A 144179-nucleotide genomic window follows, 5' to 3' on the forward strand; every position below is an offset into this window, starting at 1 on the left:
CATGCAGACCTTCAAAGGCCTGCTAGTAAGTTATGGAACTAATAACAAGTAAAAAAAGAAATACAGAATCAGTTTGTTTTGAATTCCTAAAAGCAAGTAATACACCACACATTTCCTTGTAGTTGCAGGAAACAGTAGTACAATTCTGCTTTCTAAGCGATTAGATGGACAAAATTATGTTTGCTATGGATGAACATATCTACTTATACTGGTATCCTTCCTCCACATTCTTTATGCCATTGTGGAAAAAAAACTATTATCAAACACATTCCAAAGAATTCCTACAGACAATGATGTTTCTACCCCACATATTCTGTACTTCTAGAAAAAACATAGCCTAAAGTGGTGATGATAGCAAAATAATTATAATCACAATCACTTCTTCATGTGTGAGACAGTATTAATAGGGGTATTGACCATTAAAATTCTGCCAGTAGGGGCAACTGAAATCTTTTTCAGAAAAAAAGAAAAAAAAAAAAGGGATAGAAATTTGCTGTATCAGGAAGCTAACCAAATCCAGAGAGTATGATCTTCCTGATACATGTCTTGGCTAAAATTCCTCCCTCTTGGTACCTTAAGGATACTCTGTACAGCATAAATCAGCACAAAATTACGCCTACTGGAATTCACTCAGTTAATGGTTGAGAACTGAGTTTAAACATGATGACCAATGACTAATGCATATCTCTGTGTGCTACTATATGTACCTAGGCAACTTTATTTAATCAATGACTGAAACAATTCAGTATAAATTGATCAAGAACACATTTAAGCTGGATAACAGACCTCTCCTCTTTAACAAAAACATGAATCATCTATGAAGATGATTAGGAGACAGAGGCATCTCTCTCATGTGGAAAGGCTGAGGGAGTTGGGCCTATTCAGCTTCAAGAAGAGAACACAGAGAGCAGATCTCATCAATGTACACAAGTATCTACTGAGGTGGTTGGTGTCAAGAGAATGGGCCAGTCTCTTTGGTGGTCCCCAGCAAGGATGAGTGGCAATAGTCACAAACTGAAACACAGGACATCCCATCTGAATGTGAGGAAAAACTTATTTCCTTTGAAAGAGCCAGAGGAGTGGAAGAGACTTTTCAGAGTGGTTGGGAAGCTTCCTTCTCTGGAGATATTCGAAGCACATCTTAATGTGATCCTTAGGTGAACTTGGTTTAGCAGGGCGGATTTGACTACATGATCTCCAGAGGCCCCTTTCAAACCCAAATATTTCATGATTCTCTGAATTTTAGAAGGAGCTACAGGGGCAGGAAATCTTAGGGATTTCTCAGTTTAATGCAATTGTTGAAGTAATTACTAGACCTGGCTGGGTGCTACAGCAGTGCATTAGATTTAGGACTCCAGCCACTTTTCCTTGCTGGGTTAGCAGTGTCAGTTGGAAGCATCCACACCCTGAGCTGTGTATTTTGCCCATCTTCCCCACACCGAGAAATGTTTGCTCCTCACCAACTGCATTTGCTTATACTGCCTTGCATACACATATTTGTTAATCCTTCAGGAAAGAACCAAGGCTCTCTAATGTGCCTTTTCTGTCAGGATCATTAGAGAGCAACCTTCAACAGATGCATAACTCGAGGCTCTTCAAGTCTTATGGTACAAGGAAAAGCTCCAGGTGGTGGATAGTCTATTGCAGTGGAGATGATCTGTGCAACTTCTCCCATACACAAGAAAATTTTGTGTTGCTGTTGTATCAAATGTGGGTCAATGAAGTGTAGTATGTTAACAAGCCAACAATTTTCCTGCAAACTGCAGGAGTAATGTCCTGGTGACACCAGCCACCCCAGCAGTTTTGTTCCTGGTTGCTGCTGAAATACATGCTTTTCAAAGCTGACCAAGTTTCTCCCTCTGAGTGCCCCTGTGGTGCAACACCCAGCATGACCAGGGCCTGCAAGGGCTGCCAGCCATCCCCAGGGCCCCCAGTAACCCCTCACATGACTAGTTCTTTCACACATAGTCTATGGCTGAAGTGCTCCAGATCTGTTGCATATGCTACAATAAAAATTTTAAAAACAATTTTGCTTGAATTTTATGGATATTTTTAGTAGGTAAGGATTTGTAGTCCTCTGAAGCTGTAAGTGACCTTGTCCTTTGTGGTGGAGCTTCCTTGACTTAATTTTAAAGATATTAAGGGCTGATATCTGTGTCTGAACAAGGGACTTCAGGATTTATTTATAGCTAATGGAGAGGAATGGGCACTTTAAGAACACAATTCTTCTGACCTATTTTACACACTGCTGTGAAACCTGAGTGCTTCACACATGTGAACTAAAAGGAACAGGGTTTTAAATATTGAGATTGCTACTGCCTCTTCCAGTCAGAGCACACAGGGCATTGCAACAGCTATCTGGCTCATGGTGCATCCTGTATTAATGACCTGTTCATGGGATGCCAAGGAGAACATTTTACATGCAATTATTTATTTGCTAGGCTCAAAAAACCCCAGGAGCTTTTGTTTGGTTTCTACTTTTTTTTTAAAACCTGTTTGGAGAGTGGAAAGCATGCACAAAGTAAGTGTATTTATTGGTAGTAGATCTTGGAAGTAGACTTGCAGCATCTTTTGTAAGTTTGCTTTTGAGTAAATGAAGACACATTAAAGTTAAGGGTTAATCTTCAAAAAGGCACTGTTGGAACACCAAATTCTGAGTATTGAACAACAGGTAGTTCAAGATGCACAGTCAAAAATTGAGGCAATCTGACTCGGAAATAGCTTTTATAGCTTTTTGAAATGTGTTTGACTTCTATATGCCTCTTTTTTTTCTTCCTTTTTTTTTTTTTTTTTTTTTTTTTTTTTTTTTTTTTTTTTTTTTTTTCTTTTCTTTTTTTATTGTATAGAACATTACTTACCTCTCATGGAGTAAATTATATTCTTGCCAACACACAATAGGCTGTGGCAAAGATGGGAATAAAATCATGGACTGAAAAAGTGTTCTTTAAACAGTAGCTGCATTTCCTTTTCCTAATCTCAAACTTTGGCTTTAACGCTTGTTACTTTGGGATTTGCTGTAGTTTTTCTCTACCATTAAAGAGCAGATTATTTAAAAAATACCTTTTATTCAAACTAAATTGACTTTTAAAAGGAACTTAAGCTTGCTCATATAAATTTTTTCCTTTTGGTTCTGTCTTTCACTCTTGTCTCAACACACTTCTAGCCATCCTGATTTAAAAGCAGCAGACACAGGTCTCTTGGATTCTGTAAAGGTACTTATTTACCAATATATAAAAATACCACTTGGATAGGAGAACATCTAGCTCTGATTCAGCTGTTTATGGCTTTGCTGTGTGTCTCTTTTATTGGACTTTGTAGACATAATATGGCATGATTTGCTAATGGAGACCTAAGAAAGGATTCTTTATTAAATTTCATTGCCTATTCTATTACTAACATGAGAGGAGACTTAGGGCAATCCCCATGAGTTCTCTTGCTAGTCTTTCTGTATTTTTTCTATCTTGTCTGTATTGTCTGTAATTCTGCAGAAACACAGACCCACAAGTAGTTTATTGATTGAGTAATTCCATTTTAAAAATTTACAGTTTGAGTAGGTATTTTTGTAGGGCATAGATGGGTGCTTCATAAGGGTTTGTGTGGTTTATACTTACCCTTCCACACACTTCCACAGTGAGGACTGATGCTAATAGAAGTTGCATATACCATGTGCAGATTAGAACTCAGTTACCTAAAGAGTTCAATTTGAGCATGAAATGCAGTGAGAGCAAATATGGGATACATTAGGGATTTTGAGACTTTGCAAAGAGTAAGAATATGGTATTGGGATTTTGTTAACTGATAGGCAAGCAAATCTAGCTATCACACAGCGATGTCAGGATGATATTGCTGTGAACTGGGAACACAGTAGGATTTTCTTACAGGTTGTCAGAGAAAGGTGGGGGAAGGGCTGCTCCCTGTGGTATACATTCATTTATTGACTGCAGTCACAGTTATTTGCTTCAGCCAGCATGATATGAAATGCATGTACAAAAGCATATAGGTATTGGAATTTTCAACTCAAATCAGAATCCTAATTAACTGTAAATCGTAAAGCCAGTAGCCTGAGGTATATTAAAATGAGAACTTTGTACATGAAAGGCTGCACATGCCCCAAAATCTAAGTATTTCCTACTTATAAACCACCAAATTCACTGCATCAGCTTCCATGACTGTAATTCTGTTCCTGAGGGATATACAAGGAGAGTTAACTGAAAACAAATATGAGTTTGCAACTCAAAGAACAAGTCATTTTATGGAGACATTAAAAATCACTGACATAAGGAAAGACAACATAAAATATTTGTACTTAAGGTAAGAATATGACATTAAAGCCAGAAGTGAACTTAGTCCATTGTACTTCATCAAATGCCTCTTTAATCTCTAAATGTGTGTGATTATAAAGACATTAATTTCAAGGGGAAAACCACATCAGTAAAGCACCACTGAAACACCTATCACAATTGAATTTCACGCAGCACCAAACGTGAAGGCAAAGAGACGAAGTTACGAAACACATTGAACAGAACTGACACAGAGGACACCGTTCTATCAGATACATAAAAGGTTCTGGTTATAAAGACCCAGTCCTGCTTAGGGCAACAGGGTTATGTTGCCTTTAATAGGAGCAGAATCAAGCTGTAAAGGGATATTTGGTCGGTCCTTTGGTGTTCAGGAGCAAACAACAAAACAGAAGTTGCAGAGCCCTTGAGCCTGAGGACCCTCTGCTCTGTATCATTATTATCATTTCATGGGGCCAAGTTATCCTGTGATCTTGATTTTAATAACAGCTGGATCCTTCCCCTTGTCACATGCTGAGGCCAGGCTTCCAATACAAGCTAAAGTGTTCCCTCAGCTACTTCATCACTATAACCTTTCCTATTAGGTGTAACTTTTTCAATGAATTGATGAGGCTCAGCAAGCTCCATGTCTAGATCATAAATTATATTGAAAGCAGACTCTTTCCTAAAATAATTTTGACTATTGGCTAAAACACCTATGAAACGCCAATTGTCCTTTCTGCCTTGGTATAATTGGAAGGAATTTGCTACTTTCTCTGTTTGCCTCACGGAAGATAGAGTTTAATAGCAAAGAAAGTCTGCTATGAAAATTGCAAAACATAAAATCAGGACAAGAAAAAATCCTGCAATATGAATTAAAGAGGTGACAGGAGGAATGTCAGCAGTGGTTTAATGTTCAAACAGCAACCTTCATTAATTCCCCCCACTAAACAATGTGCAATAAATATTGTCTAAAAAAGAGTCAGGGAAAAGAAGGACTAATGCAGATTAAAGGAGATTTGAATGTTTGGGAGAATCTTGGGAGCACCTTGAGGTCAGATGCAGTGAATATATTACCAAAAACAATACTAAATCTAATAATAATCATAGAACATCTCAAATTGGATGGATCCATTGGAATTATCCTACTCAATTCCCAAATATACAGCCATTCTTAATATTCACATTGAAGAATACTGTAGGATCCACTGTTGAAGCTGCAAACTTCACCCAATTTATAGTGGCTGTGAAGTTGGTGTTGCAATTTAAATCCGCTTCTCACTTTCAGAAAAGCTCACTGTCACCCATGAAAGGGGGAACAAATACCACCTACGTATACACTAACTGAATGTGTTTATCTGAATCTGTCAACTACATCAGAAATCAAGTTGCTAAATGCTGTGTTCAAAAAAAATTTTGTGGATCTGTGACATTCCTTGGAAAGCTTTAAATCCATAAAGCAATGAATAAATTATAAGAAGATATAATTATGGTATTTTCATCCCTGACAGATATAATTTTACATCATAAGCACTGAAAAGAAAGCTGCTGTTTTTCTCCGACCATCACTCCTAGATTTAAGGAAAAAAAAAAAAAAAAAAAAAAGAAGAAGGAATGTGTCTTGGCTGAAAAATGGCATATTTAGTAAATATTGTCCACGGTAATTGTTCCTGTGGGATCACAACAGAAACATGTTTCAGGTACTGTAACTACTGTATATTCAGAGTGTATGAGCACTGTATATTCAGAGTAGATGATAATCTCTGTAATGTTTCTTGTGAAACTCCTTGCGGAGTCTCAAATGTAATTTTAATGGTATCCTGAAGAAAAAAAATAAAGAAGGTATAACACTCAAATTGGATTCCAGAGATAAAGTTAGTTACTTAGGGTACGATTTACATCAGCTGAATTTAGCTGTCTAACATGCATGTATCTAATTTAGGCTCCCTTTGCAGTCCATCAAGGGAAGAACATACCTCCAAAGGGAGAGCAATTCCACCCATTCTGACCACAGTTTTAGGACAGGACGACGCCTCAGCCACCAGAGAGGATAAACAGATAATAAGAATAGCGACCTGAAATCCAGGCAGGAAACACAGGGTAAGTGTACTGGATCTAAACTGATCTAAACTGCACATGAAAACAGATGAATAAAACGTGAAGTTTCCAGACATCTCTAGGGATTTCCCCCACATCTGCTGGACATCACTAGGAGATGGGTCCACATTGAATGTTTCAGTCTGAGGCTTCAAATCATCCCTGTATCTCTCTTCAGTGAATCCTGTAGCATATATGTAAATCTTCAAGCTTAAATCCCATTAACATCAAAGGGATGTAAGCATGCTCTTAAATGTTTTGCTGAACTGGTACCCTTGGCCCCACTCCAGCAAAACATGTAAGCGTGTGCTTAACTTTAAGAATGTTAACCCTGTTCACTTCTATAGCGTTGATTTTCTACAGTTTCCTGAAGTAAAACACAAATTTCAATGCTTTGCCAAGCCACTATCTTAATAAAGATGCAATGCCTGTATCTTATCGGCATTACAAGCCTCAGCTAAATTAGTCATACTTAAGCACAAAGAGTAGAGCTATGTATGCTGTGAGGAGAATAAATCCATTAGAAATGCCTAACCAAATGGTAAATACTGAAAACTAAGTACTTAAAAAAATGGATTCCAAAATAATATAAACCAAATCAAAGCCTTGGCTCATCCAGGACTCAAGCACTTGATGTGCTTTAAGCACATTGCTGTTCATGCCTGCATTTAGGCGTGTGCTTAAGCACCACGATGAACTGGTCCATCAGTGTGCACCTTCCCTTTTATATGTTAGCTAGAGTAAAATCCTCCGGCTTTTGTACATCACATTGCTTTGCCTAAGATATCAGACAAGCTGCTCTACTCTGATGCTTATATGTGCACAATAAATCGAGACATAAAAATCAATAGAAACATATAAACCTGAGAGGCTGTAGTGCCTATTGGAAAAAGACGGATGTAAAAAGAAAATTATTCTCACATAACTATGAGTTTTCTATAACAGGAAAAGAATTGTTCACGTTCATGTGTATTCACATACTTTTCACAGGAAAAAACCTTTGCTAGAATAAGTGGTATACAATTTTTTAATGTATATTTCTAGATTTTTCACATTTACACATTGCTATGCAAATGAAGTTTTATACCACTGTCTGCAGAATGCCACACAAGCAAGTTAGTTTTTCTTCACAAATTTTGAATTTTATTGAAGTAGTGTGATTGACTTAAAAATTAGGCATGTATAATATGTTCAGTACAATGATTAATGATTATATATTTACAAAATAGTCACAGAGCTATGTTTTGTTTATGCACAATGGCACCCTGTTTGCTAAATATATCATAGGTTTATGTTACTGTAATGATGCATCCTTCCTCAGCTATTAATCTAAACTGCAGAGTACATGTATATTTAATAATCTTCAGAAAGTCTGTAAGACTTATTTACATCCATCCTGCAGCTTTAAAGACCTTCTAATATTGGCCAGAGATCCTATACTATCACAATGCTTTAATATATGCAAAAAAGATTAAACAACAGTATGAGATGAGTGAAATCAGGTCTCAAAATGCCAATAAGGATGTTTTGCCCTTAAATTGATATTCTAAACCAATGGTATTTTTCATCTTCACAGTGCACTGAACTGAAGTTATTATATTTAAAATATTTGAAGAGGTGAATGTCATATACTGATGTGTAATGGTGTTTCTTCCAGTAATCTGAACATCAAACCATAAGAATAAAGAAGAAAAAAAACAGGAAAATGAGCAAATTGATCATAATAGCCGTCGCTTATAAATAAATTTGGCATTTATTTGAAAAATTAGTTAATAGAAACTTACAATATGTAGTGTTATCTTCACCACTTGTAACATATGCTTAGAAACTGATAAATATTTATCATTATTTCATTATAATAATTCACAGCTCAGAAAAAATGCTGCAATTTCTTTAGTTATATTTTTTCCATCCATATGGCATGCTATAAGAAACATCATTTGTTTAAAATAATATTTTATTATTAATAGGAATCTACTAAAAAAATCCTAGGGAAAAAATGAAAATAAATTTATAAAAACATCTGAAAGAGAAAAGCACAGATGGTATAATATCATCATTTAGAATCTATGAAATGAAATGCATTTTTAAAGACAAAGTTAATGCCTCCCTTTGAAATCCCCATGTTGAAATCAAAAACACAACTTTAATGGAAGACAGACATAGGTACTGTATGAAGAATTACTGCTTAGAAAATTAATAAAAATAGTATCTAAAACAGTATTAGTAAGATATGAAGCTCATTCATTAATGGTCTCTGTGATAATATATCACTGAAAATGTTGCATGAAGGACAGTCTTTGATAGGATTATGTACAGTATAATAGCAAGATATTGAAATTAAAATTCACTGAGAAGATACATCTTGTGAACTGAAGGGTAAGAAGATAATAATGGTAACATTAATAATAATAAATAACAAGAATAAAATGATTCACATAAATAGAATTTCCATCAGCTACCATTATGGTAATTATGAGAATGATAAAGTAATAATCTACTGTAAATAGCTAATTTTTATTGATTCACTGTTTAATTTCTTTTTTTAAAGGGCTTTAGAATTCCTGTCAATAACAATCATGTGTACATGAAGAAAAGTTATGTACAGAATAAATAATAAAAAACAGTATTGCGTAATCTGTGTCTAAAGAATCTTTTGGAGATATTTATGTTGTTTGGTGGATGAGAAGAAAAATTCTTAAAATAATTTCCCCACCTATCATGTGAGTGCTCTCAGACTTCTTCAGCAGATGATTATTAGGGTTCCAGAGGCATACTGGGGAAATTTACAAAGTTTGGGATCTGGCTTTTAATTTTATCCCTCTGTAAGATGCCATCAATGGCATCTAGAAGAAAAAAACAAAAAAAACAAGCCATGAGCTGTCTGACTCTACATCAGCCAACAGCAAAATTAGCACAAAAGCAATGAAAAGGTCAAGGCAGAGGCCGAACAGGAGAAATTCTAAGGAACTAACTGTAATGCTGAGGAAATATATTCTAGAATTTAGCATACATATACCAAACAATCCTTCTGCATGGCAGCAAGGTGTAGCTCAAATGTTAGGACAGGTAAAAGAATAAGCAATTGAAGTGATGATCATATAATGCCATTGAATGTCCAATTTCAACCGCTTTTGAATCAATAGAATAGGGAATAGCTTGTGCTATGCCTAAAAAAAGCTGAATAATATAGTAGTCCTAAGAGAAAGACTACGTTTTAATTCATAGAGATTGTATTTTTTTAATATATTCATCATTGTAGCAGTGTCTTTTGATAATTAATAATGTAGATGGAGATGACCTTTGATCAACCACATATGACTATTTTTATAGTCTGTTTTCTTTCAATTTAAGAGGGATATTGAATAATATCCACCTTCATTGTACACTATGATTTTACTTTTGCCTTGCATGTTGCTGTCTGAGTTTTGCTGGCCACTGGTCAAAAAATCAGTTCACATAGTTCAGTAAATTCATGTTATAAGAGGGTTCTTCTTGTAAGCAGCCATCTGCCTCAAACTAAATATATTGTAATATTGAACAATATTTTTTTCCCTATGTAAGGCAGAACATAATTTGAATTTTTCCCTTTTCTTGGGGAAAAAAAAAAAAAAAAAAAAAAAAATAATTGCCAGGTTGACCATGGGATAACACCAGAAACTCAGTGTGGGTTTCTCTTCTGACAGTTTAAATTCATGTTCTTCTCATAATGTCACATGGCCATACTGGCATAAACAACAGAGACAACAATGATTGTTGAACTCCAGATGTTTGATGTCCTAATGCTATGCCTCCATGGTGGTGGACTCAAAAATTGGAGATCTGGCTAAAAACCTGGCCATCATATTGTCATTATGTCAGTTAGATAGGAAACATGCAATAGGTTCCTACTTAAGTGGGAAAAACTGGCAATAATTTGAAATGTTTGATACAGACGTAAGTGCAGCAAAAGGACACCTCACCTTGAGGGCAGGTGTCAATGCTATGATATACACTTGGTAAAAAACAAAATGTTCTTATTGGCATGAAAAAACAACATGAAATATGAAACATGAAATGTGTAGCTGTATTTTTTTCTCTTTTTTTGAGGTACAGTAGATATTCTCCCACGGTATCCATTCCCAAGAGGCGACAGTTGACACATGATGCCAAGTCCTGGGAGAAGATAGTGGGGATTCTGTGTGCAGAGAGAGAGAGAAAACATCTGTCTTACACAGTTAAGAAGGGAAATAGGTATCTGGGATAAAAGCAGTGTGTGTCTGTATATACAGATACAGATACAGATACAGATACAGATACAGATAGGTATAAATATAGATATAGATACAGATAGATATAGATATCTGTTTGTAAGCCAGAGCATATCAGAATGTCTATTTATATCGGATATAATAGTAGTAAGAGAGAAACGTTGTGAAATTAACAAGTTATATTATTAAAAGCAATAAATAAAATTTCAGTTTTCAAAAAGTGATCCATGGAAATCCTGAGATATTTTTAGAGATGTGCAAAATTAGGTTACTTAGGTGAATTACTGAAAACACCACAGAAACATTCCAATAGATAAAACACTGCAAAGAGCAGAAAAATCCACATATGACTTTCAGTGCACAAACCAACTGGTTTTGAGACAGAAAATTCCCTTTGGGGATTCATATTTATTCATCTTAACACTGTCTATTAGGAGTTTCTTGAATGTTCCTCTGAAACATGTAGTATTAACTCTTCCTGGAAATTTGGTCAGCAAAAACCTTGACTATTGTCTTAGCCATTATTAACAGAACTAATATTCATAGAATGGTTCGGATTGAAAAGGATCTTCAAGATCACCTAGTTCCAACCCCCTGCCAAAGACAGAGGCACCTTCCTCTAGACCAGGTTGCTCAGAGTCCCATCCAGCCTGGCCCTGAACACTGCACAGTGTCAGGGATGAGGCAGCCACACCCTCCCTGGGGAACCTGTCCCAGAGCTTCACTACCCTCACAGTAAGGAACTTCTTCCCAACAGCTAATCTACCCTTAAAAGCGCTCCACCTTGTCCTCTCATTACGTGCCCTTGTACAAAGTCCCTCTCCACCTCTCTTGGAGACCCCTTTAGGTGCTGGACTCCTGCTCTAAGGTCTCCATGGAGCCTTCTCTTCTCCAGGCTGAACAACCTCGATTCTCTTGGCCTTTCTTCATAGATGCTCCTGTCCTCTGAGCATCTTTGTAGCCATCCTTAGGAGTCGGTCTAACAAGTTCATGTATTAATATTTGCTTTGATTTCCCACAAACTTAAAAGAGAATAATTCGACTCCAGCTCCTATTAGTTAGCTTCCTTTTAAATTTTTTATTATAATTTTTTAATCTGCTTTGTGGACATTTTCCTGAAGTAAGGAACATGGGACCATGACCTTTGTAAATATCTCTGCCAGGTGACAGTGATTGTTCTGATAATTATTCATTATTCAAGACTATAAGAATAATTGCTTCTTTCAAACATCCTGCAAATCATAAATGCCTGCATGGGGGCTTTCCCTAGGCAAACTTCCAGATTTTTTTCCAGAATGTTATTTCCAAATGGAGAATTTTGATAAATTTGTTTCTTCTTGTCCTGAATTCAATTATCTTAAAAAGTACAAGGATGGTGATTCCTCACTTGAGTAAATTTTACCTTATTTTCAGGTAGGGCATTTACTTATGAAGTGGGTGGAAGTCCAAGGACTGGGAGTCTACTGCATCCAAGAGCTAATGGATTGAAAAAAATTACGTGTGAATAAGTATGTGAGATTATACATACTATAAATGGGGCATACAATTTTAAAATAAAAACCTAAAATTCTGCTGTTCAGGCCATTGTTAATTAGATAACTTAAATCTATTAAAAAATAACTACTGAATTCAATCAGTTCCCTTTTCCATGCTTTATTCCTGTAGATGATTTCTTGCAAAAGTACAATGATCTCAGTTATATGATTGCTCTACCCTTTAGTCTTGATGCATTGTGTAAAATATAATGCAGTACAGATGTCAACCTGAGAACTAAATAGCTTATATTTCTTAAGAACCATGAAAAAATATTAACACTATAGAAACAATAGTTCAGTAATTACTTTTTGCTGCGAAGTGAGGTTAGGCATTTATCCTTATAGATCCGTAATACACTTAAAGTCAGCACTGCCCCTGTGGTCCTTTTACCTTTGTTGATAAATGTATTGTACAGGATACCTTGTATGACCACTACAGTATTTGAGGTCATGCTAGGCTGTTAGCACAAATGGTGTGAACAATAGTTTATATGCCACTTAACTCCTTGGGAGAAACAGTTAACCTTGCCAGAGAGGACAGATCAGTCATGTATAGTTATTAAAGTCTAGAAGGTTTTGTTATGCTCTGAAATACTTTTATAGAACTACAATACTCTGGTATGAGCTTTACCAAGTAGGGAAGCAACAAAGTCAAGAATTATCTTTGCCACCTTTGAAAAAGATATTCAAAGTTTTCTAAAAAATATTTTACCAGACCTACTTTTGAAGAACACATAGATTTTGATACATTTAATCACTAGAATTTCTGACAAGACTAACCAGGTAGCAGTATACTAAGTCACTGTCTTAAAACAAACTAAGTTTACAAAAATTAATTGTGAATTTGATAGCCTTGAAATGGACAATACACAAAAAAAACCCACCTTAGAGCTTCTTGATTACAGTTTTCAAAATAATGATGAAACATCATAAATGACCCAGATGAGCATCATAATTGAATTTTATTTAACAAGCTATTAACTATAAAAAATAATCTTTCAAGCAAATATCCTTTTCCAGAATTTCTCATGAATAGAAATGACAGAGTGAACAAAGAATAAAACACAGTAGGAGGTTACTGAGGATTTATAAGGTATTCTACATACAGATGGCATTGACACTGCTGTTAACACAGATGACCCAGTTTCATGACATAATGTGCTGCTTCTACATTGTTTATTCCAGTGGATTGATTGTCAGATCCAACCAATTTTTGGCACTTTTAGAAAACACAAAGCTGAAGGCAGCCTTATCTTTTTCTGGTTCAGGCATAGAAGCCTGTCAGCCCCTGTACCTGTGTGCATGTGTTTGTATGCATCCAAACATCATTAACCACCACTGAATCTTTAACTTTAAGGGTTAATTCAGAATGTTAGTGCAGCTGTCTTAGTCTGGCCTGCATTTTCAATTCAGCACACTCACATTAGTCACTTCCTCTCCTCGAGCTCTGGTTTAACATCCCTACATGCAAATGAACAGGTGCTACCCCAGGCAGGGTTTGAGGTTACAGAGTGGTCTCCTCCCTTTGCCAACCAATCTGCCACACGCCACATGCCTCATCCACACTGCACTGCTTCCACTCCTTCTTCCCTGGGTGGACCTCTGATTCTGCCAGGATTGTTGATACCCAGCTCTACAGCTGAGGCAGCAAAGACTCACTCAGCCTTGTGGAAGCTCTTTCTGCTGGAATGGTGATGTCCTGTGCAAGCTGCAAGCATGGGATCTCTCAGCATGACGTCAGCTGTCATGTCTCTGAGCAGGAAACTCTGCCGTGTTCCAGGGTAGACAGGAGCAAACACATTCCATAAGGAGCATTTAGGGGAGAAAAAAACACTCCTAGGTGTGTCTTCAAATGCTCATCTTCATGGATATATATGTACCTGGATTTAATAGTCCATGTACATACTTTCCTACCAAGAACTGTTACCTCATTAAGTATGAATATTTACTGTGTCTTCAAGAGAAGGACATGGAGAGCAGCAAGAACAGGAAGAAATTAGGTTGTTACCACTGCCTTTTAAAATCTCCTAACTAGCAAAATTAAACCATGTCTCTTTATTTATTTATTGCACTTGTAAAAAGATTAATGGGGATGTGATTCCTTCAGGCTTTTACATATAACCCCATCACACAAAGAACAAAATTACACAGTGAAGCAAACGATCTAAATTAGCTACATTTATTTAAATAACTGCTATGGAGGAAACAATAAATCAACAAGAATCCTCACAAAAATGTGTTTACAAAGTGTCTTATAATTTGTTTTAGCTAGGACACAGACTTCTAGCTCTTAGCTAAGCTTACTTCTAACAGTCTATTATCATATCAACTGTTAATGAGTGTTTGCTATAGAAAAGCATTTCTTAGAAAAAAAAAGGACTATGTGCAACTTATGCTTTACTGTCCTTTAAGATATGGCTGTAACTCTACAAGAAATAGATTTTTCTAACAAACTTTTTTGTTAAAGGCTTCTAAGAACTTGTGAGACAATCAAAATTAACTGACAGTGCTTTGCTAAATCAGAAAAAGTGATTACTTGAATGGTCATAATCATGCAATTATCTCATCTTCACTCTTTTTGAAGACGGTATCTATACCTACTCCTATATCGGGAGTGAGTAGGGGGAGCTCTAATGCTGAACCTGTGATGTATTCATAAATCAGTACTTTCAGAGCCTGTCATGGGCTCCATAATGAGGGTCATTATTCAGGCAGAGTGTCAAAACTACTATCAAAGGACCTTCTCAGAATCACAATCATTCTGTTTCTTGTTAAATAAGCAATGTAGTACACAAAAATGGCAAACAAGAAGCAGGTCAATTTGATACAGTATGAGGGCACAGAGACCTCTAGAGTAATTTACCCTGTGGGAATTCTGATGGTTTGTGAGATAAATTATATACACCCTCAGAAATGATTAATGGTAATAAAATCCCAGGAATATTTTCAGAAAAAAAGTCCATATGTACATATGGCAACTTCAGTAACAAAGAGGACATTTTCTAAAGCGGAACACTTAAAGAAAATTATTATTAGAACTGCAAGTAGCTCTCGGGAAAGCTACTAAATCTTATTACAAAGTTGGCAGCATTCTGTGGAAATGCTTTATTTCCATTTACTGAAAGATTTTTTTTTTAAAAAAAAACCCTGAACCTAGAGCTTTTCTGAATCAAAAAGAAAGGAGATAAGGGTGGGGGGGAAAAAGGAACGACAAATTGTAAAAGATTTACTGAAACAGCCTATTTTTGACTTAATTTTATTATAACCAATATGAGATACAATAGGAATTATTAACAGAATATCATCAAGACATTTCATCATAATGGCAATACATGCAAATTATTGGTAAATGATTAAAGTATTCAAATCACACAGAATGGGTGCCGAAATTAGACATTGGCATTACTTTCCTTCTTTCACTTTAGGGAACAAGAATATAGCAGCCCTACATGCGAAGTAGGCTGAATTGCTCATTCTCACTTGATCTGAAACATTGCATTAGTAATGGGTAAATTAGGCACCAGTGAAGGCAGTCTAAATTCTGTCTCAAGATGACTTCTAGATATAGTGGACAATCATTTGGGGATTAATAGTCAACCTCTTCTGATGCCAGTGAAGTGTCTCAGAAGATTAGTCTTAAGCAAAAGCTCTTTATTTTCCCTTGTCTATTTGTAACTGTGTTGAGCTTATATATGGTATTTTTCATAATACACGCAATCTATATATTATATGTATGGATACACATATGTAATTCCACAGGTATGATCATAACTGTGAAACAGTAAAATATTGTAGGGCAAAAATTTCACTACAGTTTCTTAATGTAGCTCTTATTTGACTGGTCTGAGTTTGCTCCAAAGGCTTTGTCTATGAAGGAGTTAATTAGACCTGGCCAGAATTCAATGTGGACCATGAAATTATACAGTCAGTCTTCAGAGTCGGATGTCAAGAGGCCCACTTCTAACTGCAGATTCTGATACCATTTGAATACTACTTGTGGCACAGACTTTCTCATGTGCTCACACACAGCACTACTGACTTCAAAAGGGCTTTTCTGCAAGTGTGAAGTTTCCAGAGAAATGCCACGATTGCACCTAACACCAATTGCAGACTCTGAGACTTTCAAGTGCTTTTCAAGGTACCAAAAGCTTTTGAAACTATGGTTGGCCTATTACTATTTTCTAATCTCAATCTCTTTTATTAAATATTTACAATCCAGTCTTGTAGATATTTGAATCCACATGCACACTTATATGGCATATTTTTATGATAAAGACTGATAACATTTTTTGTATCCCCTTCAAAGCAATAAATAAATAGTGGGTCAGATGTAAGTCTGTGTTTCTGCTTCTTTTCTCATATTACCCTTATTAAAAAGCAAGGTGAGAAGTAGATTAAAAACCAGTCCCCCTAAGTGCCTCATAAATCCCTCAGCTTCCCTTTCCCACACTGAATTTTGTCTGACAACAAACCCTACCTTGTCTAGACTTATTGTTTAAGTAAATTTGTATCTGTGGAATAATCAAAAGCAAACCAATTATATTCAGGCATCTTTTTTATCCATCTGTTTGGATATAAATGTCTATTTAATAGTGTTTGCATATGAAGCAATGTTCTATTGTATGCATAGGTACTCAATTATTTAGATTATACGTTTGAATAAACTGTGCAGTTAAAGGAGCACTCTTGTAATGCAGGACAATTACATTTTTCTAGCACAGTTTACACGTTATTAAACTAATATCAATTTGGACAACACAGCTGGATATAGGATTCTACCCTTCACCCATCAAAGTTCTTTTCTTTAAGGGTACATTTTACCCCTACAATTATCAGTCATTGTTAGTCATTTCAAATTATATCAAATTACGTAAAAAGGCTAGTGTGAATAAAGACTACCAGAAAAATTCATTTCACACTGAAGACAGTGCATTTAAATGCAGGTTTTCTCAATGCAGCTATAGAAGTCCTGTCTAGATGCATAGTAGGTCAGTATAAAAGGTGTCCACAGGAAAAAAACTCTCTGGCCAGCATAAGAAAACAATACTGATTTTCATACTGTGAAAGAGCAGTTCACTGCAAATCTCATCTTCCTACCAGTCAGGGAATGACTATCTCATTTTTCCAAAGGAGAAGATAACTACCTTTATGCTGAAAAAAAGAAAATATTCAAATAATATTAAACACCCAGACATAAATATGTGTTTGTCAGTCCTTGAAATAAGTTTTCAGAGACTAATCACTAATATCTATTCTGAGTGGAATAGTGGAAGAAAGAGAAGTAATAAAATAATTTCACAGCTTCAGTCTTCTGGGCATCTTTGTCTGCCTTTTACCTTTGAGAAGGAATACTTTGCATGTGTACAAATTGAGTTTAAAATTATGACTGTTCTTTTGAATCTGTTACATACCAGTGTGTTCAAAGGGGAAGAACAGATATTTACAATGATAATCTATCAATGAAACCTTGCTGAGAATCTGGAGCTGCAGAGTGTTTGTCTAGTTCTCACTTTTGCTAATGTTATTCACTGAGTACTCGTTTTGTTGTTCTTTTTGATCATCATTATTGTGAAACGTTTTTCCCCATCTTGTGATCAAAACAATTATGATGCTGCTACATATTCAGTATTATTCAGTGAAAGGGAATGAATGAACAACTTTGCAAAAAGCTATGCAGTCAGACGCTGTACAGGGTGAAGAGCTGGCTTAACCTCAGAATGCTACAGATTTGTTTGCTGGAAGTTTTCTAACATGACACAGACTATCACATCTTTTCAATGAAAGAAGCTGCTCTGCCTAGAGTTGATGGTCATTTTATTTCACCTGACTGCACATGGGTTCTCCTTCACAATTTTTCTCCAGAAGTGTGGCTTACTGAATGCTGAGACTGTTCATTGCTGCTAGATTCCAAACAGGAAGCTCAAAAACCCAGAAAAGAGCTCGCACTTGCTTTCAGGTAGATATTAGAAGTCCTGACTAACAAGACCAGTAAACTGCTTTGGAGATTGCACGATGACTCCAGAACAACACAGACTTTTTCTAATACTAGAAGCAAGACATGAAGTTACTGCATGAGTTGACAAAAATGTTGAGAAAACAGATACATCATTAAATTGTTTGTCTAGGAAGTTAGGAAGAATCATCTGACCACTACTCCATTTTCTCCAGCAAGATGCTGCTCAGGGCCCTGTTGATTGGGTATGGATCTGCTTGAAATTTTTCTTTCTCTTTCTTTTTCTTTCTTTCTTTCTTTCTTTCTTTCTTTCTTTCTTTCTTTCTTTCTTTCTTTCTTTCTTTCTTTCTTTCTTTCTTTCTTTCTTTCTTTCTTTCTTTCTTTCTTTCTTTCTTTCTTTCTCTCTCTCTCTCTCTCTCTCTCTTTTTCTCTTTCTCTCTTTCTCTCTTTCTTCCTTTCTTTCTTTCTTTCTCTCTCTCTCTCTCTCTCTCTCTCTCTCTTTCTCTCCCTCTCTTTCTCTCCCTCTCTTTCTCTCCCTCTCTCTCCCTCTCTCTCCCTCTCTCTTTCTCTGTTGGTTCCACAGAAATCTGGATGTGCAGATGCCTTATGGTCTATTCAATAATGACTGGCTGACAGTAGAACAGTTCAGGGAAGGGCAAACTGTTGCTTGACCTGTGTTGGGAATACTGCACTGGAAAAAATGCTACAAAGGCCAGGCTGAGGTCTGGCTAAATCCACAGCAATATCCAGGCAGGTTTTTACTTGTTCATTTTGACTTTTTGCCATCCAGTGTGAAAACAGAAATACTTTGAAATCAGACTTTGATCTTGATTCACATTTTATTCATTTATCCAGACCATCATGCCAGGGGGTAAGGAATCACAGTAGTATCTTCCCAACTAGAAACCAGAATACAGCAGTACCAATGAGCTAGGGAAAACTACTTTTTGTAACACTAACACCTATTTACTAAGACCTTTAAAGTTATCATGGATACCTTGGCATATAGAAGTGCCCAGCCTCTGAGATCTGACATGAGAAGAGAGTGTTGAGCAAAGGGACCAAAACATACAAAATGCCTCCCTCACTGTGGTGGTGGGAAAGAAGATGGTTAGGAAACCTGGCACCAAATGCCTGGCTCCCTGAGATGGCTTGTGAGGAAAAAAATCTTGTGAGAAAATCACATCACAATTAGTATGTGTCATTGTAGTATAGTTACTGATCCAATAATCTACCTGATTTCAAAGGCTGAATAGCATTTTGATTCTTTTTCAAATCAGAAAGAACTACAAAATGGTGTGACAGTAATATAAAATATATGGTCCTAAATAAAACTATGAGCATATATATATATATATATATATATATACATGAATTTTTGAAAATATCAGAAATTTTAATATTCTAAACGGGACTGAAAATTCAGTAATCACTGACTGGCCACAGTTGGCTTATATATGCTTTGATTTTCACTAATAATGCTTTGAAGTATGCCTTGGTAGGTGGTGCAATTTGGTTTTGTTTTTTTGTTGTTAAAAGCTATTATTTCTTCCTTTTTGCCTTTTTTTCTCACAATTTTTTTTTGTATTAACTGTATATACTGACTTAAAACTTGAAGATTTTCTTTCACAGTCACATCTTGAGTTGTGAGTCCTGTTTGAAAGATTTCTGGAGCAGATCTACACCTGCAACATCTTACAATCTCAGCTTCATCTCTCCTACAATCAAATAAGATAAAAATAAATATGTACACACTCTAATAAGTTAGGTGTGTCTGTTTGGTTAATATCCACAGTGCACAATTTTTCCTTTTGATAGAGTTTTAGTTCAAAATTACCTTTGACTCACGCCAGCCATTGCACCATAACCCTTCAGACAGACACGTACTTTGCTCCCCCCAGGTCACTTGTAATTGGCCTCTTTTCCTTTGTGCTCAGTAACTTTCCAGTTTTCTGCAGGCCTGTTCACAACTGAATTGACACTGAAGAAAGAACAGATAAAGGCAGACCTGAAGTCTGTACAGAGGGTAGGTAGGGACTTGTGTTTCTGAATACAAGTGGGTCAAAATATAAATCCTCAGAAACTGCTGAGAGACCTGATCCAGGGTATTATACTTCTCCCAAGGAGTAGCACTTTTTGAAATATATCAGAAACTCTATGACTGTGAAGAGAATCTGGAAACACTGTAAACCAGCTGTGATAAACTTTGTTTAGTTGATGCTTCAGATATATATGGACAAAGATCTGCAGACAGGAGCCCTGTTGTTTCTAAGACCTCTCCTGTGAGAGCTGTTGGCAACACCCTCAGCCATCACAGTATGACGCCGACCTTCCTGCCAAAGGGCCTGTGTCACAGCTTGGAAATAGCTTAAAAGCTGCAGATCTTCTGAGATGAACTTCCCCATGTGTGCTCCCCCCACCTTCCAGACACACACACTGTGCCATTTTTTTTACATGCAGTGGGAGGATATGGACTTTAGGGATCTATTCATGAATAACTTATACAATGTTTACATGAGGATTTTTAGGCAGTTTGCTTAGAAATGTTTTGAATTTGCTGTATGAAATTGGTATTAACTGTAATGAGGTTTTCTGAAAGAAAAAGGACACTGCAACATACTGGGCTCCGCAGTCTGAAGGACCAGCCCAACAGCAACAATTAAGCATGGGTGTGGCACAACTAGGCAGGCCAAACTCTTAGGAAGGATTTGAAGCAGTATGGGAAGCTTGGACAAAGTGCAATATGCTGCTATTCACTGTTAATTGTCCAAATGCCTTGAGTGTTGCTGGTTATTTCCTCCAAAATCATCATGAATGTGATTAAAATGTCAATCAGCAAAGAATGAAAAAAGTGCAGAACCAAGTACTAAAATAATAATTAAGCAGAAAATAAACTCGGAGACACATAATTGAATCTTATCTTTCCTTTTTGTCAGTGAACTTTCTGTACAGTGACTGTGTCCTCTCCATTTTTTCTTACCTCTGATCACCCTCATGATCCCCAGAAACCATTAAATTAAAAAATTACAAAACCATGAACTATCTTTTCCCTGTCTTTATTTTTTCTAAATGACTTTTTTTCCTGTCTTTTTTTGTTTATTTGTTTATGTTCTTTTCAACTTCCCACAATTTTCATTCCACCAACCACAAGAAGTGAGGTGAGCAGGGAGGAGACAGCTGTGGGTGAGGTTTTGGTAGCCAGAAGGCACAGCACAATACTTGCTGTGTCAGTAGTTTTGCTATGGAAGGCAGTAAAGTACTTCATGATAGCTACCTGCTTAGACGTGAGCCAGAAGGAGCTGCAAGAGATAAACCCATGTGCAAACAGAAATCATAAATGTTGCAGAAAGCAGCTTTCTTTCTTGTCTTCTTTAAGGCACCTACCCTGTGGTATGAAAAAATAGACATAAACAAATCTCCCTCAAATATCCCTCCTACCAAAAATAGCCATAATGAGAAATGTCACTTCTCCTTTTTCTCTGGTTTGGTTTTGTACAGACAGCTTAGAAAACTGCTATGCACTCCAGAAATCCTGGGTAATTCTGTAAATTTTGGTAAACATTCTCTGCACCCAGTTGCACTTCTTACATGTCAGTGAACACAATGTTCTCAAACATCATCCTTCATTCTGGTTGAAAAACAAAAAAAAAAATTGCAACCTGTATTCTATTAAATACAGCATTGATCAATGAGAAAAAAATAGACAAAAAAATCTGGAGAATAAAAACTATTAATAATATAAAAATACTGTGTATCCATATGCTTCTTGGGTGCAGGCTAGAGAAACTCTATAAAAAGGACCTCAGATAATGCCAGAAATTGTAGTTCTCAGTGACTGTGTTAGCAATTAAAGAAAAAAAAAATTAGTGAAAATAGAATGCCTTACAAACTCTGTGTTCAGCTGGCTTTGAGTCCTGAGCCAATCTGAAGTCCAAGCAGAAAGGCTATAAATTCAGACAAGAATTAAAAACAGCTCTTTGGACTCTGCAGCGAACTGAAATAAGACCAAGATGTGTGTCTGCTATGAATACCTGTGCCCCACTGGAAGCAATCTTAACATTTGCTATTTAGCCAGGAGTTGAAAAGACTAGTCAACTATTTATTCGAAGGCTGGAATGCTACTAACTATAAATATCTCCAGACTTTTGTTTGCCAACAAGCCTCTGCAATGGGACCATTCACTGCAGCTCTCAAAACTCCAGTGTCACACACATGTATATGTTGGAGCACTGCTAGACAAATACAGAGCCTGTCTGAAAGAGAACCACAGGGGGAAGCCCTCACATGTGTGCTTTAAAAAAAAACAAAGCATATTAAAACTTTTATTTATTTACATGATGAAAGGCAACAATGTGAGGAAAGCCTGCATAAAGAAACATTTATAGGTTTGCTACCTAGTTTTGCTTTGGTTATTTTTTCAAAATACATTTAAAGCTGTAGAAAAAATTCCCAGTTAAACACTATTTGTTAACAAATGGCATGGTATTCCACTTTGACGCTGTTGCAAATGCATTGCAAATATTTATCTCTAAAACAATAGCTCTGGGATTTAGCTTTTGTAATGCTCTGGAAAATGTCCTCAAGACATGGCACTTGGACTAATTTTTCGAAGAAATTTTGTGATACAGGAAAAAACCCTTCCTGGTAGTGACTGAAAAAAATCTTCTTCAACATTCTGCATTTCTGCTGCAGCAGAAAAGTGGAGCAAAATTTCTGAAGGGAATTGCTGTGTATCATAAACTGGAACAAATTTCTGTCACCACGGCAAAAGTTCTGTCAATTTTAGATGGTTATTAATACATGTGAGAACAGTGATATAATATTGTGCTATAATGATTACTACTACTACTACTACTAATAATAATAAATCCAACATAAAAATACCCCCAAATCCCCAAACTCTAGAAACCAGATTCTTTTCACTTGCGTTGTTGTAGAGAAGGGGAAGGTAATGTTCCAGTTTGGAAAGGAAGTGCCAAATCTTGTCTCAGCAGCCATCTGTATGGCAAAGGAGAACTAAAATCCCCCAAAACCCCATAAATAGCTTACCAAAAGCTATTTTTAACATGAAGGTGAAGGGTACACTCTGAGAGAAACATTCTCTTCATCAGACACAAGGCTGCTAACAAAGCTGTCACCTCCACCCCTCCCACAACCACCAGTGTCACCACTTGCAGCTCCAGTGCCAGCACGTTCAGCGCCTCAATAGTCTCTGATACTGCCCTCCCCATCATCAGCACAGATGAATTTCTCACTATTACTGCTCCTGATACAAGCCTCTCCAGCAGTCCTTTTAAACACCTTTGAGCCTCTCCTTCTCTCTCTCTCACATTGAAACATTTCAGCTGACAGTCTATTTTTTAAACACTCAAGTGCTGGTTTTTAAAGTATTTGATGTCTCTGGCATTTCAGCCCCTTCCTTCACACCTTCTGCTCATAGGGCCAAGTGAAATGTGAGGGATTTCTTTTGGTTTCAAAAAATATATCCTTTGTTTTCTTTTCACAAGAACTCACTTCATGCCCATGTTTAGCTGAAGCACAATGAAAGAAAAATAAATTTTGTACAATATTACCAGAAAATATTAACACAGTGCATACAGTGAATTGCTAAAAGACAAAGGATTTATCAGTAAATTATCTTTAATTCCTGAAAACTGGAAATTTGCCACAATGGCTTGCTTGTTAATTTAACCATGGAAAATAGACCCTAAATTGCTGTCTGTGAGATTTCCACCAACATCAGAGATGTTTTTTCTCTTATTGATCTGCGTGTATTTTAAAGTTAGAGAATTATTATAAAAATAATTATTATTTTTCAGCTCAAAAATATGTACATTGCCCTTCTTGATGAATATTAAATTTACTGTATAGTTTTTCTCATGATCTGTAGAACTGTTGAATAACAGAGTGAATAAACAAGGCTGAAATTAAGTGGGAAGGACTAAATATACATTCTGCTTCAGTAGCTGTTCACATAAAGTGGTCATTTCTTTCCTGTTTGTAAAAGCTGATTACAAACACGAAAGCCTCATTTCATGCACATCTTTAGAATGAATTATGCGTTTCCCTAATGGGCAGAAGAAGCAGGAAAACAAGGTGCCATCATTAATTTGGAACACAATAAGTTCAGGGAAATTCATGTGTCCTAGTAAACTGAAAATCCTTACAAGCTCTGTATTAAATGTCAAAACCTACTACCCAATATGGCAAATGTGTACCTCGATTTTTTTTCTCTGTGCCCAGCAGACTATACTTTGGTGTGAATAACAATATTTTTCAGCAATTAAAATATTTTTATTTGTTTAGCAGTTTATTGAAGTTCATGCCACTTTGCAAGAAGACACGCTGTCCTTTAGATGTTCTCTCTGGAATTTAAAGATGATACCTAGATTTCTGTGTAATTACTAGGAGGCATCAGAGCTTCTGTTCAGGCTCTATTTAGATTCAGGAATCTATATTTATGATCTTTATTCAGATCACACTCAGAAGAATTTGAAGACATGTTTTAAGTCTGTGGATAGGATTTTTGATTAGTTTTCAAAGAAAAAAAAATTACTAAAATCCTCCAAATACTTAGTGATGTATGATACCTTTTAAAATCAGGCAATTTTAAACTATTTCAATCTGGGCCACCAGATTAATTAATAGTTTCCAAATGCCTTTAACACTGAATTGAGTAAGCCATTCAGTCTGATAATATATGACAAAGGTCAAAAATTTGACCTTACCTATTTAGGTAGAAAGGATGCCCAAGGGAAGAAGAGACAAAATATCATGTCATACTCCTGCCTTCACTGGACTCAGCTGTTCTCACAAAAACCTGGAGCACAAGCTCTTATTTCTGCAAAAGCAGACTATGATCATGCATATAATAATATAATTCTAGCCTCTTAGAAGTGTAGGGGGTTTTTAACTATGCCTTGAACTCTTTTATTTATTTATCTAATACAATATGCAGTCATTTGAGTTTGTCCATCTTCTTTTTAGGACTTAGGTACACTTTCCACTTGAAGTGTTTTGATTAAAACTCATGACTTTAATGCTATATCCACATATGATGGTAAAAATTTTACAGTGAGAAAGCACCAAGTTTGAAATCTGAAATTCTGTTTGTCTTTGATTTGTAGAAGTGCAGCACAAAAAGGAAGACTGGATAAGCATAGGAAAAAGAAACAAGGAAAAGAGTAGGTGCTACTGAAATGAAGAAAAAGTAAAATTCTGAGACAAACTAATTTGACAGTTCAAAGTAACACTGGAAATACTAACCTAAACTCATGTACAATTTTCTACAAGCCACAATTAATGCCATCACTTTATAGAATCAAATGTAAAGCTTAGTTGCCTAAACCCTGACCTTCTGAATAATTTATAGACATTACTGATAGTCAGCAAATCCAGCCTCAGAACACCTCTGTAACTCAGAAAATGGTGCTCACCCTCTGTGACATTTCAAGCTGACCTGTTGCTCCTGTAAAAAGTAATGTGCAAAACAGCACCGTGGTTTGTAAGGTTCTGCTGTCTTGACACATTGTTATATGACTTTGTCATGAGTTCTTGAAGTAAGCTGCATTTTCAAATTGAATGGGGGGGGACAAATCACTTCTGAAATTTTGGATATTTCCTCAAGATGTGTACATGAATACACAGCCCTGGCACTACACACCCACTACACTAATGGCTCACTGGAACCTATTGCTGAGAGGCTGCCCTCCACCTCTGTTGTTTCATCTCACATTCTTCAAATCTCACACTCAGACAAAAGTCATGCAGTTTTCAAATGAATGTTATCTGTTTATGGGAAGAACCAATATTCCTATTCTTTATGGAGCAGGAACATGGCAAAGCAGTCCTGTATTTTCAGCAATCCTTCTAGCAGAAAAAACAATGACAGTAGGGCAAACTCAGACTTTTCTGAGGGTGCCTTGACATCCAGTTGAGCCAACTAACCTCACTTCTGGCCTCAAATGTTATTTTTACCCAAGTCCCACTTTCCACTCTTCTGTATTTGATCTGATGCTTGAAATGAGGACAAAGGAATCCAGCTTACATTAAAGTCACTAAGACAGTGCCTTTTCAAAAAGGCTGTTGCTGCAGCAGCGAAGGCACAATACCACAAAAGTAGGCTACTGATGCCAATTTACCATTCCCTTTCTTTTCTATGGCAATTGTAGTTGGGCCAATCTCCCTAGTGTTGCCTAAAGGCACCTTCATGTTACCAAAGAGTACCATCTACACTCTCTCCAGGAGACTGTGAATCATTTTCTTCTTCTTCATTGCCCATTCACTGTGCACACAGATTTTGACAGCTTGTCTTAGATGGTCTTCTAATTTGGCCCAGTTCTGTGCTGTAGCCTGCTGGCCCAGGAACCTCTGCTTCACTGTCATTCTTACAATCCTTCAGTGACCTCTTTATGGCTCGTCCTTTGTGCTCACCTCATTCTCAAATCTTCACATTCTTCACCTGGGTCTTAGAACCCAGGCTTACAAGAAATAATATCTAATCCAGATACAGTTCCCACATAACAGCAACACTCCTTGCAAGCTAAGTTACACTCAAATGAATCACTTTACAGGATCAAGCCACTAATTTTTAACTGAATTCCTACCAAATATAACACCCATCCACATTTTTTCTGAGGGGACTGATTCACCTTTATAACTCTTCCTGTTATGGGCTTTCATTTACCATTCTGACATAATCTAGTGCCTCACTGCATGATGCTGATGTTTTTGTCAATGTGAAGAATGCAGTGCAATTGTTGCAGAAATTGTCTAAGAAACAGAGACCTTAATCTGTTCCATCTGTTTTACAAAAAAAGAAGCTCAATGTGGTAATGCATTTGCAATACCAGAAGCAATATCTCTAAGACATGAAATGAACATATGCTGTCTAAGAGCCTTCAGGCTGACATTGAAAAAGAGAAAAGATAGTACTTCAAGGCAAATATTGTCCCAATAGAAAGACTGCCAGAACCAATATGGCTCAGTCTGTTGACAGGTCTCTGGTGAACAACATCTTATAAAGACATGCACATTGCTATGGGTTGTACAGCTCTATGCCCCAATTTTTCAGTTTGAGAAAAAAAGGTAGAGAACACCTTCACTGTCACACTGGCTATTCTCCTGTTTCAGATCAACAGATGTTGTCAGATGAAGACATCCTATACATTATTCTTTGATTAACTGTTTTTATTTTAAAATCAAGACAATGAAACTCACACCAGCTTCTTGTACTGGGTTAAGTAAGCAGCCTGTTCAAAAGGAAAAGACTGAAAGTAGATTCTCTTTCTACTGTATTTTTTTTCCATTCCTAAATTAATATATTTTATGCACAAAGATATCTGTGATTCTGAAGTTAAAATGGCATTGAAGCTACAATAGCTAGTAATGAATTTTATACATACCAAAAGATACAGTAATTTTATTTTAAAGTCTGTTATCCTTAAAGGAAAGGATTTCAATTATTGTCCTGTCAGCCACAGTTTATACCAATATAATCCAAAATCTGTATTCTTTTCATAGAAGACATCAACAAAAAATGCTATATTATAAAAATGGCTGTCTTTGAGTGAATTTTTAATCTTGCATTATATATTGGATAAAATAATTAATTGATAAGCCACCTCCTCTAATTTTAGTTTAGACATATTTTCTGAGTCAACTCTTTCAAGACCATTTTGGTTTGAGGGGGTTGGGAATAAATTAGGAATTTATTAATTATTTTATATACTAAAATTTGGGGCTGCAAGCAATTTTAGCAAAATGGGGGGTGGATCTATTACAACTGATATACACACTCTACATCTGAATTTGATGTGTCTGTAAAAATCTCAATAGCTTGTATAATGTAAAGGGCTCTAGACAGATCTTTTTAGAGTTAATGCCAGGGTTCTTTCGGCAGTGGTTACGGAAAAAAATAGTTTTAGGAAACATCCTGTTTCTTCTGCTTAATACTACAGTATTTAGAGATACCATTTGGTGTATGTGTTTATCACACAATACAATTTTGAGGGTTTTCGTGCTACTACCTATGTCATAAAAGCTATACCATCATAAAAGTGAAGGAACACAATAACAAAGATCCATGTTTGTAGACCTAGAACATATGTGATGGAATTTAATGGCTTCACACCTAAAGATGTCTGCAACCATGTTAAATTCTTTCTGGCAAATGAGGATTCAGGAAATCCACAGCACTTCTTCTGTGGATTTTATTAGATCCACAGGAGGGAGTCTTTCTGCTATAGATTGTAGATGCTACAATCATGCTAAAGGAGCTTGTAAACAGTGCTTGAGGAAGCTGCCATTCTTTAGATCTCAGAAACTCTGCAGGAGGTAGCTCTTCCACTAAAGATCTTAGAAGAACAGGCTATTCTAAGCACAGTATAATTCTAATTAACTACACCATCAATTATGTCAAACAAGGGCACAATCACTGACCTTTCACTAAAGGCAAAGCCATCAAAGCAGGTTTTTTAAAAATGTGTAAGGGAGGAGAACCAGAGGAAGACCTCGTATCACCATCTCTGGAGACTGTGATAGATACAGACATCACAGGAGTAGAGGAACCTGCTAGCTTCCTAGCTGTTTCTCTGTCATGTGGTAAATAATGTGCTCTGTAATGGGAGGCTTCTTCCTCACAAACCTCTCTAAAGTTCTGCACATTCAAAACATGAATAATCTCAAGACCAATACATACAGTTTGTTCTATAAAGCTTTTCCTTTTTATAATCAGAAAAATAATCTAATTTCAGATAAAACCCCTTTTTGAAAATGCAACTTTCAACTAAAAGCTGGAGAAAGCAAAACAAAACCATAAAACCCACAAATTGTTTACAAAAGGAATAAGAGAAAAAGACTTTGTAACTCTAGTCACAGCAGGAGTAAATAGAATTATTACTACTTGTATCATGTATAAAAAATCATGTATTATTACTTGTATCATGTATCATATAAAAAAGCTACAGATAAGCAAACATAATGGTTAACACTAAAAACTGAGCAAGTTAAATACTGCTGTGGGACCTTTGGATGCTATTTCAAGATCCGTAATATTTAGCATGCCTTAAAATGATGAAACAATGATTCCAACCTCAATATTTAGTAAATTCATTCTGGAAGAGCCTAATGCTTCCAATTGACTCTAGGGAAACTTAGATTATTTGTTTAACCTGGATCCCTGCCTTTTGAACTGCTAAAGTAAGATAAAATGAATGATTAGATTGCTTGCAATACGAAGAAGAGGCACAGGGATTAAGCAAGCTCCACTGATCCGGAGATCCTTTGTCCTTCTCTATCTCATTCCCATAAAGTATCTGCTTTTTCTGACTTCTTTATCTATATTTTTAAAAAGAGTGGAGAATGTCTTCAGTTTCTCAGACAATCTGATATCATGTTATCCTCTGCTTTGCAAAAACCCTCATATTTTACAACATAGTACAATCAGTGCTCTGAAATGCTTGAGTCTTGAACTCTAAATTTCATTATCACAAATGACCACCATGTGCCTTTAATTTTCATTAGAATTGGGATTGTATGAGTGTAAGTCTGTAAAACTCAGACAAAAGTAGGTTTTCTTTGGAAATATAGATCAAGACCTAAAAAAAGGAAAAAAAAAAGTAATACATTTTTAAAATAAAGGAAATACTAGAATGAGAAAATAGAAAAGCACAAGTAGAGGAGAGGCAGACACTGATCCCTTCTCTCTGGTACCTAGTGACAGGGCACCGAGGGAATGGTCTGAAGTTGTGCCAGAGGAGGTTTAGGTTGATGCTTAAAAAAGAGTCTTCACCCAGAGAGTGTTTGGTCACTGGAACAGGCTCTTCAGCACCAGCTTGACAGAGTTCAAACATTTGGACGGTGCTCTCAGGCACATGGCGTGACTCTTGGGGATAGTGGTGTGCAGGGCCAGGAGCTGGACTTGATGGTCCTTGTGGGTCCCTTCTAATTCAGTTGACTCTGGGATTCTGTGAAAAGTAGGTTTTCTTTGGAAACCTAGAACAAGACTTAAAACAAGCCAGAAAGTATAAGTAAGTAAATAAACAAATACATACAAATTTAAAAAGAAAGGAAAGGCTAGCATGAGAAAATAAGACAGCACAGGATAGAAGGATTGCTGTCTATCAAGACACCTCTTTAAACAAGGCAAACTAATAAGCAATTTGATGGCAAATATTCATTTGTACTAGAGGCTTATAGACAGGATTCTTTCCAGGAGACAAAGACCAAATGTGCAGATATGTTACTTATTAACCTGCAAATGCTGAGTAAGAGCATCCTTAGAAGTAGGACAGGTGCCCTTGTGACCTAAAAGAAGCATCTACACTTACTGTTACATGAGAAATATGTCCCTGACAGACAGAGTGAACTCATTGCAGTGCTGGGAGAGATTGGTTAGCATAATTTAAAGGAAAAGCCCTTCCAAACAGTATTCTGGATATTGACAGCTAAGACTTCCTCTAGTACAAGGTTACATAGAGAAGAGTAGAAATTAATAAATGCATTGCAGAGGAAGAACCATGTATGTAATCTGTAGTCTGGATTTACTAGAAATAACAATATAATAATACTTTTTTTTAGGCATTGCTTTGATTGAGCAGATGAAGTTCACCCTCCCATTAGTATTCCATGATCCAGGATAAGACGAAGAAAAATGACATAACTGAAGACCACAGATGCCTCATCAGATTTACAATTGTGCTTTACACTGGTCTCTAGTTTGTATGCTGTCATCATTCAGTGATTCTGATATACCTTGATGAATTATTTAAAGCTAAGGAATATCAAAAAAAGCCCTTAGTTAAAAGTTGAATCTTGTATTTCCATTTTTCTTCACTAACTCTGTCCCCACTTCTTTTACGACCATAGGAAAAAAAAAAAGAGAGAGAAAATCACCCAAACAAAACAAAACAAAACCATGTATGGGTTTTAAGTGAAAAAAGGGATTGTCCTAGAAAACACATAACTGAATTTTTTTCTAATGTGAAACCTGCATTTTGATTCTAATTTTCTTCAGATTTTCCTGTGATGAACTGATCTCTTGTTCTTCATCATCTGAATTTTATTATTTGTGCTAATGATCAGTGCTGAGACTGTAAGAAGATTTAGATCAACGGAGACAGCAAGCAAAACCTGAATCTTGAATTTCTCATCCAACCTCCTTCAAGATGTGCTGCCTAATAGTTTTTATAAAATAATTTATTTTGAAATTATTTTGGTTTTGCTTTCCCTATTCAAGGATAACTAAAGAAAAATGAAATTATGTTGTTTCTAATTTATGGCAATTCCTATTTATTGTATCTGGCCAGAATACAGTAGCTGATGTTCATTCCATCACTGAGTGCACATGACTTGTACAATGAACTGCAGTGGGTCAAATAGTGATGACTAATAACCCTAATAAGACTTATTCTATGTTGAAGCTAACAAATCCTTTATCAGTACTTCAACCATTCTGCTTACGTGGCCTCATTGTTCAGATTATGCTTTTCATCTATGGGAACTAATCCCTTTCATATACAATTTTAGCAAGAAGCTTATAAAATGTGTATTAAAGCATATTGACTTGTCCAACAATAAAAAGTACAATTAGGCTTCCAACACAGAGCATTACTAATTTGCATAAAAACCTCTCTAACCCATTCCTTTTACTGCATAATATAACCAAGAGGTTACATTCTGTACCACGCACCAGTAATTTACTGCAAAATCAGTAGATAGCTGTACCTGTGTAATAGTGTTCACTTTCTTTGTGCAAATCTTTTAAAAGTGAATTGACATGCCGAATGTATCAATAGGAAATAATATAAAAGATCATTACACTGAATGACCAAGTACAATGGGTTCTTTTGATAATATCCCATAATGCAATAACTCAAGACTTACTTATTGAGAGTACCTATCCTGATAGAGTCATGGGTAGGGTCACACTATAGACTCAGTTTTATCATACTTTGCAGTTGCAAGAGCTCATTTTCATAATGTACTATTTAAGCAAGAAGCTTATAAGAAGCGTAGAAGAGTAATAATGACCACTCTATGCATAAAAATGTATAAATAGTTAGACTCCCAACACTAAGAATTTCCATCTGAGAAGATTACTTAATATCCCTTTTGCAAAATCTCTCATTACCATAACCAAATAGGTGCTATTGTCTATCCACTCTCCAAGTACTACAAGTCTTTGCAGCACTACAGGAATTTCTCTTCAGTGTGTACTCCGGAACACATTAAATTAGATTTTGAAAGTACATGCCAACTAGTAAATAATAGTAAGACATGATTCATATGGGGTTTAGACTGCCTAAAAGTAGCTGAAAGAAAATCAGAAGAACATACTGCTTGTCATTAAGTGCTTTTACCTACAGAGAGGACAGAAATTCCTCATGGCTAGAGATGATTAGCCCTCTCTTCACTTACTTAATAAAGAACAGTGTTTCCTTACCAAGGTAACACAAGCTGACATTGCCTCAGGTCACTACAGGGCATGTCATATCATGTAACACAACATAAACTCAGGTAACCTGATCCAACAGGCCATGTGCCTGTTGCTTATATGTAGAAAATAATACTTTTTTTGGAAGACATGACATGATGCCATAGACAAAAATATATGCCAATTCTACCTTTTAGTCCAAAGACTTCTGTGTTCACAATTAACTTGGAATTTAATCCAAATCATGAAGAATAGCAATTTTCTCTTCAATTACTGTGGCTTGCCCATACTAAAAAATAATTTTTGAATCTACCTTTTAGGCTATCTTTAGTCGGCAAAGGATAAGTTTACAGAAAGTGAAAATATGCCCTGTGAAATGACCCTACCCAAAACCAATGATAGATCAAAACTCACCAAGATGTCATGACCACTACTCTCTCCATTTTTCCGGTTCTCAGAAAAGTCAGGTTTTTTATGCCAAAATCAGAACAATCCTACATGATGACACAAATGATTATTGCTGATACATATGATTATTGCATGATGTACTGTTTTTAAAAGAATGATAGTGAGTGCACTTTAAATACACTTATTTATTCTTTATTAAACCAGAAAAAAACTAATCTGTAACAAAACCTTAAAATTGGCATGTCACCAAACAAATTATTATTTCTTAAAATATCTAACATTATGTCAGCATAAAGGGATCTTATTTAAAAAAAAAACAAACCCATACATCTAAGTAACTTAAAACATTACTTTTGAAACCTTAATCCTACTGAACTCTTTGCTGGAATAGACACCAAGAGCTAAGCAAAATATATTTATAAATTTGTTGTAAGAGAAAAATAAACTAACATTGCTCCAAATTAACAAAAATCTTAATTAAATTTTAACAGTGTCTGAAAAGTTTGCCTTGCTAATTAGATAAAGTTGTATAAATTTCTTTCACATTCACACGTGATGAAGAACCAAATATAATATAGAGAAATTCACCCCAACCATGAGTTCTGTGTTCTTCAACTAACTGATTTTTACTGTGTCATGCAAGACCCAAAAAGTTTAGTCTAGAAAGAAAGAAAAAAAGAAAGCTCAATGCTGCCTTTTTGTAAAGGTGTTAGTTTGCTAATATATCAAAGGAACAAGAAACAACCACACAATTTTCTTGTTATGGCTTTACTCTTTCAAAACTTCATCCCCTTATTTTACAGTCATTTCAGGTGTGTTTTTCATTTCTTTTTCATTATTTTTTTCCTTCCTTTTCACTGTCAAATACCTGTTTGGGAACTGTTATTATTACATAGAACTATGCAGGATCTTCAAGTTCAAGATCTATGATGTTTGTTCTTTTGTTCATATTCCATATTTTAAAAATCCAGGGTTTTTTCAGCAATGTCTTTTTTATATGCGCATTATATATATTTATGCAAACATTGTAAAATAAATAAAGAACACCTATAAAATAGTATTTTACAGAAACAGAGATTCCCAGGAACAGAAAACTCTTGTTTCATACCTAAAATCAATTCTTTTAATCTGTAATTTTTTGCCTTGGCAAGTAGGAATGAGATAAGAATAGGTATAAAATTATAGGGCTGTTTTTAATGTATGGGTCTTTTTCAGCCTCATAGTATGCTTAAAAATATGAGAACAACTGAAAAAGCTAGATCTGAATGCTTTTTATATTTGAAGCAAATTCCAATCACTCTATCTGAACACCTAATTTGATAAGTCTGTGATTTGGGTCTGAACTTTGCATCCTAGGCATGTTTAGTTTAGAAACATTAAATTAGTTTTAATCCTCTGCAGTGAAAACCTGCCACCATTCTGTGCTGGTAGCAATATACAAAGGCATGAGCAATACAATCACCTCAGAGGAAATGTTGCTTTACTATTTCCCCTCAGATTGACCCTTACTAGCATGCATGAATCAAATCAAGAGCTTGAAGATTTTGCAGACCTGGATTAACATATTTGCAAAGCTCAGTTGGATTTTCACAAAGAAAGCAGATATGGAAAGCAAAACTCTTTGTTGTTTATGGAAATTCTGATAAACATGTGGTCAACACCTGGATTTTAAAGGGATTTTATTCCTTGATCAATAAAAGTACAATAGACACCTTCTGAGAATACAAATAATAAAACAAGGTAATAGCAACAAAAAGAGCTGTCATATGCTTTTTCTTTACCTCTTTGGTTTTGTTTAATGATAATGAATCTACTTTTAAAAATATAGGATTAAAAGAACCGAGTAAAAAGAAAAATCCTTATAAAATATGCATAAAAACATGGGAACATATATATCATGAAGCATATGTTTTCTTAATAAATTTTATGCCGTGAAAAATCTTGTTGATGACTGCATTTCCATATGACAGTGTTTTCCATACTAGAAATGCCAGATGAAACTGCTGTATGCAAATTATATAAAATTGATGCCCAGTTTCTGTACATCCCACTGACCTTTGAAGGGTTAATGAGATAAAATTCTGTCCTTTAAGCATAAAATATTGCTTTTTAATACAGACAGATATATGCAAAAGAAATTTCACTAAAATAGAATTGGATTCTTGCTAGCTTTTTTTGTCAGTATACATTAGAAATAAGGCAAAAGGCATCTCCATTCTAACACAGATCTCAGTTATCAGGAGATGCATTGGTGTAGAAGCCCTTTTGCAATCATTGGATGGTTGTTCTTATTAATATCTTGTAGAGTGAGTTGGAATTACTCTCTTTTATTTGCTCTGAAGTACATAGTAAAAATGACACTGCCACAGAAATGCATGGGCCCAGGTGAGATGACAACATGTGGCTGATCAGACTTGTAGGTCATCTTTTTCTATCATCAAATGATAAAATTGTTTAGAGGTTGGGAGGGACATTAAAAACCACCAAGTTCCCTGTCCATAAGCACGGACAATTTCCACCAGATCAGGTTGCTCAAAGCCTCATCCAGCTTAGCCTTGAACATTTCCAAGAACAGATCATCCACAACTACTCTGGGAAACTTGTTCCAGTGTCTGACCATCCTCACAGAAAAAAATTTCTTCTTAACATCTAATCTTACTCTCCTCTCTTTCAGTTTAAATATACCAGCCATCATGTTTTAAGACAGGTCAGACTAACTGCTTTGGGACATGAAATACTTTCCCTTAAAGAAGCAAAGGAAGACTAGCTGCATTTTATATACCTATCTTTTAAAGTTCTGATGGCATGTAAGACCAATCCCATTCCAAAAGTCAGGACTGCGGGGCTTTCTTTTCACTTATGCCAATGAATGCCATTTACCACTCTAGGCTTCTAACCAGCCAAATCTAGGAACAACCTGGAGTATGCTCTATCTTTTCTTCAGAAATTTTCATGTGAGAAGTGATAAAAGGATTCTGTATTGAGGTTTGACTGTTACCTAAATAGACAAGTCTAGCAAGCTTTCCAGGAATTACAATACTATGTCTACAGAGGGTGAGATGTAGTCTGAAGTTCTTGTAAACAGCAATGAATCTTAAGGCAATGAAAGATGTGCTGACTCCAACTTCACTTGGAAAAAAATGGCAGAATTTTAAATGTAAATAGCATAGGCCTCTGAGATCATCAAGTCCAACTTTTGACAGAACACCACCATGTCAACTACACCACACTGCTAAGTGCCACATCCATCCATCCATCCATCCATCCATCCATCCATCCATCCATCCATCCATCCATCCATCCTTCTTCATTCCTTAAACACCTCCCAGGATGGTGACTCCATGATCCTTGACAGCCCATTCCAACTCCCAATCATCCTCTCTGGGAAATCTTCATAATATCCAACTACACCTTCACTGGGGCAGCTTAAGACTATGTCCTGCTGATCTATCGTTGGTTGCCTGGAGGAGGAGGGTGACCCCCAGCTGGCCACAATCTCTTTTCAGGTGGTTGTAGAGAGTGATAAGTTCTCCCCTGAGCCTCCTTTTCTCCAGCTAAACAACCCAAAACTTCTTCAGCAGCTCCTCATAGGATATGCTCCAGACCTTTCACCAGCTTTCTTTGGACATCTCAATGTCCTTCCTGAACTGAGGGCCTCAGAACTGGACACAATTGCACCTCAAAGTACTCTTGCATCAGACTTAGAAATCTTATGGTCTGATACTGCAACATGCCAGTGTGCTCTTTTCCCACTGACTATATGGATAAAAGAACTCAGAGAGTTTGACCTTCGCACTTTGCATTGTTTACCTGACATTCATCCATCTGAAACAAAGGCTAACTTGAAAAATCTTTGGTTTTCGGAAACAAAAAGAACATGATTTTCTTCTCTGCTATTAACAAATATCTTTCACTTTTACAATATATATCAAGTTGCCAAGTAACATATCTTTGTAAGCAGAATATTTGAATAAGCAGTTTTCAACAAAGAAACTGTACACTTGCCAAAGGAACAATGATTTTTATTTCATGCTTAAAGCAGGGCTTACAGACTGAAGCAAACTTGGAATAAGAAAAATTTTAATGGCTAAAAGATGTAGCTTGCTTTGGGGAAAGAATAAATGTAATTGTTATGGGCTTAATTTTATTACATATCTGCTTAAAAGAGTCAAAAAATCTTTGGTTTAAAAAAATTAGTTTCCCAGATTTTATGGCTTGCTCCTGTTATAGACATATGTAAATTTATATGCAGGACATTATATGAAGGAATATAACATATTTAAAGAAAAATAAATGAATGGCATTGTCAACTCTGGACATAAAAATGTCATTAAAGTTTTCTCAAAATTGCTATTTTTGTTAAAAAAATTGAAGTTTAAAGATTTTTTTTTAATAGTTCTTTCACTTACATCCTTACTTCTTATATAACTTATATAAGCCTTATATAACTAAGCTGACAAAGTCAATCATTTCACACCTAGAGGATCACTTTTTAGAAATAAGAGATGACATTCTTATACACCGCTTTTACTTCAGGACACAGTGCCATAAGAGAAAACTCTACAAATGTTGAAGTTTACCATGATGAAATCTGGTTAAAAGAAACGACACCTCATATATCTACGACTACTACTAGTACTTCTACTACTACACAGATGGCAGGTTATGCCTGATAAGCTGCGCTGCAGAAGACCTTCTCTGGACTGGAAACTGTTGAAGTATATGTACCATAGTAAAATGTATGACTTTGTAAATGTTTTCTGATTTTTTATGCTCAATTGTGGTTTATCCTGAGCACTCCCTTCCTTTCTTTCTTAAAAGAAACACGAAATGTACACCCCCCCAGATATATGTGACAAACTGAGTGGCATATCACAGACCTAAATCAAGGACAAAGGGTTCTTAAAGAATCAGCAGCAGACTATTTACTTTTCTGTACACAGGCAAAGTGACCACTTCTCAAGTTTGTACATGATTAAGGACTTGAAATCAAAGAGAGAATTTTTCATATTCAGTATTTCTGAAAATAGTCATTAAGTCTCTTGTGTGCTTATTGTCTCTGTAAAAGAGACAAACATGTTGTCTCTGTCTTTCAGAGGCATTGGAAATGCAACATTACATAGACAAAGTTTGGTCTCAACTTTTATGTTGGAGGTATTATAATTTTTTCATTAATGAAAGCAAAATAAACTTCCAGCCACATTAGCTGCAATTTAATAAAATGTAGGTTTTTCTGCTTGCTTAAATAAATCAATATTTAACCAAAAAGCCTTAAATTAAAAATTAGTTAAAGGTCATTTTACATATGGATCCAGGACTGGAATCTCTCAAAACTTGGTCAGAATGAGCTACAGTTAAAATAAGGGAGGTGAGGCAAGGAAGGAACATGAGATTGAATGAGTTTCCTGCTGGGACGCCCATAGTTTCAGACGGTTGGAGAGGCTAAGGAGAAAAAGTGGAGGGATTATAGATAACTCAAACTCTTGAACAAATCCTACAGTGAGAATATGACTTGATAAAAAAACCTCATAAATAAATCAGTCTAAGACTCCAGCCACCTTTCCCAATGTTCGTGCACAGGAAAATTCTTGTGGGATTCACTTTAGAGGGGTCCTGAGAGCGTGTAGGCCTCTCTGTTCAGATGGGCAAATTAATCTGTCTATGGTGAGGGAAAACTGCTAAAGTATGTGATTTTAACACAGAACGATAAAGTGACTCCAGACTTTTATTGGAAATCTTCTGACCAAACCTCTCTGAATGTGATAAATGTTCACAGATTCTTCTAATTACAGGTCTAGATTAAAGCTAAGACACTTAGAGAATATGTCTCTCTTTCATGAGGTTTCCAAGGTTTTCCTATAATAATCAATTACCATAATGAGTTTTTTTAAAGCTGCCATTTGTCACTTTCTTAAAATATATAAACTACCCAGTATAAAGACAAATAGCCAGAGCCAGCCTACCCTGAGGTCCTCTACTGAAGATGTCCATTAAATCAAAATCAAGTGGGAAACCTGTTGAATTTTATTTCAAAGTCAATCCTGCTTGTGCTAAATAAAATCTGCCCTAAATAAGTGTAATTTTATAGCAAGAAGCACTGTTTTCTTAACGGAACCTTTTAAAAAACGTTGGTCCTAATCCTAGAAACTGAAGGCAATCTGTCTTGGAAGAAGAATATGCAACTACAGAAATCTGACAGCTGTGTACAACAGGATTGGGGAAATGATAAACCATATATTTTTATTTCTGATGACATTTTTGGTATCTGCCAAAGTTTCAACAGTGTTGACACAACAGGTTACTTTGCCAGACTGACTGCTGTAGATGACTTTGCTAGATGTTGAGATTTGTGCAGCTGAAACCAGGTGAAGTCACTGTATTCCATTTCCTGTCAACAGCCATCATTCTCACTCTTAGTTTATCATGCACACTCTCTTGATAGCAATACAGTGACATCTTTGGTTAAAAAGACAGTTCACAAAGGACGCAACTGTAGGATATTCCAGATATCTACAAATATCCTTAGCATGCATACCTGAGGTTTTAAAATCATTCCTGGATCTCTGGTGAGGCATGATTTATTGCATGTATAGACTCTTGAATCTTGAACGAGTTATACCTTGAATAAGTGACAGTTCAACAACCCAATACAAACCCAAACTTGGAACAACTACACTTTGCAAAACACAGTTGCTGGTTTGTTGGTGGCAGTCCTGGCAGAAATGGGTTGTTAGGTCAGCAGAAGAATCTCTCTAGGTTTCTGTGAGAAGTAATTTCAGAGAGGCTTGTATTTTTCGTATTAAAAAAAAAAATCAATTTCCTTTTAATTTTTTTCCCCATAAAGAATGTATTCAAACAACAAGATATCTCTGACAGCATGATGCTGGTTATGTTTCACATCTAAGCCAATGCCACCCAAATAAAAATGGGATAATTACAGATGAACAAACAAGTATTTTGGCTTATGTATATTTCCTGGAAATTTATACTAAGTGAGGATCTCCAGAAAAAAGCAGCCGACAGGTGTTTTTAAAAGTCTGTAGCTAATGACCATAGCTGAAATAAGACTGAATCATTTTCGGCAATCTATTTAACAAATTCAATTTTAAGATTATGACAGAAGTCATTATTTAGCTAAAGAGTAACCATATGAAAAGAGAAATTAGGAATATTTTTAGAGATTACTCTGAAGGATTTTTAGAGATTATTCTAAAGGAGAATGTGTTTCTTCTAAGCATTTTAAAGTACATGAGTGCTGTTTTCAGTCTGTGAACAACAATGAGAATTTTGTGAGGATACTTGAATGCTATTAGCTGAGGAAATGCCTGCTCTCTTCTCAGCTCTGGAGGTTCTTGTCCCTCTTGCTCATTCAGGAGCGCTTTGGATCTTAGCTGGATCACTTTTGGATCACTTAGCAGGACTCAGATGACCCAAAATCTTTCAGGAGTAATGCCCACCCTGTAGTGGAGGGCATTTTCATAGCCATGTACCTGAACAGGCTTACAGATAGGAAAGACAATGAAAATGCCATTTTCATTGCATTGTTTGCAGAATGTTGGTATAATTTGCACCAATCTAGAATTTCTTCTGAAAAAGGTTATGCTGGTAGAAAAGCACATCAGATGAGTTGTGCTAATCCCATTCTCCTTTCTCAACAGAAGACAAATCTATTCTTCTAAATGTGGAAATGACTGTGGCAGAGGTAAGACACTCCTAACACAGAATCTGCATGTCAGTTGTGTATGTAGTCTGTTTTGATAGATCTGAGGATTTTGTAACATGTACTTGAATATTTTGCAATCCTAAGGTGTTATTTTTCATGTGGTTCAATGAATTCTGTACTAAGTACACCCTTTCTTTAGATGACTGTTAATGTCATATGTCTCATTATCTTGTGTACACATGTAATTGTAAATGGAGAGGCTTCTGCTCTTGAACAAAAATTATCTTCTCTTTACGAATTTACTTTTTCAAGGAGTTTATTATGCTGAAATTTGATTCTTAGACAACACTGAACTAACTGTCTGGCATTTTTCGGTTGTGTACAGTGCTTACCAAAAATTTTGAAAATATCTCACTGATATAAAAGTCCAAAATTTTTTTTAATGACAGTGACATTACAAATGCCAAAAGACTAAATAATTTATCTTAGACAAGAGTGAGATACTGCCTGTGCTTACTGTCAAAAATGTGCATGCATTCAACATTAAGCCCAAAGAAAAGCTTACCCTGACCTCATCTAGCCTGTCCCAGAGCCTCTGCTGAATGATGACTGCCAGCAGTCTCCTACCTGCCTTCTACTATAGTTAAAACTTATTTGTTTTTCACAGTTTATTAGTACCAGAAATTACCATTCCCACCATATTTTTATTCCTGAATTTATTCCTGAATTGGCCTTCTACTGCTCTTGATTAACACCTGTGGAGAATAAAACAGGGTCAATTCCTAGAAGTGGGCCACCGAACAATCACATGAACAGTAGGCATTTATATAAGTCCATTTACAGGGTTCAAATTAACAGAATGAAAATGAAAATCTTAGTATAAACATACACATACCTAGAACTTACCTAACCCCCCAATTTCCTTGAATATATGTAAAGTGATAATTTTTAATACCTTTGAAATGTCCTTTCATCTGCTGCTTGACTGTGCCCAAGGCTTTGGGTGCCATGCATCATATGCCCAACTCCTTATGGGATTCACAAACTCTATGTTTCCCATACCATTTCCAGGCCTTCATCCAATAAGACAATACTTGCATGATTAAATTTGGCATTCCTGAACACTGAAACTCGATAATTGTACTGTTAAATTGTTTGACTGGCCTCAGCACAATTTTGCTCCATGCCAGCTAGACCTTGGTTTTGAGATCCTTTGCCAGGAACAGTTAGAGAGCAACTGCTATTCACAGACTATTCAAAAGATAGTTTGAAAGAAGCCTTTCTGCTTTAAAAGCTAACAGAGTGTGATATTGGACCATTACATGACTGGTTAGAAAACTTATTTATAATTTTTAAGAGAATACATTTTAAAATACAAAGAGGAATCTTAAATGAAAACATTAGTTAATGTATTTTGATCAGTAGTGGACATGTCATACATGACAACTTGTTCAATTTGAAGCACTGAAAGATAAATCTGAATTGGTGGAAAGCTACTAGATTCAGAGTCTGACGAAATGGATACCAGCTGTTGGCAGCAGTAGAATCTTTCACAACTGCAAAGGGAATATTTTCTTCATTTCAGTCAAATTGATTCAATTACTAGTTCACTGAAAGGGGAGAAATTGCCTGGGAGTTGACAAATTATAAAGGTTTGTTTTCTTTCTCTATTGTTAAAAACCAGGTTCAGGAAGATGAGCTCTACCAGTTCTAAAACCCATTACTGAGAGCAAAAGGAGATGGCTGAGTCCCCCTCCCTAGCTAAGTCTGCAACCCTTGGTGTGGAGGTTCAACTCTCTGGGACCCAAGGTGTAGTTTGATACAGCACAACTCTGTGACCCTGGCTCAGTTTTGCTGAGAAATTTGTTTTTTAAGGTATGAGAAAATCCATGACCTAAAACCATAAAAGATAAGTAAAAACACAGACAACTGGAACTCTTGAGATGGTGATATCAGCTCAAGGGTTGAAGAACAAAAATGGAAAGGTTAAAAATAGCAAGACAAAAAGCCAATAAGAGGAAGTCAGCAATGCAGCAATGCTGAGGAGCAGCCCCTACCATAGAGCGATAAAGGCCTCTGCTTCTCCACCTCATTGCCTTCCACATTCTCACAAAGTATCTTGAGGAAAGTAAAATCTAACTTTCCTCAGGATACTTACTACACCTTAGCATAGCTACGTGTAGTGAGTGACCAGTTCTCTGCTGTATGTATTAACAACAAATGACCTCTGCATACTCTTAAAGTGTGTATATTCTCCTGGCAGAGCTTCTTCCAGCATGACAGAAGACGCCAGGTCAAAAGTCATCTAGTGACTGAGGGCTACAGGTGGTTTAATGTAGCAAATGAAAAAATATTTGATAAATTTATCCATTCCTTATTTAGAAGAAAGTTAAATCTGTTTTGCTTATATTAAAAAATTTGAACCATTTTGTGCTTTTCTAAAAGGATAGTCTTTTCTGAATAAACCAAGTATAAAGACATGATATCCATTCAGCTGAACCAGATTAAAAACATAGCGACAACCATATACTAAAACAATGGATACATCCATTAAAACTCACATAAATCCATATTAGCAAGAAATTTAACCAAAAAAAGCAAGGACTTAATATATCTAACTGTCTAGTAAAGAGAAGCATCAGATACAACACTTGCTTTAACAATGTATTTTATTATTTGCCGAACATTAGGAACCCATCTTTTTACAGAAAAAAACCCCAAACAAATATTAATTCAAGACAATACATACCACGTTGTTTAAATCAAAGCTCTGTGATTGTAAAAAACTACTCTAGAATTCATCCTAGAGAAGGATTCTTGCAATTCTGTATTCTTCAGGATTATGAACCTACAACCCCTAGAAAAATGTCTAGCCAACAGCAGGACCCACCCAATCTAAACATAGCTAAAAGGCTGGTGCCATCTGTATTTGGCTTTTCCAATCATGCTGTAATTTACATGGCATCAAGCCTGCTGGAGACAAATGGGGTTCACCTGTCTAAAGGGGGAAAAGGATTCTAGCTCACGAGCAGGGCTTTAAACTAGGTTTGAAGGGGGAAGGGGATGAGACCAGGTTCATTAGAGATGAGCCTGAGGGTGTCATGCCAGTGTTGGGGGTGAAATTGATAGCCCAGGTGAAATGCATTCACACCAGTGCACACTGTATGGGCAAGAAACGGAAGAGCAGGAAGCCACTGTGCAGCAGGGAAGCTACGACAGAGTCTCCATCAAGGAAATGTGGGGGGATGACTCACAGGACAGGAGTGATGATAAAGTTGAGTTCCTATGGGTAAGGATCAGGGGGAAGACTAACCAGGCTGACATCTCAGTGGGAGTCTGTTATAGACCACCCAAGCAGGATGAGGAGGCAGATGAAGTGTTCTATAATCTGACATTTCACTAAATGGAAACTCAGCACAGCGGAGAGGAGGCAGTCTGGAGTGTGTGGAAGAGAACTTCCTGACACAGCTGATGAGAAAACTTACCAGGGGCACTTGGAGGACTTTGTTTCCTGCACCAAAAATTGAACTTAAATTTCTTAATCATTGAGATACAGGTTAATAAATCACTAAAAATTTGTGCTCAAAATCTTCAGACCTGGAAAAACATGAATGTTCTCCTGCATAACTCCAAAAGCAGCTAAACATCACTGCTGTCTTAGGTCTTTCTGTATTAAATTACTTTTGGTCATGTAGAAAAAAACTCTCCTCAGAACAAACAAAAAAAATTTAGATCGTAGGCCTGCTGTGCATATGCAATTATGACTAGAGAATATATATGTTATTATACATCGTTAATTAAAGGATTTATGATCAGTTACTCTCTCTGTACCATCATCTTCCTATGTGGCCTTTCGTAAACCAATTAATGTCACTGAACCTTAGCAGAATTACAGGATGCATATTTCACAAAGTTGCAGTGAAGTTAAATACATTACAGATTTGGAGGTCATTAAATAATATTAGGCAAGTAATTTACATACAAAAAGAAGGCAAGAACCCTCTCTTTCAGTATGATCAGCTCCTGTGGCACATGTTACAATATCTGCTTGCCACTATGATGCTTAGGGTCCCTGGATGTTTTGGCATTAAGAATACAAATCGGTCTTTGACAGCAAAAGATTATTACATTTGGATTTTAGTTGGTTGACTTTTTTTCAGTTAAATATCTAATTTTCACTGAATTGTGTTTTCATATGAAAGAAACAAAAAGGAAATGTGAAATAAATAGGTTTTTCTGTAGAACTGAATGGAAACTAACCACAAGAAAAGGGATTTGTGAATCATCTGCCCTTCTATGTAGTTGAAATTATCTCAGGAAATAATATCACAGATAAATGAGACGAGGGGCTAAAAGAGAAATGAGAACTTATCAAGATGCCAAATTTAATTTCTTATGTAATAAGAGACCAAGAGAAGAAACAAAAGGAACAAAACAACAACAACAACAACAAAAAACCCCACACAAACAAACTCTCCCCCCAAAAAACCCCAAAACAAAACCCCCATCCCAAAAAAAACCCAAAACAAAACCCCCACCCCCAAAAAACAACGAACCAAAAAAAAAACCCAAAAAACCAACTCAAAACCAGTCCAAACCAAACCAAAAACCAGAAAAAAACACTTAAGGGACTTCCTTGAAGAGAGCATATAGCTTGAAGAGCAGCTATGAAAACTAAGTTAGAAGAGGACCTCAGATTTTAAAAGCCACTGTTAATAATACATCATTACTGTTTTAGATGAGTTCTGTTCCATAACCTAGCACCTAAGAAATAACTACTGATCATGCTTTTCCATCAACATGTAGAAGAGTCTATTTAATAACTTCAAAAATAATAAATATATAGAATGCAGAGAAAATCATTTAACAAAATGGAAAACATTACCAATTACACTAAAATCAAAGTCTCTGTCACATTCTAAGTAAAGGACGACAGAGAAGTGTGTTTCAAAAGAGAAAAGCAACAGCATTAAAAAGATCAAAACCAGGTATTTAAAATAAAAAACAGTAAGTGGTTTTCAGAGATATGTCTTGTATTGCGTCTGTAATTGCAGTAGGTATGTAGATATTAGACTTAAAGTCTGCTTTCGAGGCTTAACTCATTTCAAGGTTTCAAGCTGTGCATGACTAGCTTGTCATAAGGAAAAGCAACCAAAGACAATTGGATGTGATACTGACTCCATCACTGCCTTGTATACTGATGGTTACAGGTACTGCATGCCTTATGGCTACTAGCTTAGTTTCCTTTAGCTTGGGAATATCCTTGATTGGAATTGGAGGGGAGAGGAATGGCATGTGGGTAACTGTATGCCTGGAGACATCTGCTAAATTCAATATTTTAATATAGTCAAGAATAAGACTGTGTTTACCATAGACAATTAAATATGAGGGCATGTATCACATTCCATGAGGAAAAAGGAATTCTTATGGATACGCAAAACTGCAGGCAAAATAATATTGCACTAGCTGTTACAGCCCTAGACAGGAAAACCATATAGTTGTGGAGCATCTTAGGGTTAATGATTGCAAGCTCCAAATGCATTTGAGAAGAAAATGAAGGTATTCTACAGAATAAAATATGTTCTTTGTCAATGACTTATACAGAACACTGGGCTGACAGGAAAAGCATTGGTCCAGATAAATAACTTCTTTATTTATGTTAAGAATTTTTAAAATGCTACATTTAATTTTAATATCATGATGAGAAGTATTTCTCCTTCATGATAGGCCTCATTACACTACACTGAGTATAGTGTTTGCCTTATTTAACAATTTTTATCAATCATTTAACAATGGATAATGCACTCAATGTCGATAGAAATACAAGCAACAAAGGCACAAGGGTACAATTGACGAGGAAAAACAGTTTCTGTCTTAGAGCATGGCAGTACTATTGCAGTGAAATAAGAAAAATGTTATTAAATGAAATATCTCAGGATGGTAAGAGGAATCTTATTGAATTCTAATTTTTATTTTATGAAAATTCTTAATCTTTATGACCTTTGTTTTGCACTAACTTATACTTTCTATTCCAAGGAAATGTAGGTGTGGGTAACATTTCTGTTCATAAATAGGCCAGTCAGAGTTTTTGAGAATTTGCATGCATCTCAATTGAGAAAAATTGAAGGTATATTATAATATATATACATATGTCAACAAGACGCTCTAAACCTAAAACTCCAAACTGATGAATTCAACACCACAGCTAATGATACATCTAAAATTCTTCAATTTCTCCAGCATGTGTATAAAAATATTAATTATTATTTCTGTATATAGGCACTAATAATGAGTAATTTACTCATATGCTTGTTCATTTAAAGAAATAACATGTTCATATCTCTTCTTTTGCCTAAGAGAGAATTATAACAAGCATAAAGATTTTACATGATACCACTCTGCTCTTGCTGCAAGTTGCTGAGGCCATCAATGCAAAAAGGAAGTGTTTGAGTTGTAATGTCTGTCAATGTACTAAACTGTTCATAAAACTTTTCCTGGAGTTTATTTAGCCTTGCAGTCAAATTGTAGAGAAGATACCATCAGTTCTTTAAATTGATGTGCTCTAAAAATTCTGAATTGTGTTTATCTCAACAACAAAAAACCCACAATGACTTGTCTGTTAAGCAGCTATGATTCCATATGAATAATAAAAAATTATATAAATATTCAGCAGTGATCTACCCTGGCAAATGGAATATTTTTGTTTTCCATTAGCTCTTTTAAACTAATTAATGAATTAATGACTGAAAAGAAGCAATATCAGACCTCAGTAGACTGAAGTGAGGTCACTCCTGTGCCATTTCCAATTAATGTTAGCATTTTGTATGCATTGCATACTATTGAATGATGATTCTTTGTGTGTTGAGACTATTTCATAGCTGGAACAAGGGACCAAGGGCCTGCTGCTGGGCAGGTTCAATTCTTTGTTCGTCCACTGACCCACCTTGTTTCCTCAAGTCAGCCACCAAAGGTGGCAGCTACTTGGAGTGCACCTACTTGGAGGAGTGACAAGGGGCATAATTAAACAAAAGCATTAAATACCAGGATTTAACTGATGAAAGCAATAGAAGTACAAATAATGTTATTATTTTTTTTAATCAGCCTATAAAAAGACTGCCATATTTGGAGGCCTGTAGATGTTTGTTTTTTTGTAATGGGACTACTGACAGCATACTACTAGCATGCCATGTGGAAGAACGACTAGAGAATAAAATAGTTTGTATAGCTAAGCAATAAAAGAGAGTTTTCTCTGTGGCAATTTTTCAAAACGTTGCTTAGGGTTTTAACTGTGTGACTCCTATTGACTTAAATGGGAGTCATGCAGCTAAAAAAGCATACAATACTCTAAAAATGTATGCCTAAGTGTTTTGTCAATAATCATATGTAAGTAATAAAATGGGATTAATTTTTTTCTGCTCAAGACATATAAACATTATGTTTATATCAGCATAATTACTGACTTTCTGTAGCTTGATAGCTAGTCTTTAGTCATACTATAATTGGCATCCTGATCACATAATGTCATTTTAATGTGTTCTTCAGAACACACATTACATTATTAGATTCTTGCTGTGAAAGAAGTGCGGAACAACTATATCATAAAAAACTGCAACAATGCTAACTCAAAAAATCATTTCCCATTCAAAATGCAATATAGATCAGTGTCTGAGTAATAATTTTCTATAAACATTTCCAAATTGTGATCACAGCTAATTTCTGGGGGAAAAAAATAAATTCACTGCATACTGCCTAGTAGCTGAGAAAAAGAACATATGGAAAGGCCTTGAAAGGATTGTTTCAGGCAGTCAGAAGGGAAGAAAACTGTTTCCTCACTAACTGATATCTTGTGAAACATTTCCATACCAAAAAGTCCTCTGTATTCTGTTTGGATAGTAACAGGAAACTATTTGAAAAAGCCTAGGTTTTGTGGTATGTCTCATTAGCTGTAGTCTTTATTCACATCTCTGTTAAATGGCTGGTGCCCTTATCCTTCAGCAATTTTGAGAGGACAGACAAGCCAAATGCTGGAACTTGTAAAATGGATTATTCTTTTCATGGTTATTGAGGAACAATTGTTCCTCAATACTCAGTCTGCTATTTCTCCTTGATTGCAAAGCAAATCCTGAGCTTAATCTGACTCTCAAGTTATTAACAATAATACATTAAAAAAAAAGAAAAAATAAAGAAAATAACTATTCCACTGATGAATTCATGACATGTAAAGAATATTTGAGAACAGGAGTTAAGGAGACTGAGAGAGGCCAGAGCTATTTTAATGTGTTTAAAGTAGACACATGGAGGAAATGCTGGTAAGATACTAGGTCAAAGAATATTTGCAGAGGCTGGCTACAACAGTTATGAGAGGAACGTATAAACTATTTCACTGTTTAATAATACCAGGTATGGAGTGATTATCATATATTAAAATATTATCACAAAATAGACATAGCTGTTGTTTAGCCTATTATACAGTTTTGTAAGCAGAAAATATGAATCCTGGAATAGTCATGTTAAGAGATTTTTTTAGAAATTGGAAGTCAGAAGAGGAATTACAAACTTAGCCAGAAAGTTCTTCAGGATGTGTTAGCCTTGACCTGCCATTATAATCTGCTTCTGCTGAACAAGAATGGCCAATTGTGTTGTTACGTGGTGATTTTAACAGGTAAACAACTCCTAGAAAATACAAGATCATCTCAAGGAGTTCATTGCATTGAAAAGGCTTGATAGTTTATATGGCATTTTTTGGGAACTCAGAAAATAATGTCACAGTACTGTGTAAAAACAACATTCTAAGGAATAATTTAAAGAATAGGCCTGACCGTATTTGCAGTATATTGGGTAGGCTATTATATTTTATTAATCTTGCAGTTGTCTGAAAGATGAGAGATGTTTGTCTGAGTGTAAAGCAAGTCAGGATCTGTGAGAGAAAAACTTAACTTCCTAGAGAGAAAAAATAAAGAACAAAAAGAGATCACGAAAGCCTTAACAGCTGCAGTAAGAAACATAACATTAACAGAGATGGTAATAAATATTTAGTTTGGTTTATAATATTTGATTATATTTTAATTCTCAAGCCATTAAAAGCCTTGTGAAGTTCCACAAGAACACGTATAAGGTCTTGAATGTGGGAAAACATAATTCAGGAGTACAACACGGGCTGGGATTTACTTGGCTGGAGAGCACCTCTCTGGAAAGGGATCTGAGGGACTGAGGATGCAGGTGGACAGCAAGCTCAATAGAGTGAGCTGTGTGCTGCTGCTGTGGCAAAGAAGTCAAGAGAATGCTGGGCTGCGAAATAACAGTGTAAACATACATGAAACAACATTAAATTCTAGGATCATATTATATACCATGTTGATAAAATGGAAGACTGATTTGCTAAAAGTTAGCCACATCAGCTGTGAATTTATTTGCTTCCTTTCTGGAATATCTGCACTGCTGTTAGTGACTGCTGCTCTTGAGGACTCACCAGGGTTAAACTGATACCTCTTCAAGTGGAAGCATCAACAGGCTGCCATGGTCACACAGAACTTGGTTTAACCATCTGAGTACTTAATTTGCTTTTCCAGCAGTTTCTGCAGCACATAGCTTCCTGATGCTGAAAATATCCTGCTACTAATAATTTTGCTGTCTAGTGTGAAGTTTCTGCAGCTTATTCTAAGTAAACTACCGCCACAAAAGAACAGTAGAGTGCTTATGAAAACATATTAACCAGAAAGATTTTGAGAGTGTATTCAGACACTACAGACCAGCACAGAAGAGAGCAATTGCAATGCAAATTGCCATAAAACACCTGACTTGAAGAGGCTTCAGAGGTTTGCTGCAGACTGGGTTAGTGCATAATCATTTCAGGCAACATATTTAGTACAAGTCAATGCATACACTCAGTATTATACTCATTACAGGTGTAAGCAAGTGTGACTTCAGTTGAGTTGTTCCTGCTTGTAAGTAAAGTTGGCCGAAGTTCAGAATGACTTTCAGCAGGTGCAGTTTGTGGTCCTCCAGATGATATATCTCTGTCCACAGCAAAAAAAAATTAAAATAAATACAAGGACAGAGTGTGTTATGATGATACCACTATACAGTCGATCTTAGTACAGTTACATTTCTTCATAACCTGGTTTTCTCAGGGTTCTGGTAGTCCAGTCCTGATAAAGGAATTTTCCACTCCCTCTTCCCCTACCCTAGTCCTCTCTTGCAGGCTGTTTCCTGACTGCTGGCAGTGGCTGCATTAATAGCATATCCATGCTTCAGCCTACAGCCCAATGCCATCACAGATCCACTTTCAGAAACCTCTTAAATTTGGCAGATAGTGAAAACAGCTCCTGGAACATGGACAGGCTTTCCATTCCACACCTCCAGTAAGGAAGAGGGAATCCCCAGCAAAGGGTTGGGGCAGACAGTGCTGCTCAGTACTATAATGTCTGCACTTCACTGTTTAGACAAGGAAGACCCTGGGCCATATGGGAACAGAGGCAGTAGAACTTTTGCATTTTAAAGCTTTGTCTTTCCTAGAGAAAAATCTGCCTTCGGAACTCAGAAGAAGGAAAAATGGTAGTGAGAACGTATGAAAAAAATAAAAAGATGGAATGAAAGATCAGTCTTTAACATAATCTAGTTAAGCTGGGTGAAAAAAAAGAGAAAGAACTTCTCCAAACTATATCCCACTTCACCATGAGCATCATCCACATTTTAGCCTGACAAAATGAGCACTTATTTCTAACATAGAAAATTCAGTGTGAAATTACATCAAATCTAATTGTATATTTATGATCCATGAAAACAAATACATGAGAGGATGAGGTTATAATTTAGGAGAACCACGAACAACTTGGATTTAATTGTCATGCCATGCATTTATATACAAAGGGCTGCCCCACACAGTGCACCATTTTGTAAAACTACAAATCCATGAATGATAAAGAAGCTGGTTTGTTTGGGTCAAAGCCCATTGAAACACTGCCACCAGCCTGCTAACCAAAAGGAGCCTGGGACCATTGTGAGTGGTAGCCTGTGCCTTTCAAACCATTTTTTTTTCCCTATGGCTTAATTCCATTCCGGAAAGCCAGAGAAGTACTAAAACTGAATGAGAGGCATGCCCAGCTGTCACCCCTGTCCTTCTTCTTCCATCCATTAACACTCCCTAATCTGAAAAATTCACCAACCCTATAGGTTCCCACACCACACACCAGTTATGCTGATTACAAAATTCACGCTTCAGTATTAGTGCTGATTAAAAAGGTTTCCCTGTGCTTTATGCAGATGTTGAATATTCATCAACAATGTCTGGTTTAAGAAATGATAAATAGCATAGGAAATAATTTTATAACTACATCAAAAACTTATTTGTAGTGTTCAGCAATGTCCCCCTACAGCCTAGTTTATAAACAAATTATCTGAATTATTAATTTATCATGCAGGGACCGAAAAAAGGAAAAAAATCCCAGTGGGTTATTACAGTCCTTCACAGGAAATGAATATCTCCTGGCATTAATGACATCATCAATAACAAGAAGTTTATTTCCAAAGAACTCAACTCAAAATTTAATTAACTGCATATGATGTTTTCAAATTAAATATGAGCTAAGTGGTTCAGTACTTGGATATTGTAAGAGTTCTAGAGTAAATTTATTTTTAGGAGATTCAAAACAACAAAAGCTATAATAAAAACCCTTTTGAACTCCAAAATAAATATACAATTTAATGGAAATATTAATTTTATCTGTTGACAATATGGAAATTATTTGCTTCTGTTTCAAATTCCCATTTACTTAAAGGACTCAGCAAGAACACCTGTAGATAGGAAGTGTAGCACAGGTCAGTAATGCTGGAGGTGTGAGGGAAAACGTAATCTCACCAACGAAATTACCATTTTCCTATATATCTGTCTGGATGACAACAGCACAAAAAGTTAAGACAGAGTAACCTACACTTCATGATGCCCATTTTGCAGTCATCTTTAAAATAACAAATCAGATATTCCAGACACATAACAGAGAACAGAACTACCTGAATCTTTACTCGGATTTCCTGTTTGTCATGAAAGACAGTTGGCCACCACAATAAAATGAAAACATAGTTCAAAAAGTTACCTTATAAAAGAAGAAATAATGACGTTCATATTTATGGCAACATAGAAAGTGTAACTGGCGTTGTGCTGGGGAAACAAACAAACAAACAACAAACCCAAAACCAACCATCCAACCAAAACATCTAAAAAACCTGCAAGAAAAACCCAAAAGGAATGACAGGGCTGTGGGAATTCTTCAAACTTCAGAAAAAAAATTAAGCGTTAGATTCTAGAAACCTGTCTGGTTTAACTATTTTGATATTCACATATATGCACTCTTTAAACAGAATCAGTGTCAAGTCCTTTTTCATTATTTCTTTTGGTAGAATTACGTTTCTAAAGACAAAGGAACACTAACCAACACATTGTTAAGGCACTGAACAAATATTGAGCAATTTTTTAAATGCTGAATCATCATTCATTTGCAAAAAAAGGCAATGAATATGCAGACAGATGCCAATATGAAAGAGGTGAAAAGTTATGCACTGTCTTTCTTTTCAAAGGGAAAGAAAAATGCTATTCTATTGTGAAAGCTGCTTTTCCTTTCAGCTGCCTTTGACTCAATCTTCTTGCAGGGGAGATTTTATTGACAGAAGAAGGAAACAGACACTGATGTTTTGGGGAATGAGGAGCAAATTGTTTCTCCACAGACCCTTCTGCAGTTTCCCCTGAAGAATATAAACCTTAAATCTACAAATCTAAAATCACAAAACTGACCAAAGCAACTTGCTTTTCCATTTCCTTATGGCCAGCTTTCTGGCCATGACTTCCATGAAATGTGAAACTATGGACATAAAATCAATTTTCAAGCATTTTCTTAATAGCGGTGGTGATAAAAACAAGCCAGGAAGCAGTGGTAGAAGAATAGCCAATTTCCTTTTATGACTTGTTGTGAGACCTTGAAAATGGAGTCAGCAACAAGAACTGAAATTTGACATTCAAGAGATCCTCAGGGAGGGAAGATGAGAGGGCAATTATGGAAGAAGCTGAATTTTTTCCTAGAACTTAGTAAACTATTTTTTATTTTTAGAAAACTATCATAACACAGTAACTTTTTCTATAATGTTGAGTGTAAGAGGTTTTATGAGGCTGTTACGAGAAGTCACCACAATTACGTACTGATGTGTAAAAAGAGGAAATTATATGTAATCGTAAGCACAGACCAAATAGCTGATGTGAAGCCAGGTGATAATTGCTAAATTATATAAATGCAAAGTTATTGTTATTATTATTGGTGGTGATGATGATTAGTTGTTTTACTTTAGCACATTCCAGGAACCTGTTTGCTGGGCGCACTGTATAAAAACTGTTGACTGTGCTAAGAATCAAGTGCTTTAAGGTCCCACTCTGTATTTTTCACTTTCCCAAGTAGTTATATTTAAAAAATCTGGGTAGCATCAGAAACTCATTAAAATCAGGTAACTGCAGAAGAATTTCTAAATTTTCATTGTATATTTTTTATTCCCACAGTCCTGTTTATTTCATTTTCCTAGTTGCTTTAGCCACTGTGAATAGAAACTGCCATCAGCCTGAGATGCTGCTGCTCATTTCTGCTGCACATAGAAGCGCGGGAACCTGTATTTCACACACTTGCAATGCTAGCAAAAAAGAACACTGCCCACAGAGGTTGTGGAGTCTCCCTCACTGGAGATATTCAAGAACCATCAGGACACAATCCTCTGCCATGTGCTCTGGGATGGCCTTGCTTGAGCAGGGAGCTTGGACCAGATGATCCACTGGGGTCTCTTCCAACCAGACCCATTCTGTGAAATCTGTGATCTCGTGGAACGATGTTCCACTTTTCCAAAAGTACTATGACATGTTCCCAGTGATGTGGAAAAACACCACCAAGTCTTCAGGAATGACACAAGTTCTAGGATGTTTGGATGTGCTAAATGCAAGACCCTTTCAAAATTTTATTAATTTCTCCTTAATACTGTACAGCTGGAAATGTAGAAATGCACAAAGTGTACAATAATTAGATACAGGCTGGAGTGTTATCTACAGTCAATGATATTCTCTGAACAATTTATTATTTGACAAGGTTTGCAGTGAAGACACAACACTAGGAAGAAACTTTGGGATGCACACTGGAATCCAAGCAGGCAGAATCTGATTTTCTTCCCCTGTAGGCTTTGCTGGTGCTGTAAGCAATCTAAGTTGGAACTAATTCTTACCAGGTATTTGAACAGAGGCTTCAGAAGGGGGCTGATTTCAGGAAAGACCCTAATTGTGCTACTGTAATGAAACCAGTAAAATTAATGTGCACTTGCTTGCGGCTTTGCCAAGCATGAGCATGACAGCTATGTCCAATTCTTACCATCTGCTTCCCTGGAAATAAAACTAAGATGGTACAGAACATTTTTAAATCCCTTAAAACATATTTAGGCAACAAAATCCATAATACAAAACCAATTTTAAGGGTGGAAAAGGACAATATTTCCAGAAGTTTGCTGAGGTTATATTTTTTCATAGAAAAAATCTAGTACTCTGTACCATGTGTATTGGCATAATAAGTTCTTTTGCAATATGGGTACTTCAAATACACACGATTACTAAAAATGTAAATTATCACAAATATACCTCACATAAAATAAATACTCTGTGGTGCATAAGGTGTTGGCATTGTGCTAAAGCATGCTGCAAATAAAGTGAATGTGATATTTAGGATATATATATAGGTTCATATCAAATTTCTGTAAAAATAACATAAAGTCTCTCATTCAAAATGTCTTCAGGGAAAAAGCAGAATATTAATTTTCATAGTACTTCATTCCAGTATTTTCATAAGTATTATATGCCTATGTCTACATAAAAACACTGTTACATACTAGGACCAATATAGTTGAAAACTTTCATGAATTGAACAGCAGTCTTTCCACCCCCAAAGTGCCAAATAACAAGTCAGCTCAAATGAATGGTAAAAAAGCATAATTATGAGGGCATTCTAATACCTGCAATGAATTTATCTTTGAAAGCTTTTCATTGTTTCTATGCTATATTCCACTTACAAATAAAATTTTATAGGGTGCAGTATACCTCAAAAAGGGTATTTAAACTTCAAAGAAATATATATGTTTATTATGTTACCATGGGCACACTATACTGCAGAAGTGTGTACAGTTGTGATGGCCAAACCCTCCATATTTATAGAGTGTGAAAATATGAATTATTGTTTTCTTTACTCACAGCATTAGTTTAATTGTGCTTTTACATTTTCCAGTAAAATTTTACAGGGACCTATAATCTGACAAACCAAGTTAAAGACAGTGTTCAACACTAGGCCTTTTACATAAGCCTAACAATAACCAATATACTAAAATATACCCCAAAAGTTTTATCTATCATGGATGACATATTTTGAGAAACACCATCAAGTATTAAAATAAGCAATGACAGTCCCACCTGTGACCCTGAAATACCAAACTGGGAAAAAAAAAGGCAAAACGGTCTTCAATGAGAGATCTACTGATCCTGCATTTCAAGCCTCTCAGGTGCATTCCTAGGCTTGTGCAACCCAGGCACACCAGGCTTTGCCTTTATAACCCAGATAAAGGGCGATGGCCTATCTCTAATGCAGCATTACTCCTAATTCCTTTTTCTTAAATAATAATTTCCTTATACTCAGCACAGCACATTCATCAGCACAGATCAGATCACTCTCCCTTTTTACAGCATCACTTAGATTGGTAGGGATGCCAGGAGGCCTGTTGTCTCTCTGCTCAGAGCAGCACTAACAAATAATGAAGATCTGGAACAACTACTCTTGAACAAGCTGAACAAACTCAACTCCCTCTGCCTTCCCTCACAGGATTTGGGCCACTTTGATGGCTCTTTGCTGAATTTGCTGCAGCATCTCTTTCCTGTACTTAGAGGCCCACAACCAGACATAGTGTTCCAGAAACTCTCAGGTAAGCAACACGCTGAAGTGATTAAGCACTTCCTCGGTCTAATGGCTACAATCCTATTTTTACAGCCAAGTACCCTGTTAGCCCTCATCACAGCCAGGTGGAACTGTGGACTTCATATCTAGTTTACTGCCCAGTAGGACCCTCAGGTGCTTTCCAGATGAGCTTGTACCCAGGCAGTCAGTGCCCAGCCTCACTGGTGCAAGGGGTTGGTCTCTCACAGGTGCACAACTTTGCATTTATCCAAGTTCAATATTGTGAGGTTCCTGTCGGCACATTTGTGCAGCTGGGCAGGTCCATCTGGGCAGCATCTCTGCCCTCATGAGCAGCCATGATTTCCCCAGCAGCTGCCATATGCAAACCTGATGAGGGTGCCTTCTGCCTTCTCCTCTAAGTTATTAGTAAAATATTAAACACAATCAGTCTCAGCACAGACCCCTTAGAATATTCACTTGTGACTAGTCACTCAAGGCAGAAGATGGATGGTGGACCTATGCACTTTGATCAGTGATCCATCTGACTTTTCCCTTACCTAATAATCTGCCCGTCAAGACTAATGTCCAGTTGTGATGAAAAGGTGGGAGACCACATCAAACTTCTGAATTCAAAGTGAATAGCATCAATCCACTACAGAAATCTGATTGTTTTCTACAACAGAAATATTTGGATATCATTTTGTGTATTCCTTCCTTCTTTGTGACAGCTGCGCTACATGATAAGGAGCCACATTCCATCAACCTCAGACCTTGTGCAGTCTAAAATTTTGATTATACTATTTCACCTCCCACTTTCTTATATAACCAGGTAGAAATCATAAGATACACCTGAATATTCAGAGATTAATTTCATTTGGCTACTCTTCCAGCCCTCTGGTGACTATTTTTCCAAATATGTGGATGACTGATTTTGCATAATTGATATCAGAAAACCAAGTCTTTTGCCTGCATTTAGTGTATGGATAGCAGGGATGGTATGTTTCATGAGGGACAGAATGCAGCTTCAAGTACAGAGGAGACAGAGATTTTTACCAAAGCAGACTCCTGGAAGACAAACTAAGTTGTTAATTCAAGATCCACATTTCTAGCACTGAAGCATTTGCTCATCTGCCTACAATTCCCCAGAACATTTAATCACATTCTTTCTCAAAAACCTACGTACATATTTAATTGCTTGATGGATCAGGGCCTTAACTGAATAGGGCAAAGCTGCAATGCAGTGGAATGACTAGGACACCTGAGGCTGTAGGACTCATCCAACATTAGACATCCAACATTTATAACAAAAGCATATGTCTCAGCTAGTTACTATAGCCTCCGTTCATAATTAATGGAGAGAAATAGACACTTCTAGGGTGCAATTCATCAGTCTTATTTTAAACATCTGCTTTAGGAAGAGATGAATTACATCCGTCAGGTGCATATTTTTCTCTGCTGGTTATAAAGGGGACCAAGGTAGCTACCTCACAGGCAGCAACTTTATTTCAATCCTGACCAAAATAAAGCCTCTGAATGGACTGAGAGGCCTATAGAAAACACTCCCAGCCACTTGTATTTTGCCTCTGAGTCTTATTCTGATTTTTGATTCCTAACTTTAGCTCCTACCTGCTGCAATCTGGTCTGTAGTTCTTAGTGCATCTTCCATCTTGCCCAAGTATTTGTCCCTACCTAGCCTGCACTGCCTGTTCCTGTTTCTGTCTCCTCACCTCAGACTTAAAATCCCAGTAACCCTAACCTTTGTTTGAACCTGTGTTAGGCAAAACCTTCTGCCTTGCCTCTTAGGCTTAGAATATACAGATGCCTTGTCTTCTGGGCTTTCCTCTCAACTTCTGTGTAAGGTATTTTCTATCTAGACCCTAGCACTAAGATTCCTTCCCACTCCTGACATTGATCTTTCTTAATCACAGGCTCCAGCTTGCATGGCCATCTTATTTCCAGCCTGGTTTAGCAGCCCTATCTAGCCATGTCCTATTTACAGTATATAAGATGCCAGCCATTGGAGTAAGGCTGTAGTTCTTGCCACATAATTTTATCTGTGCTATACGTTACCATATGATTCCATGAATATGACTACTAAATGTTCATATAATAGAAACACAGAAGTAATGCAAACCATGAATGGAGCAATGCACTTAATGGGCATTGGGCATAGGGACAAACCTCAGTATCTTCACATCCATCCAGATACAAACAATACATGGCTACTGCTGTTCAGATATTGACCTTCTCCTGAAAACCTTTTGTCATTTTTCCAAAAATAGCCTCATGGTTTTCTTCTTGTGTCCTCCATAAAAGTTCAGTCTTCACTCATCTAAGTGTCTCTGTAGTCTTTTTTCACCTAATATTCTCTACCACTTAGTATCAGTAAATCACAAATTGTTTGAGCAACTCTACCATGTTCCCTGAGTTCAGCAAACACTTAACCCCAGACAAAGCCCTCTTCAGAAAGTTCACATGAGCTTTATTCTATCAATTTGAATTGCCAGCTGGAGCTTGAGCATTTTTCAATAGCAACCAGCTTCTGATGAAGAGCAAATAAATTGCTGGTATTTGCAGATGGACTTTTGTTTAGTTTTAGTGGCATCTCCTTACAGTTAGTAATTAGGTGATTGAAACTCTCCATAATCTCAGTAGAGCAGCCATTTACTACATTCCCCAAAAAACTGCTTTGCTATAGTACCCAATAAAAATCAATATTTACCAGCTCTTACAGTAAGCAGAGATTATGCTAAATCATTAAATTCAAAATAAATAAAATTATTTTGTCTATTAGTATAATATTTTTAATGAAAACCCAACAGATTTTTAAATGCAATTGCAATGAAATAAAGGAGAAGGGGGTACAGTGAAGCACACCTTCTCCATCCTTGCAAGTGATAATACTGGCATAGTAATCTATTCATCAGTGACCCTCTCTCTACCCTCAAAATTACACATGTATGTTCTTTTCTTTGTCTGATCAGTAAACTTCTAAACAAGACTCATAAAAAACCCCAAAGCATTAAGCTGTAGGAAAGGAATAATTAATTTTTAGCAACACCTCAAATGCACCAAATCCCATTTCCCTTCAAAAAAGTGAACAGAGAAAAATCCCAAGCAAGTTTATCCTTTGTAATATGCTTTTTGTCATTAGCATCCAAAGGGCCTCTGCTATTGCCCTTTTCAAACACTTGAGTATGTTAATGTCCATAATGGTGACCTAATCAGTTTAGGTGTATCATCCAAACAGTTTCACAGAAGCAATTGAGAGAATGTCTTTGAGGACTTGCAAATGTAGTGTGCTTCAGCATGTCTGCAGAGCAGGCCAGAGTGTGACAGATGGCAGCAATGTTGTACTCCTTCTTGAAAGCTACTGATCTCTTGCATAAAATCACATTCTAATACAGGACCTCATTTGGTATTTAAATGGATAAAGCACAGGAGCACTGTTAGATCCAAGTTCTGTTAGGAGCTAGGAGATATTCTTCACATAAAACCCCCAATTTTGAGCTTGGGGTCAGGAGTTATACCCACAAAATATAACTTAATACAGCTTGCTGGCAAGGCATAAAGCTGTGTAAAAAAATCAGTGCTTGAGTTCTTGCCCTACATATGATAGTAAATGTCTTGGATGTGGGAGCATGAGAAAATTCATCTTAAACTGGAAATAGTTGATTTTAAAGAACAGAACATAAAAAAATAGCTTACAACACCTTTTCATTATTTCTTTTATATTAATTAAAAGAAATTATAGTTATTTAAGAAGAATCTGTGGAAGTATTCTGGGATGATACTCTGATTTTATGCAAAAATGACTGAAGAATCTGGTATTGATGAGGAGTAACGCCATGTGCCAAGAACTTTCACTCATTTTTCCAGCAGTGACTAACAAAATTACTAAAGGTCAAAGTTTTTACTTGGAAGCATATTACAGTCTTTTATCTTGTGCACATAGTAAAGAAACACCAGCACTGAATAAAAAAAATCTTGATAAAAATACTCCAGCTTTCAACACTCCACTAGGTTCTTCAAAACATATTTTAATGAGAGGAAGCAAAACAAAATCTAGAAACAGATGTTCTTCCTTCCTCATTGGTTCAGAAAACATTCCCCTTTAATTCAAGTTCCTCCCACCCTGTATAGAGATTACTTTTCAAACACCATGTCTTTTATTCATTGGCGAGGAAATGAAAACCTCATCAGACAATAATATGTTCATAATTGACTACAATAACAATGAAATGGAGACACTACAATGGGAAAATACCTTTCTAGGAAAACTATTATGTAAAATACCTAAAGCTTGAAATTCTTTCTTTTTCTTTTCTTAGGTTTATTTATAGCTCTGCACTTTTTAATGAAGAGGGCTTTTGGATTGAATGAAGCCATGGGCAAAATACCAGTTAGAATCACAATGAAGGTGAAAATGGCCTCTGCCTCCACTGGGTTTCATGTATGGCTTTTATGGCCCTAACATGTATCTGTTATACCTTGTATGTTTTTAAACTCATAATCTGAAACCTGTTGTGCAGTGTATTGCCCATGTACCTCTACACTGTGGAAAGCCGCACAAAGGCACATAGGAGTGTTTGGAGGACACAAAAGCCAGCTTCAGCAGAAGTGGAGGACTGTGGAAAATGGAGTGGGCCCTTCCTGGTGTCTTTTCACTGACACTGCCCCAGGGTGTGGTCAGGGCAGCTCCAGTGAGCATGACTTAAAATCCTGTGGGGTCAAACAGGGCCCAAGACCACCCATGCAGGGCCTGCACTGTCTCCCTTGTCCTGTTTGTTTAGATGCACAAGCAAAGTCTAAGAGTACAACTTCTTAATTTTTTAAGGTACCTTCCTCTTTCATTCATACTTGTGACAATTTTATACTTCTGTGCTAAATTGACAATGAAATTTTCTTCTAGAGCTTCTTTCAGGCAAATAAAAATGTGTCAAGGTCTGTTTTGCCAATGATGATACCTGTTTTCAAAAAGACTTTTTGAATTATCCTGAAGATGCTTACCTTTTAGCACATGGGGCAGAATCCCAGACTGTGAACTGCTTTCCTCCCCCTTGCACATAGACTTTCAAAGAAGCTCAGCATTTTCTGAATGGTATACTTCATGGTCTTCAGGGCTGTGTGTGGATTAGCTGTGTAGACTTGCGGTAGGTCTGCAAAACACAACAACTGATGTAGAGGACCTTGCATCCACACTGCAAATATTTCAATGAGAAGTTAATTTAGACCAGTCCTTGTATAGCTCAAGGGTGTAACACCTGTCTGCAGTAATTATGCTTTCAGTCTGCCTTTGAAGAACATAATCCAGTTTAGTTCCATCCTAAAGGAGTCCAGTTTATATTTTCCAAAATGACTACATGATGTCAACAATCCGGTTTTTTTAAACCCATAAAACAATTACGCTTCAGTTTAAATCAAATTATTTCATTTTGCAGGTGAATAAAATTAGCAAAAATGCCAGTGGACTAGGGTTTATTATGTTTTTATTTAAAATACTTTGCTTGTCAGGGACTACATTACTTTAATAACTGTTAATTTTAATTTAGGTCTTTATGATGGAATAGAGAGGAAAGGGTAGGTAGGTCTTACTATTGACTGACAAACAATGTAGTACTTTCTCTCACACAACACTATCTCTTCTTTGTACACCACCTTTGCTCAGTGGAAGGAGGTCACTCATGCTGTTCAGTGCCAAATTTCCATACCCGAAACAAAACAAGTATGTAGCCAGCAGTGAGGGGATACAGGCTGAGAAGCAGGCCAGTGGTAAGGAGGTCCAACAACTCAAATACCTTCAGGGGTCCAAGACCTTTCAGATGTTTTTGATTTTTTCAGAGTTTTTTTAATGGAAAAGTGATTTAGTTAATTTTTAAATTTCAGAAAAGCAAGCAAAATTCCCCTTTACTTGAAATTTCAAATCTCATTTAAACACAAGCTTGGGACTTCTTTCAACTCTTGAAAGGAATTTTTCTTCTGTAAATAATCATCTGAGATGTTTTCAAATAATTAAAATGAGCATAGCTCCTAGGCTTTTTATAAAAACTACAAACAAACAAGAAATAACTACCCTGAAAATTGTACTCTCACCCAATGGTATCATTTTACCCACATGCTCTTTTCTCTCACACTCTGGAACAGCACCTTGTACTGTTAAACATATTTTCTGCAATCTCCACTGCTGAGAAACAGTTGGATGCTTCAGTTCTCTCAGCTCTTCAGTTGCTTTTATTCTTTTAGCTACATGCTATTATCATGAATTATCTGATTTCAAAGACCAGCAAATGTCTTCTTTTGTAATAAAGCTGTTCAAGCTATTTAAAATGTGTTTTCCAGATTATCAAGCATTTTGTCACATTAGAATCTCACTTTAAAACAGATAAGCCACAGCTTCATCAAGTTTTATCTTGCCCAAACTGAGCCAAGGGCAGGCTGACTCACTGGCTAGTAATAGGAAGCATAGCTTTTCATCTCAATGTCACGAGCTGAAATTCAGCAAAGGTCATCAATGATAACCAACTGAGTTTTTGATGGCCTTATGAAATTAGCTGATGATCTAGGTCCAGCGACTAGTGAACAGGCGTTCTTATTATAAAAACCATTATACCAATCAATAACCTCTCTTGCTAGACTCAGCTGAGAAATGATGAGCTAAATGAGGCACAGGTGCTGAACCACTTCCTCACATCAACAACTGGCACCTGAAAAAGAAGTTTAAGGGCATATTTTTAGGGTTTGTGTTCCACCTATTGTCAAAGACTTCAGACACTTTACCTATTAGTCTATTACCTTTCTTTAACACCATGCTATTTCAAATTTTGTATTAGGATAAAAAGAAGAAAGAAAAGATATTGACTCAATATAAAATTCAAATTAACCTAAACCATCAAGGCTAATTAAAACATTCCACAGTAAGACAGAAAATAATGGGTGCAATAATATATAGTTGAACAATATAATTTTATAAGTCTCTACTAGTATCAAATTCTTGCTATTCTGATGCATTTTCCATGTAAGTCCTTTTCAGTGGAAACCAAAACATCTGTGTCATATGAGAAGAGACATGCTATGGAGTTGCTTGCTGCAGTTCAATTTTAAATTCTATGTAAAAGAAGATATCTTCATTAAAAGGAATGATAAAAAAAAATTCTCCCCCTTTTGGAGAAAAATTTCTTCTATTGCTGTCAAACGTAATTTTAAAATACTGATTTCTACTTGCCATGTACTCAGCACTGGAAGTTATTTTTCAAGTGAATTTTAACAGTTCAGTTAATTATCAGCCCTTTTAGACTAATAAAGAAGAAATTCTAAAGAGTGATACTGCCAAGGTTAGTGCTGGATGCCAGAAACACATTGCTTCTTCCTGAAACAAGCAGAATACATAACACTTTAGCAATTTTTCCTGCTCTGTATTTAAAGCAGATTTCCCCGGGGCTTACAAAACTTGTACTTTTAGCGGAGACTTTTAGCTCATTCATCAAACACATGATATAAACTACTCTGTTATGCACCTTCAAATCAAAAAAAAGATGAAAAAGAAAGAAGAAAGAAAGGTGCACACAAAGGTAAGAGTGCTTACTGAAGGACATGCTTCTTAGTGTTTGGCTGTACAAAAACATGTTCAGGCAAACAACTGTCGCAGCAATTATTTATGATTAAAAAACATGGGAATGTTGTGGTGACTTCGCATTAGAAGTCTAGTATATGTCAATTGTTTTATTCATGATAAACAAATCATTTAGTTGGAAAAATCCCATCTGCCTAGATATATCTCTTATTATTTATGAGAACCATGTTTAGGAATGCAGGCAGCACATGTGCATAATTAATCCTGAAGAGAATTAGACATTGTTTGATTCACAGCTGAATGCAATTAGCATTAGGAAGTTTACATATGTTGGCAATAACACAGATTAGCAACTAAAGTGCTTGTTAAAAAATTTAACCTGAGGCTGCTGGAGCAGACCTCTCTTAATGATGCTTTAAATGTTGTTGATGAAGTAATAATCAATTTTGTTTTATAAATAGTAAATCAAGAATTTAGGTCTAATTAGCTGTGCTACAGATCACTTCACTTACATATCCAATGTACATGTGATGTGTACTGTGAACTTTCTTTGAGTCTGGTGTGCAAACAGTTGTTAAGGGAAAGATGTGATCCCTTCTGTATAAAAAAAAAAAAGAAAAAGAAGTCACAGATGGGGAAGAATGAGATGTCTGTGATGGGAATGACTCTATGCTCCTGGCACTCAAAAAGGAAAGAGCTTATCCTTTGTTATTTCAGAGCTTTTTAACTGAAATATGAAGAAACAATGCCTGGTCTGCCTTTTTAAAATATAATAATTAGATTATAATTCACAGTCTGTGAAATGAAGCTCTCTAATGGAGAGGGAGGAGGAAGAGAGAATATAAGTGATGAAAGTGAGGAGGCAAAGTAAAATTGAGCTGTAATTGTTTTCACTTCAACTTCAAGAAGTTCAACATTAATTAAAATGTTTCTGCACCACTCACCACCAGATTGGCATAAAAGAGGGCTGGTTGGTATGTGCAGCTGCTGACTGGCAGGGATGTCAGCAAGGCAAAGCCAGGAAGATTGCAGTTACACACACACACACACACACTCTCCCCTGACACACAGACAGATATTCTAAAAACGATGTTGTAATTAGAGCAAGTAGTTCTGGTTTTATTCAAGGAGTAAGTCGCAATTCCTCCCAGGTAAGAAATTCATGGTTACTAAAGCACCCAAAAGAGTTTAAAAATTGCTCCAAGATATCTTTGTCATTTTTTAGCTCAGAGTTTGATTTGATTTTCTCATTTTCAATTATGTTTATTTGTATGGGAAATGTTCAGAGAGGTAAACTTCAGGTGACCACCTACCATGACCTAAGACCCAGCAGGAGCTGGATCTATGAAAAGTTTTCTTTCTCCTTCAGTTTTATTGTCTTCTTGCCCTCTAAACATTTCTTCACACAAACAGGTGCTGATAGGGGGTGTATTGTGTGGTCCCTGTAATCACACTTTATACATCCAAAGAGCAGGAGAGATCATGCTTACTACAGTGAGTTACAGGAATCTGCTAGAAGAAACTGTGTCTTCAGGTACTCTCCCTTAATGTGAGTCCCCACACCTAGTAAAAGGATGAGTATGCTTACAGCCTACAGCCTCCCCTCCCTGGCAGCCTAAGAAGCTGAAGTCAAGATGGGATGGATAGCCAGGAAAATTTTTAAGTAGCTGAAGGAAGAGGGAGCAAGTAGAGAGCCAAAACTGGTGGGACTTTGTTTTCCACAGAGCCAAAAGAAACTCATTTTGTGTGTGACAATACAAGAAGGGTACTTCCTTACTCACTCATCTACACCACTGCCAAGACTAAATAATCTTGAAATTGAGTCAGGGCTAAAGTGGAAAAGGCATTTGGGCTCCTAAAAATGAGAAGCAGGTATTCAAGAATGAGTAAGAGCTTTCGTCAGAGGAAGAATGTGGAGTGCAGAGTGGCTTTGATTGGCCATGCATTAAAGAATGGGAGTCATGGAAAAGAGCAGCTGGCTCAGAAGATTTCCCTGGTGAATGGCAAGCTCTACCCCTAGATCCAGAGGGGAGAATTGAAGGAATGAAGAATTGAGCCTGGGGAAAGCCTGCACATATGCAAAGGCTGAGTGGCTTCTTTTTAAATGATTATAACTGTTGCAATTTGTAAGTGCTGCTCAATCTCATTATTTAATATCCATATTCTCAGTTCTGTAGGCTGTGTGGGGAGCTCATAATGCTCCTCTTAGTCACTTTGACTGATCAGACTGCATCAACTCAGCTTTTGTACAGAAAAAACTTGTCTGTATCCAAGCTTAATTCCCAGTATTTGGTGTGTTCAAGTCCTATAAAAACAGATGATTCTGGGGAGACATGACAGTACCCTGGTGTAATTTTAAGAAATTTCCAAGACACCCTCTGTGTTTATCTTTGTTTGGCTGTAGAGCCAGATGAAAGGAACAGATACCGTGTATGCTAGAATACTGACATGAATTAACAGACTGCTGTATCTCACAAAAAAGGGAGGAAGGAAAAAAATGAATGAATGAACTTTGACTTTTCTTAAGTATACAGGGCAGCTGGGCTCTGACTGATGTTTACAAAAGTAGATGTGTTTGAAGTAGCACCACATGGAGAACCATGAACAGTTTAAGGGTTAAGCAGGAAGAGCCTTAAGAACCTACAAAATTGGAAAAAAATCATCTCTAAAATGCATTTATCACCTTTTTCTGAAAAGAAATTCTCATAAGCTAAACAAGGGATAACTTCTGTACAAGGTGCATGAGAAAATTAAGAATTTAATCATAAGGAATATGAACAGAAGTAGCAGTTTTGATGCACAACAGTGAAGAGTTTCACTGCATTCAAACACTAATTATAGTAATCTATTGGGTAATGAGAGGAACTTTTCTTGTTCTCACGCTGTTCTTGCTTACAGATGAAGGAGCAGGTTTCAGGTCACTAGAATTCCTACAGTGCTGGCCTTTGCTTCTGTTTATGAGTTGAAACAATAAAGCCCTTAGGCAGAGGCCTGACTTCAGAATCCTGAGTACTGCTGTTCAATACTGAAACAGCATCCTTGATCTGTGTTAATAAACCCATAAACAAAAGAATTCTTTATAATGTGTTTTTCCAATTAAAATAAATCAAGCTTCCAACTGAAAGAAATTTGTTGAAAAATAGGGACTTTGTCCTTCTTCCTTCTTCTAACGTAACACACTCTATAAGATGAATGACATAAAAAAGGGGAAAAGACCATTCCTTTTCTTTGGGTGGTGTGCTGTGATATTCTTTTGCAGTTCTTTGCTGTATGCACTTTGATAAGTTAAATCTCCAATGTACACAAAGAGTAACCAAAGAAGATGCTATTGTTTGCAGAAAGCAGCACCAACATGTTACACTTTCAGCTAATTATAATAATGTGCATATTTTCTTTGAGCAATAGGAAGGGATATCACAGTTTAAATTTTTCTGTGTTGGCTTTTGGAGGACAAACACTTGTTGTTGACAACTATTTGATCTGTCTAATAATTCTGTTATGATGACAAAATAAAACTATACTTTTTTCTCAATTTCTGTGATCTTTCACCTAGATAAGAACCAACACCTGGCATCTTTTCAAATTTTCTTTTTTTTCTTTACATCAGTAGCAAAAGTTAAAAAGGTAACATGAAAAGAAAGATAAAAAAGGAATGCTGTTCAAATTGAAGGACTGCAGTTTCAAGTTTCAATCCTGTATCAAAACATCTCCGCCTCATCTTCTTTCTCAGTCATCACAAATGAAATAGTACAAAGAAGTACACAAACATCAGTACAATGCTGTGTGTGTACTGCTATCCAAAAATCACAGTTACAAAATTATACCTGACATATCAAAAACTGACAGTCACATCCTCAAGATTTTCTTCTGTTCATTCCCATGGACCTTCTTTATTAATAAATCTGACACATAAAAAGCATCTGTATGACTAAAGTGTCAGTTACTGGAAAGACCGTTTTGATCTACTTCTTAACTTTTAGAAGAAATATTCTCTTTTTTATGGAGACAGAATCCGTTCACTGGCTGCCAGCTTTCAAATGACCACCTCTTGAAGTTTAATTTTAAGTTTTAAATAAATATTGTATGCATGCAGAATAATTATGATGCTCTAGAGAGACTGTGTATAATGACATTGATTCTTTTTTATCTAAAAATGCCAAACCCTTGAGGCAGCAAAGTCTGTATTTGCCACGGATATGTGGAGGTTCATTCTACATGTTAAATTATAATAGCTTCTTCATGTTTCTGTCACTAAGTCAGTAGTGAAACTTACATTGTAAACTTCCACTTCCAATTGCTTTAAACTTCCTGGTAAAAATTGTCTTTAGCCAAACATTTGATATAGAGAGTTTTAGCTGTGGAGTAACTTCTGCTAAAATAAAGGATAGGTTTTAAATTCTGCTATAGTGCTGTGTAGCTACTGAAAAGAAAGCTTATTGGGCTTGGATAAATGTTAACAGCTATTACTGAAATAAGCACTGTCTTTCACCGATAAATGTTGTGGACATGTTATTCATAAAAATATATAGTTACTTCAATATTAAGAAAAACTGAAATTACTTATTAAAGTGTTAAAATTGGCATTTGTGCATGCAAATCAGTTTCTTATTTTATTTATGTTATATTTAGCGTATCTAAATAAATGTTCTGATTTCAAAATTAATCAAACTTCCCAAATTACTGCAAGGCCACAGACAAAATTCAATAATGTGCATAAAGAAAAAACTAAGCTTGCTTTTAATCTGTTGTTTGGTTCACTGCTTTGATTAGCAGTCTTTCTTCAGAAAAAGTGATTTCTTTTACTGAGTATATATTTGATCATTCATAATATTTACAGATCCTTTAAAAAAGACCAATGTCTTGAACACATGCATTTCCTTTAAAACTGTCAATAATGGTCTTACTACAATATTATTGATTTTTGTTCTCAATATTAAAAAATAACAAGACATAGTTAACAATAATGTTACTAAATTAATTACTAAAAATTCTTAATAATAAAAAAAATCAGTAAATATAAGATTAAAGGAGTCCTTCATATCACAACCCAGAATAAACCTTTTGGGAACAATCATCATGCAAGCATTGAGAATCAGGGGGGAGAAGGCTCTGAAGACTACGGTAAGTACCCATAAAAATTTCCTTTGCAACCTTAGCTTTCATTAAGTTCCTTGAAAGATACCTTCCTCTCATTTAATTGCAGCTAGAAATTATTCATCTAATACTTTAGTAGATACTGATATGAAACTCCTACAGAATTTTTGTTGGGTGAGAGATGAGCACATTGGGAAAGCAAGTCATTACACCTATCTAAATATCTATTTCATGGTAGGGGAGTATGTCTGTTGACATTTAAGCCTAGCAGACTAGATGCCTGACTTTTAGGTGGGTATTCTTAAAAGAAACAGTCCCATCTTAAGGTTCTGGAGTGAATAATGACATAATAATAATAATATCCTAACATTTCAGTGGCTATTTCTATGCAAATAATTCAACGGTGTTTAGACAAAGTTGAAGTCTAGCCTAAAACACACCAAAACAGGCTGAAATGTGTAGACTAAAATTGCAACTCTTCTCCCATCATATTTCATTTATGGTTGGCTCAAATGGTTTGGGTTTGGGACAGATGAGAATCAAGTGCCTCTTACGTCAGAAGGCTCACAAAAATTCTCTCCAGAAGGACATACCCTCGTAAGACAAGAGTCATCAGGCTCCTTTCCCATGATCTTACCATTCGATCCTCAGCTAAGGTCCAGAAGGACTCACAGCTCTCCTAGAAATTCTTCTTAGGTCAGAGTTAACAGGACTATGCCAAAAGCATCACATATATTAGTCATGCAACTTTTGTTTCATAGAGAGTGGGATTCATCTCATTTATTGTGGAAGTTCTCCACTTGAGCAACTGAAGTCCTTGTATGCTCATGGAGAGAAATACATAGTCTAGAGAGTAATTAATTTGACTTTTATGTCATAACTGTCTTGAGAGAAGAGTAGTCATACTCTAAAATGGGTATTTCTTTACAGTGATTATAGAGGGAATATAAACTATATAAACTATTCCTGGTTATGTAGATGCCTCTGGCAAGGACCTCTAAAGTTAGAGTACTGAACTCTATTAAAAAATATAACAAATCAGAAAAATAAAACCCAAACAAACAACCCTGTTCCTCCTACAGGCAGAAATAACCCCCCACTAATTTTCTTTGTTTATTCATAAATCCATTTCTGTTTTTACATTTCAAAGTTTGTTAGTAATATCTCTTTTAATTATTGCTAAGTTAATTTAGTATGTTTTTTCATGATGCATTTTAAAAGTTTCTCTGTTCTAGATAAAATCTTCAAGAAAACAGTTGTTGGACAAGCAGGTAAACAAAACATAACTAACTCCTACAGTCATCCCCATGTGCTGATCTTTCAACTTCCTTCCCTGTGAAACAAAAGTTTTCATGGATTTCCAGTTTAAGGTGTTTGCATAAGCAATTGAAAGTATTGTGACCCAGATTTATCATCGTTTCAAAGCAAAACTGCCCATCATTTTTATTAAAAATTGTTCCAGAAATTTTTAGTTATTTGGCCCACTGTAGATTAAGATGAACATTCTTGTTTGCAATTTTGTTTTAAGATTGACTTCAATATTAATTCACTTAGTATTAATTGCAATTTTACTGAGTATAATTGTTTTGCTACTCATGTGGATGTTGGAAGGATTTTATAGGCCTTCTATTATAATCAGAGATACACCAGTAGACATTTAAAGCATGTTACCATTTTTAATAAAACTTGAAGATGAGGTCTTTTAATAAAACTTGAAGAAGGGGAAGGCCTAATAGTGAAATGTGAACACTTTATTTTAAGATACATAGCTTGTAGCCATGACATTCCTATAATAGGAGGTTTTTGAATATCTTTGTTCACCAGAATCCAAGACAGCGACCTGGATTCAGTTAATGATGTACTGTCTAGTTATGTACCTCTTAAACTGAAATATAGTGTCCCCTTGAAAGGTATTTGGTCATCCAGGGATCTCCAAGACATCAATAAGTAGGTCAGATAATACCCTCATAATTCCAGAAAACTCCAGAAAACCAGTAGACCAGAATTTCAAATCCAAGAGGGGGAACTTTTTTCCTAGGGACTTTTATGACAAGGCTTCCAGGTAAGAGATCATTTGTGGAAATAATAGACACTATACCCATAAGGACAGGCTTGGTGATTATCAGTCATCTATTGAATTTTTGGTAGCCTAGAAAGTTCTCAAATAACTGCTGTTAGAAATAAAGTGTCTCACATTAATGGAGTCAATAAGGCTATCAACGACAACACACTTAATTTCTTTACTGTGCTGTTCTGGTTTATAATGGAAAAATGTTAAAAAGGTACACTGTATTCAGTCTCTGTTTCAGATGCATAAAGGCAAAGGAAGGGGCACTAAAACAGTGCCAGAGCAGTCCCTCTTTCTCTAAGCACACTATTTATGAATGTGTATACACGAGGTAAATGAGTATCTCCACTCTTCCACATAATATGAAATATTTGTGAAAGAAAGTTGAAGAATAACCTTTCCAAAGGTATCTTATAGGATGGTGGTTAGGAGCCCTCGCAGGGATACAGGAAATGTCTTCCAGCCTGGGAATAAGGATGGGAGAGATCCCATGTGTTCCTGAACCCAGTCTGAGGCTAGAAAGGTCATCATCTTCTTCCAGTTGTTTTGTGAAGTTAACCCCATAACAGAATTTCCAGCCAACATTTTTAAAATTATATAACTTTAAATCAGCCAACCTTACTTTTCTTAGGAAGAGAACATTTGCCAAAAATAAATCGTGATGTTTTAGCGCAAAGATAAAGCAACCGTGTGACAGCACTTTCTTCTCTTTGCTTTTCAATTAAGGAACATAAACAGAAAGTTTTGTCATAGAGGCACTCTTATTGCTACCTAAGCTTAGAAATAATTTATTACTCCCCAAGTTTGCATGCCTCAAACCAGAACTAAGACTGCACATAGCATTGGAGCTGTATGTGACATCTGTGTAATCTTTTCTTTCTTGGTGTTTTGCAAAATATCTCTATGAAGTCATTTAAGGGATTTTTTTTGCTTGTGTTTTCCTGAGAGAGAAAGGGAGGAAATCCTGTGATGGGCTTCATCTTAAGACCCTATCAATCAATCTATTCTGGGGTCAGGGGCTCACTTTCTAAAAATCTTTCCATGTTTTAAGGATGCCATGCACTTTCTTGTCTCACATCCATACTAGTTATAACTAGTAGGAATTTTGCAAAAAACCCCACAGTATCTTCAAACAGGCCCAAAACATTTCAAAACTCCTTGCTACATTTTACACAGACTTCCATATGTTAAAATAATAGAGTTTTGTGAGGGTTATCTAGCAACATATGAAAACGTTATATCATGTCTCAGTGTAGATTGGTATTTTGATCCAAATTTGTGTTCAATGGTTTATATTAAAACACAGTAATTCTAATTACTACATAATTTTACCTGCTAGACCAAAAAGGTGTTTCGGTAGAGAAGTTTCCCAACTCTTCAGTGTACCTTATGTTACATACAGATTTAAGCCAAAAGGACAAAAAAAATGTATGTTATAAAATTAAGACTTAGTCAACTCTATCTTTAATTGTGCTTGCCAGGCAGGAAGTTCAAGTATCTCTCAATATAGTGTGAGATGCCTTTAAATGACTTTCCAAGTAAATGTAATATAGACTAACTTACTTATATTATAATTAAATTATTAGGTCACTCATTGGATGAAGAGGCATCTGAATACAGAACAGCAGTACAGTTCAGAGCCTTAAACAAATTAGCCTCTAAAGACTTATAGTCCAAAGTGAAAACAACGCTCAATTCAATCAGTCTTTTTTAATTTTTTTTCCCTAAAAGCTTGAGATTTTATATGTCTATAGAAAGTAGAGAAATTAAGAAAAAAAATCAGTCAGTAAACTTTAATTCATAGTAATTAAGCAACTATCTTCTCATACATTTCACTTGCAAATTAAGAAAGCCTAAAAAAAATCCCATTCCTACATATCATTGATTGCCAGTTAGAAAATTCATTACTTTCTTGCTTTGTGTGCTTCAGCCAAGGAGTTCTGCCTTGGAGTTCTGCCTATTATTATTATTATTATTATTATTATTATTATTATTATTATTATTATTACTACTACTATTATTATTATTATCCCTTTTTCCTTTTAGCCTTTTTTCCCTCCTCCTGTTTTTAACAAAAGAAGAAGCATTTCGAGAAGAACAATTAGGTTGTTTTGTGACACAAGAGTCCTTGGGGATAGTTTCAGAGCACTACTGTAAGTAATCCTGTAGGACAGAGTTTCAAACAAACTACACTTCTACAAAGGATGTTTTTCCCTGTGCCGTGTAATGCACGTGGGGATGTATGTATTCTGGACAAGAAAAGAAAATTAATAAATGGAAGAAAGACAATAAACAAATGTAATGGTCTTTAATGGAAGTCTTGTCTAAATGTTCTTCCTTAAAAGTGATAATATGTAGGTGCAAGTCCTTATCCTAAGGTATGTCATATTCTAGACTGAAGCAAGAGATTCCAGGTCAGACCTATGGTGACTGGAAAAGTGCATTTTATTTATTCATATATCTTAATGGGAAATGTGTATTTGAAGAGACTAAAAATCTCTGAAAGAGCCAATTACTCTCAGCTTTTTAATTCTGGAAATACATTTGGAACATTTTCATTGTTCTAAGGGTTAAAAACCTCACCGTGACAATGATGAGCCTTATTACTCAGTCAAAGTAAATGGATCACCATATAACCTTTCAGAAATGTTCTTCCTTAAGCTATTAAAACATTCCATGCCCTTAGATGACAACAATTTCTCTGCCTTTTGAAATTTCTTTTCTATCCTGCAGAGTTCATAGAGATATGCTTGGTTAAAATCAACTTATATAAAACTATGCACTGTAAATTCTGACACTTCTGTTTGAATCTCTTTTCAAACACTTGTCTTTGCTCACCATAATAGATGTCAGTTCTTCTGATGTAGTTCAAGCATGAGCTTCATATGAAGACTCAGCTATGTCTATTGCATTTCTGAAGCTACTACTCACTGAAGTTTTGTGCTGTTTGACATCAAAGATAGGCAAGAATCACCTGCTGAGTTCACATGCATGGAGCAAAACATCTTCAAATCACTTGTGCTAGACAAAAGTTTTTCATATTAAGCTTTCACTATCATGTGGACTTAAAGACAAATGTAGTCCTTGTTAAAGTTGCAGCATAGTGTTATTAAACTATGCATCTAGGCCTCTTGATTTATAGAAGTTTTAAGCAAAAATAATAATTTTGCTGATTTATTTTTTGGCATCAATTGCAAAGCATTCTGTTGCACAAAAAAAAATTGTTTTTCATTCAATATGCAGTTATCTAGCTTAAAGGTAAAAACAATTTGAAAGTGTGATATTCTCTAGCTTAGACAAAAGCCACAGTGCTCTACTTTGTCAAACTTTAATAGCTGACTTTTTAAATCAAATTGAAAACCAGAAAGAAACAACTGTTAAAACATATATTGTATATAAAGGACATAAATTAAACAAATTCCTATTCTAAAAAGTTCACAAATCTGGTTTTTGTATAAGTTTAATCAAATAACATGCTGAAAAATACATAGAATGTAGAAGAAAAAATATTAATGAAAGATCAAGAACTACTGTATAATGGATGTGAGTCTAATGGAGGCTAATCAGTGTAATAACTGTGCCATAGTTTTTAATCACAATGACTCCAGTGATGACTCTGTATGTAAACCAGATTCAACATGAATATGCATAGGAATTAGATTTTGGAACAGTTGTGTATGAAAAGTGTTTATAATTAGCCCGCATTTAAATGTCACCAAGTGACTGCATTAAGTGCAAAGCAAAACACAACAGGGCGTGTGGCTGTTGTGAGATAATTGAATGCCTTGGGTGTGTCAGCTCAGTCAGCAGATGCTGAGATGTAGTTGCCAATTTTAGCAGACTGATGATTTTAGTATTATAGGGCCTCCAGTGTTTCTTATTTATTTAAGTGCCTTGAAATGAATTTAAAAGAAAAAATGTTTTTCCCCTAGTATTGTTTTTCCATTTCTTTAGTATACAGATCCAAGGGAGCCAATGTGCCTAACACTTTCCAATCTCTGCTGTTGTTCCATAACCTCAAGGTTATGCAGGACAAATCATTAACTCACTCCTGACTATTTAAATTTTTGGAAGCTATATAAAGTGCTCTTTTTGGTACTTTCAATTTTAATATGCTTCTTGTTTTAAATAGATGTCATATTTACTGAGGGCTTAATGTCTGTGAAATAGACAGTGTTGTAGGGCTGTACTAGGTGTTTATGTGTACATACAGATAGGTTCAGAGCATGGTTTTTATGTTTTATATATGGGCAAGGAACTTTTAAGTCCCATTAAGGACTCTGGTACTTGTTCCTGTGTCAAAGGGCTCAGAGGTGTTCCCAAGTATCATGCATTCATTCAAGTTTTGTGCTAACGACATCGTGCAGTGAGATGTCAGCAGATGAATTTACCTTCCTTTCCATCTGTCCCTTCGTCAAGTCTTGTTTTTCACATAAAATAAATCCAAGCATGTTGGCTGGCAGGGAACCAAGTCTGCCCCGGAGGTAACTGTGTAACACCTGAAATACTTTTAGGATATCCACGATTTATCAAATACCAAATGACAAAGATTTGAAAAACACAGTTTTATTGTAGGATTGAACACACAAACATGAGAATCTGCTGGTAAAAACCTCCTAGAACTCACAGACCATAATATGACCTTAATATGCACAAAGAAGGATCCAAAGCTGGAATTATAAAATGTCTTATGAAGAACAATTGTGCTAAGCAACACAGAGTAGGAAATCTGGTGTTGAGGTGGTTGAGACAGGATATGGGCTGCAGATTACTTTGCTTTACTTAAAACACAATCAATGTCTTGCCTTTGTAGTTGTGGCTCCTTCAGATCTGTCAACATTAATTTAATATCCTACTCTTAACATGAATTGTGTTCAATATGAGGCATTTCAGGATGTATTTGAGCCTGTGCTCAGATTTAATTAGAAATGAGAAATATAGCAGATGGAGAGAAATTATTGTTGCACAATTGGGCCATAATGCAAAGAAATTTCTCTAACAGTTGACAGTTAAGAACTGCTCGATTAGCAAACCACAGCAAAAGAAAAATGATCTACAAATAAAATTAAAAAGCACGATAACAGCTGCTCCAAAGCCTTTACAGAAATCTCTGATGGAAACAAGGAAAAGACTAACCATGACACCAAATACCACCATAAGAAAACTAGATTGCAGTTGTGGTATTAAAGTTTAGCATCTGTGAAGCCGCTACAGAAGTGACCCTTATATTTGGCTTTCCTGTGAGAGGAACTCAAAAGAGATATTAGGCTATCAAAGAAAAAAAATTCAAAGGGAGTCTTCTACTATTAGTTTTGCATGGTATAACTCTGATTTCCCCATATTTTACACAACAGAGACACATTTCTGTACACAAGAACAGTATGCTGCCCAGATAAAAATAATTTGCCTTTAATGAGCTTTATACACCCAGTCATCCTAACATCTGAATCCACAATACACAGAAGAAGTAAGCAACACATTAAACTATCCACAAGAGGAAGCACAAAGCGCCAACAGCGGGCGGGTCAGCAATCCCTCATTTGTGAGGTATCAAAGGCTGTTGATAGATCTAATAAAATTACTCTGAACATCTGACCTTTGTCCATGGCCAGAAGGAATGCAGCTATACAATCGGGGAAGGGAAACCACTGGTGACAAAATGCAGTTTCAAATAAACTATGCTTCTACTGGCAATTTTTCTTTATCCACTATCGTGTAATACGCAGAGGGATACACAGTATGCACTTAGAACAGGAAATGAAAGTGAAAAAAATGGAAGCTAAAAGTGACACTAACAACACTTAAATTGCTTAATGGAGATGCTGTGTACATTCTCCCCCAGGCAACAGATCCTTGTAAGTGTTTAGAGCTCCTAATTGTACCGTATGTCTTAATAAACAGCAGGTTACAGAAACTCCAGGTCAAATGTTAGACAACAGAAAGATTTTGCCTATAATTTATTCAAAAGTTTGATTGTATCACTGTACATTAGTAGGAAATCAAACCTCAGAGTTACAGAGCTAATTATACTGCCAAACATCTCTAAGTATATGTTCATGTGTGTGTGTATTTGGATAGAAATATATGTATGTTTTTACTTGAATGTGTATATTTTTCATATATATATATACATTTGTAAAAAAATACATGTAGCTGTTTTTTGAGAGGACTAAAGGAATCATCAACAGAGAGCAGCAAGCTTTTCTCATGCCTGTGTTCTATTTATTTGATAAGTATCAAAAGAATTTAGCACCCAAATATTTCTTTTTCTAGGAAAAGACTAGGAAATTATATTGGATTATTTTACACCATAGCTTCTCTGCTCAAGTAGTTCTCTACCCAGCCTGCCTCTCCCTTTTACTGGGTTAAATAACAGCCCTGTAATCGCTCTAAGGATCCTGCAAAGTGACTGTATCAGAGGACCCAACTCAAGAATGAACAAGCTGTTTAAAATAACCCAAGCTTCGTTTCGTGCAAACATGCTGGAAGGAAATTACACGGAGCAATACTAAATAAATACCAGAGCTCCCTTGGGTTTTCAGGGTGCTCTTCCACAGATTTGTATATTCCCATCCTGCTCTGCTTGTGCCAGTTGTCTCTGGAAAAATTTTGTCCATCTTGTCAGTGAAGTAGTCTTTTGATACCCTATTAAGTTTTTCTGAGAGAGAACCTTTGCTCAAGCTTCAGAGCTCTCTGAGTACAAGAAACCTCATCACTGACATCAGCTGTACACACTGAACACGTTGACAAGTAGATATTACAGGAACCACTATAATTTCTGGGAATGCTGCCTCCACATTAGATCCAAGGATACTGAAATGCCTTTCATTTAACAGAGTACCTTTGTGGCTATAATGTGAATTTATGACACCAAGCAATTCACAGGAATATCTTAGGCAGATGGCTCAAACACATACAGAAGTGTATGGGTGATGAAGGTAACTAGGTTTAAGGCTGTTTCCAAACCTGTTTTCCATTTCCATCCTGTTAGGATTTTGTGGATTGGTGTAACCCGGCTTAAAAAGCCAAAGGACTAAGACCTGCCTTATAACAGCAATGGAAAAGAAAGTAAGGATAAACCACAGATTCTACCTCCTCCACAATTTAAAAATAAACAGAAATCTTTGAAAAAAACCCTCTTTTTTTGGTTCTCCTAAAGTTTCTTGAAGGAAGATTAATATAATAAAATTTATACCATTTATTAATTGGGCAAAGTTGGCATCTTGAAATTGTATAAATTTTATCATGTTACTCTTAAACTAAATGAAATTTAGAGCTATTGTGGACCTATGGCAATTAATTAATTATTTAATTCCCACATTTCTACAGAAAATCTCTCCATGTCCAGACTAAAACACAAAAACCAAACAGAACTAGGTAAAATTTGTGAACTCAAGGAACAACATTCTTTTAAAGAAGTCTTCCAACTCTGTCAAGGACTGCTGCAGGAAGTCTGTGCCTGTACTTTTTAGAGCATTCAGATGGCCAACATATCCAACAGAGAGGAGCTGACAACACAGTAGTCCAGCCAAAAGTCCCTTATAACAGCCAGATATTTTCTTACTAGAAAAAAGCAAGTTGTTGTGCCTAATGGTCAAAACTCTCAAAGTCAAACAAACAGTAGAGAGTTTTATATATATATAACCACTCAGATTCTATGAGAGTCTATGGAACATTCCTCTGAGGTTTTGTTCTCCACCCAAACCAAAATAATTTGTTGAAACAATCCTTCATCTGAAAAACTTAGCAGCAATTAACCAGGGTCAATATGCATAATAAAAAGTACAGATCTTATTTGTTCAAATATATCTGCAAAGATTGTAAGAAATCTTGATGTTCTTTTAAGTATACATTTTAATTATGTTCAGAATGGCAAAAGAAATATGCAATAAAATGAAAGTTTTTAAAGTAAAAGTATTTTAAAAGTTACTGTGAAAAGGAACTATGCCCTCTTTGATGTTTACTATGAAACTTTCAAGTGAAGCAAACACACTTTTATTTAAAATTTGTTTACAGATAAAGAAATGCAGGATAATCTGTACTGTTGTTTGGGGAGGATGAGGGAGAGGGTGTGGGAAGATTAATCAAAAATCTTACATGAGGAACAAAATCAAGTATCAATGGTTTCTTTGAACAGCCACTATCTTATTAAAGTAATGACTAGAATCTCTTAATACAAAGGAGCAAGAAAGGAAAGAAGACATTTTTAAACAAACATTGAAAAATGAACATGAAACCATGGCATGCATGAACGGAGAGGTTTGCCATAGTGATCTGTAAACTTCTATCATGACAGTCAGTATATGTTTAGAGTAGTCTTCTCATTAAATGCAATATTTGCCGAGAAGCTAAAGCTTTTAAAATTATAACTAACTTTTGTCGATTTTTCTTTTACTTATTAGGAGAGGGAACCAGCAATTTATCATTAGATACCACAAGCACCATTTATCATAAAATTATGTAGTATGAATCCTCCTGAGTAGACAAGTTCCAAAAGATCTTAAAAAGGTCTTGGTTTGTTCATTTAAACTCAAACGAAAAAAAAAAAAAACAACAAACTGTGGCCTGGCTACATTCACTACAAATATATTAAATGAATACACACTGTGAGTATTAAGAACTCAAAGAAAAATGTTGATATTTTCATCACAAATGGATATAAACATATACCATTATACAAAGGTTATACTATTCCATTCTTTAATGACACATCACTGTCCACAATGTGAACTGTACTTCTGTCTTTATCATATGCTGTGCATTCTATCAAGAATCAGGAAAAGGAAGTAAGTTTCCATCCTGTTCAGGAATAAAAATAAAATTTTATGTATAGCTAACAAGTTCCTGGGAAAACTAACATGTAAAATATAGCCTGTACTGGAGCACTGAGTGATCTCACTATTGTAAATGATCATCCTACGAAGTGTTACTAGACACCTTTTGCATTCCATTCTGGAACTCATTTGCAGTAACAGCTATACAAGATCATTTGGAAAGACAATTCTGCTTACAATATATTTCTTCAGGACTCACTTTAAACAAGGCAGATAACACCTTGCATAGTGATTGAAAACAGAATCCATCTTCTGATTAAATCTGATATTTTCATTCTTTTGCATACCAGCCAGAATACTGAAATCAAATAGTGGAGGAGATGTATCCATAGACCTCAGCTGAACAACTGGAAAACATCAAATAATATGGCATGCCTTACATCCAAAAAAGTACTGGACCCAAGGATGAGGTACACAAGATACATTCAAAAATGACAGAAAACAAATTTCCTCCTCATCTTTATTTATGATTTCTATCTATTTTCTTTCATCATCACATCACAGGGCAGAGTCATTGCCCTCCTTACCTTAATATTTGTCTTTGACATGGAAAGAGACCCAAGTCATCCTGCCAAGGACCCTCTGACTGCTCTGACATATGTCAAGGTCACACCTAAACCAGTGGCCTTTTCCCCAGCATTCAATGTTTTGAACAGTGGAAATGAATGCAGTCCATGATTCTGGAGCTCTTCTCACATCATCCTTTACCCATACTCAGCCTGGAAAACTCTTTTTTTTCCATAACACAAGGAATGTTCACAACATGTTGGCTGCTGCACATAAAATCCAGCCATTTCAGATCCTCTATAACAAACATGTGGGAAATTAAGACAGCTGCATGGAAATCATAACTTTCTTTCTATCAACTGAAAAGGGGGTTACAGACAGCTGGGGACATGTCCTTCAGGACAGAGCAGTCAGCATGGAGGAACAGCTTACATCACACACTGAGATGTTCACCATAAACCTCAGAGTGATGAAATATGAAATACATATGCTTCTCAAGGAATCCACACATGAAGCACAGACAGCAAACCACAATCACACACTTCCTATCTCAAAGACTGGCAAAGCAAAGAGAAACATTTCTGTAAAAGGAGTGCTATGTCCACATGTGCCATCTGTCAACATCTGCTGGTGGATCACAAAGAGGTCAAGTGGGCTGCAATTAGAACATTTTTGGATTTCAACACATTGAACTATTTTCAAAAATAAGTTGGCATCCCTCCTGTGAAGAGATCTGTCTACAAGGATATTTTCTCACCATTTTTGAAAAAGTGAGCAAAACAAGAGAGAAAAAAATTTTCAAAGAGGCCACGCCAGAATGATCTGATATACATTAGCCTGATGAGACCAGTATCAGTAGGCCTTTCACATAATAGAAATGCATACAAATTATGTAATTGCCATTAAGCAGACACTTCATTGCAGCAACATATAGACACCGTCATTACTGTAGCTGTGCAATTCCTTATAACTTAGGAATTCTTAAAAAATTATTCACTCTGTAAGACAGTGTCTGAGCAATTCACAGTTCAGAGTGTATAACCACTAATCTCTCATGGGGAAATATACTGATTTCTTGTGGGGCTTTATTAGAAATAGGACATAAAGAAATTAAGTGACATGTTGAAAGCCACTTACGCGATCTGAGGCATAATGGAAAACTGAACTCAAAAACTTTGAACCCCAGGTTCCATAAGTTAACAAAAAAAGATATTTCTGTTTAGTCTTAATACTTCCTGTATGCTTGGGGAAGTTATCACAAGGAACAAACAATTATACAAGCATCAGGAATCAAAACCATCCATAGAAATAAGTGGGGAAACTTTTATGTCCAGAAGACACTGCTGTTGCTGCAACAGATAATGATAACGCAGCGGATCCTGGCACTGCTGAGTGGGACGTAATGTCAGTTCTGGATGAGGAGATGCACTGCAGCAAAAATTCTGATCATGAATCCCATGATACCATATCAGCGTTTAACAGGTCTGACTTTCATGCCTAGGACAAAACTGACTAAAATTCCAAGCAAAGAATCAGAGAAGTGATTGTCAACTCTGTTAAAAATGTTTTAAGGAAAAGCACTAATTATTATTAACTACTGATCAACTATGGAAAGACATGGAAGGGTGAATCTAATCTTTAGAGGAAGAATAATACCCTGCAGAAAAACACATTTCTTAATTTTAAGCTAGGTTTTTGGTGCTGTTTAATAACAACTGTGTTTGGAAGGTTTAATTGCCATATTTTTTGCTATCATACTGAAGTCATAAGTAAAAATTGAGATTTAGCAGTATTGAGAAAACTGTCACTGTTTCCTTACTGTTTGAATAGAAAAAAATTCACACCAGAATTCTATTCAAATAATCAAAGACTTATTTACAAGTAATTAAGACTGTCACTCCTCTTGGTATGTGGAGAAGAGTCCTTGCAGCCTCTAGATTCCCTTGTAACATCCATAGATATTTCCCTTCTTCTTTGAGCTTTTGCTAATAGGAACCGTTGAATACTTTTTTTTTTTTTTTTTGGGTCAGTCTTCTGTGTCTACAAATTAGTCTTATTCTTGACATTTTTTTCCCAGTTTTTCTAGATTTTATTATTACTATTTTTATTTAGTTTCATAGTTCTAATGCATGAGGACAGAAGTCTAGTCCATGTGCAGGACCTCTTACAAATGCATGGCAAATGTGGTATCTTAACTGAGTATTCAGAGACAGTTCATAGTTAATAATGCACAGGTTTCACCAACTTTTGTCTGTCCATGGTATTTGTTAATTTGAGGTTTTTTTTTTTTTTTCATTTTAACAATGTTTAATTTCAATTACTATTTCAATTCTCTTTTGAAAAATCACCTTTAATTCTGGGTTGATTAACACCTCTATGATTTGCAAGAGTTCTCCACAAAAGTAAAGTAGATCTGAAATTATATCTTTTATCTCTTTAATATGGGAAAAAAAAAAAAAAAGAGGTGGTAGAGCCATATGAAATACAAGCCATTACACTTGTTTGATACACTAGAATGAAGCAAAAGAAGGCACAAGTCTAATTTTTTTTAGCAAATCCTTTGCAGTTCACCTTTAAACTAAAGGTCATCGGGTGAGAATCGGTGTGTTTGAAAGCACTTGAACTGCTTAGGGAGTTCATCTTATCTGTATTATTCATACATATTTGACGATTATAAATCACAATGGACTGAAATATTTCTGGTCTTTCACATCAGCAGGCATCCAGAGAGCACTGTCTTTTATTTACTGACCATGTTAAAAATGGCACACTTTTTTATTATTTTATAATAATATGCTGTCTGACCAGTTCAGAGAGATCTCTAATAATGTCTCAGTCCAACCATGGGTCTCATTATGTTGGTAGGAACTGTCATGCAACTGTGAATGTGCAATAAGTGTAGAGGTACAGTAAATGGCAGAAAAATATGAAAAGCATTCTACTTTCAGATGCTGCACAAAGCTATTTATTCCTACTACACTGAATGAACTAAAAATTGAGGAGAGAAAATGAGAACTATACTTCATGCCCTTCTAAATTTAAACAAAGAGGATTTAAGGATATGTCTTACAGCAGAAAATGAGGGATGTTATACAGTCCAAGACATGCACTTAGCATTTCTTATATTCCACCCATTTTTTTTAAAGCTCAGCAGCACATTGATTTCAATGAAAGTTCTGCTTAAAAATCAATGCTATACCATGACCTAGGTAACAACGTAGAGAGTACACATATTATTCATAAATTATGTGATTCTACCCCAAAGCAAACACCCTTTCCGTGGGCATGTTCTTCTGACTGTGTTCTCACAGAACGTTTTACAATAGTACAATTGTATCTCTGGATTTCAGTTTATAGAAACCAGAAATATTTGTCTTTTCATTAGATTTTAGGTACTCACATAAAGTATGCCATATAAATGATGCCTGGATTTCCAAATAAAACGTTGCACAACATGACAAACCAGAAAAAAGGGAGATTTGTTTGAGGATTTTGATGCACAGCTAACAGAATTTATGTATCTTCCTAACGTTGGGTCTAGCCTCCCTATTTGGAAGTACAAAATTGTCTACAAAATGAAATGAGAGATGAATCATCTAATTACTTGCTGTCTGTGCCACATCTCTGCTTCTTCTGGCATGATATTTCTTGGACTGAAGAAGAAAGGGAAGAACTGGTGAAGTGCCTTTCACTTCATTAGCACACACCAACAACATCCATACCTACCTCCATCCAGTCTTCCACTGCAATTCAGTTTGGTTTACTAAATTTCATCCCTATGGTGACTATTGCCAAAAAATCAACACTGTGCAAGTAGTAATGATTTAAGAGGCTTGACTCATTCAAATTTGCCTGCATGCAAACAGATGATTTATAAGCTAGCACTATCCAAGTACTAAACAAAAAAATTCTGCGAAAGTTCTGCGAAAAAAAAGAAGAAGAAAAAAGAAAAGAAAAAGCAAGAATATTTTTGAAAGAATAGGGAAAACCTCACAATGTCATTTCAATCAATATAAAACACTATTCCAAACCCAGTAGTTTAGGCACACTTCTTATAATAATGAAAGCAAAGAAATGGATAAATTCACAACTGTTCCAGAGATCAGGTTCCTTAATTAATAGTCCAGTTGGTGGGAAATTCACCCAAGCTTTGTGAGATCTCTTTTCAAACCAAGACATATGATCCCGAGCTCTCACCTGCCAGGGGACTGCACTGACCTGCCCCAGCACAGCCAGCCAGCCCCAGGGGCTGATCCACTTTGTGTGCAGCTCTGCAGAGGAGGCTCCCAGCAATCACTTCTGTAATGCACCTCGTCTGCAGTGCTAGAAAGCTTTCTTTCCTTTGCTCCATGAATATTTAGGTACCCCAGGCAAGCTGGAACAACTTTCCTCAGAAAGGTGTTGGTTCCAGCATCATCCCGAATCAGACAGGGTGAGTTTGGACCAGAGTCTTGTGCCACTCAGGAAAGCAGCCTAACCACCATGCTATTAGGTGTTCGATTGTGGAGCTCTGAAATCCCTCCTGTGGGAGCAGTGGCACTTGCCACAATGTATTTAAATATTAATTGAGCAAGAGAATGTGAATGACTCTTTAAGCCTGACTAGCAGCTAAGGTGCTCTCCTGGGACATGGGAGCTGCGATTTCAGATACCCTCAGGCAGAGCAAGGAACTGAACCCAAGGCTCCCACAGCTGCATCTCTCTTTTTGCCTACATCTGAAGCCAGCCTGAATCCATCCAAAACCACTGAGGTTCCATGGACAGCTAAATAACCCTAAACTACATTGCTCAGTGAATTTATTGTTCCACCAAGAAATGTCTGCCCCACTGAAAACCCACCCCACTTTTGCCTGCCTGGAGAGTCAAAGGTCCCAACATAAGGTGCCTCACTACTCCTATGGGTATGTGTGAGTCTTCACTTTTGAAATATAAACACTCTTTTGAAGCGTAGTTTCCCTTCACGAGTCATCAGTGAACTGGGACTGGTCAAGATGGTTTATTTTAAGAGTGAGAATTTTACATTGCCCCACCGATAATGTTACCTGTATATTATATGAGATAGCAAGAGTGTGTCTGAAAGTAAGACAAAAGCCTGAGAGATCTGGGGAATGAGCTGGGAATAGCTCCAAAGTGCCTTAATGTCCTTTAAAGGGAAAACAAATAGGGGAATGTCTTGTGTCTTTACAAGTTATCTACTTGGGCAGAAACTGTAAGTCCATTCATGTCTCTGGTTGTTCCACATCTGAAGGAGACTGCTGCACATCTGTTATTCCACCACAAGAGTGGAATATATTATGAATTTGCCTGCACCTATCAAGCTGAGGGAAGGTTTCACTGAGTAAAAAAGGATTTTCTTGCCAAACTGTGCATCCTTTTGGAAACTAACTGGGGCCAACACAGATGTGTTGAGCAGCAAAAATCCCTCTTTGGAGCACAGTTGGTTCCAGAAGAAGCATAATTTTTCTACGGCTGGCAAGAAGCTGTTAACTCATTTATATTATTTTCTGAGAGGACAGTAATGCCAAGTCTCTAAGTGTAATTGTGATTTTAATGCAATTAAGTGACTAGGATAAAAGAGTGATGTCACATGCAACTGTGCTCTTAACCTGAGAGAACTTTGCAATAAAGCATGGTAAAAATACAGTAGTATGAGAGGAAATTGGCAATGACATCTATGGTCTGGGTTATTCATTCAGTAGAAGGTAGCAAGGAGCAGGTATTTTGATGGCTTATATGAAATTATATATTCTCAAAAAATACCTAATAGTCCTTACCAGTACATTTTTGGCTCTCTTACTACTCCCAGAGTAATTTACCAAAGTCAGATAAAGTTAAATACTTTGTACTACCTGAGACAGTCTTCTGCAGTTAGTAATGAGGCAATACAGGCAATACAGGCTGCCAGGTTGGGACAGCCTGGCATGTCCTCGCCTTTTCTCTGTTTGATCTTTACAATAAGAGACCAATTTGTTTTCTACTGTTATTAAATGATCATAAATATAACACATAAAAAAGATAAAATGTTAAATATCTTAGGTGGTTGTTCTGGCTTCTTAGATCTACTAACACAGATTAAAGCATGAATTTGGTTTATAAGTAGAATTGTAAAATTAATAAATTGGTTTTATGCCTTCACATCAAAAATAAAACAATTAATTTGTGCCTCAAAGCAAAGCCAAAACAAACAAAATCAAACAAGCAATGTATGTGTGTGAGTATTTTGATTTCTCTTTAATTTATGCTGCACTGAGAAACACGTATCTTTCAGTATTATTTTATTTTGAAGTCCTTATTAAAACATAAGTATTGCAATAAATTATTTGGAACATATCAGAGAAAAATATTTAAGTATTGTTTAGTTTCTATCCTGTCTCTTAAACTCAAGCTATTAAGTGAAAACAACATAACCCATGTTCTACCCTCCTGAAGTTTCATTTTGTGATAAATATTTTGTTAGTAGAGTAATAAAAATTAAGAAGAGCCAGTATTTTTGTCATCTTTGAGGTGATGCTGCTGAGTGGAATTAATCCTCAAAAAATAAATTGGGAGATATTTAGAATGTTAAATATACAATAAATAGTAATTATAAAAAAAACTTATAGTTTTCATTCCTAGTCAAAAGTCAGATTAAGGCATTTGCAGCAAAAATTAACAAGCAACCACATTGTTGATTGCTAGAGCATGTTTAGAAAAAACAAAGTTTCTTCATATGCTATACACAAAAGGTTATACTGGAGACAAAAATCAAACCATCACATCTTACCATTACATTATGATCTGCTCTCCTTTAAACCTTTTGTTATGCCAAATGTAGAGGCTGAAGTGGACTGCCTGATTTTCAAGAGCTGAATGTTAAATCCTATACATGATTTAATTGTCAGGTCCATGCCATTTTTAAAGCACTGTTCAACAGGTATTAATCTATCTGCTGATCCACCAGAAGGAAGCCTCTATTCCACACAGGAAATTATTAGCCAGAAGCACATATTGGAAGGTCATCTCTTGACTTTTACTGAACAGCTCTCCTGACATAAAGGGTTAACAGGCAAAAATCAGTGTGATTCAAAGAGATTTGTCTTCAGTAAACGAGCTACATCCTTCTCCTGTGAAAGATTTTGTAAGATAGCAATCCTATACAAATACCACTGGTGCTTTTTTATTAGCCAACAGTCTCTGTAGCTAGCATAGTTTACAGAAGTAAAAGGATTTTATTGACCATCATATTTGCACAGTTATCAATAACTTCATACATAACCCAAAAATTGAAACAGTGAAATGGGTGTGTGTAAATGGAGGAAGAAAGGAAATAAAAAGAGGAAAAGTAAAGGGGATGACAGGGGTTGTTTAAGCACCAAAACCACAGTTCCAAGGAAAAATCTGCAGAGGTACATGTGTACATCTACATGTACACATAGATATTGCCTGTCCAGCTCTTCTAAAGGCTCTGAGATCTAAAAGACATATATTTTGTTAATACTTTCTATATTTATGTAATATTTTCTTATTTTATCTGAACAGCATTTGCACGTGCAATGCATAGAGAATCTACACCAGCAACACAAGAGTTTATATTTTAACACAGTTTCAAGATATCTAATATTTTGTCAAACATTTTATAGGTTTTAGCTTAGGGATAAATCTGAAGCTGGCTTTTCCCCAGTGAAACCTGCAACAATAGAGAAATACATATTGAAGGAAAAGAGAAACTAGGATATTGAGAAAGCCTAACAGAAATCTAACATTTCATTTTATACTTAATAATTACTTTCTACAGATCCCTTTGACTGGGAAAGCTTTTATATCTCAAAGTTTTACTGCTCAGCTATGATGCTGAAAATCTCCAGATTTTTTCCTTGCTTCAGATTCTTAAGTATACATATGGTGTGTTTTCTGACATGAGAGAGTAGTTTCAATTTCAAATAGCAACATCTCATCTGCCAATTCTTTACGTAAGATTAACAGCTAAAAACATTTTAAGCCAACCTGTAAAACTCACTATTGAGCAGGAAACAGCTAATTTGTCCTTACACAAACAGAAACTTCATGTTTTGTTGTATAACTATGGCAACTTCTACAAATTACTCATCCAGGACTTTTGTTATACTACGTTATGACTCAGACTTATTAGTGTTCACCTTCTTCAACTGCCAGTACAGTATCATCTTTCTAAAATGGCTCTGAACTGCATTCATAAGTCTGAATCTCCCTATCCAGCTGCCCATTAAAAATTACAAACACACAAAAATTCTTTCTGGATGGGTGGAAGCAGTGCCTATAAACTCTGAGTTTTAGTTCTGTGCACTCAGATTGTGGTCTATTAACTTGTGACAAGACCTGTTTTATATTCAAAGTAGCAAAATTGCTCTAGTATGTGACAAGGAGATAAGTACACCCACCTAGTTTGTTTCGAAGTGGATCGGTTCTTCAGCATGTATTAAGCCCTTCCAGATTTATCCCCAGCGGCTGGCTCTTTGCCAGGGCTTGGATTCTGTTCTGGTGTGCAGTGTGCTGAGTATTCCCAGGTGCTGGTATATTTTTATGCCTTAGTCCTTATTTACAGTTTTTCTAAGGGTTGCTTTGAAGTCTGAACAATCGTGATGCAGTGCACTACAAAGTTCTTTCCACATCCAGCAATCTTTTCATGTTGCCTTAAGTTAAGCCATTTCTAAATGAGAAAATACGAGGATGAGCACTAATAAATCGCAAAAGGAAAGACCCTGTTTCTTGCATAAAATTAATAATTTCAGTGTACCAGAAGCTATGTGAGCAATCACAGAACAAGATTAATAACTTAAAATAATCATTCACTCCATCTTCCTAAAACTCTTTCACAATGGCTACTAATACAGTACTACTTTCAACTTTATAGCTCCCCTTTTTACCAGCCCTACTATTATAACACTTGATATGCTTGGCTGCCATGGTGTAATAAAGAGGGGTAAAATGATGCATTAAAGGTCCCTGGTGCAAATCCTATTCAAAAATTTTCAGTCTGGAATAGGCAGCACAAAAAGGCAATACCGGGAATTTAAGGGTCATAAAGTAGTACAGGCCCTCAGCTCTCCAAGTTTCAGTTAACTTTCTAAAAGCCAAAGCAACAATAGCAAAACCTCTAACGGTACATTCGACTTTCTTTTGGAGAACAGGCACCTAGAGAATTGTAAGGGAGGGCAAGCAGGGGGGCAGCCACATTATGCTGCAGCGTTAGCCAGCATCACTCATATGTGACTCTCGGCAGCTGTCTGATGCAAGTAACTGCTCAGTGCCTGGGCAAACAACATGGCATGGTAGCATGCTTCACACCGTGAGGCAAACAGCACTCTGTGGAACAAGAAAAATCAGAATAAAGCTCTGGAAAATCAAGCCAGTGTTTCTGGGGTTTAGTGCATTCACTCCTCAAAATTAAATTCAAATCTCTTACACTTATTCTCATAGATTCTTTTCCAGTTAAAATGTAAGTTTCTCAGTTTAGTAGATATTTCTTTCTCAAAGCTTTATTAAAACAAAACAAAACAAAAACAAACAAACAAGAAAAACAACAACAAAAAAGCTATCTATCTATCTATTTATCTATCTTATCTATCTATCTATGTACTTATCTATATCTTTAGAAGCATGTATTTGTGGCTCCCATGTGGTTTTGTTAGTTTTTAGAAAACATACGTTACTCTATACAACTATACAAACTATAGGACTTTGGTCACCAGATATTAAATGTTTTTGTGTTTCAGCAACGTTGTGTTTTTGAAGGAGTGATAAATTTTACAAGGCAGCTCTGGTTTACTGGACAGACAAAGGACAGAAAAACCTAAGAGTCTATGTCTAGGTACAGGGCTTCCAGTTATGGACAAACCTGAGATGTTTAGCAGTCTCTGCCTTACGTTTACCAGATGTAATATTAAATAATTTGTATAAAGACAAATTGTCTTGATAGTGTGAAGTACATTATTATATTTTGGGAGAGAAATGTAACAGTGAGTAAACTGAGGAAGGGAATATGGGTGAGGTTCAAAGCCTATTCAAGTTTCTGAAAGGCTTCAGTTAACTTCTACAATTTTCAGAGGAGACATTACACAATTTCTAACAGATAGTGATGCTGTATAAACTGAACAACACTTTCATCTGCCTCAAAAAGACATGAGGACTAAAACAGAGGAGAAACAACAGAGAAGAATGTGCTCTATTTTACCATCACAGAAATGCATGTATAACAGATAAACATTCTCCCTTACACACTGGATCAAGAGCCAAGGGAGATCCTGCATACTTGAAGCCATCAACCACTTAAAACTGCTATTGTCAAAGCAATTTTTTACAGCAGACTGATTTGTATGCAGACCATTTTTAATAGCACAGAAAGAGTTTGGGACCATGTGTTAGAGTACACAAGTGATTTCCAAAAGACATTTGAAATGTAAAAATTCTGGTGGCTGCTTCCTTCCTTTCTCCCCTTCCCTGCAACATGCATACACATGCACACACGCACCATCAACTTCCACTGACATTTCTTCATTACTATGAAGAAGCTCAGGCTCTCTTGAGGGATTTTGCAAAGCACTGCTCCTCTTTTTAAGTAAGGCTACACTTATGCCTCTCAAAATGATTTCCATAAGTTTATATTCCACCAAAACACATGATTTCAGATCTTAAGGTGTAGAAGTAGTGTTAACAAGGTCCTCCTATGAAGATTTTAAGCTCTTTTGAATGCAATTTCACTCTTTCTGGTGTCTTCTGCTTGTCAAATTTGCACAGGGCATTGGGATATTCTTTGGCATCAGAAGGTACAGTTGGGGAATAAAATGTCCTCAAATCCACACTACTGAACTGAAACATTTGCTTCTTCAATCTAGGAAAAGGTCATACCCTGGGTTCAGTGTTATCAAATCATGATATCTGCAGGAAATGCTGGCTTTCTCTAAGAAGAGTAATGTTAAAATGAATTAAATTAAATTTAAAAATAAAGTAAAACAAAATTTTAAAAAACTAAAATCCTTCCCTCTGGTATCAAGTCCTATCAACTCTTTTAGGGCTCTATTTGGTCACCACAGCATTTAGGGTAGATACAGCAATTTGTCTTTTAAAAACTAGCATATTAATACAGAACCCCATTTCTCTCTTAGAGGAGCACTGACATAGGGTTAATTTTACACTAGGTTAGTATTTTAGCGGGGTTAAACAAGAATCTTTTTTTCCTACTGTAAAGCTGCTAGAACCATGCAGTCCAGCCGTAAGCATGCTCATCAAAAGAGGAACTCAAGAAACCAGACACTTTGCAATTCCATTTCAATGCACTTTCAGGCTACAGTAACAAAGGTAACAAAAGGATGTTTATTTCCTTTGTATAACAGACAAAGGAAGCTGCAGTAGCACTTACTGTTTAAGTTTCAAGATAAGCACTATACAACCACACCAGTGACAAGAAAAAAACAGAGATGCTGTGAATTGTAGGGTGGTCTGTACGAAAGAATCAATATTATGGTAATGCGTAGTAATTCAGCATTTCTGCAAGAAACTACTATTTCAACAGTGGTATAAATTAATAAAAATCTAAAAATATTTTGTGAATCTTACTTGTTCCATCTATAGTCACACTTTAAAAAAATTAGTTTATAGAAGAATCATGGTTATTTTTAGGTAGTACCACTGTAGGAAAGAAATTAATTCTTTTTCCCTTTATGTGGTGCTGTAAGACAGCAAAATCTAGTGGGATGAATAGAAGAATGGAAATTGGGACTTAGAAGTTTTATTCCTTGCTCTTAAAACTACACATGCTTTGAACCTCAGTGAAGAACTAAACTCCCTGCCTCATCTTCACCGACTGTATGAGGAGAATAATGATGGCTTGCAGAAGTTCTGCAAAGCCTTGGACACCAGATCTGTAGTGTAAGGCTCTCCATAGTGGGCTACAAGTCCTGCTCTTACCTGGCTCCACAGAGTAGAACCTCAGACTAGGCATCATCAGGTAGCATTCACTCTATTAGTCATCATAAACATTTCTTATGGCCCATATTTGCTGTGCAAAGACATGGTGTCCCAAAGAACCATGTGGTGAACATGAAACTAGAAATATGTATTTACCCCTGATGCTTTGTTTCTTTTTGATTCTCTGAACTTACCTATTTTTATGCAGAATATTCTTTCAAATTTTCATCTTTTTCAGAATTTTTAAATTCCACTTTTGCCTATGGACAGAGCTTTTTTAAGTGTGGAATTTTGTAATGGAAACATACTTTTATTTGAGGGACTAACTGCAGTTCATTTAAATACATTTCCAGTCTCTCCTGAGGAAACCCATCCTTTGCAAATAAAATAACTTAAGATATTTTAATGCAAATCACCTTAAATATACAGAGAATTCCCATTACAAAGGTTTTAGAAAAGATGTCTTCATGTCTAGAAAACACAGTTTGACCACTGGAGAGCGTATCTGAGTTCCAAGGATTGAAGCCACAAAAGTTTCTTAGCATCAGGTGTTATTTCCTAAAATTAAGTTGAAATTTTGAAAGAGACATGTTTTTGTGGTGGACTTAGCAGTGTTAGGTTAACAGTTGGACTTGATGATCTTAAAGGTCTTTTCATACTTGAAGAATTCTATGAGTCTGTGAATTCTCCCTCCCTTGGGCTTGACCGTTTTGCAGAGAGAAAAGAGTAGCTGCTGCAGTACCATCCACATGACTACTCCAACATTCATTCACTCAACATGACTCCCTTTTTCATTTTTCTCCTGTCTCCACCACTTAATGAAGAGAGCACAATTCACAGTCTTATAAAAGATACTGAAATACTTTTACAAAAGGAACTTCAGTATTCTCTGAGTGCTCTACTGTGATTCCCTAGGAAAAATGTCATGGGGTAACCACCCACTTCATGACAAATGCAGTCAGTGTCTCCCTAAGACTCCATTCTCAAATGCGCCCTTAATAGGTCTGTTTACACACAAGGCACAGTCACATCGAGACACTGCCACAAACCAGGAAAAGTATACTGGAAAAATTTCCCTGAACTTGCATGTTTTGTAATTCTCAGATTAAATATATTCACATATCATTCTCAAATGACTCAGACTTATTTCTAGAGAGTGGTCTTGATGACTAAAATAGGTCTTAACTGAAATAAAAAACTAGAAAAGCTGCTAATGTTTAAGGACATACAAAAATTAGGATGCTGGGCTATTTGCAAAAATTTTCTGAGTTAGGAATGCCAGTCAGTCCTGTAAGATCATCTCAGAGAAATGCCAAGCTGTTAGATATAATTGAAAATAGTAACTCTTCAACATTCGGATGCTGCAAACTGAAGTTGAACACAAAATCCTGGAGTTGTAGGAGTGGACCTTGAATAGTGAAGTAGATTGCAGGATCAAGAAAAGATATTTAAGATTATCCTGCAATAAACAAAAAGATGTTTTTCTTAAATGCATTTGCACTCTAAGCAATTTCTAGCATATCTGAAGAAAAAGCTTTTTCTCTGCTGTTTTGGTCTCTCTTTGTTACACATTGTCTTGTCTTAAAAACATCCCTCTTCCCTCTAAATGTTGCTTGTCTTCATATGAATAAACTATATTACTGATAATATTTTAGGGATGTAAATTCATCATGTCATCAAAGGATAGTGGTTTCAAAAATTCTAATAAACATCAAAATAGTGAAAATTGTCTTAAAACTATGTATTTAACAAAAATCTTAATGGAATATTAAAATTCTGTAATATTTTTCCACCTAGCTCTGTGGCAGACTGATGACTTCTCTACATTAAATTCAATTTTGGAATGTTATGCTAACACTGTGTTATCAGACTTTGCATGTATATTCTACCTTTTCAGATCAAGTTATATTACCATATTAACTGAAATTGTGAATTGCAAAGCTTCATTCTCTTATAACGTAAACTTCCTGAACTTTGCCTCACTTACATTCTCAGCTACTCTACTACTTTTTGTCTAGGGATAATTTACATTATTTAAAGATAGATGATATTTTAGAATTGAAGACCATTTCTCATACTTAAAGTAATATTTAAATGGACACTAAATATTATAACCCACTCTCCAGTTAACATTGTATAGGCATAATATCATTTGGTCCTCAAAGTTGAATTTAGGCACTAAGCACTCCCCATGATGGGAAGAAAGATATAAACGTCAATAGATTCAATTTCTGTGGTCCAGCTGGGCATTCTGACCACATTCCAAGAAGAAATGTAGATGCTGATGGTTTCCTCTCCCTTCATCCTGAGAGTGAATTCCATCATGAAAATCTAAAGCTATGGAAAAATAGGCTCTGGTTCACCCCAGCTAGCCCCACAGCCCAGACCCTGACCACAGCTGTACTTCTTGGGCTGTCATAGAGTTGACAGCCTGAGGGAGCTCCATCTTTCACTTTGTTCTCCAAATTATTCTCTAAAAAAAAAAAAAAGCAAAACCAAGATAAATTTCCCTTTTTGCCAGCAGCAAATCTATTTGATAGATTCATTGGCAGGAGGAAGTCAAAAAGCCCTGCTACCATTATTTAAAAATGTACTCTAAAATATTCAAAGCTGTGTTGAACAGATGAAATCTCTTTGGAAACTGGGTTGAAGAAATACTAGTGCTCAAGAGCTCAGTCCATCAGATCACATAGCCATGCACACATTCAGTTCCTAGGAATGTGCTCCAATGCCATCCTGGATTGAGCCCTCTTATTCCTCATTTAGGACAAAATTTGAAAATATATTCCACCATGCAGTGTTATATAATTCTATTTGAGAGGACTAAGGCACGAGAAAGTCATTGCTAGCAAAAAAAAAAAAAAAAAAAGCAACTAGAAAAGAATAGAACAGCCTTTGGAATGATCCTGTCCTGTCCATTTTATATTTTAGACTGAATATATACTTGTTTCTAAGGTACTTTTAAACATATTCTTTTGGTTTCCTTTGATATGACTACTGCAATCTGATGCAGCACTTCATATGGAATATATATGAAAATCACTTGGTTGGGTCCTTGGTTTGGGGTTTTTTAACTTTATTTTAAAAAATAGGGAAGAAAATACGAAAAAAAATAAAATGCTGATAGCCAAACCTGGTGGAAGCATGTGGACAGTCATGTTGTATTTTCACCTATAGCAGAAAAACAAGCACACATGAACAAATCAATATAAACAATTAACTCGTTCACTCAAAAAATTGAAATAACCTACTCAACTATGATCAGTTGGAGACATGGTTTTGCCTATTCATTTGTAGTGTCTTAATGCTTAAAAAAGTTTTCAAATGCCTCCCTATAATTCTGCTCAAGGTAACATTTTTTAAAAATCAACAAACACTTTTCAGCAAGGAATGTGACTACAAGTTGCTGAGCTCACATGAAACACAAAGAGTAATTTAAAGATAATTCATCTAGTCTTTGATCCTGGCTTAACAGTGGAACCATTTCCATAAAGCATAAGAGAAGGAACTCCTTCTGTATGGGTACTTCTTGGAATAGACAACTCAACCCTGCAGATTAGAAATAGCACCAGAAACCTAAGTCAGAGCAATTTGACAAGAGCCTTGCCCGTACCACAATGTAAAGATCTAAAATCATGTACCATAGGAGCCAGCAGAGGGTGCTTCCATTTTAGGGCTGGAATAGGAGTAGGTCTCAGGCACAGGAGCAAAAGAAGCCTTTGCCTATCTTTCATTTGCTAAAATATTTGTCCCTAGTTTAGATACCTTTCATTTCTTTGTGAAAAAGCTGGTTTCAAACGTAAGGTGGCTGCAGAGTCAATCACATGCATATTTAAAAAAACACCGCCTTTCCCAAATCTATGTATATTGTGTCAAAAGGTAAAGATTGCGTAGTTTGTATTTAGTTTTTTTGGTTTTTAGCAGATATAATTTCCGTCACTCAAAGCAAGGTAAGCTTCATATAGGCTATGTTTCCACTGCAGCAACTCCCACTCTGAGAAGCAATACCAAGAGTCACTGACATTCTTTAAACTGCTGGTTGCCTTTGAACAGTTTTTCAGATTTCCTCAGGAATTCTCTATAATGAATACAACACTTTACTGTCTCTACATCACCACTAGGGATGCTTAGACAAGATGACGGAGTATACTCACCAGCAAAAAAATCCCCAGAGTGATAAGGTTTCCAAAATAGCATATTGTCTAGTTCAAGGTGAGCTGCACAGATAAATACAATGATCTTAGACTTCCCAGTATGTGCCACTATTACCCTAGATTCCCTTCCCTAGGGAAGATCAAGGTCTTTAATTAAAAAAAAAAAAAAAAAAAATAAAGCAGTCAAAGTTGAAATTTGTAAAAGCAGCTTTTATTTAGCCGCCTAAATGAAAATTTGCCTGGCAGTGCTGGTCCTGATAGCCTGATTGCCAGCTCTGAGAGCCTCAGGTCAGTGGGAATCACAGCCTTCAGAAGAGAAACCGTGAGTACTAGAAAGGATTACAGGTCTGAGCCATGAAGCTAGCTTCAAGATTTTTCATTTCCCTTTATTATTATGTTTGATAGCACATTTAAATTAAATACTTGGAAGATTAAACTTCAATAAATATGTTGTGAGAAAACACATGCTGCAGTCCCATCGTTCTTTCACCCAGGAACATTTATCTTGAAAAGGTAGCACATTTCCTTGGACAGAAGCCATTCCTGGCAGCAGATCTCAGCACTCTGTAGGAAATCCATGTCTTTGAGTTCTGAACTAGCCCATTCTGGAATTAAAACACAACACTAACAGTCAGAATCAGTTGTTCTTGGTGGGTAAGTGTTTTCTAACTGCATGGGGATGTAAGAGCAGAGCTTCGGGTTTAATTCCTTTTTTACAAAATGCTGTGATTAACTGCATGACTTCACTTATTGTTAAGGTAACAGATGGAAGTGCCACAGTGAAATATTTCCTTTTTATTTACAAACAATAGAAAGTCTTTCTGCTGATAGGAATTAAAACATTACAGGAGCATTTGTTCCACAAGCTTAAATTCTTTCATGCTACCACATGCATTTTTCATGGAAAGTCAACATCTTTAACATTTTTGCACTGTCTGAATTTATCATCCATAACTTTTTTCTGATTCTTGTTCAAATGAATTTGCTTAAAGAATTATGTACCTACAGTATAATGAGCTAATTAACTAAAGAACAAAAGGTGTCTTCTGTTATATATGAGACATAACTAGGTCTCAGACAGAGGCAACACATTCTTTATTTTTAAAGGCAATCTGTATTGCCGATTTTGATGTCAGACACCCTGTATCATTTTGTACAGTGACACAAAAGGACTGATAAAACATTAAAATGAAAATTGGCTTTAAAAAAACCCATGCGCCACATCTTACCACCAGTATTATGAATTTTGAGAGGTTTGTAAAAGATGTGCACTTTGATCAATTGTAGGGTTTCTAAGAAAAAAATCACTTATGCTCTTTGGCAATAGCACAGCAATGGACAAAACTGACAGAGACAGAAGCTGCATAAACAAAATAAGTCAGGGATTTTATTAAATATTAATTCTATTAATTCACAGCAAAAATCTTTGTTTATTATTTTATATTAAAAATATTTTTTCTTTATTCTAAATCATTTCTCCACAGACACAGTACAACTTGTCAATGCCTGTAAAGATCTTTTAGCTTGCAAGAAATGCCTCAAGCACAAAGAGCAGTAAAATATTTTTTACACCATAGACTTAGATCTCACCACATTTAACAAAATATATTAAAATAATGATTTACAATGTGGTTAAAAGAGAATGGTAAAGAACGCATTTACTTTTAACCAGCAATAATTGTCATTGTACCATTGAAAGACATCAAAAGAATTAAAAACATTGTGCAATGAAACTTGGCACATTCTGTGAGCTGTTGTAAGAGCACATTACCTGTGCCCAGTGTTCACAAATCAGTGCATGAAGGAGAAAGGTGCTGGAAGTGCATTTCCACATAGACACAAAAGAAAAACTCTCTTATTCCAGAGTTTCTGTAGGAATTACAACAATAATTGCATTGTCAATATACAAGTTCTGTGGATTAGAGTTGCAGATTCAGCAATGACCACTCCATCCATGGTTTTCTGGGTCCCCTACACACCCTCTGTGTGACGCACAAGGTTTTGGATCCTCCTCTGTGCTATAGGTCAGCTCAGCCCTAAGAACTGTGATCAACTGCCCTGCAAAATCACAGTAAGTCATAGAGGGTAACTATATGTTTCTTTCTCTTCTAGGTGTCTCCAGAAGTCAGTAAAAAAATATAAGCTCTCTACTTTGGTGACGTTCATCTCTAGCCATGTATTTCTTTTAAACCTAATTTCTATATGTGCAACATCAAACATCTAAATGGATCCCATGTATTCAATAGGATACCATCCTCATGGGATGTACTTTCTGCTATCCTTAATAAAAGCTCATATTTATGGTACCTCCTGCTTATGTTGTGACAGCAAAAGGCTTGAGCTCATCTTACATATAATTTCATAGTAATTCTCCTTTTTCAAGTTGTTTTGCAAAAGAGATCCAGCATCATGCACAGAGGCATTTGATTTTTTTTTTAAATATAATTTGATTTTTTTAAAATATAAAAAGGCAGCTATCCACCATTTTAATTTCTGATTTTACAGAAACTAAAATGGTGATTAAGATATACCATTAGAACTAAGGAAGAGTTTCCGATCATCATTAATAACTGTCTTCCTTCTCTGTGGACATTCATTCACTTGGGGCAATACGAGTACACACACACAGAATCAGAAGCTCCCTTCCCACTGTCATCTAAGTTTCACAAAAGTTCTTATCCAAAGGTCAGCTGCCAATCAGTATATACATATATACACACATGGGTCCTTGGTGGGAATAAATTCCAAGTTAGTTTGTTACAAGAGCATATAGGTACTACTACTTGAGGTAAAGAAGAAGAAATCTTTTCTTTATTTGTTCATTTCTCCTTCCTGGATGATGGATGGGATGCTCATATATCCTGAGTGGTTGTATGTTTCAAAAATAAATAATGGCATATAAAAGTAAGAGATACATTTTAATTACAATATCTAAAAAACATTAAAGTACCTCTGCATAGCAGTCACCAACCTCTATTATACCTTGACTATCAGGTCTTCTAACAGGTCTTAAAAATCAACTTAAACAGGAAAGGAGGAGGCTTTTCTGGGCCAATTATGGATGCTGGTAATGCCTGTGTGATAACATATTTAAGAAAAAATTCAAAACAAAGACACCAGTTTTTTCTAGCCAGAGAAGAGGAGGAGGTGAGAACATGTGAGGGAAAACAACATGGAGACACCAAGGTCAGTAGAGAAGGAGGGGCAGGAGGGGGTCCTAGCCATAGAGCTGAGATTCCTCTGCAGACAGTGCTGATGACCATGGTGAAGCAGCTGTGCCCCTGCAGCCCTTGGGGTTCCACAGGGGATGCAGAGATCCATCCACAGCCCATGAGGATCCACAGGGAATGCAGAGATCCATCTACAGTCCATGAGGATCCACAGGGATGCAGAGATCCACTCACAGCCCATGGGGGAGGTCCCCAAGGTGGAGCAAGTGGATACCTGGAGGAGGCTGTGAGAAGGGCCCTTGCTTCCAAGCTGGAGCAGCCTGTCCTTGGAGGCCTGCATCCCGGGGAAAGGAGAGTCACATTGCAGCAGTTTTGGGAGAGCTGTGTGCCCGTGGGAGGGACTGACATTGCGGTTTTGTCAGGACTGCTGTTTGTGAAAGCGGATGCAGGCTAGAGAAGTTCACGGAGTCTCCCATGGGGTCCCTCCCATGGGAAGGACTCTTCTGGAGCAGCAGAAGAAAACCTCAGGTGATAATCTGACCAAACTCCCACTCTCCGTCTCCCTGTGCTGTCAGTAGGAAGGAGGGAGGGGCTGGGGGAAGTAAACATGTTTTTAAGGGCATCTTTTGCTTCTCATTTTCCTCCTCTGATTCTGGTAGTAATAAAGCCACTTTGTAACTTTAAGTTGCACCTGCTTTGCCCTTAAAGTTTTTGTTCTGGTCCTTATCTCAACTCATTAACCCTTTGTTAATTTATTTTTGTCTCCTCTGCCCAGCTGTGGCAAGGCAGGGTGAGTGAGCAACATTCATGGGTGCCTCGTGTTGGGCCTGTGTCAAACCATGACATGGTTTCACTTGGTAAGCTTGCTGCCCTAAAAAGCATGTTTTCTATGGAAATTTTTCCTGCTGCACAATCAGTCTTAAAATGTATATATAAATATATACACATCAACAATCTTACAGTTCAAGAGTAATAAATAACCCAATTAGTAATTTTCTAGCTGTACTGACATGTCATAAAGAAAGGCTGATACTTCTCTCACTTGAGTACATTGGTAGCACCTATACCACAGACATGGAACAGAAATATTCTATGAGAATAGAATCAGAAACTTTAATAATATGGATTAAAAATCTGTCATTTTTTGCAGTACTACACACTTCTATTAAGGGCATATGAAAGCATACATTTTTACAAGCAAAACTATCTGAAAAATTCTTGTAACTTGAGGAAGATAAATAGCTGATAGCTTTTTATATTTATTACTGATTTTAGTCTACAGATTTTTTGTTAAATTACCTCAACATAAAATTATTTGAATCACAGTATAACTTAATGAAAAACCTTTTTTATGCATGATGATATTAAAAAGCATCTAATTATATATTGGCAGCAGAATCATATACTTAAGCCATTGATATCATATTAATAATTTTAATAATCAGCAATGATTCTAACCCATTTAATGAATTGCTTAGTAGTAGATACAACAAAGTTTAATCCATGTTGCAACTACTTGAAAAATAAACCCAACAGTGCTATAATTTGATATGACAGTCAGGACTGCAAGTGTAAGATCATTAACACTTCACAGGTTATACCCTGAAGTAAATCTTACAAGAAGTTCACATAAATAAGGACAGATTTACACAATTATGTAGTTATGAATATCGCTGCATTTCTAACCATAAGTGAATTCTTCTCAATTTGCTGTTCATTTGACTTTGATATGCATAAAAACCGCAATCCAACAAAAAACAAGTCAACCCATTTTTCCTTTTTTCTTATTTGGTTTCAGGACATTTATATATCAGGTAGAGGTATATGAACTCAGACAGTTTCATCTTAGAGAATTTTTGCTTGTGAAAGAATTCAGAAAAGTTTCATTTGTTCCACTTAGGTTTGCATTTTTGCGTGTTGTTTGACTGGAATGCTACAAAAGACTTACAAGGAGTTAAAGAAAAGTAAAATTTGGCAAATATAAGACCCCTCTCTGAAGGGAAAAAAAAAAAAAAAAAAAAAAGGAAAAGAAAAAGAAAAAGAAGAAACTGCTGAGAATAATGATAAAAAAATTGGATAACCCCTATGGTGGTAACATCAATATTTTGGAATGTTTTTAAAATAAAAAAATGCAAAGACAAGGAAACTCTCTACTTTCCCAAGGATTTCATTGATATTTGAAACTGAACAACTAAAAAATGTTACACTAGCACACCATACTGATCTTGTAATTTACATTATCTTTTAAAATTTCTCACCTCTGTGGAGACATTGATGACATTGCTTGGTTTTTTATCTGATAGGGAGAGAAGGGAATTGGAAAGGTATTATTTCAGGATATTATAAATAACTCTACATTAAACACATAGCCTTGAAAGATGGAGGGGATGGAGGTTAAATTTGTAGTGATACTGACATTGTCACACTCAGACTTTAAATACTAGTAGATTTCTTCTCATTTTTTTTGAAATACACAGATACACACACAAATAGTATTTTATGCAACTGTTTCAATATTTGTGATTATCACCATTCTGAACTATTTGATTTCATCATGTTTTAATACAGCTCTTTCTTACGAAATATATGAAGAACAAATTGCTCAGAACTGTTATGCGTGAAACTGCAAGTGATTGTATTTTCATGAATCAGAATTGAAAGGGGTTTTTTTAATATATACTCCACTTTCAGAGAGCTCACATTTAGAGCAGTTTGATACAGTACACAAAACTATTTCAGTATTGCTTTCAACATTTTGGAGTCTTTTTGTTTTACAGACAAACTTCGTGTTACTTCACTAGACAATATACTGAAGGCTAGTAATTATTAGGACATGTGGTAGGCGTTTATCAGCACTAACATCACACAACCCACTCTATGATCAAGATAAAATAGGGCAAATGGTTCAATTAAAGGCACATTCTTTGGTGCATAACAATAGAAGGCTTGTGACATGGCAAGATTAAGAAAAGACTCAAACATCTTTAAAACTACTCATTACCACCAGTTAAAACGTGCATGTCTGACCTTTATGGTAATCAGTAATACTCCATTTGCACACTATAGAACTAAATAAGCTTTATTTTAGACACACAGAGTAACTTGTGGTGGCCTGCAGTTAACTTGGCTGATCTCAGAGCTGACGCGTGCAATGAATCAATGGCCATAATGATAGGCCATCATCTTTATCAACCCATTTATGATGACAGGAAGAAAACAGGACTGTAGATTTTCCTGACAAGTGTAGTAGTATTTAAACGTTGACTGCTACATACATCAGATTAACAAGGTTGCAAAGTTACTGAGAATCCCGTTCCCTGAGGTACAGATTCACCCTGTGGTGCTATTATACCATAAGGTATATCAAAGATAATTGCTTAGTTTATTATCCTGTTGTCTTTTATGTCAACCCTTAATTGTGAATTCAGAAGCCTCTTGATCTCCCTGTTCCTTATGGACCTGTTATTAACCCCAATCATTTTCATTAGGATTTATTACTATTTTTATTGTTGAAGTGTAGATTATTTTTTAAATAACGTTTCCAAATAACCCACAACTCCTTCATATTGCTTCAGTAAAAGAGAAATTGATGAGATATTCAGTTAGCATTGTAAACACAGGTCTCCCAAGCTCTTTTCCTTCCTCTGAAAATATCTTGTATATCAAAGTTCAGGTTTTTTTAATCAGTTACTTCAATATTCAATTAAGTGGCTCATAAACATACAAAGATTTTTGTGGTAAAATCAGATTATTATACTTCTATATGACTTTATAGAATTATCTCAACAGGAAAATGCAAAGATTGCAATGTCATTGCAGCTATCTTTCCCCACAGTCCTGAAATATGGTGGTCAACCTTTCATACTTCTTGTGCTACCCTTCCAGAGAAAAATTTAAGAACATTCCCATAACATACCACATGAAACCTACAGAACCTAGAAACAGTTAAAAAACTATGGCCTGGCTAGTACAGATAAGTAGTCATTCATAATTCCTCCTAATGTATACAATATTAATCTGTATGTACCTAGAAAATCTGACTACTTCCTATACTTCAAAGTCATTGCCTTTGCTACGAGGCCTAGAAAGTGCTTCAGGATTCATTATGACATGTGGAATATATAAGCAATAAGGCATGACAGGGAGTGTGGTTATCATAAGATAATCACACCCCTGGGTCATTACAAAGCATGAGGTGCAGCCGAGCACCTCTCATTCCCCCTGGGGTGTGATTATATCATGATAAGCACACTTCATGCAGTTACCTTATTGCTTTTATAAAAAGTCTTTGTTGGGAAGAAAAACTGTATTTTTTACTTAAAGATGATAAAGTTGGCAGTTTACAGTGTTGAGCAGTACTTTCTGCTAAGCTCAATGGTTTATATGTATTCATCTACTCCTTTTTAATGTGCATCTGCCAAAGCTGATCCGAACTCATCAATCAAAAGGAGTTTCCATAATTCAGTATGTGTTCGACTGATCTAGCTGGAAAAAAAACTGCATGTCCCAGACAATCTCGAAAATCTCATAGTCATTGACTGTTCACTGGACACCTATTTCTATTCTTAGAAATTAATTTTTTGCAAAAAAAACAACGAAGTCTTAACTAAGAGTTAAATGATGATTTAAACACATTCATTACAAGTAAGAGAATTCAGCAACTGGAATACTTGAATCTGTAAAAGAAGAAAAAGTTTCTAACTTGTTTTTGCCCCTGGTAGATGTTATCCCACAAATTAAGGGTGACAACTTAATTTAGGGTCCTAGATAAACTATAAAATCCCACTGCTGTCATTCAGATTGTAGCCTAAGGGGTCTAATGTGATCTTTTGGATTTACAAACACCTGCCTTGGATTATGCCATATGTCTTCTGAGTGGCTCCAGGGGTGTATGCTCTGTCCAGTACTCAGCTCATTTTGTGGTTTAAGAATGCATAACTGAACACAGAAATATGAAGGTTTGCATCCATTTACAATTTATCAAGTGTGATGGCCACTTAGAGGCATTCAGTGGTCTGGAAAGGGGCATATGTATGGGCTCAATTTGGCCCTGGGCCATTTATGAATACAGGTAACATTTTTCACCTAACATGAGCAAGTCACAAATTCAACTGTTTAATTTAAAGGGACTGTTATCACCACATCTTCCAGATTTAAGAGGCAGGGCTAGAAATACTGTCAGTATCCTGGATGAAAAGGAAAAATTCCATTAGTCTTCTATCTTCCAATATTTGGTTTGACACTGAGCTCTCACTACAAAAAAATTCATAAAATTTTGCTTCTTTCAACAACTGTTTGAACTCTACCATTTTGCCTTTACATTTTAATGTACATTTAAATTATTTTTAGGGGTACAATATTTTCACTTTTTTCCCTGAAATGTTGCTAGTTTGTCTTTCTACTAGGAATTTTTTTCTTATGCAGAATGGTATGTTAGAAGTATTATATATTAAAATATGTTATATAAATATATATATATATACATATATTATATTAAGGTTATTCCCCAAAAAAGGAAATTAAATCAAAATATGTATTTGTTATCCATATCCTTAGAGGTCTATAGGCATATAACAAAGAAAGAATCTAGCCTTTCAAAAAACAATTATACTAATTAGAAGTTAATTTTAAAGACATAACAGAACACAGTTAAATAGCAAGTATGAATGCAACAAAATAATACTAAGCTAGTAATTTTTGGCCAATTTTACAATTTTTTCAGATGGCACTTTTGGTATAATAAATTTGAAGTGATTTCACAAAAAATTTTGGAAGCAGGATGGGTTGAAGGTGAGAGTTGTGGCTACTCACTTCATTTCAATTAAATGCAAAGAGTGAGATGTTAAAACAGTAAAGGAGAAATAATCTTTAGCTGCTTTGTTCTTACAGCTGTTATTTTAAAAATTGCAGCTAGTAAAATTACTGTCTGATGGTTCCTAAAAGCATTCCTAGAATTTTCTAACACTAGAGGTAGTAACATATAGATACTAACCTCTGTTAATACATCCATGTTTAGAAAAGAAAATTTTGCTTCTAAATTCTTACTCCACATTTTAAATTAATTCTTCATTAATTAAATAGGAACCTGAGTGTGCAAGGGATACCAACCTGAATCAGACTAATTTGTAGCAATGCTGTTTAGGGGGTTCCAATTTATTTGAGGCTATAGAAAAGGTTATCCAATGCTTATGTATGCAGTTGATCTTAATAGTGCTAATGTCTAATTTGAGTTTACTTACGGATTAGAAGTATTTTAATATAGAACTATTGTGTATGGTATAAAGTATCTTGGTTCCACAGCTCAGTAAATTATTTATAACAGCGTTGTGAAGCTTGTGTTGATGAATTACAACATCATATAGATAGAAAGGATGGAATGAAGAAGGAAAATCAGGAGGTGGGAATTTGAGAAGAAACTTCATTTGTATTAATGAAGTACTACATAAAATAAATGCAGTACCAGTGAAATTTATTTATTAATGCACTTCTACATATTCAATTTGTTCAAGTCCTTATCCGCAACAAGGACCTTCCATAGAGGGATGGAAATACTGGCATTACACAGCATAAGTGGAGGTACCTGCAAGTAGCTCTCAATGGAGAGGTGACTACCATCTTGGGAGAACTGGCTATTAGAATGCATTTGCCCAAAAGATTCTTCAGTACTTTTTGCATAAAAACATCAGTGGGTATTAACATATTTAAAATCTGTTCATTCCCTGGACTGGTAACCATGGCTACACTTGCCCATATTTTCCCTCCTCCTCTGCAGTTGGAGCCCAGAGCAGCTGGGAGTATGTAGGCTTGGAAGTGGCTAGTAATAGCTAGCCAGGGCAGCCTTACTCTAAGGTGTCCAGGGAAGGCTTGTCAAGTAGAAAGGATTTAGCAGGAGCACAGGAAATACCTTACTAGAGAATAGTTTGCCAAAATTCCCTTCATTTATTGTAGCAGCTGCTACCCTGACACTTGTCAACACTACATGCCTCCTCAGAAAGTGGGGCAAGAGACTCCACTCTAGTCATAAAGCAGACCACCTGTCCCCAGGAAAACAGCCTCCATATTGCTAATGGCTAACATTTGGTACAAAATCTGAATCTGAAGAATTTATGTTCTTTCCAGGACTGGATTTTTTTCTGATGAGTGGGGTTCTGCGTTCCAGGAGGTTTTGTTAGTTCACTCAGGATTATCTGGATACATTTGTTAATTTGAAAAATTTCCACCCTGTACTGGATTTCTGTCAAACTTGTGACCTCCCAGCACCAGTTTCTTGGCTTAATCTGCATGTGAAGATATATTTCTATTTACAAGATTTGGATTCACTACCCTTCAATTTTGGCCATCCTTCTGCTTTGCAAGGCAAGAACAGACCATTACCATCTCTTTTTCTTTTATCTGATCCTAAATTGTTTTTTGTTATTCTCTTCTCTGAAGCAAAACACACTAAATTCCCATTGCACAGTTTTAAGATGCCACGTTTGCTCCTCCACATCTCTGCAAGGGCAGCAATGACCCTACACAGTGTCTTCTACAAAAATCATACCTTAATTTCATATCTTGACACTAAAAAGTTTTAAATTCTTTCTCCATCTTGTTAATATATGAATATTTAATTCCCTTTTTTAACAACAATCAAACACTGAGCAGAAAAGTTCCCTGAACTACCCCTAAAGTTTTCAAGGTTTCTGAAATAACAATAACAATAATAATAATAATAGTAATAATTTTGAGTTTTGTTTGAAATGGTGTTTTCTATTGCCCACTTTAAATAGGTCATCTTGAAATTCCTCACAAGCTTTACTAATGTTCTGCAAAGTTTGATTACTTGCTTTATTCTACCCCTGAGGCAATCACATCCTGATTCCATAGTAATCTTCTGTTCATTTATGCTATATTTTCAAATGTAATTTATTAATAACTATATTACACAATACAGGACCACAGATTAATCCATGAACCATTCCTAGCCTTTCTTATGGAAAAAAAAATTCTTCCATTCCTTTTCCTTGTCTTGAAGGTCTATTTTCCTAAAATAATTCTTGTCTGTTATCCAACAAATACTTAGAGATCATAATAGTCAACCTCAAAGAAGGCTTGTAAAAGCCTTTTAAAATACAGAATTTAGAATGTTAAATTTGTTCTCCTTTAGAAAAATCTGAATTTTGCTTTGTAAAGCTTGCCCTACTAGAACCTGCTTTTTATCCTCCAGTGGATTTGTTACTCTTTTCTACACTATGCCAGACAATTTGGTTCATGAAACTTTTGCTGGCCTTTAATTATTTTTCTAAACCAAATATGACTTTTGGTACATTTCAGATTTTAATTCCATGATTGCTTTCTAACAAGAAAAGAAGACAATATAAGTGCTAGACATTTGACCTGTTCATATTAAAACTCCTTCCAGCTTTAAAAGATTCCTCCAGATACAGGACATGACATTTACACCTATGACAACTTCAGATCTTCAAGGTATTAAGAGATGGTGCACTTCTTCTAATTTCCATGTATGGAACAATGGTAGTTGGAATAAAATGGCTAGAATGAGTAAATACTTACCTAGTAAGCAAATATGAGATTAATGAACAATTAAACAAAAAAATAATAAACATATAAGTAAATTCAGGTTACTGGTTCAAATGAAAAATATATGGCTAGGCCCTGCTGCTGCCCACTTTTTCCCAGGGTCAGAGTCACGGTGATTCTGCCTCACCAGCAATGTATCTGAGAACAAAATATTTCTTTCTTCTCTCAGACACAGTGTTACTGACATATAAAATATATTCAGATTAGAGCAGAATTGTAATTAGGATAAATATTTGATGTCCAAAGTGTTATCATGATAATATAGCTGGGAAGACAGAGTTTTTTGTGTAGGTAGTGTGTTGCAGTCTTACACATCTGCTGTGTTTTTAAAGATTAAACAAATAAGAAAGATGGACAGAAGCAGGCAATATCAAAACAGCTTGACTTGGGCTGAGTTGTTAAGAGAGTCTTTCAGAAAATGGAAGCAGCAAACCAAATATTTACACCTCAGTAACAATACAGTATTGCAATCTTTTGGTAATGATGGAATTAGGCTCGGTAGAAACAAATTCCTGCTTTTTTACTGAGATCTCATCTATTTGGAACATCTGGGCTTATTATAGGGGATGAGGTAGAAAACATCAAAAGGCCAGATAGGCTCCTGTAATGCTGGGGCTAATTTGATGTATCTTGCTTTAGTTTCAAAACTGAGCACTGCTTCTCTAAGTCAATACTGGATCAGTCTGGCATTCCCTACATACCCAAATTTCCCCCTTAAATTAATAAGAGCTTCAACTAAATGTGAAGCAAAGGTTTGGTAAACAAGTAAATGTTATTTTTTCCTGAATATAGATATATTATCAAAAACATATATCAGTGCTTAATCATGTCCATAATTATAAAATCTTAATAATGATTATATGTAACACAATTACATAAGTGCTATTAGTGGTAATTTTAAAGGCAAAACCCTGCAAAATAAAAGGGTATAGATTTCTCTTTTTACAGGGATTTACAGTACTCATCAACTTGTATAGTTCACATTAGCATCCAGTGACATTGCTTTGTCTGTATATATTTCTAGCTGTCAACAGAATGTCCTGAGGCAATCGCATCCTGATTCTATAGCTATCTTCTATTCTTTTATAATACACAAGGGTCTAATTTTCCATCAGCAAAGCATGAAATCATGTAAGAATGCCACATAACCAGCATGTGCAAACAAGTAGCACTTTTTCTACACATAAAAATGCTTCATAAAATAACAAATAAATTAAATCTTCTTGTTCAAGTAAAGTGCTTGAAAACTTAGACCCTTTTTAGAAATTAGAGTACTCTGTGCATAATTCGCCATGCCACACTGTTTGCACCACCTTGCAGCATTATTTTCTGTGCTAAAAATCATTTCACTCAGGCTGATGGAGGAGCTTTCTATTTCCTGGATGAATAATACAGTTGCAAATTTCAGGCATATTAATTAAATTGATAAATAATAATCAGCTAGGAAGTTCACAAAAGAAGTGCATTTCTATTTGATGATGCCAGCTTATTGTTCCAACAGTAACAGCCTTGCCCTATACCTTTGCACATTTCTACAAAGCTTTTAACAGAATTCAGGGGAACAAAATGGGTGCAGTGAGTGTCATTTGCTACTTAGAGCATATTTCTGTGGAGTAGCCAGAGGAACCTCTAAAGCTCAGCACGATTTAAACGATTTTAAAATGTACCAGAACATATGTGCATATGTGGTAAGCAGACCCCAGCTCCCTGTCTGGAACCTGTGCCTCATTCTGCAGCAATATCTGCCAACAGCCATGACCTCCGCATCAGCTTGTCTTTGCGCCATACTCGAATCACACTCAAGGCATATGTCTTCCTTCTTAGAAGGACCATGTAAGCAAAGCTCAGTTCAGCCTCAATGTATTGACTACAGCTGCCAAAATCATCTTCTTCCTCTTTGCCTCTCATATTCCTACAACTTCAGGGGATTTTTAACATAATGTACGGCTTATTTAGCACATGGCTTTCAGATGTCTGGCTGCAAAGTAATTTATTGTAATTTAAGTCAAACATGTTTTGAATAAAGCAGCTAGTGTTTTTAATCTCTACTTCATCTAGCACAATGGAAGCTTTCAGAAAAAAAAGAATTTTTCAGGAGGAAGAGAACCACATAATCTCTACTCATGAAAAGAACTGACCTAGAATTTATATATGAAACTTACAATAAATTTGCCTTTGTCGACTCCTTACCATTACAGCAATATCTTTGAGAAATGTGCCTGCACATGATAAAGTCAGACAACTTGCACCTGTTGTTCCAACACACTCTTTGTTTATGGAAGTATTTCCTAAACATTAAAAAAAAAAAATGATTGATTTTATTTGTCTCCTAAGTACAGGAGATAGGAACAAGGATGATGGTTGCCAAAGCATAATAAACGTGACTGAACGCCTCCGTGGTGACTCATTGCAAGCAAACAGCCCTAAGCTTGCAGGGAAAGTCCTGACCCCCTCTACAGCTGGGCAGCCCTGCCCACACTGGAACTAATGAGTTTGTGAAACTGCTGGCCCACACAGGTGCAAGGATTAGCTCTGAAATCAGTCCTACAGAGCAAGAGTATAGAGAGTTGGCATCGCCACAACCAAGATTATGTGCTCATTAATCAGGGACAGTTTTCAGCGAGTTTTTGCTGTTGCTGGTCCACACAGGCCAAGGGAAAAAAGACCATCTGCAACATCTGAAAATCTGCCCCTCAATGTTCCTCTCATTAAAAATGAAATTAAAGGAAGTAAATATGTAGCATATAATTACCCTTCAGGAAAGAGAACTCACCCCATAGAAATGCATTAATCTAGGGTTTGAGTATATACACTTCAGCACCAGATCTTTTCTAGGCTACATATGTGACTTTGCAGTCTATAGTAAAGGAGCATCTGTGTAAGCAGAAGCTGGACAATAGTGGAGCTAGCCTGCATCCCATGCATGTGCTGTTGCTGTGAATCAAGACAGTCCCCACCCAGTTCAGCTGTGCCTCCAGAACCATGGCAGAGGGATGCCTCTGTTTTCACAATCATGCTGTCTGCATTGTAAAAAAAGCCACAAAGGTATCTCAGTTTTACCCAGGAGCCATTAAATGACTGCAGGAGCCAAAAAATGGAAGGCTGAAAGGTTCAGCCACTCTCTGTTGCTTACCTACCTGAGATACAGATAAATCCTCCAAGTGGGATAAGGCATGGTGTCTCCTCCAAGCAAGCTTTAACCTTCCTGCAAGTTATACATATCTTCTCAGCAACAATAGCAAATGCAACCCTTCTTCACCCAGATCAACAGCAAGAAAATCAGAAAACGTATGGTAGCCGTAAGCTGGAAAAAACAATATACAAAAACAAAGACAGTATAATCACTTACGCAATCCTGCCTCTAGTACTTTCTTATGGTTTAGCAACTGAATGACTTTAGGTCAGTAGCAGTTGCATTGCTTTATGTCAGTTTTTAGACTGTGTTGACAGGCATGCATATTCAGAATATGCTCCTTTTCAGGAGCAAGGTTTCCATCTATCTGTCTGTCTATCTATCTATCTATCTATCTATCTATCTATCTATCTATCTATCTATCTATCTACTTACCTATCTACATATCTTCATTTATACCTATATACCTACCTATCCCAATCTGCAACTAAATAAATCATAATAACATATGATTTTTAGGGTTGGAACAGACCTACAAGATCACCAAGTTCAACTCTTAACCTAACACTTCAACCTCACCACAAAACCATATCCCTAGGTGCCACATCTAGATATTTCTTGAACATTTCCAGGAATGGTGATTCCACTACTCCTCTGAGGAGCTTGTTCCAACGCCTGGTCACCATTTCAGTGAGGAAAATTGTGATCTTAAAAGCACATAATCAAATTTTATATTTCTCATTTACCATACAATACAAACGATGACTCAACTGCATGCAGATTTTCTGAATTACACCAGTGCTTGGGCTCTAATGGTGTCAAAGGACCAGTTGAGCTTTAAGGCAATAGGCCAGATTGACTTACTTCATGTAATCTGTAGCCCATATGTCACACTGAAATTCTCCATATTCTAAACTTTTGAATAAAATATTTTCCATGAAAAGAAAAATATTATTTCTTTCTTTTTATAGTTGTGAAGTAAACCTGCAATTTCTAACAGACCGTAAATGGATGCAATGCCTAAGGCTGAAAACAGATGGAAAACTAGGCTTGGGAAGGTGACAACACTACTTCTCTTATTAAGCTGCCCCAATGTTGATATTAAAACATAATTACATCTCTTTAAAACTTAACAATATGTGTTTAGGTGAACATTCACATACACAAGGCAGAAAGTGGGAATTAAGCCCTCTTAAGTCATAATGGGAAGCAGAAGAGACAAGACTGAAAAAAAGAAAAAAATATTGTGGAAATACTTGTGTTTATGTAATGCATGACAAGGAAATAAGAAATAAATTATATATTTTAAAAATCTAAAAGAATGACAGAATTAAGAAAGAGTAGAATGAGGACAAATGGTCGCCGTAAATTTACATCTCAAAGAAGAAACTTAAAATAATTTAGATAAACAAATTAGTTTAAAACATCTGATTTTAATTGTATCTTCTTTTAAGAACATTCACTGAATCTAACCTGTTTTTTAAGAAATTATGTTGGTTGAAATTTGCTATTTCTGTCATATTTTCAATAAACAGGCATCTGAAACATAAGATGGATAAGTTCATTCAAAAGCAAAGATAATCAGCTATATCTGTAGAAGGAGTACATAACTTGGCAAGGGTGGATTTGTGGAATGACACCACTGATATGTGGAATCAACATCAAATTCTATGTGGTTTGAAGTTTTTATTCTGGCTGGCTGTAATGGGGTCCCAGAGCCTGGATGCCTATTAACATGTGAACAGGAGGTTATCAGTTCCAACATTGTTTATCTCAGAAGAATAGAGAGCTGAGATCCCTGAGATGCCCCACAAAGTGAGTGAAAGCTCACTAAAAGAGGGTTATCAGGAAATTTGTTCTTGAACTGAACTAAAACATGAAAGTAGGTGTGTCTTTGGTTTGGTTGAGTAATACTGTGCACATCTGTACCAAAAGCTGGGTGGAAAGTAAGAGTTGTTGCATGGACTGTGTTCTTGCCTGTTGTATTGTTATTAGCCAGCTCTTCCCACTTGTTATTTCCTGGCTGGGAAGCTACTAGAAGAACCTTTAGAAGGATGCCTAACTACTTAGCTCACTCAGATCTTCCTGGGGCAAAACTAGAGGGTGAAACAGAATGCAGATGTTTTCAGCCTTGCTGCAACATGACTGCCTGTGGCCTTGCCGTCCTGAAATGCTAAAGGCACATGATTGTTCTGTGCGTGCCCTCTTCATTAATTTAACTAAAATTCACCCTGCTTCAGTATCCTCTTTCATCTTTTTCTTGCACTGTCATCTGCTGACACATAACTATACCTTCGATAGTCTTTGCACTTCCACAGGAGACACCCAGGAGCAGAAAGCTAGGGTTGCTGGACCTTCTCCCACTTCTTTTCTTCTCACAACTTTCTCTCTGTCTTTTTCTTTGGATGCACTGGCATCCTGTCAGTACAGTGAGTGGCACAGGAGGGAGATGAGGCTTTCCACTCGATTAGTAGCAAAAGTGGTCCCCAGCAGGCAGGAGATACCATGGTAAGACTTTATCAGATACAAGTCTCCATATGTTTCTGTATCAGTATGTCAGATAGATATCTGAAGAGGGAGAAGAGCAGTAAAGAATGAGGAGCAAGTGTATAAACACTATGCAAAATGCTTGATAGGAGTTGGACGGTCTGGTTTAGCTGCCTCTCAGAAGAGCTCCTCAGCAGCCTCCTCAGTAACAGCGTATTATCTGCTCACCTAAAGACAGCACATGGGCCACAAGAAAGGGAGAGGGAGTACAATTAAATTCCCAGAAGAGCTGAAAAGATATAGATTCACTTCTTCATCTCAGTACAGCATGCTCCCATCTCATCCTTTCCAGAGGCCCCACCACCAAAACCTTGTGGTTTTGTGGGAGGAGAATTAACCTTTTCTCTTTTACATTTACTCAGACTCTACCTACTCAAACCATTCACATAAAAAAAAAACTCTCAAGGGCAAAATGTGCAGGCAGATTCAATTTAAAGAATTACTTAATTTCAGAATTAGATCTGGGCAGAAAACAAGTTACATATCCTAGGAAAATGATGGCATTTAAGATACTAAAATAATTTTCAAACCCCCAAAAAACTCAATGAAAACTAAGGCAGAAAAAAGGAGCTTTCAAATTTCTCTCTAAGTATCATTACCAGGAATATGTTGTAATATTTTGAAATAATTTGAAATATCTCTTTTAAATTTGTATCTATTTCTGCAGAAAACCAAATTAAATTTCAAAACAAAACTGCTTGAAAGTAAATAATTGCTTAGCTGACAAAGAGAAAAAGGTAGCTCCTCCACTTCAAAAAGTTTTCCTTACTCTCCCTGTCAGCCTGTATTCTTCATAAAAAAATTATCTAAAATTTGTTATGACATGAAAGTATTTTTCTGTCTGTCTACAAGTCTGTCTGTCTGTTTATGTCTATACATTATATTTTTATTTGGCCCACAACATTTCTCAACATTTATTTTCCGATTAAAATCAATGTGATATGAAATACAAACTGGTTAGTTATCACACCACATCCCGTATTTTTGTGATAACCATGAAAGGTTTAATTCAACTTCAGGAATTATCAAGTCTTTTGAATATAACAGTAGCTGAAGACAATTCACAATTTCAAGCTGTTCAGGATTTTATATAACAAAGAATATCACAATATATTTATAAACCAACAGTGACGGGTTTCACTTGCTTTGAGTAATAATGTAATTAAGAGTGCTAATAAAGCCAAAGGAGACCCTTTTCCCTAAAATCATCTCATTTTTTCAAACTGCCTTAATGACTTTTTTTATATATGATTTTTATTATTATTGGTCCTGAGACAGTTTGAAATTTTATCAATATCACTGCCTTTTTAAGATATGTATCAAAAAATAGCATGACGCCACCTCCAAAGAGGTTTATTAAATGCGGTGCTAAGCTGACAAGACACCAACAATATAAGCAGATGTCCATTTCTCACCAAGCCTGTCCTATTCAAACCATTCATCCAGAGCCACAGTAACACCAGTTTTTAAGACAGAACCTTTTAAAGATATATTATGCACTTTTTCTCAGAATGGGCTAAAGCCTCTTTGCATGATTTTTTATTATATGCAAATGATCAGTATCTGATTAGGTCCTGAGGCAGCTTCACCCAGGTGTTCATGGGAATAGTAATGGGAGCTGGGGAAGAATATTTCATAACTGAAGTATATTTTCCCTTGGGGGATACCACCATTTGATTTTGACATTTATTTGTCCTGTGCTGTTAAGGACAAAACTACAATTACACTTTATTTTTTCTACTGTGCAGTGGGCACAGTGTCAAAAAAATTAAATCAAAGGTAGTGTGTTCTCACAAAGAAAAAAAAAAAACCAAAAAAAACACAAAAAAAAAAAAAACAAAAAAAAAAAAAAAAAAAAAAAAAAAAAACCCACCAAGATTTAAACCCAAATTTAAAGAACATATTCAGTTAAGTCACACCAGATTAGGACACCTTAAGTGATTGAAAATATGTATCATAAATATATTTTAAAAAATACCAGTAGGCATATAAAATTAATATATAGCCCTTCATTTTTCTTAGTTTATTATTAATATTAATAATATTTGTGTATTTAACATTTTAATTTATTAATATTTTTCATTGAAAGCTTTAAAAATGAGAGTCTTAAAAAATAAATAGGTTCCTTGAGTTTATTTCTATTTTAATTGCTACAGTCTTCGTGTCTGGAGAAAGTTGGTGTAAATTAATGGAATACAAGATTAAATGAATGATGCACGTGATGACTCTTGCATCTTGCATTTCAACTGTATACAAATCTATTTTTAGTATGTACATTTTCATGCAACAAATAGTTTTTATTTCTTTCTTGATTTTCACTGGCAGAATTCACACAACTTGCAAAGAAGTCTGTGCACATTCTATATAGAGCACGACTGGAATTAATCAATTAGAAACAATTTATAAGCTACCACTGCATGTTTTACTTCAAGGGTTCTGAATCTCATTGCACATAATTTCCAGAAATGGACCTAATGTTTCCAGAAGAATTCTAGAATTAAAGTGTTTGAAAGGCAGTCAGAAAGTAACACTGCAAGCTAGTAATATGCTCTTATCTGCAAATTTCATCCAAATCTCAGTCCAAACTAGAACAGTCAAATGTCATAATTTCTTCCCACTGAATTTAAGTGCAGTTGAGCATGAAGAGCTCCTAACAGATCTCTAGTACATGACATTAACATGTCTTATATCTTATTGAACTCCATTCGTTGGAATAAAAAACAACAAACAGGAAAAATATTGGTAAAAATGTGAAAAATAACACATTAAGCAAATTTTAAGAAAATTTAAACCTTCATTCAAAATCAAAGTATCTGCGAAAAGCAGACATGGTCACTTTGATCTGAATGCAGGTAATGCCTGATAGGAAAATAGAATGAGATGAAAACAAATACAATACATAAAAACTGGGAAGATTTTATTTCTTTTTTTCAATTTCATTTAACTTGGTTTTGAACCTTTCGTCCATTGCTGATTTAAACAGTGGTGTTTGATCAGTAGATCAGAGTGATGACTTCTCCACTAGAACATTTGCTTTCCTCCTGCATTGGGCTTAGCTCAAATAAGAGTTGCAGAGCACCACTAAGTCCTTCTAAAGAAATATTATTTGTATGCTTGCATTGCAGACACATATTTCAAGCAGGTCACCAAAAAGAAAACAACTTATTGGTATGCAAGAATCTACCTAAAATCTGGAATATGTGTGTTTTATGAATTGCATATACATGAGATATTACATTCAAGTCATTTAAAGTGGATGCTCTCTATTTCCAGAAAGGATTTGTAGTAACAACAGTAACATAGAAGTTCTCTATGCTACATGTGTCTTTAGTCCAAAAAGAGGCCACCCCTCAAGAGCTGGAAGGCCAAGTGATCTTTATATCCACTTAGCCACTGACACTGATGACATTGTCAATAGAAACACTAACAGGTTCTAGTGAAAAGCGTTTTTTTTGCAAAGTTTTATCAGTGAAGTTCCTTATGTGGATTCATGTTATTTGGTTTGGTAATTATTAAGAAATTTTTGAAAGGGCATAAAAAATCTTCTTAACATTAGCCTTGGTTTTGTTCTCAACCATGCAATAGTGTGGTAAGTTTCCTTACCTGGATAACTTTCAGTATGGCATGACATACTATGTGATAGATTGAAGTAAAATCAGCTTCAGTTCTGGAATCGGGGAGAGAGAATATTCCTTGTTATACATATTTAGTTCTTTAAATTTTGATACTGAAAGAAAGTATTATTATAATATGTAATTTTTTCCATAACAGTCCATGCTTTCTACTGCAGGTTTCAAAATTTCACTGAATCTCCTAAAAAACTGAAATCTACATACTGCTGTGATTTCATGTTGCAAATTTTAATCCCACACATATTTGTTCTTTAAAATGCAGTGGTTTATAATAGTATAACGCTTAGGATTTTAATACCAATGCTTCACTGTAATAAAACTTTTAGTGATTCCCTGGCATGTCTTGCTCAGACGTAAGTTCCTCATTTACATATCTGATGTCCCCCAAGAGACAGAGAAGCTTCAAGTTAATTATCCATGTAGCTGTAAGAACTCCTGTTTCCTTGGTAAGAACTCTCTAAAAGAAAACTAACAGTTATTAAATATTACTTTGAATTTTCAAAAGTAATCAAATTGCATTTAAAGAGACACTAAAGAGATACTTAAATTTAATACTCTTTGCAGACTAAATAATATATAAACCATGTACAGCTCTCGCACAACTCACAAATAAAACAACTGTTAAAAGCTAACAACAAGCCCAACCTTGAAGCACTACAAATACTTGGAAGCAAAAGGGCTCTTCAGCAGACCACTCATTGCTCCATAACACAGTCACTTTACATGAAGGCAAGACAGCACCTGTTGAAAGCATTGATGGATTCCTGACTGCTTCAAGTGGAGCAAGATTACATTACTAATAGTTCAGAAAAATGTGGAGCCAATCATGCTTTTTACAGAAAACAAGTGAGAGAATACATAGTTATGAAATAAAATTAAAACACTGTAAAGACACGAACATAGCTCTTTAATCTCACTAAATTACAGGTAAAGGGAGGAGCAGCAGAAAGATGCTGTAGCATATATGTTGTCATTTGTGACCAAATGCATCTTTAAAAAATGGTTTGATGTAGCATCGAAAAGGGGAACACAATAACTAGGTAGCATAAAATGGGCTTTAATTCTAGCCATTCTACACTGCTTCCACTCACATAGTATCCAAATGCCAACCGTAGAGTGGTAGACCATACCTAATATATGTCATCCATGGCTTGTTGTCACCCTCAGCTTCAGCTGGCAGTTTACAAGTACAGATATCAGGTGAAATAATTAATCTGCGTATTTTACAATAAATGAACATGTGCATCTATTTCCCAGAGTCCCATGATGACTTGCATGAGAGGCAAACTCATTGACTGTCTCCAAATTATTACATGCATCCTATAATTAAGTTACAATAAATGAATAGAGTGTGGATGCTCTTCTGTACACAGAAGACAACAATCTCATTCCACAAAGACCTTGGAGGTCATTCAAGAAACAATTAGATGTCCTGCTTCATATACTAAAAAGAAAGAAGGTTGAAGGCAGAATAGTCTTGTTTCCGTTTCCTACATCTTCGGTGCTCACACATTCAAATGAATCCAAACAATATTAAACCACAGAGCAACATATATAGAATACAAATGCCTTGGAAAAAAGTTTGTATTCTTCCCAGCAAAATGAGGTGGGAATAATCATGTCTAACATCTTACAGAAAGGCATTTGTTAACAAACTTCTGTTATTTTAGTCTCTCAGCATTACTGAGTACAAAGTGAAAATCACTAACTAAAATCATTGTCATTATTCTGTTAGGTTAAGGCAGAAGAGGATACATACTGATGTCAGCCATGCACACATTCAGCTCTGGGGTAAAAGCATTACCATGAGAACAGAAAGAAGAAGACCTAACTTTTACATATCAACCAGGAGTCTTCTATAGTATGTAGAAACCATATCTGATATTTTCTGGCACTTTACATTTGATCAGAGTTTTGATCTAATGCAATAAAGACAGTTAAGCTCAGTAATGCTCACAGACTTTGGGAATACAAAATCTTGCAATCCTTAGGCAGATAGTGCTGCCACTCACTTCAAAGAAGACAAAAGAAGAAGACTTCAAATAGACAAAGTCTATTGTCACTCTGGGATGATGCCTTCTCTCAGAAACAGAAAACAATGTTGACGGACAACTGCAAAATAGCAGTTTCCAGGTCTGCTCAGTCAAAAGAAGGGTCACTGAGTAGTAGACCTTTAAAGGTGCTTGCAGGACTGTATGGAACTGGTTCCTCCAGGAGCCTCTTCTGAATTGGGGAAATCTTAGCCCATGAAGCTTACTTCTGTAGGATTGAATGCAAAACTTTGCAAAAAATACCTTCTAAGACACAAATTGTTCACAACTCACTGCCCTGAAATATTTCAACTTTTCTTTCCTTTTTTTTTCCAGTTTTTTCTGTCCGTCTTCTTATTTCTAGCAGAACCACAAAATAATTACGGGGTGAGTGGAGCAAGTATCAGTAATGAGGTAGGCTTTGCAGTTTGATCTGAACAGTTGCCTAGGTGAACTTCAAAGAACAATGCAGACCACTAGAAGATTTGCCAGTAGAAGTTTTGCCACTAGAAGGTTTGTCTCAGAAATAATGGCTTGTTTAATGTACATCCTTAGATCAGAGATATACAAAATACTAAAAAAGATGGCATAGATGAGAAAGATGGACTTTCATGAGAGTGAGATTTTTGAAAAAAAAAAAAATATTAACTTCAACCGCAAAAAAATAAATGAAATTAATAAAGAAAAATATTTCCAGGTTGTCTTTTATTTTTCAGTTGTAAGCATTAGCATTTCTTGTATGTTAATATACAAGTCCACCAATAACGAGTCAAACTTTGAAGGACCTGAGTACTGAATTAACTCGGGAAATATAGAGAAATTGAACAATAAAGAGCAAATAGAAGAGGAAATTAAATTACTACTCCTGAAAAGAAGATATGAAATTAAGAGCTTTTTTTACCTTGGTCTGCATGAGGACCAAGAGTGATTACACCCAGCAGTCCCATTATCTAGAATACAGATCCAGTGACTAGCAAGAAAGGATCTATTGTAAAGAGTAGATGTGAAATAATCTGTTTTTCGAAGAAGATGAAGCTGCCTACTTGCTATGAAGATTGAAGCTGGATTTTCCCTCATCAGAAGAGTGTGTAATTGCCTTTGGATTCCTTCCATTGTTTTCAGTCCATGCAATAGTTATTTCAAATGAAGAATCCAAGGCTAACAGAGCTCTCTATGCTATTGATCCTTTTTATGATAGTCTTGATCCTGCAGTGAAATGAGTTCAGGCACAGACAGCACATTCTTGGATCTGCAACTAAATATGTAGTGTGAAAGCTCCTGATTAATAAGTGCTCAGTTCCATATTTGTACCCTCGCATTATTCTCATGACCATATCTCATCACATCATTCTCACCAAAACAAAATCAAGATTTAAATTCATACCACAGCACAGCATATTTTCCACCCATTGAGTCTGTGTGGTACAGAATACTCAAATTCACTTCAAATTTCATGCCCAACAAGAATTGGAACATTTTGTATACTGTATTTAAATTTACACCACTGTTGATGGCATAAATTTCCTCACACTTCACTATAGTATGTGAGATTATTCGGGCACCATATGCAAAAGGCAAACAATACATCCTGTCTCCTCCTTGTGGCACAGGGAGAGGCGATCAATCAAAAAGGTGCTCAGAGTCAGACAAAATGGCCGTATGGTGCTTCAGTGTTCAAATTATGTGTGTTCTTTAAAAAATTGAATGCTGGATAATGATTTTCCACACTGCTATACTACAGGTAAGTTCAAAAGCAGTCATTGTCAGTATGCTGATTGATGTAAAGCTTTCAGTCTCTGGGGGGAAGAGTATAGCACTTCCTACTGCTTGATCCATAAAGCAGCATTTACTGCAGCCCACCTTCCTGGTCTGCGCTGCATAATACATTGCCAGATTATGGGAGTTAGGGAATTAAAAGGCAAAGAAAAGAATGGATGAAAAAGCCCTGACCCCCTCCTCCACAGGTGAAATATTTTGAGTCCCTGCCTCAGGGTATTGGAAGTTGACACTAATTGCCATCCAGATACCCACTACTCACATTCACCTAAATATTTCCCACTTCTGGCTGATCAACCAATGTAAAATTTAATTGAAAAAGTTTTCATTTAACGTTTGCATCCTGTGATGACTGGATGGGACTGGAAGCATTCACTATCAGAGCTACCGTATAGAAAGGGAGAATAGCACCGTGTGAAGGAGCCCAAGTAAAAGGGAAGAAATGAAAAAGGGGGGGAAAGGCTCTTAAACATACACACTTCAAGTTTCTTTTACTAAGAGCCAACAACTTGCTCGTCAAGTGATACTTCATGTGTGAGGTACTGTGCCAGGTGTTTGAGTCTGTATTTGCTACTTAGTGATCACTATCTGGATTTTTGTAGGCATTTTCTTATGGCTGTAGAACAGAAATCTGCAACAGTATCCACAGACAGGAAGCGGAAAGTATTATTGATCTGTATCTGCTTTGATGTGCTGCTTTCTGGGAGTGAAAACCAATCTGTTACAATCAGATGCTGCACAGCCTGAATTATATTGAGGTTCCCATCAATATATAGAATATATGGCAGCAAATAAACAGTAGTCACAAAAGAAAGACTTGACCAGGTTATTAACCAACTCTGGGTTTTGAAAAAAGAAATTCATGTGGGATCCAGACAGGTCTCATTCTTAAAGACCTTTTGGGGACAAAAGTACAAGAAAGAAAACGTTTGATACTGGAGACCATGCAGAGAAGTCAAAGAAGAGGATTTGTGCTTTATGAAGCATTAAAGTTACTTCTGTAATGACAGTCTATTTGGAACAGAAATGTCCCATTAAAAAAAAAAAAAAAAAAAAAAAAAAAGGGAATGAAAGCAATCGACATTTAGAACTTGCAAACCTTGTTGGAAGCCTTAGAGATATTTTCTGTGTTAGAGTTTTACCTAAAAGGGATAAATGGAATACAGAGCACCAAACCCACAAATACTTGCTCAAAATTATTTACAGTTCATTCAAAGGAACATAAGCACAATAAGTCTTTAGAAATACTCAAAGGCAATAATTAGAAAGAAAGGGAATAAAATCTGAAAGACTAAAGAGTAAAGAGACTGATAGTGTGGAGCAGAAAACATTCTCTCTACCCCCTTAGAGCTTGCCATCATCTGCATATCAGCCTCCAGAAAGGGCAAGCAGGCAAAAGGAAATATTTGTTACAAACAGGGATGGATGCCAAAATAAGATTGGCCAGAGCAGAGGGAACAAGTGACAGAATGAAATTTATTTAAAACATTCCTGGTAATGATTAACAGTTAAACAACAAAGTTGAGACTTAAGAGTGTGTATGTGTGTGTGTGTTTGTGTGTGTGTGTGTGTCTTACAGATTTAAAACGTGTTTGGATGTGATTACACAGTATTTTGCATCTTGCTTTCTTCCTTAAAAATCATCTTCAAATCAAAACAATACCTATTTTTGCAGAGATCTAACTACATAAATTTTAAGCATTAGCCTTGTACGAAAGCAACTTTCAGCTTCCCCTCCACATAGAGGTAGGTATCTTGTAGGTATCTTAAGGTACATGCAGAAATAATAATGCTTTGCCAAGCCAGAAGTATTCCATAACAGTGGTAAACTGTGGCATGAAGGCTGAATTCATCAGTAAAACAGGTAAGATGGCCAAATATATGTTGATGACAATAGCTAATTAGAAGCAGAATTACATAGGCCTAAAGGCATGATGAAAATATTGGAGGATGGAATCCAAGGGAGCTTAAGAAATATCACTTGTGTGGCAAGCACAAGTACTAGAGTGACAAAGTAATATAAGGAACAACCCTTCATTTAGCTTAGCTCATTGGATGCATCTTTTCATTGTGCAATGGTAAAAAACACAGATAACTGGAACAAAAAAAGGAGAGGCAACTTGGGTACTCTAACTACTGCCAATACATTGCAATGTCTGGGACAATATATCTTCTTCTGTCAGAACACTTCTGATACTGAAGCCAAGCAGATTACTTTAGAATGAATCAAATGGCACTGGACATCTAAAATGAGGCACCAGAAATATTCTCAAAGAGTGAAACAAAAAAATTATTTTCTCCCCAGAAGTACCAGGCAAACATTTTCCTAAACACAACCACCAACACAAGATATCTTTATTCTTTTTTTCCCACCTATTTAGCTCTATCAAAATATCTTGAAGTGGAGCTCTTAAAAGAAAAGACAAGTTCCAGAGATCAGGCTGATGCCTCTGTGCACAGGTTATTTCTCTTAAAATGTATGTGGTCATGACCTAATGAGACGCAGAGTAGTATACTGCATAATAAAGACAGAGGACTCTGAAACTGGATCTTAACTTAAATTTTTTTGGACAAGTTTATGACAATCATCTATTCTTGGGGCTTCAATTTTTCTTTGAAAGAGTAAATAAAATTAACTCAATTTCAAGCTGTGGACAGATTGTGAACAGTTAGATAATTACCCTGCATACATGTGGGTAGCCAACTTCCCCCATTGCTCAGTAACATTTGAGTTGTTTGCTCAAATGATTTTGAGCAAACAAATGATATCTCACTGATTTTGACTTTGTTGAGAAGAATGCAGGTGACATCTCTCTCTTAACGCAAACACATATTTGTAAGCTGTTTTTAGACATGCAGTTTAAGTGAGGGACCATAAGGCACACATAAGGGCAGACACATACAGCAATTATAGTAACAACAAAGATCAGAAGGGAAATGTTACACTTGGAGAGAATGTGATTGAAAGATAAAGGATAAATTCAGGTATGTGTCACTATTCTCTCAATGCTAAAAGAAAGCAGGAAAATAATGACCTGTAATTCCAACAGGGAGCAAAAAAGAATCAGACCTTCTACAGCCATTAAGGCTGCTTCGCTCCATACTCCTCTTTTCATTTCCACATGAAGCCATACACTGAGTAAATTCCCGGCATAGTTCTGTCAAATTTCCTGTCACTGTAGCTAGTTATTGAATACCTGGGCTCAACAAGAGAAGGAATAAATGAGTATTACATGAAAAGGAAGTATTTTGGTAGTTTCTTGACACACCTGCTATAACCAATAAGAGCTTGATTAATTCCGATGGCAATGACTTAATGTTAAGACATTACAATAGCAGTTAAAGAGCTACAAAAATCAGGTAGGCAACTGACTTCACTCAAGAGATCCAGAATGTGTTACCCTGGTACCAAAATGCTCTACAATTGACATAGTGAAACTACTCAAAGAGAGATTAAAAAACCCAGGGCTGGCTAGGGTTGGTAAGGATCAGGTGTGTCTGAACTTTGGCCCCTCACAAAAGTTCAGGTGTGGTTCTGCTTTGAGGCTCCAGCCGCAGACCTGATGAATGGCTTTCTGCAAAGTATCTCCAGGACCAGAGCACTCAGAGAAGTGATATCTGCATTCCAGCTACTCCTCAGTTTAAGGGGATTTGATTCCCCAAAATGCCATGCCGAGTGATCAACTAGAGCTAACTCAAGAACAAAAGAAGCTAATGAGAAGATTCTCTCTAAGCTTTCTTTCCAGACTGAGTAATGTAATCAAAAGAGAAAAAGTGTAATCAAAAAGTGTAATCAAAACAGAAAAAGTCTTGAAGTCAAAAGACACTACAGAATGGAGAGGATTGGTGCAGGTAAGTGCAGTCCACCTGTGCATAGATATGTAGAGTCTACTCCCTAACCATTTGTAACATTTTAAAAAATATATTTATAAATTTATTTATTTATTTTTATAAATTAATTTATAAATTATTTATACCATGGATAAAGACAGAAGAGATAATATCCATTCTAGTAGCTTTCAATATTCTGCAAGACGGAATATGACAAAGAAATATCTGTGATTAGAAAGTTAGTCAAACTGACTGTTTTTTAATATTAAGTCATAAGTGATGCTAGAAACCAGCACCTGACATATTAATGCTTAGATTTAGGGAAAAATTCTGAAAAATTATATTGATTGCTTTATTAAAAAATAGTACATGGCAATTAAAAGGTTTTAAATTGTATAAAATTAGATAAAATTTCAGTATGCTATCTGGACATTATTTTTTATTATCATTTTCAAATGGTAAATAACAGGAAGGCAAAAAAATGCCTTCATTCTCCACTCTAGACAAGAATATGGAGGTAGGTAAGAATGAACAGAATAGGAAAACACCGTGACATCTGAGAACTGGTTTTGACAGAAATATTTCTAGCATTAATTGGGGCATTGTAAGAAATATGTGGAAGGCTTTGCACAGATTCATAGTCAGTACAGCAGTAATAATCCTTGACACACATTATTTTTGAGCCACTGCTGCCCCTGTGCAATGTGTTAAAATGAACTTCCAAACCCAATCAGAAGATGTCACAAACATTAGTGCTCTACTCCTCAGCACACAGTGGTGAGTCAGGGCAGGCCTCCGGGAGACTTGAAACGAGTGATGAAGAACAGCAGCAAGGCAAGAGGAGCCCTCAGAGGTTTAAACTCTCACACTTCTGTAACTGTAACTTGGTCTGACTCAGAACCAGCAAACACTGCAGCTGCTGCTCTTTCACATGCTGTCTGTAAACACGTGTGCCCTGTGCATTTAGCAGGTTTTGTTTAAAAGGAAAAACAACACAACTAAACACCCAGGTTTATTTCAGATCAGAGAAAACTATCTTCCTTGTATTCTTTATTAACCGCTGATTTTACTTCATCAGGCTTCTTTTTAAATTGTCTTATAGTATAATGCTCCATCTCAGTTTAAAAGAAAGTGAGATATATATATATATTTGACCTATATGGACCACAATATTTCTCTGCACGTGTTCTCTGCTACTCAATTCACTTGGGCAATAAGGATAATAGAATTTCCACAGCTTTTCAACTTTCATACCCATTCCAGGTTCTTTAAGGTTCTCTAAGGAACTAATTTTAAGCGTGCTATTTAATTGTACACAAAAAATACAAATACACTAATCTGAATTCAAAAATGCCCCCTTTGGTACATAAAGCTATTTGGAAAGTGGTGTTTTGTTTTTTTTTTGTTTTTTTTTTGTTTTTTTTTTTTTTTTTTTTTTTTTTTTTTTTTTTTTTTTTTTACCAGAACATATATAATACTATTTTGAGTAATTACAGGGATTATGAAAGCACAAATACAAAATGTCGGTTGTATATAAAACCCCTGCATAGATTGAGCCAGACATTGCTACCAATTCCATATTTAAAGTTGACATCAACATAAACAAAAGATAAATATTTTCCAATTACTCCGTAATCCTCCTATTCTTAGAGGGTCAGAGTCTGCAAGTACCCAGTTCAGTTCTGGAGAGATCCACTTTCCACTGGTACACAACTTTAGCATCAAGTACTAGCACTGAAATATGTTGAATGGCTGAGCATGTCAAGGGGTGAGATTTAAGCCTGAAGCAAATCTCAATTTGCAGACTGAGTTCATCTCTAATATATGCTCAGGTTCAAATACATATTTATTTTAAAAATGGTTCTGGAGTAGATACACACCTAAAACATCAAGGATGCAATGGTTTTGCTTTACTTGTTTTCAAAAGAATACAGTAGTGCTCTTCAACGGATGGGCATGTAGAGAGGATCAGTCATCCATCTCATTATAGTTGCAAGGCATGGGGTGCCATAATCACAGTATATGAAATGCTGGACTGAGGAAAATCCTCAATATATATCTCTGTATTAGTGGGCATTTTTTACACAATAATATTTATCTCTAGAACAGTATTTCCTGTATTTTAGAAAGAAGCACTACAAACATGATAGTAAACAAAATTACATATAAGCCTTACTTTGTTGTTTTCATTAATGAGGCAGTCCTAACAAATTAAACCTTTTATGGTTTGTTAGAACAAGTGTTCTGCCGGCTAAATTCTGAAGTAGTTACAGGCCAAATAGTTTTACCAATTGCTGATTCATCTGAGGCTGAAAAGATCATAACCAAATGTTTAGTTCTTCTACCAGTCTCACCAGAACTCAAAGGATCAGTTTTATATACTAAAACCCCCTCCTGCCTTCACAGGTCCAAACCCTTCAAGCCAAATCTTCTAACCTGGCCCTTGTTGTTACAGATAAGGGCCAAACTGTGGACTTAAATGCAGGCATTTATAGTTTATGACAAAGCCATTCCCTGCTTCTCAGAGTGAGATTTAGGCAGAAACGATTTTATTCAAAACAAATCTGATAAAAGGGAAAATGACAGGAGTTAGACATGGCTCCTCCTTCCACAAAGGATGCTTCCTCACTAGCAGAATCCTACTCTCCTTTTCCCTCCCTCAGTTTGACAATTTCAGAGTGCCAAGACATGGAAATCATCTTTCCCCTGGTGACATCTGTCTCCCCAAAGAGCTCCGGGGGCCATTATTGTGATAGCTTTGGAGTCTGTCATATGATTAGGTGAATATCGAACAATCTGTGACTTCATTTTCTTAATGCCAGTGGCTCACATTTGACTGTCTGGTGTCCTGGTTTCAGCTAGGATAGATTTAATTTGCTTCCTAGTAGCTGGTATAGTGCTGTGTTTTGGATGTAGAATGAGAATAATGTTAATAACACACGTTTTACTTGCTACTAAGCAGTGTTCACACTAAATCAAGGGCTTACCTGCTTCTCACACCACCCCATCAGTAAGGAGGCTGAGGGGCACAAGAAGCTGGGAGCAGACCAAGATGGAACAGATTACCCAAACTGGCCAAAGGGATATTTCAGACTATATGACATTATGCTCAATGGAGAGGACGGGTTAGAGAGCATCTGTGTGATGCTTAGCTACTGTTGGCTTAAACTTCAAGAGCTGGAATCAATACTATGTGTAATTTTATTTTCATTTTTTGTGCTAAAAACAAGGAAATAAATTTATGTATTTATAGAGCTTATAGTTTAGGAATGCCTTCTCTTTCATTTATAGTATGGCGTATATATCTGTCACAGCTATCAGTCAGCATCATCCATTTATGTTTCTACTAAAAATATTGAGTTCTCTTTGTGGAAGGCATGATGCTTATGAACATGTTAGAAAGCTTTATCTGCCACTTTTTTTGCAAACAGAGACTTCAGAGTACTCTCATTAATGAAACGTAAGTGAAAAAGATTTTTTAAAGTAATAGCTCTCCTAAGGAATGGCATTTAAAAGGAGTAGTGATTAATATCAGAAACAAGTCAAAAGAGTTGCAGAAGTTTTAAGCATTATCCTTTTCAGCATGTCTATCAATAGAAAGCTGACAATAGTATTATTGCTATTTACATATTGGTAACACACTGGTATGAATTTGCATAACGCATTGTAGTTCTGTGCTCTAGGGACTTGCATTGTAACATATTGGTGCTTAATGAACTCTGAAAAAATTGATTTTCCACAGAGTAAATTAAGGAATGCATTATAGCTGTTAAAGCAATCTTAAGGGAAATCTGAGGCTTCCACTGCAGCACCGTGCTTAGTAAGTAATAAATTACATGTTATACTTATTTGCCTTAATTCATGCTAATTTTGTCCAATTAATGTATCACAGTAATTCAGAAGCCTGTCACAGGAGAGCTAATTATTTATTGGATTTTTGTGTTCAGCTCCCTAGGAGTCTACTAGCAAACAAACTTGCGACTGTCTTTCTGCTAGGTCCACAATGACATTCTTATGTCTTACTGGGGAAAGAAAAGGAATGTTATTCTTTTTTTGTTTCAGTTATATAAATAGATTGTTACTCATTTAAGTTAGTTTTTGTTTACAAATTGGTGTCACGTCATGACAGACTGACATACTGTTAGGATGAAATCCAATGTTTTTTCTCTTTCTGTAAATGCCTGAACATGACATAATTCTTCTTAAAGACCATGGCAGTACTTTTCACCATCTGAAAGCTTTTTCCTAGTGGTGTGTAAAGTTAAAGGAAAAAACTGTTCTCATTCTTTTCACTGCAACTTGCTTTTCAAAATCCACTGGCTTGAAAAATCACAACGTGCCCATAGCAATTGATACTTGTTCCAAAAAATTAGATTTTTAACTGTGGCAGAATGTTAATTCACAGCAAAAAAAATGAATTATTTATGAGATTAATTTGTGCAATTCATACCTATAAATAATATGGCAGTTGCTAAATAATTTGCCCAGTGTGATAAGATGCAGACATCAGAGTTAAACAATAAGAGAGTCACCAGCTGTGAAATACCCACTATCTGCTGGCATTCTGTCATGCACAAGCATTTACAGAAAATTATTTGTTGGGGGTGGAAAGTATTAGATTTGATACTTGGCTTCTTCTCATGGATAGCAGCAGAATGCTTGTCAGTTGATTACCGTCTTCTACCCTACGTGAAAAGAAGTGGTATTTCTTTAAATGTATAATGCAAAGTGATGTTACCAGCAGGCTACATAAAATCATGTGATGTAACCTGCCATAATGTGATGCACATGACCGACTCTGTCACAAATTTAAAGAGACTTATTTTAGAAGAACTGTTGAGAAAAAAAATATTACCCCTTCTCCTTTTCAGTCAGTTGCCATTGATCTGTGTTTGCCTATAGCCAAATGAATACCTGATAGTTCAGTAAACGTCCCTGAGCAATATTCAATCTTACATTGTAGCTATTATTATCACTTTGAAAGCATCTGTCAAATACTTTAGAGTTTTCTATCTCTGTTCTCCAATCTCTACCTTTCTAGCATGTACGCAATAGCTCATCAAGGAATTAATTATCCAATCCTTGTTTCTTGGAATACAGTTGTTTAATTGTTTACGGCATTTAGAATTTGAAATAGTTTTCTTAATTTTCTTTCTTGATTTCTCCAGTCTGAAAAATATAAAGCCTGCACTTAAAGTTAAACATGTTTTAAATCTCCTGAAAGCCAGAAGAAATAATGGCTGAACTTTCCTCTTAACTAGGAACTATTTTCAGACCTGCATTATCATGACATTTGGGACAAAGCTATATGTGCACACCTTCCAAGGGTGGGAGCACATATGGCCAACCATACCATGCAAATGTGATGGCTGTTTGATGGCTGATTCAAAGAGGTGAACTATGCAAAAGAGCAGCAACCAGTAAAGAGAACTCAAGATTCAGGAAGAAAAAAGTCCGATGACAATGTCAGAAAATTCTTCATGTCAGCAAATACATCAGTTTTGAAAGCTCAGTTTCCAAAAAGTATTCATAACTTTTTTCACCTCTCAGTCCTTTCTTTCTATGAGTAGTCTGCATCCTTGCCTATATGGATAAGGGTAAATACCCTCTTCTTGTGAGCCAAAACACACACAACCTGACATGCAAAACCCCCTTAAACATTAATGATATGGAACAGGTGACAGAGGGTTTGTATTGTAAAAATGTCACAGTGTGGATAGCTACAATAGAAAAATGTCTAAAACAAGAACTGGAATCCCTAGTTAGGATGAATGTTTAAAGTGGCCATGCTTACCCTATTGTTAAGCTAGTGTGTTCGCTTCTGCTAGATATAGCAGAAACTTACAAGCTAACACTTGTGTTACTTTAACCTAATATAGAAACTTTGAAGAAAACCCCACAGTATCAAAATCCCTTGGAGAGGGAAGGCTGGTGATGAGGAACTAGATATTCATTAGAGACACTGTCTGTAACAGAGACTATGGTTCCTTCTTCCTCCTCTTGGTCACCGTCCTGTAGAGCACAGCTGCACAAAGAAGGTAGGGAGGAATAGTATTATACTTTCCTTCTTCTTCTTTCTGGTTGTGCCTTCTAATAAGGACCTCTCTTTAAAACCCTCTTTTTTTCCATGGAGGCAGCTGCTTTTCTGCTAGCTGTTTCATTGGGTTCTTTTCTGGTCATTCAGAATATGACAAAAAAATCCAATTTCAAACACTTCTTGTACTTCAGAAATGGACGGGAACCTTGAGTCACACAGCAGCAAGTCACACAGCAGTGCTGTGAACTTTAACAGCCCCAGAGTTCACCCGCAGCCTCTGGTTACTCTTGAGGATCCTAATTTCTGCATCTGTAATTTTCCCAGCACCAGTGTATTTTTTTCATTCCTCATGACACGAGACATTTCCCAACACTATTTCTTTCCAATGTAAAGACAACACCTTTCTCTACACTTGGAATGTCTTTGTCTCCCTTCTTTTTCTCCCATGCCCTCCTGCCACATCTGTGGCAAAGTCCCATCAGCAAAGGGTTTCGTATCTTTCTTTTCAGGCTTGCCTAGATTTTAGTAGTCTTTCATCACACAACAAATTAAGTAAAGCTTCTCATGAAAGCAGAAATATATTCTAAGATAACATTCACGATGTAGATTGCTTTTGTAATTGGTGCCTATAATGTTTCCTGCCAGACAAAGTCTGTCCTCTTATGTCAATAGGCTGTCTTTGCCAGAGCATAAAACACACTTAAAAATATTTATTTTTTACAAATTATTAAGATTCTCAAATCAATCCTGGTCTCAGCAGTTTCAGAAAACAGTGAAGTACTGCTCAAAATAATTGTATCCTTCAAAGCCACAACTGGATGCAGAGCTTTCACGAATGTCTTTTTGACAGTTCATATTGTCATGGACAAAATCAGTGCAGATATCACTAGAGAGAGAGAAAGAAAGATGTAGATACTCTCAGAAAACAGCAAGCATTTATTAACTGCTTTTATTTACTCACTGAATTCAGAAACAGATTATTTAAAGACATGGAGAACAATGACAGCAACACTTTTAAAAAACTAAGCAGCACCCAGGCCTCAATTACAATATATGTAAAGGAAAAGACAACTTAGCATTAATTGTAGAATGATATGACTACATAGGGTAGAAGGAAGTTACAGAAGTCATTTGACCTTCTGCTCAAAGCAGGACCAGTAAATCAGGCTTCCCTCCTGGTGAATGATTATCTTCCTGGGGCACCACAGAAAACAAAGATAGCTAGTCAAGTAAAGAAGTTAGTGGTTTGCTATAGAGGTGAATTGTAGCAATAGGGAAGACAAGAGAAAGGAAACTCAAAAGAGGATATAAAAATAAGACAAACTATGGCTACAAAGAGAAGTTGCAGGTGACCACACATCCTACATCTTGCTTCCATGTTGCTCTACAACACAGGTAACTGAATGCATTGTGCTAATAGACACCTATTGCAGACCTTTGCTTTCCTGTCCACCAGCAGTCAATCAAGGTGAAGAACACCCAGATTCCTGCTTAGAAGATGCATTTATTACCATATTCCTCATCCTAAGAACCATGAGCAGTTCAAATTCCTGTCACATGTATAAAACTATTGCATTTCTGTTTCATTTCTCTCAAAAACTATCAAGCAAAACTATAACTATAGTTCTATAATTTGAAAGGTGACTTTCTATTTTTATCTGGTTTGAAAACAAGTTTATTTCTTTCTTTTGATAAAATCATGCTGGTTAACAGAAATATCAGGAGTTCTGTTTGCTTATCATGATCTCATATTATTATATTATTGTGGATTCCTTTTTTTTTTTTTTTCTATCTTGGCATTCTGGTATACCTTTAAGTGCTTCCTCAAGAGAGAGGAGAGAACACAGGCGTTGATTCTTTACTGCTTGTTGCTACAACTGCCATTGCCAACATTCTACAAAACTCTTTCTTGCAAATGATGGTTCCATATGCAAATACCGGATGTGCAATAAATCACCTTCAAAACTATAATTCGATAAAATCACTTATGAAGAGACCCATTATGCAAGTGATGCCCCCAGATGTGCAATTGGCCTTGTAGTTTATTGGAGGGTTGCACCTCAGCTGCTGCTCAGGAAAATTCCTTCTTCCAGCATGCTACTGGAGTTCACTGTTGTATTTTTTAAGTGTTTTATATTGTTCTGCTGGAATTAACAGAGGGACTGGCTTGAGATCTTCAGGTGAAATGTGTGATAGAAATGCAAATAAACCACTAGCTTGCTATTTGATGCAGAGACAGCTATATAGCTCTACTTAGACATTACATTTGCTTTCCATGCCTATCAGTATGCACTCAGAGATTGATAGATGATGGTTTCATAATTCTTAAATACTTTTTTGATATACTAAACCTATAGAGCCTTCAGACATTTTCTTCAGGAAATCTGGAATACTTTGCTACTTGAAATAAAAAGAGCTTCAATTGCCAGGGTTTTAAATCCAAACATTTAAGGCATTGATTTTACTTAGTTTTTCTAAAGTAACTCCTTTAGGAAATTGAATGCTACATTGCTAATTTTAACTTTATTCATTTTAAAGTGCTCCAGGATACCAGCACAAAGGGCACTGTAAAAATTGCATTGTGCTGTATTAGGTTTGAATAGGATGAGTTATAGAACTGTTTGAGACTTTGAAATTCCAGACTGTAGTTATTACAATGCTTATAATACTAAAGGCTTCTTATGTGTGCATTTTATGTTTGGGGTTTTTTTTTAAATAATCATAACTTCTCAGAATTATCAACTACACATAGTCTGTAACTAGCACTTTATAATGTTTTCTATCGCAGTACATCTTGTACATCTGTACATGAGGATTTTATAGAACAGTTATTCACACCTACATAAATATCATTTAAAATGTAAATTTTCCTGGTTAAATTACACATCTTATTTATGCAATGGAATTTTACAATATTTCCTTTCTTGATTAACTGGAAATGGGACTTTTCTTGTGCAATACAATAAATATGTTCACCTTGTATAAATCTGAGTATAGCATGCAAAATATATCTGAATATCACATAGTGATTGCCTGTGTACTCCAAATAAGCAATGCAAAATGAAGCAATTTGTAATGCATTTTGAATTTGAGAACATTTTTTTCAAAAGAGATTTGGAGATTTATGACTTACAGTAGCTCAATTAAATATACAGTAAAAATGCAACAAATATTGTACTCCTCTTCGTTTCCTGATTACACAAATTTATCCTGAACTGTTTCATTGATTTCAATAAAAACTGGTTCAGAATACTTTAACTTTTAAAAGAATAATGTAATGTCATAAGTGTTTCCTTCCCAAAAGAAATCCCTGAAAAAATAGATTACAGTGTGAAAGTGTAAATTATAATGATAAAAAGACATTCTCTTTTTTCCCAGTTATTCATCTCAATATCATGTATAATCTAGCATTCACTGGATGAGACAAATATCTAATACAAGAAAACATAGAATTATTTAAAGAAATGAGAAAATTCTGAAAAATACTATGAGTAAAGAGAAGAAAATAAAATATCCAAACAGATAGATATTGACTTTGGAAGAATAAATAGAACATTCCTTAATTGCTCTTTCAAGACCAGTGGAAAATATTGCTCACAGACATGGGATTTTTTTTCCTGCTCCCTCTCAACACTTATAATTTGTGAAGGAATAACTTAGTGTAGAAAAAATAAGGAAGATGAACTTAAGCAATGTTTTAATAGATATACCACCAAACTTCAGCAGGTCATTGGGGAGACAGATCGATGGAATGTATGTTATCACTAACATCAAAAAGAATAGATCTATCACAGAAAAAACACCCCAAACTATTTAAAAATTTAAAGCATTATCTATAGAATTTTTATTCAAAGGCTTTTTTGAACAATTGTGTTTGCTTGCACACTTCTTTGACAATAGAAAATTTCCACAAACCCTGTCCTAATGGTCAAAATATTACATGAGGGTTTTAGATTTCATGTGTAATTAGATTTGATAGGTACTTCAGTTCTGTTTAAAAATATATATGCATTAGTAATTATAAATTGTCTTTAAAGAAAAAGAGCAATTTTGTTACCATCCAACAGAAAAAAGCTCTGAAAGTAAACCAATATCAGAAAATTATAAACATTTTTGCCTTTATGTTTTCTATATTAAAATACATCTTTATCAAAATAAATCATGTACTACACAGCGTAACTTGTGTTATCTGCCTGAATTATACAAGAAACTGAAATCCATGATTAGTTCCTCACTGGTGTTCATATTTCTTGGAGCATGTCTTTCGTGTATTTCCAGTGTGTCCTTCATTCTGATGTTATAGATGTGCCCTTTTCCTTCCTCCGTGAGGCCGATGGAGTTTGTGAGTTTATCACTGCCCACTTGTTCGGTGCTGCAGCACAGCAGGCCCTTTATGGTGAACTGAAAGAGCTTGTGCTAAAAACACCCACTGACTTGAGTAGCACAGCGCCTCCAAAGACCCTCACCCTGGTACTCTGATATGGGGAAACACGGCCTGATGGGCCAAGGAGATTGAAGAGAAGAGCAGCCAGTAGCAACAAAACCAGAAGTATCACCTGAAGCCATGAGCATGTTGCTAACATTCATATTCTGCTGGTAAGCTGGGGAGACCAGAGAATTCTCTTCCTGAGAGAAATAATAACCACAAATCTATTACAATTTCGTGAAAACCAGAAGGTGTAATTAAGATCTGTGATGCGTTCTACAGCTTTTACTGTAAAATAGTCTGATTAAGCTAAATTAACCTAATGTAATAAACTATTTACTTTTCCAGTGGTGAAATCTGCAGTGGGTTAGGGAAGAAAACTGGTTCACACTTTTTTTACAAGCTGTTTAATGGCTGCCATCTTATTTCAAAAAAAGGAATTTTACATATGAGTGGGAAATGTTGCTCATCCCCATAGAGAAAAATTTTCATTAAAAGTCTCATTGTCCAATGAAAAGTCAAAACTTTGTCTATCAAGCAGAAAAGAAAGTTATTTTTTAAGTACCTTGCTTTTTCCATCAAATTAGCTTTGAGTAATCATATTCAGTTTTATTTTTATGAGTTGCTTTGCTTGAATAAAATATTTGTACAAAACAATCAATGTTTAAAATAAAATAATTTATGTTGGCTGAATTCAGCCTTTTTTCACTAATCAGGCCTAAAATTTCATGCATCGTGATTATTTTTGATAACTCGAGCCATGTTTCCCTTTGGGACTGGCATAAAAAGTAGAATACTGAAACAAAAACCATTGAAAGGTATTTGCAGTCAGAATTAGCCATAAAACTTACCTCATGGAAAATTTCAAATAGAAAAGAAAATGTAAGAAGTGGAAATATTTTCATATGGAAATCCTTCCATATTGTCTGCCAAGAGCTGTCCCCCATTTCTCCTTTGCCAGAGTGTTGCCTGATCAAGACATTATACATACAGTAGCAGCCTTTCTGAGCTAATCTGCCTAAAGAAAATCCCCAGAAGATGTAATGTAGCTCGGCAATCCAGCTACCCATTTATTGCTAGAGAGACTGGGAATATGACCTACCGCCCTTCTAATCTCTGTACTAAAAGCACTAGAGTAGCCGCCTTCCAGCCTTCTGACACATGGTTCTTATACTTTTTTAATACAAAAAAAAAAATGTCTTCCATGAAAAAAGAAATGGGTTTAGGTCACAAACCCAGCTGGCCATTGAAAAAAAAAAAAAAAATATATAGTGAAAAATAACTTTTCACACTCCTTTGACCCAAGACTCTCTTCATAGTTAGAGGGAGCAGCAGTCACCTCTGAGCCACAATTCCACTAAGACAAGTCAGATAAATTTTACCCAAAAGTGCCTATTTCTCTCCAGGGATTCCCACAATTGTTAGAGTAACTCATTCATATATAGATCCACAACACTACGTGAAATTAGTCGTCATTCTGGTCTTCAGCCACAAACTGTTTTAGTGAGAGGTGAGAAAGGAAAGGGAAAAAAGACTTCACTTGAATTAGGAAATTACTTTTACTATCTCTTCTAAGCACCTTTTGTCCAGGCCTAGAAGGTATTTTACAGATCTGTTTCAGAAGACTTTTACACTATTTCCTGAAGAGTGGTGAAACAGAAATTTTCAGTCCTGAATCTCTGTACTTCCATGTGGCTCCCACAAAATCTCAGCAATCAAAGCAACACTAATATTTTGTAAAAGAAAACAAAACATCTTTGTTCTGAATTGTGGTTTTGGTTCAACTTCCATATTCAGCTCAGTGAAGTGAACAACAAAATTATGTATGTACATTTTGATATATTTCTGTAATTCTAATTAATTTAACTGTATTAATATTTTTTTTAATTATTAGTTTCAAGAAATGCTAGTTTGTGGTCTGTATTCACATCTCAAATAAAATATTTTTAATTTATATGGACTTCTTAGAAGTCAGTGGACTCAGTCCAGTGTAAGTAACAACATCTGCTCTGTGGCCATAACTTTTTCCTAGTAGGGCTCCACCTGTAATTGCACTCTGTGGCATATTACACTGGAGGATAAAAATTTGCTGCAGAAATCCAGTTTTGAACTTTGATTTTTTTCACTTAAACTGCTAGCTTAATTGAAGAATTTAAGGATATTTTGCCAGCAAATTATGTAGAAAAAGAGTTGAATGAATGAAGAATAAGGACCATAATGAGTGCATTTATTTTGAATCCTTTCAACATCCCTAAACAGCTATTCTTTCATTTATACAATCAAAATAGAAAACAACTATGGTGATCTGGAGAGATCACTCAACTCATCCTCTACCCCAAAAGAGGGGGCAGCATTTAGGATGTTCACCAGGATGTACAATATTCCTTTCTTTTTGCCTATCACAACATCGAGGTATCAAAAAAGTAATTTTTTTAATGTTTTTCAGGAGTCCAGTCCAGGAACCTAGATATTCAAAAGCAAATTAAATTCTAGTTATCTCAATGTTTGTATATTCCAGTTCCAGTTGGCAATTATCTACATCTGCACGTAAGGCCTGACCTAATGGTGAATGGTGAAATTTATGTGGATTACTTTACTATTAAATTTCATTAACTTAGGAGTAAGCCCCATTCCAGGCCCCCACGTGGAAAAATTACATGCACAACTGCAAACATGTAATGTTTCAAACAAATTTGACTACATAAAACCTTTTTTCTGGAAGTTTGATCCACAAAGAAACACGAATCACCTTGTTAGAATAAAATCTCTCCTGCTAAACTGAAGCATCATTTTCAAAATCATATATTAATGAATAAAATAACTAATGAAGGGCATTTTCATCTCTTCTCAGGTGACTTTTACATCTGAATAACTTGGAGTTTCTTCAAGCAGCTCTAATAACAGCTGTTAACAAAGCAACAAAGACAGACGTGAAAAATCTAGGTATCTACAGAGAACCTTTAAAAAACACTAAAGCTCTGTTTTACTTCTTGTTCCTCGAACAGCAACGTTTTACTATTCTGAATATTTGCTGTACAATGGAGATGTTAATAGTTACCCTCAGACTGTACCTTATCTTTTAATGTAAACCTCTTAGGCAGTGCATTCACGTTTCATGTCCTTTCACAGTGCAGCTCACTTAGAGACAAAAGAAAGAGGAATTTGTTTCAATTGAACTATTGCTTTTTAACAGACACTTTCCACCTCCCTTGTAGAAACTGCCAAAAAGAAAATCAAGGATTGAGATTACCTTTTTTTCCTCAAGATCTGAAAAACCTGTAAGGTCATGGGGATTTTTAAAACTTATTTGTTATTGACCAAAGTGTCATTTAAGCATCTGCTAGTCGATGGGCTGTCAACTATGAGACAGTCCTACACTTCTAATCCTCTAATTGTACAGTCTTTTAAGATGTTATCATCAAATCTTACATTTGTCCAGTTGGAAACTGCTTCCATGTTTTATGTTTTTCTAGCAGCTGATAATGAATTTGTTTTGCTACAAGAAAAATAAGTCTAATTATGTTGATCATATATTAGTCTCAGGCTGGGCAAAGTGCTGAACTTTCATTTGTTTACATGTCCAAATCTAATGTTATAGATGTGTATGACTAGGAAGTGTTCTGTCCAGATATTTTAAATATCCTACTAAAAATTACAATAGTAAATTTTTATAAGCTTTTCTACTTTCATATATGTTGTTTCTACATAATAAAGAATGAATTCTCATCCAATCAGTATTTAACTAACTTAGAAATGTACGTTTTTGCTATTTATGTTACACAGAACATAATAGAAAAGTATGTATTGCCTAAACACTTTAAAAATTATGATGACCTTGTAATACAAAACATTATTCTAAGCAGAAGTGAACCCAGTCACTATTTCAAAGTCTCATTATGAGGGAACTTATTTAATCAAGAATTTATGATGAACCTTTTGTCTGTCACTTTGCTCTGTAGAAATGGTGAAAATCATATAATAATGCTCATATCCATCTTTCTACTGTATTTGCAGACCCTGCACAAAATCTCAACACAGAGGGATTGCTGGTGGTTATGGAGCCTGAAGTTCAACATTTTTTCTTGTCTCTAAAAGTAGAAGTGAAGTAAAGGTTATCTCCAACATACATCTTAGCACTAGGTAAGCACAGAGTAGAAAAACTTCTGTATCAACACCCAGAATGGTGCTACGGATGTTTTCATGCTATGTTCTCTAAAGCTCCAACACAGAGAACTGTATCCAGCCCCTCTTGATAACAAGAACTGATTCCCTGGCTAAAAAATGCAACAGGATCATAACTATCAAAAAGACTTTAGCATTTCTTGTATAAGATATACCACATAAATGTACAAAATTCCAGAATTATTAAGCAACAGGAGGAGCAGAAATAGAATAAGCAAGAATAAGTAAGCAATACAATTTCAATAATTTCTTTTAAGATTTACAACCAGATCATGTAAGTGAATTTAATCAGTGTAAATATTATCATTTAGTATTTCCTGTATATCTTCTAAAATGAGTGTTGTTTTTTCTTCATCAGGGGTCTATAGTGAGCACTATTGTCAACATTCCCACCAAGAAAAATATGACCAAACCTGGTTCCTAATATCTAAGAACTACACAAGGGACATGGCTGCTTTTGGGGGACTTTACCTTAATACTGGCATTGGACATAAGCCCTAATTTAAGTTCCCAGGCAGCAGACCTATTAAAGCTATATTACTAAGGTTCACACTGCCCCTGAAAGCTTTATTAAATGATTATTTCATAGCATGAAGGGAAATGTGTTGAAAATTAATATGCAGCATCAGCCAGTCATGGCCCACAGCAGAGGTGTGCTCTTTGTATCCAAAAGTAGAAGTCTCCAAATAAGACAGGGTAAGGGAAATTTCTCTCATTAACTTTACTTTTCTAATCTGACTTCTAGGGCTACAGTGAGTGGGGGGAATGACCATTTCTAGAGCGGATTCCATTTTTTTCTGTCTTCAGAGCCCAATTTCATGTAGGATGCATTGCCCTCTGGGAGCGCCCCTCTGCTTCTGCAGACCATAGAAGGAGCCCAGCTGCCTCACTTTAATGGCAGAAGCAGAACAACATGAACCCCGACTTATATGAAAAGAGTAAGATTTGATGTATCCATCCGACCCATGGGATTCTGACAGACTCAAAGAAATATCTTGAATATTTACAGAATTCAGCGCATTAGGCCATTCACTTTGTAGAAAACAAAATGAGACAACTAATGCCAAGTAAAATCATGCCCACATGCATTTCTTCAAAAGGATTTTTCAGAAACAGCTAATTAGCTAAACTTCTACAGTGTTGCCACACTCAGAATATACATAATTTCTTCTATAAAAACACAATTACATGTTTTATGAAAGTGATTTTTTAATGAATAGTTAAGACCTCTAAATAATTTAAAGACACAATTCAAACCCAACAAAGTTTGTCATTTTACATTATTAAACTGCTAAGAAATGTATTAATTCAGATCATGCAGTTCTAAAGTTATGAACAATTAAGAAAATGGGCAGGTTCTCTTGTTGACTTCAATTAATTTGGAAGGTGAGGGCTAGGAAAAGCCCAGGCAGGCAGCTCCTACCCTGCAAGCACCAGGTGGCAGTCCAGCGTTGACTGACAGGTCTTCATGGTCTCCTGCACTCCCCAGGCCAAAAGCTTTCCTTGTTACTGTACTTATCTGCCTAACCCTGTTCTGAAAGTTTTCCACGCCTTTCTATATGCCAAATAACATACATTCATCCTGGGATTTAAGGGCAGAGAACAAAATTAATGTTTTTCATAAACTTGCCCACGCTGCCTTACTGATGCTGAAACCACAGGGCATTATTTAAAGCATATTTCCACAAACTTGAGCTCTGAATTTTGCGGACAGACTACATTAGTACACCTCAAAAGTTTAAACAACCTATAAAATGATATGGAAAGGAAATATGAAGTATATAAGTATTTTATCTACTAAAGCATGATGTTTTTCACAGAACATACAGCAAAGATAATTTCAAATCTTTCTTATTCAAAATCTAAACCAAAAAGCAATAAAGAAAATCTCCAAAATTAACACTGAAAAATCCCGCAAAATTGGAATCACACATACAGATACACGTAATTTCTAAGAAGGAACAATTATAATAATAATAATTTAAGTAATTTCAATGTTTGTTGGGATGGTCATCCTCCTAAAATGCTGCAAAAACATTATGAGGACATAAACCTTGAGATTAATACAAACAGACCTTTACCAGAGCTCTGAAATTGAGCTCTCTATGCATATTCAATATTTATCATATTTCACCTATCTGTTTTCAGGGATCTACAGATTTTGCTAGTTTAATTACATTTTATCATTTGGTATCAATATACTCAAACACTATTCAATAAAGTTCAAATAAATTTTAAAAAAAATATGCACAAAGAAAAGACATTAAAGTCATACATTCTAGAGAATATCACTAGTGATGACCAAAGGAATAGGAATTTGACAAACTGCAGTAGCTAACATTAATGAGCCACAGGTAAAATGGAGTAGTCCTGCCCTTCTCAAGTATTTTTTTTTTTAATTCTGTCCTGAAGTGGTACAATTTCTGAGTAATAATAGCATGGTTTTATTCCACAGTCAGTCCTTTTGAGCATTCTGAGCGGGATCTGCTGACTTTCGTAAGGAAGAAAAAGAAAGGTTTAATGCTTTTTAATGCAGCCAGACCTGCAAAACCATCACAGCTGAGAAAGACAGATTCTCTTCCTTCCTGTTCATCTTCAATAGAATTCTTCAAAAATGACAATGAATAAATGCCTGGTTGACACAGGTCATTAAATGTGGAAACTCCTAGGCATAAACAGTTCTAAAGGAGTAGGATTCTGTGCCTGCAAATAGGCTTGTAGGACAGGTGCCTCATAGCTGACTCGGAAGTAATACATATTTTCTCTGAATCAAACACAGACAGGGACACACACCATGCACTGAAAAACAGCTCACATTCCCAAAGTCACTTAAGGGTAATGACAGGACTTTTCCAACCAGAATCCCACTGGCTCTGAAGCAACTGAGGCAACCCCATAGCAAGTCTTGTATGTACAACTCCAGACCAGGCTTTTGTGTCCGGGCTGTTCCCCACCATTTCCATACCATCCTTTTTCCATGTAATCCAGAATGCCGACTCTCTTTAGTATCAAAGGGAGAGAACTGCTGGCAGAATGCTTTTTCCAAAGGTAGGTTGACACAGGAACTGACTTTTCCTGTCATCAATATGTAACAAAGTCTGCTTTCCTCTTGGGTCATCTTTAGCACAACTCTGAGCTTCATTTAGAGGGATGGATTTTTGTTATCAACTATTTTCTATTATAGTTGCCTTCAAATTTTATCCATAGTACAAATTGAGACAATGACTGTTAATATTAACCTGGCAAGTACTGCATAATATAGACACCTCTTGAGACTTTTTCATCAGTCAGAAATAAACATTTTTCTAACCACGCATGCAACATTTGTTTTGCTGTGTCTTTTATAACGTGAACTATTTGCCTGTCAATTTAAAACGATTTTAATTGTTTTTCAGATTTCAGGCACCATTACAAAGAATTATTTTTATTTTATTGCAGTGGTTTCTACTTTATTGTTTCCTTTTACATTAGTCTGTTGAGGTTTATTTATATGAGGTATTTTCTTTTTAACCATATTGTATTGAAATGCCAACTAGTACTAGCAAGCTTTCCATAGTTCTTTTGAAACTTAGAAATAGCGTGGCTCTTACATGATACTTTCATAATGTTGCCAATCCTCTGATAAGTTGTTCACATCAGATATTTAGCCCCAATACCTACTGCTTGAGAATCTACACTGATTCTCTTCACGTTTTGCCTCTGCATTTCAAGATTTATGAATATTAAGTTGTGCTTGCCCCAAAGCAAAAGTATACTCACTAAGATATTTGCTGAGATCAGGAGTCTCTCTGCCCCATTTTTAAAACAAAGGCATTAATAAGGAAGCACTATAAAATGTACGACATAGAAAAAATAAGGAAAAATCAGTATTTTTAATAAAGTGAGAAAAAAATCCTCTAGTTCAAAGCACCCTATCTGAGCTACCCTAAATAATGCAAAAGAGTAACAATTTAAGGCACTCGTAAAGAATTATTTCTGCTCAGTGTAACTATACCCTGATTTCTAAAACTATTACTATTATTTTCTAAAACAATGGTCACCTAGGGTAAAAAATATAATTATCTATAATTCTAACCCTTAAAAATACATGGGCAGATATTATATACAGCATCTATGT

At 35.9% G+C, this 144179-nt stretch overlaps 1 long non-coding RNA gene across 1 annotated transcript; it reads right to left on the minus strand.

Moving 5' to 3' along the window:
• Positions 1-116424: 116424 nt before the first annotated feature.
• On the minus strand, positions 116425-117818 carry LOC136362009 (uncharacterized). The gene is made up of 2 exons (XR_010743718.1): positions 117752-117818; positions 116425-116639 (listed from the first exon to the last, which is right to left on the minus strand). It is a non-coding gene; the product is annotated as an uncharacterized lncRNA (long non-coding RNA).
• Positions 117819-144179: the final 26361 nt, after the last annotated feature.

Source organism: Sylvia atricapilla, chromosome 5 (genome assembly GCF_009819655.1).
Source record: "Sylvia atricapilla isolate bSylAtr1 chromosome 5, bSylAtr1.pri, whole genome shotgun sequence".
NCBI lineage: Eukaryota > Metazoa > Chordata > Aves > Passeriformes > Sylviidae > Sylvia > Sylvia atricapilla.